General features: G+C 37.4%; 7 protein-coding genes across 8 annotated transcripts; 5 read left to right on the top strand and 2 right to left on the bottom strand.

The window, feature by feature from the left end:
* Window positions 1-299: 299 nt before the first annotated feature.
* Window positions 300-8,891, bottom strand: got1 (glutamic-oxaloacetic transaminase 1, soluble). Of its 2 annotated transcripts, none has more exons than XM_043255334.1 (9): window positions 8,738-8,891; window positions 5,327-5,508; window positions 5,027-5,150; window positions 4,800-4,912; window positions 3,793-3,897; window positions 3,304-3,454; window positions 3,052-3,217; window positions 2,086-2,228; window positions 300-1,402 (listed from the first exon to the last, which is right to left on the bottom strand). In XM_043255334.1, the coding sequence occupies exons 1-9, from the start codon at window positions 8,844-8,846 to the stop codon at window positions 1,263-1,265; spliced, it is 1,233 nt and encodes a 410-aa protein (XP_043111269.1). In that variant the 5' UTR covers window positions 8,847-8,891; the 3' UTR covers window positions 300-1,262. The 2 variants fall into 2 exon arrangements, with proteins under 2 accessions (XP_043111269.1, XP_043111268.1); XM_043255333.1 differs by lacking the exon at window positions 8,738-8,891 and adding an exon at window positions 7,333-7,570.
* A 9,825-nt stretch (window positions 8,892-18,716) lies between these two features.
* nkx2.3 (NK2 homeobox 3) lies at window positions 18,717-21,209 on the top strand. The gene is given in 4 exon segments (XM_043254609.1): window positions 18,717-18,875; window positions 18,985-19,330; window positions 20,191-20,490; window positions 20,493-21,209. Coding segments are annotated over 3 exon segments (975 nt in total). The 5' UTR covers window positions 18,717-18,875; window positions 18,985-18,990; the 3' UTR covers window positions 20,828-21,209.
* Window positions 21,210-25,384: 4,175 nt separating this feature from the next.
* Window positions 25,385-29,928, top strand: nkx3.3 (NK3 homeobox 3). Its single transcript, XM_043254746.1, has 2 exons — window positions 25,385-26,498; window positions 27,642-29,928. Exons 1-2 carry the CDS (start codon window positions 26,255-26,257, stop codon window positions 28,097-28,099), a joined length of 702 nt encoding a protein of 233 aa, XP_043110681.1. The 5' UTR covers window positions 25,385-26,254; the 3' UTR covers window positions 28,100-29,928.
* A 20,173-nt stretch (window positions 29,929-50,101) lies between these two features.
* slc25a28 (solute carrier family 25 member 28) lies at window positions 50,102-59,652 on the bottom strand. The gene is made up of 4 exons (XM_043254818.1): window positions 59,144-59,652; window positions 55,185-55,413; window positions 53,037-53,093; window positions 50,102-51,711 (listed from the first exon to the last, which is right to left on the bottom strand). The coding sequence occupies exons 1-4, from the start codon at window positions 59,507-59,509 to the stop codon at window positions 51,173-51,175; spliced, it is 1,191 nt and encodes a 396-aa protein (XP_043110753.1). The 5' UTR covers window positions 59,510-59,652; the 3' UTR covers window positions 50,102-51,172.
* A 4,044-nt stretch (window positions 59,653-63,696) lies between these two features.
* Window positions 63,697-72,418, top strand: pyroxd2 (pyridine nucleotide-disulphide oxidoreductase domain 2). The gene is made up of 16 exons (XM_043256153.1): window positions 63,697-63,907; window positions 64,597-64,616; window positions 64,713-64,806; window positions 64,998-65,071; window positions 65,838-65,993; window positions 66,193-66,346; window positions 66,448-66,509; window positions 66,935-67,032; window positions 67,119-67,260; window positions 67,384-67,518; window positions 67,919-67,991; window positions 69,364-69,520; window positions 69,743-69,897; window positions 71,284-71,390; window positions 71,530-71,650; window positions 71,806-72,418. Exons 1-16 carry the CDS (start codon window positions 63,790-63,792, stop codon window positions 71,874-71,876), a joined length of 1,737 nt encoding a protein of 578 aa, XP_043112088.1. The 5' UTR covers window positions 63,697-63,789; the 3' UTR covers window positions 71,877-72,418.
* A 942-nt stretch (window positions 72,419-73,360) lies between these two features.
* zgc:123010 (uncharacterized protein LOC641500 homolog) lies at window positions 73,361-87,575 on the top strand. Its single transcript, XM_043254602.1, has 16 exons — window positions 73,361-73,575; window positions 76,736-76,809; window positions 79,042-79,122; window positions 79,344-79,400; window positions 79,908-80,099; window positions 80,197-80,322; window positions 80,934-80,982; window positions 81,147-81,237; window positions 81,321-81,462; window positions 81,552-81,656; window positions 83,307-83,385; window positions 84,190-84,223; window positions 84,359-84,433; window positions 84,517-84,619; window positions 84,786-84,889; window positions 85,546-87,575. Exons 1-16 carry the CDS (start codon window positions 73,521-73,523, stop codon window positions 85,670-85,672), a joined length of 1,494 nt encoding a protein of 497 aa, XP_043110537.1. The 5' UTR covers window positions 73,361-73,520; the 3' UTR covers window positions 85,673-87,575.
* Window positions 87,576-92,450: 4,875 nt separating this feature from the next.
* Window positions 92,451-119,380, top strand: loxl4 (lysyl oxidase-like 4). Its single transcript, XM_043254690.1, has 15 exons — window positions 92,451-92,555; window positions 93,469-93,784; window positions 95,139-95,461; window positions 95,718-95,932; window positions 102,982-103,020; window positions 103,126-103,339; window positions 104,376-104,556; window positions 109,140-109,294; window positions 110,210-110,377; window positions 111,165-111,327; window positions 111,417-111,660; window positions 113,825-113,940; window positions 114,345-114,481; window positions 116,050-116,161; window positions 116,250-119,380. The coding sequence occupies exons 2-15, from the start codon at window positions 93,490-93,492 to the stop codon at window positions 116,318-116,320; spliced, it is 2,433 nt and encodes an 810-aa protein (XP_043110625.1). The 5' UTR covers window positions 92,451-92,555; window positions 93,469-93,489; the 3' UTR covers window positions 116,321-119,380.
* Window positions 119,381-138,248: the final 18,868 nt, after the last annotated feature.

The raw sequence follows: 138,248 nt of genomic DNA, 5'->3' as shown, positions 1-138,248 counted from the left end.
CCGTGGGCGGTTAATAAATCACGTATTTTAAAACAATATGCCATGGATTATTTGCTAAACCTGTTACATGCACAACTTTACAAAGCTGAACATTACAGAATTAAAAAAAACTGGAGGCGCACAGTCTCAATTAATCTCATTACTCGGTGCTTGCTTTGTGGCAGAAAAGCTGAAATCCATCACTTAATGATCAGGTTAATTCATCCTTGTTGAAAACAAGCATCGCTTTTTAATAATACCTTTGAATGATAGCAACTGGGACATGCAACTCGGGCTAATAAAACACACCGGAAAACACGTTTGTTTAATTCATTTATTTCAATGCACTTTGATTAGTATATTTGTGCTCAGCGAGTTGTTACACTCCTAGAGGTTTGATCTTTAGCGACTAAGCTGGGCGGGAGAGCAATGTACTTGGACTAACGGCTGCACATTCATTAAATGGTCCTGCAGTGAACACAGGAACACAGCATTGAAAGTGATGGACCAGAATCAGCACATTAAAAAGACATCAGAAAATAAAGTGCAAAACAACGCCTGGGCTCTTCACAGCCAAGAATTTCCAGAACAAAGACGAAAAACTTAGGAATATTTAACCCCACAAATCACTTTTAATTCATTCTCTTTCAGCTGTCAAAGAAAATCACAGGATGCTCCTCTTCACTGACCATAATACCAGCTTATTTTAAATTCGAATCACAAAAATTGGATTTCAAGGTGAAATGTTTTAATAACACACACACGCATTGATCATAAAACATGCGTTGTCCTTCGGTTCAGCACTCAACGGTGTAAAATTGTCAGACACGTGATGGAAAAAAGAAAACAAAAACGACAAGTTAATAAAAGGCTAGTTTCTACCCGTAGCACCCACTAACACAAAGGTTGTGTAGAACTCTGATACAGTCACTTTAACCTGTTTAAATTTAACCTTAGGCTCATAAAATCGGTGAAACTGGACCTTCTGGTTAATGAAACCCAGAAAGAGATGTTCGGTTGACTTTAAATCCCACCAGAAAGTGCTTATTCATCGAAACGAGATTTAAATGAACACCACGGAAAATAATTCAACGTACTCTCTGAAAACACAGGAGAAAGGCAAAGGGAAATATATATATATATTTATATATATGTTCTGGAACCATTTCGTTTCTTTATAATTACAGTTAAAGTTGAATGTTGAAATGCTGATGAGTGAAAGTGTGTATCAGTGTGCGTGTCTGTGTTCTTGTGGACACACACAGGAAGTACGGTAAAGGTGCTTATTGGACTGTAGTGACAGCCTCGTGGATGGATTCAGCCACGTAGTCGATGTTCTTGGTGGTCAGGCCACACATGTTGATGCGACCGCTCGCCATTAAATAAATGTGCTTTTCTTTCATCATGTACTCCACTTGCTTAGCTGTAAAACAGAAAATAACAATGAACATTTTATGCAAATTTGAAATGAATGCATTGCATTAATTAACATAAAATATCAAACTACGCTGCAACTGCAAACAAAATATGCCTTTTTCCATTACTAGCTGTTAACTACTTTTTTTCCAGGACTAATGTTTAACTATTTTCCCAGCACTAACTTACTCTGTACCATTTTTCTATTTTTGCTATTTTCTAAATACTAACTCTATTTTTATACCATTGTTTAACTGTTTTCTCAATACTAACTTCTATTTAATCAGTACTTTTTTTAAAAATATTTTCTTATTTTCTTCTATTAGCTTTTAACTATTTTTTCCAAGTACTAACTTTCCTATAAATACCAGTTTTAGCTTTTTGAACTATTTTTAAGCACTAGCATTCAACTATTTTCTTACTCCTCACTTGTAACCTTTTTTCTAACTAGTAACTTTCAACCATTTTAAGTGCTAACTTTAACTATTTCTCAGTATTAAATTCTATGTCCTCAGCTTTTAACTTTTTTTTTTTCATTACCAGTTTTCTCAGAACGTGCGGTTAACTATGAAAGCACATGAAATATTTCCGTTCAGTTGTTTTTGTGTAATAATCACCAGGTAAAGCATCGGTGACTGGCGTGTTACAACAGATGCGTCCAGTGGTGAAGCGCTAGGAGGAGATACGTACGGTTGAGCCCGGTGAAGCTGAACATGCCGATCTGTTCAGTGATGTGCTCCCAGGTTCCTGGAGTTCCGAGTGCTTTGAGTTTCTCCTTCAGCTGCGCGCGCATGAGCAGGACTCTGTCTGCCATGGTCTTCACATTGTCCTTCCTGTAGAAAGATGGTTAAATCCCAGACTATAAATAACTCGGAACTACATTTACATTTACATTTAGTCATTTAGCAGACGCCTTTATCCAAAGCGACGTACAAATGAGGTAGGCATATAGAAGCAAATTAATATCAGCAAAGGGCAGTAGTGCATAAGTGCTCTTGAGTGGGGTCTTGTCTTACCTAACGCAGATACAAGGCTTTTTTTTTTTTTTTTTTTTTTTTTTAAACAAGAAAAGGATAGGAAGGAGCAGGAGAAGAAGAAGAAAGAAGAAGAGAGTGCTATCAATGTTGGGTCAAGTGCTAAAACTAGGAACTAAGGAACTAAAACTGGTGAATCTCACAGAATCTGTCAAGAACACATTTGGGTCAAAATCTAAATAACAAAAGAAAAAACAATTTTCTACCATATACTAATATATATATATATATATATATATATATATATATACTAATATATATATATATATATATATATATATATATATATATATATATATATATATATATATATATATATAAAAAGACACACACACACATATATACATATATATACATATATATATATATATATATATATATATATATATATATACACACACACACATATACGTTGCAGAGTTTTTTTGCACGTTGCTATTTTTTCTGTTATGTATTATATATTTGTTTTATTATGTTTTACAATTTTTTTTAAATTCAAAATAAATGAAAAGCTGTGATTTTACCATTATACATACTTTACAACTTAACATGCAATTGTTTTCCCATTACATGTTTTTAAAACCGAACGCATTAAAAGTAGATTAATTTGAACTGCATTCACCATTCAGCAAAGAGCTCAGGGGTGTTGAGTGTGATGGCAACCAGCCGTGCGCCCTGGGACGGAGGGTTGGACCAGGTGATTCGAACGATCTTCTCCATTTGAGACAATACACGGTTCAGATTGTCTTGATCTCTGGCTACAACGGTCAGATTCCCCACTCTCTCGTCTGCGGAGTCAAATCATTCGTTACAAATCGGTTCTGAACGAGGCATTAAAATGCAATTCGTAACATGCAACACTGGAGCCACTTACTGTACAGACCGAAGTTCTTCGAGAACGACTGAGCACAGAACAATTCGAAACCTTGAGACACAAAATAGCGGACGGCCCAGGCGTCCTTGTCTAAATTTCCTGAGGCAAAACCCTGATAGGCGGAATCAAAGAAGGCAAACAGACTCTTTCGCTGAAGAGAGAAATGAGAGGGAAAAAAAAAAAAGTCAGATAACAACATCCCTGCGATGCAAAAATGCATTACGGCAATTACAGCTCCATTCGTGAACTTTGAGGAAGACTGCGTTCTGCGTGAATCTACAATTTTGCTATGGTTGCCTTTAAGTGATTATGCAACAGGTAACTCAGTATTTATAAAACTGCCAAGAGATTATACTTAGACAACAGTGGGTTGTAATTGCACAATGGGTTTAAATGGCTTATTACATGCAATTAGGATCCATTTTTGTACCATCTGCTTCATCGCTCTAATCTGAGTGAGATCATGCCGGGTTGCTGTGGCGGTCTCACCTTCATGACATCAGCGATCTGCTTCCATTGGTCCTGGGTGGGGTCTGTGCCGGTGGGGTTGTGAGCGCAGGCGTGCAGCACGAAGATGGAGTGATCAGGTGCGCTCTGACAGGAAAGACATGTTTTCTTTCGGACTGTATATAGAAGACGCGTTCAAACTTTGTAATGCGAAAAGCTAAAAATGGAATTTCATTTCGGCCAAAATTAAACGTCGCATTATCTAATTCCAAGAAAATGTGTAAATGTAAACAAACTAAAACCATTTAATTCGCCGTTTTCTTATATTTCAATGCACAAAATGTTTATGATATAAATAATTACATTTTAATTTAAAATGATGTGCAAATTAAAGTTGGGCTAAAACTGTATTTTTCCTTTTCCTTGTAATATGGTCTAGAGAGATTGTTTGGGCATCTCTGGTTTATGGCAAGGTTTCCTTGTAATGAATAAAAGAAAATACACTACAATTGTGTAGGTTTCGTGTCAGCAAGATTTATGGTTTTGAAATTGTTCCCATAATAACAAAGCTTTTTAGCATCATTACTCCAATCGTCCGTGTCACATAATATTTTAAAAATCACTCTAATATGCTGATTTTCTGCTTTTTTAATATAATTATTTCTTAAAATGATCAATTCTCATTTTGTGATGCTTAATACTTAATATTTGTAGAAATAGAAAGTAAAAAAAAATGCATTTATTTGCAATACAATTTTTTTTGTAACAAAGTTTCAGACTATATCAATGTAATGCAAAATTTCTGAACAGAAGTATTCATTTCTGATTTGAAAAATATTTCTGATACCAAACTTACTGGTAGTGTATGCTGTTTTTAAAAATGCCATTAAAGCGAAAATCTGAACTAATACTCTGATCACCGCGCTCAACGCTTCTTTTTCACCTATTATCAGAGGTTTTTAAGATAACATTTATCAATTACTGATAAATAAGTAACCACGAAGAGCTTGTTTCGTTAAAGAGAGCGCCGTTTCGAAATCACTACTAACTTCTAGGTCACCCAGAAGACCTTCCAGATCGAGCCCACGCTTCCCTGAATCCCAGTATTTATACGGACGGATGTCCTCAAACCCGGCGTTAGAGAAAACTGCATTGTGGTTCTCTTGAATAAAACAAAACAAAAACACAGTTAATTGAAAACGGTTAAGCAGAAACGTTAACATTAGTTATATTAGAATGACGGTATTTTTCCTGTGTGAACAGATCTTGAGCTCACCCCATGTGGGTGCAGACACATAAACTGGGGTTTTCGTATTGTCAATTCCATTGTACCAACGGCGAAGAAACTCGGCTCCGATCTTTAGAGCACCGGTGCCACCTAAACACTGCACAGCTCCTACCTGCAGCGCAAAAGCAACAGAAACGTCTACATTAGAATGATACCACTTTCAAATATGCAACTTTTGGCTAAATCTGAAAATGAAAACACGTGACACCGGAGACTGGAATAAAGGCTTCTGAAAAATCAGTCATCACGGGAATGAAATGCATATAAAAAAGGAAGCTCTCATCTGACCCGATTGTCCTTGATGGCGGGACTGTCTTCACCCAGAGCGATCTTAGATGAGCTCGAGCGAAACTCTGGCAGGCCTAGAATGGGCAGGTACTCGTGGTTCAAACTATGGTCATCCGCGATCATCTTCTCCACTTTTCTCACCACAGGCAGAACCCAGGGCTGACCTTCATCTGTCCTGTAGGCTAAGGACAGAAAGGTGATAAACATTTAAATGTATGCCGTCAACTATTTTGTTTCAAATAAATTCTTTTGAATTTTCTATTCAGCAAAAAAAAAATAGCCAAAAATTCAGCTTCGCAATTATAGAAATACATTCAATTCTACGTTGTGATATTTGACTATTTTTGATGAAATGAGTGCAGTCTTGGCGGGTAGAAACATTTCAACGATCTTACAGACCCCAAACTTTTGAACGGTGTACGTTACAGCACCCTGAATTCCTATCTAATCAATATCTGTCGTGAGTAATGTTCCTTTTTATCAAGCCCGTTTATAATCAGGATTTATCTGTGAACTTTTACCCAAGAGCAAAACGAGCTTATTCGACATTAATCTGTAACGTTCATACCTTGATGCAATTCTTGAATGAAAAACCCTACACGACATTCTGTACATGAACTGGTAAGGATTTTGAATCAAAAGAGGAGCAATGACTTTCAATTGCATCTCTGACTGTATTAAAGAATAGATTAATAGGTGATTTATGGTGCAACATATATGTTAAGTATAATTATTTAAAAAAATAAGAGAAAGTATTTTTGTCGCCACCTGCAGAGGTATGACAAGATGTAATCGGACACTGTAAATATCTAAATATCTATGCAGAAAGCGCATGAAATCGGCGTTCTGGGTTGCTCAAGAGGGATAATCGTTTCAATCTGAGGAAAGACCACAAGCCAAGGGGGAGGTGTTCAAAAACAGTCCGCACAATCATGACTCAGGGATTTTCAGAGATCTGATTTTCATCTTTGTCTCCGAACCTCAGGAGCCGTGGTGTTAGCAGGGCGTCAGGAAAAGCGGAAGATAAAGATAATCCTCCCAGAATCCTCTGAGGTCAAGCTCTCTAACTGGGATCAGGAGTAACTACTCGGCAGATGACACGACCAGTGCTTCTGTACAATAATACTGTCGACATAACACAATCTATTCATCCTCAGTCAACAGCACATGGGCCAGGTCTCCAACAGAAACCACCAACGCTGGAACAGTAACTCTATCCTTTAATATATTTAGAACCCTAGATGCCTCTGGAGCTGAATGCAATGACTTCGGTTTAAATGTCAGACCACTGATAAATTTAATGTCATATACAATTACATTTTTATTATATATTGTCTGTATTTTATAGTGATAACCAAGTCATCAAAAATATGAAATAAGACTAGTGGAAAAATGTTATTATGAAGGGACTGACAAGGTTATATCTGTTATATAAAACTTTTTAGTCTCTGCAGAATTTTAGGGTGCTTTTTAAGCAGTATTTAATAGATTATTAACACATAAATAATTTCAACTCATATATATATATATATATATATATATATATATATATATATATATATATATATATATATATTTATTTAATTAATTTTAAACATGCATTACTCATTTAAGCATGCAGTTCAAATGTTGGGCATTTTCTAGTCTATCAATACCATTATAAACTGAAAAAAAAAAAGTCTAAAATTATGTACATGTCAATCAGTTTAATGTCAACTCATGCAAAGAGTATCTCATGTTACTGATGCTGTTAATGGATTCCAGCTGTAATAACGTGACAACCATCATAACCATTTAAAAGGAAAGAATGCTATATTTCAATCTAATTAATACATAGTTTTTAAACGAAAGACCGATGCGTTCAGTTCTTGTTATATACAAGGCCTACTCTTGTCAAAGAGCATAATTGTGTGTGCATGCATGGACAAAAGCACACATTAAACTAGCACACGCTGACATTCATATAAGTATATTCCGCGCGTGTTGATATGAAGCACATCTCTCACCTCCGACTCCCAGATTCACCTTGCTGGGGTTCTGGTCTTCACGGAAATCCGCTGTCAGTTTAAACACCGCGACAGGGGCCGCTTGCGGGACTTCGCCGAATATCGACATGACGTCGGGTTAATATTTCTACAAACGAGCGAGGAGAGGGAGACTGATACGCAGGTACCACTGGAGTGAAGTGCGGCGTGATGGAGCCAAACAAGACTTTAACCTTCAGATGCGAGATTTGGGTAATGGAGGACAGGCGTGTCTAAACTAACCAATAGAAACACGGGAGTTCGTGTTGGACTTACAGATTAGCCAATCGTCTTTCAGTACTGGAAGGTCAAGCCTCTACGTCATCAAAGAACGCGCAAGACAACACGGCGGAGACCAATGACAACTCGAATGCGCAAGAGCGACGTGCCTTTTGACCAATGATAAAGAAGGGAGGGCGGGCTACGATTGCTTCAATAGGCAGCGTTGCTGTCATTCACACCCACACAGTTATTCGAGTTCCATATCCAGATATCTGCATTATATTTGAAGTTGTGCAATTTATGACTGTTATCTGCCCTTAGGAAAACAAAAGTTTCATAACATCCTTCTTAGTTCACTTTAATGATGTTATCAGTGCTCTGTACTTCCACCTCCCACCAGCTAAACCAAACGCAATGCTGAATTTGATATAGCTATCAAATTACAACACAATAAGTGTAATACAAATGTGGTTAAATATCACAATCCAAATATGTTACTACTGCTCATCACGTAATACGAAAGTGCAGCAGCACTGATGGGGGAAAAGTGACTAGTGTAAAGGTTACCTCCAGAGTACTCTTTTAAGATGACACGTGTAATATGTTTAGTTAAAATGTATTTTAAGTTCATGATGACTTTTTTTTTACTTATTTGTTTGTCGATTTTAATCAATTGCTGTTTTATATTCTGATTATGTATGTTTATTGCTTTGGTTGTATCCCCTGTGATTGTTACATTTTTAATTTAAATAATAATAATAATAATAATAATAATAATAATAATAATAATAATAATAATAATAATAAAAAGCCTCCTCATTCCTTGCGGTGCAATTGATATCCTACAAGATGGCTGACCTCGATCGTTTTCCGGGTCATAGGATGTAGGACGGAGGAGCGAGGAAACGAAGAGGATATTGATAAGTATCCATACTTAATATGTCGTGGCCACCATAGACAACAACAACAACAACAACAACAACGAGCATGTTATTGTTTCCCCGGTCGTCATGGATACGCATAGATAACGTGGGCAGCCACGCCATAGTTTTCCATAGTCTCCGTTTACACTGAAATGCGACCCCGAACTTTTCAAACTAAAACGCACCAGCGTAAACGGGACCTCATGCACGCGCGGTGCGTCGATGTAAAGCGCATCTCTCACCTCCGGGTCCCAGAATCAACTTGCTGGGATTTCGATCTTCATAGAAATCTGCTCTCACTTTAAACACCCCGACAGGAGCCGCTCGCGGGACTTCGCCGAATATCGACATGAGCGCTGCGTTAATATTTCCACGAATCGTTAGCAGGTACCGCTGGGCTGGATTGAGCCAAACAGACCTTAAACCGTCACGGAACCCGTTTCTGTTCACCTCTGGTCGTTCGCACCTCAGCTCTGATTAACCACCCAGAAAAGGGCGGAGAGAAAACATTGACTTACAATGCGGTTGCGAAGAATGAATGCAGTTACTATTAGTTTGCTTTTTGAATTTCCGATCTGTATCATCGTTTGCTGTGCATGACCCGTCGTGATCAAACTTACAGCCGTGTCAGCGCACTTTGAAAAACACGCGACATGTGCTCGTTTATCTCCCGAGCGCGAGAGAATATGAAATATGTTGTCAGATGCGAGATTTGTGCAATTGAGGACAGGCGTGTCCTCCAAGAGCTGACCTCAGTATTTAGGCTATACGGGGAAAAAAAGAAGCTGAACCTTAAAATGTACAACGTTAAAAAATACCCTTTACGTATTTTTATTAATGATACTTAATTGCTGGCATGTCATATTTATATCATGCATTCAGTTTAGGTAAATAATTTATTCATTTATGTACTTTTTGTGCAGGGGCAGATGCAAACACGTTTAGAGAAGATAAAAAGATTTTGCACGTCGTGTCTCAGTGAAGCCACAAGGTGGTGGTCTAAGCTTTTCCTGTCCCTCACATAAACACTTACGATGTTTTAAGGTCTCTAATAGAATCATAATTCAAGGCCCAAGAGGAAAAAGGGAAACGCGAGCTGCTCTGTGGTATTTATATCATGAAGGTCTCCAAAAGTGTATGTTCAGACAACGCACGGCCTCTTGTTCATTTTCTTACTACTTTTCCTTTATTTCTTTCACAATACTTATTTTCAAGTCGGTTTTGATCATGCTGTTAAAGAATTTATGCCAGAGGTCAGGATGGGTATTGTTGGAAAGCCACTCCAGGCAGCGAGTGCGGTGTATCCTAAAAATGTAGATTCTTGTCAGCTTAAGAGATAGCGCGCTTTTACTTTTCTTGACCCGCTATTAGCGAAAGACCTGAACCTGAAAAAGATATGAAACTGCCAGCTTGCTCTTAGAGAGAGCGGCGGCACCATCAGATAACTTATCAATCTCAAATCACCTGCACAGCCCAGACCTGTATTTCGGGTGCTGCCATTGTTTCGTGTGAGAAAGCGAGCAAATCGTTTAAAATCTTACCAAATCCTACGATTTTAATTATTAAATCACGCAAAACGTGGAAAGCATTTTTTCTGCTTCTCAACTAAACAAGTAAATGAGGGTTTCCGAAAGGGTGTTTTCACAATGATACCACAGAGAAGTTACCCAAAGAGTCTTTCGGTGAAAAGTAAATATTTCTGTTGGTTTAAAGAACACTCAATAATCTAACGAACCATTTTCCACGATATTATTGCCATCTATGGTTGCATGTATAACCTATTGATAATAATGACCGAAACCTTTCAAAAAAAAGAGACTTTTTCTTTGGGGAAGCTTTGTGGCATCATTCTTTTGGAACCTTATAACCGTATAAAGAAAAGGTACCATAAAATCTTCATTGAATCATGAAGAACCTTTGCTTTAAAGAGTCAATCGATAAAAAATTATTTCCACGATTGCTCTCCCAGCTCCATCTCTCAGTTTTGCGTTGGGATGATCTTATGCCCTCACAACCCCCAGGAGATACGGAGGAGTAACTTTTACACCTGCAGCATGGCCTCCATCTCTGTCTCTCAACTCCAGCGCAGTAGATGTTTGCATTCTTTGCCGGTCAGTAAAGGTAGCTTACCTGTGTGTTAACTGTCAGCTTTGTAATTATGGGATTTGGAGCTTCCAGCACGAGGTTTGTTGGCCTGGGGACAGACAGAGAGAGACAGGCTGAGAGAAGAACGGAGACCACAGAAGCGTATGACACAAGTGCCTTCTGGGGAAAACGTTTGCAGCTTCTGTCAACTAATACCATATCAAAGGGCATTCATTAGAGAGCCGCCTCAACAAATATGACAACACTGGAACATTATAAGTTTGCGATAACATCAACAAACATCTGAATCTGCATTCGGTCTTGCATAATGATCAGCTTCGTTCTAATGAACTTCACAAATGAACACAAAACAGTGTTCAAAAGGTAGAATTTGAGAAGCCTTCCTGACTTCAAAAACATGCACGGACCGTGACGGAAAAGTCAGCAACTCATACCAAACATGTACACAGAGCGACATTCCAGCGCAGGACCTTCTCGTGTTGTTCACGTGTTACATTAGCCTTCTTGCTAAGGGTCAGCGCGCTTCGCCGAACGAGGGCCTTTTCTAAACTCCGCGTGGGTTATTTTGTTTTCTGTTGCCCGTTTCGTCAATTCTGTTTGATGGACTTGACTGAAAGACCACCATGTTTTCCCTTCGCCGCATTCTGAGTTTGCGGACCCGAGACGTTCCTATTACCGAGACAGAAAGAGGGCAGCTATAGGTGGAGCTCAGTAAGTAGGTTAAATATCATGAGTCACTCTTTAAGAAAAGAGAGAAGAAAGAAAGAGGGGAGAAAAAAAAATGCAGGAGACACCTCTTAAAGATCCAGAGTAGGCATGTTATGAGGGACATGTTGGTAAGAGATACGCTATAGTTGGAGAAATGGGCTAACATGTCCAACAACGCATATTTCACCTGACGGCACTGAAATTCATCTTATTTCAACAAGAATGTAACCACATTTACATTAAAATATCAATATCACATATTTACACCCATTTAAAAGCTTTAAAGTTCATTTAAATGTTATTTTATTTCAAGAAACGGGAATATAATTCACTAAAGTTTGTCTGCTATAATAATATATTAAACATTTCAATCACATATCCATTTTTAATAGAATTCTGGGGTGAAATGGCATTTTAAACATTTTAGAAATTTCGAAAAAAAAAACTCGTTTTGAGAATTTCACAACTATCATGTATCTCAAATGCACGATAGTTATGGAGAATAACATGTTCATCTGAGGCATTTACATTGATATTTCTTCTGTAGTTTCATAATCATAACCACAGAGAAAACTATTTGGGAATTAAAAAAAAACTTGTTAGTCATTTGTGCAAACATTTGTGCATCTAAGGTTTATTATAAGCACATCAATTATATTATAATTCTTATAGTTTATAGTTTAAGATGGAAAGTTTGGACGAGGGTCAGTCATTAAATCGACACATAAAAGGCACTGGAATTTCATAGACGTTGTAAATGTGATCTTCATTAAACAAGAAGTTTCCAAAACGTAACCCCTGGGAGATAAATACCGAAGAAATAACCATCAACTTAAGAATCAACCAAATCTGGACTAATCTGAACACTGAGATGAAGTGTCCTTCTCAGTGTCTATGGTGGTTACAGCCCTGTATGTCAACATGAATAAAAGTATGATGCATAAGTGCTGTTAAGTGTGATTAAAGTGTCATTACTCATTGAGAGGCTAATCCATTATAGTTCTGTACAAACAGAGCAAGTCGCACCCTATTTATTGAAGGCCGAACGCATTTACTCGTACGAATTTCATTGTAGCAAAACGCAGATATGCGTACGGCCGTCTGCACGCCGAACAGATGTTCCTTTTCTTACAATTTTGACCTCGACTGCTTTTCGATCCGACCGTTTTAAACAATGGGAGGAAGTGCAACCTCGTGTCTACAAGTCTGCTGCCACCAATTGGTTTACGTCTTATTGAAAAGAACAAATAAACATACACGAAAGGGCCGTACAAACATTGTCTTAATTCATACTTCACCACAAACATGTCAAAATGGCAGCAGGAACGTAGCCGATACGCGCAGCTGTCCACAATTAGCCTTTATTTACTTCGGTCGCCAGATTCGGAGCCTTGTTACGAACGCCGGGATTGTCGCTCGCAAAAAAAATACACCAAACACAACAAACTCGATCTCTTCGCCGTGATTTCCAGAGGTTGTGAAACCACACAATTATGCTTGTTTGAATTAGCAGTTCTGACAAATGTGTAAATCGCGCAAATATTTTCGAAGCAGATTTGACAAGAAACCGCGTCTATATGCTCTCGGAGATTATAAATGCAGCGGGCTAATACTTCTGATTATTCAGCAATAAATAGTAAAGTCACGGCAATGAAAGAAATCCATCGCAATCACAGCGCCTGACAACCGCAAGTTCCTACACGTCTGCTATGAATACTTCTGAGAATTTCTCTTTTAGCCTGCACTGTCATACTGCCATTTTTTCCCCTTAAGAAGACGAGCAAATAGACATTAAAGGTAATAAATCTCATTTCAACAAGTCTTTTTGACTTTAATACGTTAAGAAAGACGCTATAATCATCCATTATAATCAATGAGACTTTTTAATATAATAAAAAAAGTTTTATTTATCTTCCAACATGCTTGTTTTGAAACATTTCCATCTTAAACTATTTTTATTTTATTTTTTTTTAATGATTTTGATATCGTCAATCTGAAACAATGCAGAATAGCGTATTCCGTTCATTGGTGATGTTCAGCTCGATTGTCCTTCTCTAGTTTCAACGTTCTCACGTTTCTTGAGACCACAGCTGTCTACTTGGTAGCCAAGTACACTAGGTTTCGAAAAAAAACGCCATAGGGCTAAAATCGCTGGCTGCGGTGGACTGCGACGGCACCGCGACTGTTTATCGCAATCGTCAATCGATCAACCAGGCCCGCTCGCACAAACCAAGGGATTCCCAGGACTGCGATCTCAGGGGCCGCACACAACTGCCTGTTTCCCAACAGAAACGAGCCGTTCCAAACCCGAGGCGAATGCAGGAGCAGAAACGAGCTTCCTTTTTATTTACAGCTGCGACGGCGAATGAATGGGATCTCATGCTCGAACAGAAACAAATTGTCAGTTTGATGGGAGACGCCACACTGGCTGCGCTGAGTAACACAGGCTCCCCGCTCGCAACATGTTTATCCAGTGGAAGGTCATGTGGTGTGCATCCCCAAACGAACAACATATAAATCTGAATAAAATTAATTGTATTATTGTTTGAATGACAATCTTTGTAAACTGTGCGCATACCAGCGGTCAGATGAACTTGAAGCAACCTTTCCTTTTATTTTTGCCTCTCTGGCACGGCCCAGGGAATGTTTAGACAAAAAAAGAGGAAATCTAGCCGTTCACATCCCACTCGAAGACTTTGTGTAGCTACTCTGCGTCTTAATCACCCCTGTCTGTTGTAATCGAATATTTAGGTTACGGCCTTCCTCTCTCACCACATTACCCGCGGCGTAGGTCACACACATTACAGGCTAAACGCTCGGTAATTTGCGCACATGTATACAAACACACACCTGCGGGGTTAAGGCCGTGAGGGAAAATACAGCTGTCTAATTTATTAGTCCCAGGAGGCCGTGTGGATTTCTTCTGGCCTGACTTCCGTCAGCGGGCTTCCAGACCAGACCTCCCTAACTCAGAGCTCTAGTGTGACAGGGAATGTCTGGTGCTGCAGCGCCTCGCCTCCCTCCTTTCCTCCCCGTCTGCGGCAGAAACGGGGGGAAGGCTATCAGTCATACGGCTGGGTCAGACGCACAATGGTTCCCGGCGAAGGTCTCAAGGCCTGGCGCAGCACACGGCCTGAAACCAGGAGCTGATAAGACTCACCTTCCGGGACCTAACAGGATCTGCGCCTCCTCAGATACGCCTTCTGTATATGTGGAAGGCTTTCTGGGCCTGTTGGGAACCGCGTGAGGAAATTTCCTCTTGCTGGCCGCTGCGAACGAGTCCTTACCTGCGTGAGATCTTAAAAAAATAACTCTTTGGTTAAGTTAAGAGCGTTTCACAGAAGCTCGTTTATAGCAAATTATTCAAATATTCTTCGCATTAAGAAAATGTGATCCTTTTAAGAACTGCTGCTCGCTGAAAGGTTCTTTGGGGAACCAAATGGGAAACATTTACTGAGAATGAGCTACTGTAAGCAGGCCTACGTTTATAAATATAACCTAAAACCTGTATTTTAGGCGATTGCTAAACGGGTAAGAAATTACGCGAAAAGGCGGATTGCTTTACGGCACCGAAAAATAAATAAATAAATACATAAAAACACGACAGCATCCTAATCCGCAGACCTCCCTACTGTAGACTAAGCGTAAAAGAGCAGCCTATGTAAACACAGTACTACACTTGAATTCACAGTATTCATAAATCAGTATGCAAAAAGTCTGACTTGTTATTTCCGGCGAGATTCTGAATGGACACCTAATGGACACTTTACAATCCCACGAGGCCGCACATGAGAGGATTCGTGAATGGCAACTACTGGATTACACGCAACTAATTTTTACTTGGTCTCCGTGGTTACTAGCCTATTCCCAAAGAGCAGGCTTTGCGATTTTGCGTCAGCAAGCCGCTGTAATCACGACAGCGGTATAGCGTATTTACGGCAGGGATTTCCACTCGCTTCGCTGTAAGGGCTCCGACGTCGCAGGAATACACCACACTACATACAGCTGCTTCAAAACCATGCTAATATTCATCTGAGCCACATTCTCAGATCGCAAACACGGATTCGCATCCTATTCTCACAGACTTTGGATTCGAGCCTAAACGCTCTCCCGATGTTAACGGCGTCCGCCGGCTTTGAGTTTGCACAGAATGCTGTGATGTCAATGAACAGTTGACGGTCCGAAAAGACGCAGGCCCTTGACCCACTTCTGGTACCTCTACATCTAACCTCAGTCAGTGTCCAGATGAAGATGATCTATTGGCCTCTCCCTCCCTCTGCTGACCGCCCCACTGTCATGGTGCTCAGGCCTGGGTTTTGTTAGGTCCAGGAAACAGGCTCTTCCTTTACATAAACATGGGCTTAAAACCTTTTTCTTTTTTTGTTTTAGGACTGGCATCGGCACGCAACCATTTCGGTACCTCAGTGTTTGTGTGTGTGTGTGTGTTATCAACAATTAAACTGAATAATTGTGGTTTGAAACACTAAAGCGCCATGCACTAAACATTTTTTAGGATAGGAGAATTAAGGTGACCTCAAAAGTCGAGAATTAGATGCTCAAAAACAAAATGCGCGTTAAGCAAACGAACTTTTTAATAATTAAAAAAGTTTAATAATTTAACTTCAAGCATTTCTTACCAATACCATAAAAAACCGAAAACAAAACAATTAAACAAACCAAAAAAAACATGCAGTTGTTCTGGTTTGACAAATAAAATAAATTCCAATTTATATTTTTTTGTCTTACTGCTTTGTTAAGGTCAGCAGCAAAAAGCAATTAATTGAATTGAATCGATTCGCAAATAATAACAGAACTGTTTAATAAATAATATAACATACTGACAAGATGTTATTTTTCGCCAAATGGATATCGTAAAAAAACCTTGAATGTCTTCTAATATATTTTCGACTTAATTCTGTTTATAAGCTAACATTAAAGCAAATAGGCTAATACCACTACTACACTTCCATATAACGTTTCGGTTATTATTGTATATCCCGAAGTTGATATCGTCGATATGTCCATTCATCAGTAGCCTGGAGAGTCCTGTGCAGACATGCGCTCTTCACGGTCAGCTTGGCTTCATGCTTGACTGAGACTCCCCTCATCCTAATGGTGCTATTAACCAGACAAACACTCACACACTTTAGTCGTGTGTGGGGCAAAGATCACTGCTGATCAGATAAAAAAAAAAAAACACGCGACAACCTCCAAATCCCGCGATCGGACTCTGTCCGAAGCCGAGGCCATGCGCGTGCCCGCGATAATATCGGGCCTGTTCGCGATCTGTTTTAGTTTAATACGCGTTTAAACGTGAGCAAAAAAAAAAACTCGTCGTGAGTTATCCCGGTGTGTGGGAAAGCAGTTGACAGACGAATGGTGCTGGCTTAAAAAAGTTTTGAACTGAACTTTTGAGGGCGCAGCATAAAGCATAAATCAAAAACCTAAACAAAATGTTAGGCCCACTGCCTGTGAGCGCGCCAGTATATTAATAACTGCGTGTGTCGCAAGCCAACATACCGTTTAATAACAGAGATAACCAGCATCATCAAATACTCACGAATAGATAAACACGTAAATAAATAAAGTACCTTGCCGTTCGGTTCTTAAAGAGAAAAGCTAGAAGCCCTCCGCTCCGACTTTCCTCCTGAGCCATTAGTCTCTGGACTGGAGGACACAAAGCTGATCTAAACAGCACTGTTGATAGCTAACGGATGAGATAATCTCGTCTCTCTTTCCTTTTCTTTTCTCTTCTTCTTAGTCTCTAGTAGGCTTTTGTCTCTGGCGCCGGAGCAGGAGCTCAGAGAGACACCGATGCGCATCGTTGCGCCCTCAAACAGGTTTCCCGCGCACCTCATCACAACAAGAGATCGATACCCGGGACTGGACACGGGATGGGGAAAGAGTTTGACAAAACAAGGCGCTATTTATTCTCCGGCGCAAACGCAGCGCGCCACGGGGTCTCCAAAAATAGCCAAGTAGCCTATAACGCCTATAGGATTTTGAATTCACAACTATTTCGTTTTTGATTAGGCATAGGCATAAAACAAACGAAACAATATAAATAAAGTTTGATGTTTTGTTTTATATTCGTTTAGCAAAACCGAGTTAATTTACGGACGAGTGAACAAAGTGAACAAAACGCAAAGGGTGCCTATTAAATGAAACCGTTTATCGTATTTACATATTTAGGACAAAGTAATAAATGAATGAATGAATAAGAAGATGACGACGAAGAATCTGGAATCGAGATTAAATGAAAGCAGAATTTTTTGCGTTGCGTTTTCATAGAAAAAAAAAATACAGTAAGTTTGACCACTTTGCCCTTCTTTAAAATTGATTTTCTATTTGATTTCCAAAACTTTTTATTTTTTATTTCAGAAAACTAGAACTACTTAAGACTATTATCTCTCATGCACACACACACACACACACACACACACACACGAAGACACCATTTGTCTCTCACGCGCACAAACAAAGTTATGTTTAAATCCGCTTGCTGCTTGATTGTCAAAAGTCTGCGGCTGTTTTTGCTCCAGCTCGACTGTCTAATGGCACACAAGTGTGGTGCAGGTCAGATCTAAATGGGATAATAGGAGCAGCAGGGTTAAGCGCGTTTTCCAGAGAAAACGTACAGAATATGCGGCTGATTCAAAAAAAAAAAAAGTAAATTATTATTATCAGCAGCTCAGCCTCTTCCTTGTAACGCCTTTTGGGGCGTATTAATATATAAATAACATAAATTGAAAATAAAATAAATGTACTGATGTCACGTTGTTGTTTTTGCAGATCAACTTTTTTGCTTGTAGGTCCTTATAAGAAATGTATTTTATGATATCAGGATATAATACTCTTGGTTTGGTGTATTATAAAGGAGGCACGCTTCAGTCTGAAGATATGATTCGAATTATAATGTTAATTGAGCGGAACAAATGGATTTGCATCGAGCAGACGAGCACGACTCGTTTAACTTCGTTTGCATTTTTATGCGCATTTTGTGGGAGAATGTATTCTTGAGCTGCATCACAACAAGCCTTCCCTTTTACCATCCATCTAGGTTTTTCGGAACCTCAAAATCACAAACGAAAGATTCCGTTCGGAACTTAAAGCGATTCGATAGGCCGTCTTCAATCACTTTCTTATTTAGAAAAAAACGTTAGACCTGCAACAAGAAACTATGATGTTTACCTCCAAAAAATAAAAAATGCGTGCAGTGTTGAAAGATGCGTCTCTGTTGAACTGAGGAAAATGGAAAGAACTTATTATATGTTCAAGGAGGCATTAACGATTATTAGCCACCCCCCCCCCCAAAAAATATCGTGCGATATTAGAGGCTGTTTTTCTGCTGCTATGAAACCGTATATGCGTTTCCTCTACGGAGTGTAGGACGGATCATTACATCCCGCCCCGGTAACGTGACATCACCGGGCAGAAGAACTGCCTTGTGCTGCCGGACTCCAAGAAAAACACACGACAGTTTAACACCGACGAGTGGCGGTCCTCACCTCTCTTCATGCAAATCAAGCAGCCGTGACAAAATGGGAGATTAATCGACACATTTAGGTATGTTTACTCGAAATTGTTGCTTGTCTAAACAATCGTTCCAACGGGGGCTTTAGCGCTCGAAGCTTCCAGTTGAAACGGGAATAACATTGCAAATGTGATCCAACAGCGCCCGATGATGCTTCCGAGCCCGGTCACATCAACGCCGTTTTCTGTGAAGGATATACTGAAACTGGAGCAGCAATCTCGCCACCTTCAATCTCTGCATCCCGCGCAGCACCACGCGCAACTGCATCCGGAACTGCACGAGAGATTCCAGGCGCCGTCATCCTGCTTTCTCGGAGGTGGAGACAGCTCCGGCTTCTCAGACAACGACGAGAAGATGTCTTTTCTGAACTCTCTCTCCATGCAGGACAGCTTAGCGGAGAGCAGCCTTTCGCCTCCGATGTTTGTCCACCCGGCCCTGGGACACGTCGACACTAAACTTGAAGATGAACTTGAGGAGCACGAAACGAGTGGGTGATTTGTTGTTTTACAGCCGGCGAGAGGATCGAACTCGTCGTGTCTGTGAATATAAGACGGAGGGGGAAAGAAAGATTACAGTAATTCAAAGCGGCGTTGTGTTTTTTGATGAAAAAGTCTAGTGCAGTTTTTATTTTATTCATATCATTTTTTTAGTGCAACATACATATAGTAAACAAACTAACTAAACAAGCTGGCACTAAAAAAAGGCGCAAATTAGGACAACCACAACATTTTTGTAACATGTTATAAATTAGTATTGTTTTTTGGATTGCGTAAAAGAGCAGCTTTGATGAAGGCCTATTTTTATGCGCCTTCGATGCAAGGCACCTCGTAAAAGCATGCAATTATGATTGAGTTATACAATTATTATAAAGCTGTATTGCTTATGTTAATATTGCATGTTTTTTTTTTTTATAACTTTCGTACTTTACGTCGGTCTAACCCTGAAGAGGCATCTATAGGCACATGCAGAAACGTATCTAAAATGAATACATAAAATATAAATAACACCGACTGACCACATGTTTGCTGTTTATGTGCCGCACGACATAATTAAAACACTGACCGCTATACAATATGCACTAAGTTCTATTAGTCGATCTTTGCACTACATATATTAATTAATAGCTAATGCAATTAAAATTGTAATTTTATTTTACATTATTGAATGATAAACTAAATGATTTTCTATCCGCGAGCGCCAAAGCGCAGCCAAAGGCCTACTGCACCCAGAACTCGCCGCAATTTCACGCTCTTGTTTCGTTCGCGCGAGTCAATGCTTCTGTGAATTGCGCGAAGTGAGAGTTGACCGAGTTAGCTCTGCGTATTTTGTGCCTCCTGTTTTTTCCAGAGAGCTGCGGCGCCATCCTCAGATCCCCGGAGTGCGAGGGAGAGGCGCACTCGGACACGGAGCGGGCGCAGCGGCAGAGGACGCGCAGGAAGCCGCGGGTTCTCTTCAGCCAGGCGCAGGTCTTCGAGCTCGAGCGGCGCTTCAAGCAGCAGCGCTACTTATCGGCTCCCGAGAGGGAGCACCTGGCCAGTACCCTGAAACTGACGTCGACGCAGGTCAAAATCTGGTTCCAGAACCGCAGATACAAGTGCAAGCGACAGCGTCAGGACAAAACACTGGAAATGGCGGGACACCATCACCGCCGCCGCCGCCGCCGCCCAGGAGGGTGGCGGTGCCGGTGCTAGTCCGGGACGGCAAACCCTGCTTAACGGGATCGCAGAGCTACAACGCCACTTACGCGGTGAACCCGGGCCCGTACACGTATAACGGCTACTCGTCTTATAACAACGCCGCCGCGTACACAAACCCTTACAGCTGTGCATACCCCAGCCTCCCTCCTCTCCCAGCGAACACATCCACTAACGCGCTGATGAGCATGAGTCTGAACAACCTCGGAACGTATTCCCAACCCCAGACAACGCAAGGAACGCCCGTGTCCGCGTGCCAAGGGACCCTGCAGGGTATTCGGGCATGGTAGCGCCATTGCAACCCGCTCGCCTGTATATAAATGGCAACTTTACAATATTAGCAAACAGTTAGCCACGTGTTATAGGCCTAGGGTCCCGTATAGTCTACCTTTTCAGTATAAACTTGAGTGAATTTCTTCTCGCAACTCTTCCGTGACGGCTGAACGAGTGCACACGAATAATCGTGGCAATTTTTCGACCACCTATTCGGACGACACACTCCCTGTACATTTGCCGGTCTCGTTTCAGACCGGCACTATCAGAGACAGCCGTTTTCTCATTCGTTGCACTTATCCATGAAAATGTCATTGCCTAAAATGTTAACGAATACTGACAACGGTGTGTGTGATTTTGTGCAAACCTACATTGTAAAAATAAAAACAGTAAACTTTATTTTTAAAAGGTGACGATAATATATTTACTGTTTCATGCACGGGACGTGTAAGAATTTATACACGGAAAAACGCTCATGTGAAAGAAATTGCGGCCTGACTAATTTAAATCGAAGATAAAAAAATGGAAATTTTCAAAAAAAAAAACTCAATACAATACAATAAGCAATAACCTACAAGCCAAAATATACTTTTCTGTGTTAATTCCTAATGTTTCGTTCAATAAACAGCTCTAAAATAAAATCAGCTTGTGTTTGAAATAAATTAGCTTTATTTTACTATGGGCTGCGTTTAGGTGTCCGTGATTATTAATATTCATAAAACTAATTAGAGTTCCTCGAGTCTCGCAGGCACAATCGTTATTTAAGTGGAAAAAATGTTCGCTTATAAAGATAGACTCGGGCGAATAACAATGAATAATAATATTAATGAATTACGTTTACATTTAAACGCACCTTTCGCTTTTAATTCCCAGTTTTTCGAAGACAAAAGGGGCATAAAATGAACGACAATTACCTGGTTTTTGGCAAGCAAATACTATAGCGAAGAATAAAGCGTTTTGCTTTAAATCGATATTTAATCCACGTGATAGCCTGACTTTGGGCTACATGGCAGACAAGAAGGTAAAAATGCACATAGGCCTATTTTAATAAGCGCACTGATCGCGTTTGAAGTAGCAAAATAACAAATATACACTTGCAACTGGTTTAAAACGCATTCATAAGTAAGAACTGTTAGCGAGGGAGACATGAATTGATCTCACTCTCTCTCTAACCCTGTTTGTCCTTCCTCCAGTGACAGCTTTTAATGCTTTATAATAGTCACTGCTTGTTGTTATACGATGTAACTGAATAGTCTTTAATGGCACGCATAGTGCTTAATCGCATTCCAAGTGTTTATCCATCCATCCATCTATATATATATATATATATATATATATATATATATATATATATATATATACACTTATCTATATCTATCGATATATCTATCTATCTATCTATCTATATATATATATATATATATATATATATATATATATATATATATATATATATATATATATACACATATTGGTCCATATTAAACCTCACTTCAATAAAACAATTCGGATACTACATGGAATTATTATTATTATTATTATTTTTGTTATTATTACTACCTGAAAATATATTTTTGCACATTGCAATTTTCGAGTTGTGAGAAAAAAATATCACGAGATTGCTGGCCTAAGCATCTTTTGGCACGACATTACATCGCAATATATACCGATCAAAAACGTAAAAAATTTTTTAAATAAATAAATAAAATCACAATTAAATAAAAAAAAAGAAGAGAAAAGGCGTGCTTCGGTTAATGTATTTCAGTTCCCGACTGCTTTGGTGAAAACAAACATAAAGCTTTGATCGAAACGAGCGTTCGTCCGTAACTCGTTTATCCTTCGCCCCATTCGCGCGTCCAGCGTGGCTCGCGCTCTAATAATGAAGATTAATAGAAAAGTAAACAGTCATCGGGGGGTTTGTATCTACTAATAGCAAGGAAGGACGGCTCCCCTCGCTACTGCAAGGCCATTGGACATACCTGCTGTCAGGGTAAGTGGCCTAGACGCTTTAGAGTAAATACTCATGGCGACAGAGCGGCGATGCCTCGGGATGAGACTCTATAGAGAGTGCTGGGCGACAGATATGAATCTATAGAGAGGATTTCTGGACGAATATCAGGACAGGGTGTGGTAAGTTCCCCTAAACAGCGTGTCGCAGGCCAAACGGGCTATTTCTGATGAGTACAAGCTAAAAACCGCTGGCCTGACCTCACGCGGTTCAAATATTATGAAGGCATTTATATTATTTTTAGAATCGCTGTCGTATAACTGCTAGAATATCAGCAGCGTTTAGTCGCAGGAGGTGCATATCTACAGAGTGCAGAGATAAAAAAAAAGGAAGGAAAAAAAGACGATTACGAACGCAATAATCATTTCGAGAGGACGCGGGGTCAAAGCTATAAGGCCACCGAACCCGTCTTCCACTGCAAAGAGGAGCACGCACAGCACACGAGCACCGAGTGGAATTAAACGATGATTATTATTATTCATGAAAACAAAAGAGAACGCGCGATGGATTCATCCGCGCGAGCTTAAATCATCCGTTCTGCTCGCATAAGTCTGAACGACGCGGGCCAAGCAAAGAACGACGCGTTCGCCGAGGAGGATAAAGGGTTTGCGGATAAAGGGTCTTAATTTTGTCACACATCTCAAGGTGATAAATGCCGTATCTTAAGAGAAATCCACAAAGGTTGAGTGCTACGGCTTTGGGTGTTATCGCAAATGTAATTTATACTGTCAGCGCCTTCACGCGGAGAGCCCGGGGACGGAAAGCGCCCCCTGCCGGCCACGTCACTTCCGCCCGCCAAAAGCGCGGTCTTCGCACAAAAACGTCGAGGCGGTTTTAATAGGTCTTGCGCAAAGACGAGAATACATGATACGCAATGCAACGCAATTAAATAAAACTGACTTCCGCAAAGGCGAGAAATAAACTTGAGATGATGTTGTTGTTTTTTTCTGACCTGATGAATCAGAATGTTTCCTCAGACTGAAAAACATTTGCAACATTTCAGACCTCCCGATGTGGCTTATTTATTTGGTTGACTGTCGTTGAATTGCAAACAAAAGAAAAGCATCCTGCTATAGGCTTTTTTTTACGGTTTAAACATAAACCACTTTACAAGAACTGGCTCACTTATTAGCGCACTTATTACACCAAAATACATGCGCAGAAAGTTTATATATTACACACACACACACACACACACACATACACACACACATATATATATATATATATACACATATACATATATATATATATATATATCAGCATCTGTAAATTGGAATAAGGTGAGTGAAACACATTCAGCAGCTATACTAAATGAAAGGTACAGTTAGTCTAATATATAACTGTATGTATCAAATAGGCTATTTACGACCTTAAGAATGCAGAGAATCAAGCCCATGGATAGCACTACTGTCAATCTGTTTTACGCACAGCGGTAGGCTATCATAAAATAAACGCTGTCTTTATCATACTGCATGAAATTATGTCGTCAAATGGGATTATTTAAATGATAAGATTGCTGGAAGATTCATTTTAAGGTTGTGATAATTGTATTTGCATTCAGCGTCACAGCAGAACACCTGTTGGCCACGCGGAGGCGCTGCAATCGTATTTCTTGAAAACAAGAACAATGGATTTGAGAAACGTTTAGAACAAGCTGAGATTTACTTTATAATGTCATACAGTCGAAATAACCACATTCACTGGAATTTAATAAAGTTATTAGAGTTGCTATTCCGTACAACTCATTAAAACCTGTCCGAAACCGAGAGAGATTTCACAAAACGTCTACGAGTTAAAGCCTACAAGTTAAAGAGAAATGCACAATATATTTAAATTGAAATACTATTGTAAGTGCTCTACAAATAATAATAAAAAAAATGAATATGAAGAAAAATATTTTGATTGACATGCTTGAATTCAAGAATGCAAAAATAAACAAATAAATAAATAAATAAAAGACGTTTGAGTTAGGCTATATTTAACATCTTTACATTAGCATGCTTCATAGCTAGTGTTTGATCAGTGTGAGCTAATAGGACTCAAAGAAGAGGCGTTTCAATTTGACAAAAGAGGACTTCGAGATAAAAGAATAGCTTTTTGAAGAAAATGTTTCAGTTCTCCAGACGAAAGTCTCAAATACAGCTTCATATTTTGTGTTTTAACGAATGTGTTTTAGAATTGAAATGAAGGATCGCAGCTAATGTAATACAAATAATAATAAAATTATATATATATATTTAAGCTGCTGGCTACTGGAACGGTTTTGCATCATATCAGGTATAAAAGCTTGAATAAAAAGCGCGGAATCCGATTAATTCTAGTTATAAAATATAAACGACAGTATTTTAAAATTAACGAACACAATATTAAATATTAAGTGACTATAGGTTATTTTAGGAATTCTTAAAAATAGATATTATCAGACGCTGGATTTCAGCGTTACCTTAAAAATTATGAACCCCACCAATGTCCCATATGTTCATTTAAATATAAATATAAATTTCAGCATACATCAAATCGGCTATGCAAAAAATAATAAATTATTATAATAACAATACATCGCGATTGTCCCCTTCAATTCAATAATATCTAGCCCACATTTAACTGTTTAATAAAAAACGCGTGTAAAAAAAATAGTTTGACATAATTTGTCAAAATGTTGTGAGTGGCATAACCATAACGAGGGAAGCCATTTTACTGTCCTTTGGCATAATAATCATAATACAGGCTTACAGGTTTCCCTTTAGACCTTCATGACTGTGTCAAGTCGTTTTTTTTAATATCGTAAAACATGTTGACCGCATTTATTAAAAGACGCGTTTTCTATCGTTTTTGTATACCGTTTGAAAACGCCATGATTGTCGTCTACACCCGCGGGTTTAAGTACACTGTATGGGCTAAAAATGTATATCTCTTTTAGAGAAAATGCCACGTTTTTTTTTACATATAAGAAAAAAAACAAAAGCAAAGACATACAGGGCTTCCGCTATGCGTTTTATGCAGCCTATAAAAAACACATTCCCTGTTTGTCGTCTCAGGCACGCTTGTTTGTCATCGAAAAACGTCCTTTAAACTCAACAAAGCCAGCGAGAGCATGTGGTAGTAAACCGAATTCGATGGGTATTCAATTCTACTCGTCTATTTCGGAGGGAGGAGCGAAACGCTCCAGTGAGCGCCACGGGCAACGCGTCTGAAAGGGAAAGAGAGGAAACTGACGCACGCGTGGCATTTTCTGACACTTTGCTCGTTGATTGGGTCGGGAGACGTTTTGCCGCAATTAAGTGACACGCAAAGAGAAAACCAATTACACCGCGGACCAATTCACCGCCATGAAAGCGCACGAGCTCCCCAGATAAACGCGCGCGCGCAAAGAAAAACAAAAAACTGCGGGCCATCGGAAATCGACGAGCGGGTTACGCGGGTTATGTTTTAAATGGCGAATAACCGCACCTCCTTTTCCATCCACAACATATTAAACCGAGGACCGGGCTGCGAGGAGAAAAATGTCGCCGAGGAGTACGCGGAAGAGCAGGAGGCGCGGGGCCGCTCGCCGGAGAACCCCGGAGCTGAGAGCATCTCTTCCTGCGCGCTCGCGCTGGACTCCTCGTCCTCAGACCAGCATTCGTGCGAGGAAGGGTCGACCGGGGGCGAAGACAGTTCTCTAGAAAGACGGCACGGTGAGGCGGCTTCCTATAAATTACCTTACACTGGAGACTGGTCGGAGTTGTGGGTTTTTTGCACCACAAGTGCGTCAAACTTGGATAAAAAGGTGTCACGGATTGTTAGAGAATACACCATAACTGTGTAAATTAACGTTGGTAAGAGTGCTGTTGGCATTTTAGGCGCTGTGGTAATTGTTATAACATTTATTATGCAGCACTTCAATTCAGCTTAAGCATTTTAATTAATAACGGCACACGTATTAGGCATTTTAATGCAATTAGAAACAGATATATAAACAGGTAACACGGACTGCTGTGTAACATGACTAAAACGTGCGTGTTATATACACGCTTATTTATATATGGCCTGATAAACAGTCTTATTTTCTTTAGGTTTGTGCGTGCAATAAAGCAAAACCAATTAATAGAAACTTCTTAATTCACACAATAGCCTAAGTTTCATTATTTACCATAAACATGATCACAGTACAAGAAAATGATACTTTCTTACCCAAAAATGTTTTTAGCCTTTTGAATACCTGTTAATATTTTACACATGGAAATATAATCACGTTAGAGTAAATTAAAATGACCAGTTCTTTTTAATAACCATTAAATAGTACATTCACACAAGCTTTAATGTGTAAAAAAAAACTAAACACGAAGGTGTCAAAGAAATGCAAACATGCAGCGTTTATGGTTTTAATTGTTAGTCGTTAGTGTTTAATTATTTACAAATTTATTTTAAAATAAAAAAGGTGACTATTTTGAATTTGAATATTGAAATTAAAATAGAGGCGGCATCAAGCATTTGATTACAACAATGCATAAATTCTGAGACATTTTAAATATTTGTGTTTTTAATTATAGTAAATATCAGCACTCTAATTTATATACAGTTTATATACCAGAGTAATATATCAAAGACATAAGCGTTAAAAAAACCTGAAGGAGCTAAAATAAAAAGCTCTGCCCTTGTCTCCTCTCAGATATTTAAAATGAAGAATATCTCCCTAGCATGCTTCAAAGTGAAAAAACTAATAGTCCTCTTAAGCTCTTAGCACTCACTTATTTTTACGGTCATTTAATTTTATGGGCTTCTGTCTGCAACCCAAAAGGCCTCCGATTTTCTAAACCCGTTTTCATCCATCTACGCAGACCACGACAAGGACCAGGAGAAACCGCAGAGCTGCAGCTTCGAAGACAACAACCCCAAATCGAGCAAAAAAAGGTCACGGGCAGCGTTTTCTCACGCGCAGGTGTACGAGCTGGAGCGCCGCTTCAACCTGCAGCGGTACCTGTCCGGCCCAGAGCGGGCCGACCTGGCAGGAGCTCTCAAACTGACCGAGACTCAGGTGAAGATCTGGTTCCAGAACAGGAGATATAAAACTAAACGGAGACAAATGGCGGCCGAGCTCACGACAACCCCCGCGACAACCCTGGCAAAGAGAGTGGCTGTCAAAGTACTGGTGAGAAACGACCAGAGGCAATACAACGCCGAGGAGCTGCCCAGTCCGTCCGTCCCTCCGTTATACCAGTCCTTCCCTTACTATCCTTACATGTTCTGCTTCCAGCCGTGGATCTCGGGGAACGCTTTAAGCGGTGGCCTGTATTGATTTTCCCGGAGTCGTAGCATCATGTGGAAAGTGACTGTGGAGACACAAATAAAGCCAAAACTGCTATTCCTCCGTGGATTACCAACTATAAAAACTATGACCAGAGCAAAAGAGGATTACGATATACTGATATACTGATTTTCCAAAATCAATAATGATCGTTAAGCCAAAGCAAAGACGATTCACTCAAATCGAGTTTCTATCATTTGTAGTTATATCTGTCTTTTGTTGCATAGTAATGCATTCGGACAAACAGACACATTTAATGTAATGAATTATATTGCTTTAGATAACAAAATATTAAACCAAAAAGCGGCATCTGCAAACAAATGATGCTCATCTTTTTAACTTTGTTTTTCAGTTCCGAAAAAAAAGTCAGAAAGGGGCCGATAAACCTAGCAATCTTGCATTTGGGAAATGTTTCGCATTATTGTGGTTAAATGTTTCAGTTTAACAATGTAAAATTGGCAAACGCTTAACTCATTTCAAACACCGCACGGGTTGACTAGTTAAAAAAAAGATAACTAATGAATATAGCCAACTGACACGATGAAACGCAACAAATGCATAATAGCATATATAAAAAAAAAAACTGATTTTGCAGATAAACCTTACTCTTGTTATCTAATGCAAAGGCATTCATGCATTTAAGTGCTGCTTAAGCGTTCAAAATGTAGGTCTACTGTAAATGCTTTGATATGGAGTGTGTTTAGCTATAGTTTAAAGAGTTGTCCTGTTAACGTTTGTCACCGATTAAAGTTCTTGTTTATTTCCATCACAATGGAGAACACGCTCTATAGTGCACTAAGCCTTGTAATGTGTCAGCTGCTTTAATTCAATGCCTAAATCCAGTCGCTGCGTTGAACGGGAAAATACGGGCTTCAAAAAAAGAAGAATCGAGCTATCATGCGTCTGGAGACAAACTAACCGCAGAAAGCAGAAAGCTTAAAGCGGGTTTGTCAACACAACGCGCAAAGATGAATGCCTTAAAGGCAGTAATTTAAGAGGAAGAACTCGTCAAAAGATTCTTTGTAAATAACGGCTTGACAGGTGACAAGACTATCGTACGGATAAAAGACAATGAAAACGGCATCGTTTAATTCAATACTATTTTAGATGAACCAACATCGAAATCTTTGATTGAAACCATTACGAATGCGCAAATATGAAAAAGTGAGCCAACCTGGCATTAGAAGTATCTAATTATCTCTAATCTGCCCCGTCTCTGACCTCGCATGCAAGACTGTGCCGTACATTTTCATGAAGAACAACAAAGTCGGTCAGACTGTTTTGAAAAGTCTGCAGTCCTGTGTTTAAAAAGGACGGTATCACTGTAAGGTCACACACATTTACAAATCAAGTGTTGTTTACGTGCCAAACAGAAAGGCTTTAAAAAGGCTTTGTTATTTTATTCAACAGCAAACGGTGCTGAACATAAACGTCCGTCTTTCTTTCTCCATATCAGATGCCTGTATATTAATTAAACATCTAAAATAATCAAATGCAATACAATGCACGACTTAAATAAAAAACTAGATAACAATTATTGGAGTTTGCTCTATAAAAAAGTCCTTTTACTTAAATATTTCACTATGTTTCATTCGCTTTGTAATTTACAAGCAATTTTCTGAGTGAAAATTGTTTTTTATGCAATTTTTTCACTGCCCTAGTGAAGAAATATATGCTAAAATGTATTTAAAATGCATTTAATTTTATTAATTTACATATATATTGTACCTTTGGTATACTTAAAGTCTGCTCAATGGAAACAACTCATTTTAATACGCTTTAATTGTGCAGGAGCAGGTCCAAATAAAGGTATACTTAAGTTCAGGAACACTTTAAATATCTTATTTAAAGACACGGAGATCACACAATTCACAGAAACGGTGATAATACACAAAACACATTTTGGGCACAATATAAAGAAATGTGCAAAAATAAATCCTGAATTATAGTCTTAAGCCAAAAAATATGTTAATGGCTTTGAACCAGCATGAAATAAATGTATTTAAAATAAATTACAGCATAATATTTGAGATGATTTGCAATAAATGATTTAATTCATATTTAGCCAGTTAATTTAGCCTATAACGAATATCATATAATAAGTATATATCATCGATAAGGATGATGAGGTGTGTGTTATTGACTGAGACCGTGCTGCCTTTCACACACACACACACACACACACACACACACACACACACACACACAAGGATTATTCAGCTGTTTATTGCAGTGAAAAAAAAATGTTTGGAGGCGAGAAGTATAATTCTATTTCAACCATCACAATATAAAGCAGTTCACATGAGTTTAAGCAGCCCTTTCGTGATATCTACATGATTCAGATACTGTCAATAGACCATGTCTATGTTGCACAACAGAGTCTGGCTAAAGCCCAGAGCACATTAATCATGCGAGCTTGAAGAGACAACACCCTCATAAAGGCAAGAGAAAGGAGGTTCAGAATCACCAAAATACGGCATCCATATGCAACGCCACTCTCCGAGACCTGCATCAATCCAGATTCATGGATGAAATCACAGTAACATACCATGTATTGTTCGTTCTGTGAATGTCACTTGAGGGCAAAACCCTTCACAATCCACCAGCACCGTGCAGAAAGAAAACAACCAAAGTGCACTAAGATATACTTTAAAATTTCTATATACTATTCATATTCGATATACTATATTTTCTGCAATGCTAGTAAATATAATGCTTTAGCGTCTACTTTTTTAAGTGACGAAAACGCTTAATGGCCTTCATATGCACAAGGCATACTCAGAACAGATCAACTTCCGAAGCGGAATTAGGGTGCAGTTAAGCGCCGCGTGGATGTCTGTGTTTATACAAAAAAAAACGTATCGTGAAAAAGTATGCAAACAGAGTTTTTGACGATTCGCGCGCACCGGAGTGAACAGGCTTATGAACCCTCACAAAGACAACAAAAGCAGCTGTTAAGAGTTCGCCCACTGCACGCTCTCAATATTACCTGCTGCAACAACTCCCTCGGCAATTAAGCCTCACATTGACAGGGAAAAAAAAAAAGACTCAAATTGTTATTTTGCAGTGTTTCGCTCATTCGTCTGTGAGGAAATTAAAATAGGTGAGACAAGGAGTTGATTCAAAGTACATCAACCGTGAGCCGGACCCTCCCTGCTCGAGTACAAAGAGAACGTCTGCAACCAGGACACACAAAAAGCGGTAAATACTTCCACGATGTCCTTGATGAGCAATAAAAAAATGATTTGGAGATTAATTAGGCTTTTACGTTAGACAAAAACAGGACTTTTTTATATTAGGAACAAAGAAGCAACCCTCTGCGTAACGTCACATAACACATTACTTCCATAAAAAGTAACCCGGTAACGTTATTAGTTACTTTTTTAAGGGAGCAATACAATATTGTAATGCATTACTTTTAAAAGTAACTTTCCCCAACGCTGTTGCAAAGAGCATAAAACTATGGAAGCTGACTGTAATGTTTCATCTCACAGTTGTAGAATAAGATAAGACAACTGTAACTACAATAAGACAGTTGTAGTTAAGATAAAAAGTAATCTTTTCTGTGTTTTCTTCTGTGAAGATCAATTTTCTTCTGTGAGAATTCTGATCTAGAATTGTGAGTTTTTAATCTTGCAATAATTACTTTTACTTGAAAATACTTGAAAATAAATACAAACTCGGATTATAAGAAATTCAGATTATATTTTATTCCATGGCAGAAATACATTTCATTATCAATGAAAACAACTAGGTTTAATGCATATATTAAAAGGGGTGATTTATTTTTGCACAACTAGTGACATTGAAAATAAAGTGCAAAAGTATTTTTTCCCTGCACTCCCTATTTCTGCAATTAAAGATTTAACACATAGTCCCACCATAACCTCACGGCATTAGTTAAATCAATTTTGCAATGTTTTGACAGCATCACAGCTCAACAATGTTAAACATTTTTAGAGAAATCAACCCACTTTAGTTGGTAACCAGCTGGGGCAGGTGAAAAAAGACACATATCACCTTCAAAATAAAAAATCATTGAATCCATGACATGTATTAATGACTCACTATGACACTTGACGGTCAAGCTTCCAGGTGTGAGCGAGTAACATGAAGCTAAATTTTCACATGTGCACAGTGGAAAGAGAGGCTAATGCATTCATCCAGGCATTAGAAAGGGCATGAAAGAGGAAAGAAATGGCCCAAAGTTAATACCTTTGTTTGGAGAGAGCACAGCTTCACATTGACCTTGTCTCCTCAGGCGAATCACCCCCCAACACCACCACCAATAATCCAACCCACAGGACTCCACAGTCTGTTCCAAAAACGATTAGCTGATAACATCACGGCATGCTGGAATGTAAACATTTACAGTAAAACCATAAGAGATGAACTCTCCTCCAGTGTGATGCATTTATCAGCTACAACTCTGTGAAAACACACACGCTGAGCTTTCTAAGCACAAGCACGGCTTTGGATTTAAATGTATAGAGTTTTATGAGTGTGTGGTTAGAAAAAAAATACTTCAGAAATATTCAGAGCATGATTGTTTTTCTTTTATGGATTAGAATGTTTTAAGTGTAGTGAAGTAACGATTGTGGCTTTTATGATAGTTGCTGAATTAAATGCATTTGACTTTTTTGATAGTTTTGATGCTTGAATCATGGGTATATATATATATATATATATATATATATATATATATATATATATATATATATATATATATATATATATATATATATACACACTATATTGCCAAAAGTATTCGCTCACCTTGACTCACATATGAAGTTTAGTGACATCCCATTCTTAAACCATAGGGTTCAATATGATGTCCGTCCACTCTTTGCAGCTTCAACTCTTCTGGGAAGGCTGTCCACAAGGTTTAGGAGAGCACATTTGTGAGGAGAAGGTCTGGCTCCGCTCTAATTCATCCCAAAGTTGTTCTATCAGGTTGAGGTCAGGATTCTGTGCAGTCCAGTCAAGTTCATCCAAACCAGACTCCGTCATCCATGTCTTTATGGACCTTGCTTTGTTCACTGGTGCACAGTCATGTTGGAAAATGAAGGGGCCAGCTTCAAACTGCTCCCACAAAGTTGGGATCATGGAAGCGTTGGGAGCGTCCAAAATGTCTTGGTATGCTGAAGCATTCAGATTTCCCTTCACTGGAACTAAGGGGCCAAGTCCAGCTCCTGAAAAACTGCCCCACACCATAATCCCCCCTCCACCAAACTTTACACTTGGCACAATGCAGTCGGACAAGTACTCCTGGCAACCGCCAAACCCAGACTCGTCCATCAGATTGCCAGAGAACGAGTCGCCACTGCTCTAGAGTCCAGTGACGGCATGCTTTACACCACTGCATCCGACACTTTGCATTGCACTTGGTGATGTATGGTTTGGTTGCATCTGCTCAGCCATGGAAACCTATTCCATGAAGCTCTCCGTGCACTGTTCTTGAGCTAATCTGAAGGCCACATGAAGTTTAGAGGTCTGTAGCGACTCTGCAGACCTCTTCGTTCCCAAATGCTTCCACGTTCTTATAATACAGCTGACAGTTGACTGTGGAATATTTAGGAGAGAGGAAATTTCACGACTGGATCTGTTGCACAAATGGCATCCTATCACAGTTCCAAGCTGAAATTCATTGAGAGCGACCCATTCTGCATGCCTAAGTGATTTTATACACCTGATTCCGATTATTGGGATGGGTGAGCGAATGCTTTTGGCAATATATATATATATATATATATATATATATATACATTTTTGTCTGTGCAAGAGAATATTTTCATTCGCAATAAAACATTTTGCGAGTTCAAATATGAAAATCATATATAGCTACATAAACCATAAACAATGCATGACGAACATGCAAAAATTTCCCTTGTGCAAAAGGTTTTCACATAGTTCCTCAATAGCTATCGAAACTGCTCTATAACAGCGTGGTCTCATTTTAAATAAACACTAAAAACTGAGATGAAACATTTACTTAAGAAGAACTTTTCTTTTGCTATGATTAAAGTAACATACTAAGTGCAAATAGCTCTCCTTGTTGGAGTTATAGCAGAGGCTATTTACACTAACTCCACCCACAAACACGTGGTTGGGCTAGTCACAGAAGATGACTATCAAGACGGCTCCAAACGCACGGCAGGCTATTTCCTTTTCTGAGTGTCTATTTACACTAAGTGCAAATAGCCCACCTTGTTGGCAGTGGCTATTTACACTAATGCCATGTTCCAGGCAAGTTTCTGAGCCCGTACGTCACCAGACAAAAAACTGCCAAACAGAAGAAAGTTCACGGGTGGGAAGTCACGGGTTTGACTGGCGTTCCACTTCCAGGTAGAAGGTTGGAAAAACACGGATTACTGGGTTGCCTGGAACGCAGCATAACCTATCGACGTGTGATTAAGAACATCGCAATCATTAAAAAGATGCTTTTTTGCTATCCAACTTTTTCATGAAGTAAAAATAGATTTGGCGATTTGTGAATTATGGGCATAGCTTCCGGTCTCTTCCACGTCCAGCTATTTTTAGCTGTAAAAAAAGGTTTGTTTTGCTGCTTGATATTGAAAATCGATGTGTACTATCATGTTATTGAAATGCATTATCTTAATTATGAACACACTGGTATATACTATACAAACAGTTTTACCGTTTGCTGCACGTTTTTTAAGAACTGAAATTCTGCATTGAAGAAAAAGGTGGTTAAGCACCAATGGCGCGGATGGTAAAACGTGTGTTACATTCATTTTAATGTGAGCGATCCTGTTTCGAATCTTTTGGTCATCCATCAGTTACTCACCCTCGAGTCGTTCCAAACCTGTATGATTTTCTATGTTCTGCTAAACAGCACAAAGGAAGATATTTTGAATGGTGACCCAAAACAGGCTTGTTACAAACCTTCTTCAACTATTCATATTAAGAACTATTCCTTTAAGAGTATTCGATATTCTCTAGTCTTTGCTACAATACTGAGGTAGAGATAAATACCGCTATTTGCAATAAATCCTGCTATATGAATTTATAGCTATTTGCACTTAGTGCAAGAAAATCATATTTTCTCTTAGAGTAAGTAGCATCTAATTGCTATATGCACTTAGTGTTAATAGTATCTATTGCTATTTACACTTACATTTCACTATATAATGTAAATATGGTAATTCCAAAAATGTTTTCATGCTAGCATGTGTACAACCATTTAAACCATGTGTTTTAAAAGCAGCCCTGCTTTCATATACATATTAATCTTCAGTAGTTTACAAACTCTAAACTCAAAGCAAATGGACAGTATTACACGTTGAGTTCAAAATATGCATATGAAGTTGTTGTTTACCATAAAAAGATAGACAAAAGTGGTTTCCCTTTTTGGTCTGAAAGATGATGGGCTTGTGAGCGAGTGTGGGAACGTGATGTTTTCTGGCACCAGTGTGTGAATATTTTTACACTCCTCTGGCCATAGATGGGTTGCTAAGGGCTCTGATATGCTCCAACCTGTTACATTTCCACAAGATGCTTCCCAACAGGTCTGACTCTCACTCCCTGGGCTCCGTGAAAGGAATTTCAATGTTTTAATTATCGCAGATAAGGCAAAAACAAGGAGTGCATTGAAAAACACTGACACAAGGCAACTTTACTTATCAGAGCAGAGATAGGACCTCCACTTAGAACCTCTTAGGGCTGCTCACCAGCTCTGATTTGGCGCACATCCGCTCCTCCACTGTCTGGAATGGTGTCTTGTTGTTCTTGCTTTGCCCGAATCGGGTCTTTTATCGTCAGACAGGTAAAATGCAAACATTCAAGGTCTACACAACTGCTGGCTTAGAAAGAAGAGTACCCAACCTTGAACTGATGCTATCACGATTAAGTATTCCTGAGCAAGTACTTGACTTTTTGTTTGTATATTTTAAATGATCTGTTTTATGACTAAAAGGATGCATGGACTGTGTTACTGTTTAACTGTAAACTAAAGCAGGGCTATATATACATTATATCAAGTGGCTCAGGCAGTAATATAATATAATAAGTAAGTAACAAAGCAAGTTCATTCAGGCTTTACTGAACCATATGATGACATGAGGAAACTCCAAACTGATTTTTAGAAAACTATTTGGTAACACTTTATTTTACAGTTACACCTTGTTGCTTATTAGCATGCATATTAAATGAATATTAGTCATGTATTAGTGCTAATTAAGCACATATTAACGGCTTACTCTACATGACCTCAATCTATATCTCTAATCCTACCCAATACTTAACCTTAACAACTACCTAACTAACTATTAATTAAGAATTTACTAAAGAAAAGGTCATAGTAACAAGTGTTACCTATATTCTGAAGTGCTACCAACCATTTGTTTAAAAATACATTATAATAGCAAATATGTGCTATGCATATAAACATTTATTACATTTTAGTCAGTTTTTCCAAGTATTTGCCACATCGCTGTATTTTTCCCTTATCTGGCACAACCAGTTCCAGTCCTGGAGCCTCTGCTAATGAGCTGAATCAGGTGTTAAATAAAGGAGAAAGCAGTCTGGAATACTTCAGAAACAAGGCTGGCAGTCACCGTTTCGAGCGATGTTTCAGGAAAGTGGACCGTGACTAGCCACGAATGGTCACGGAATGACCAGTCAAGGCAAGCAAAGAAATTTCTCGATGACAGACGGCTTTTTGTTCGTTGCTCAAGGTCAACACAGAGCCGACAGCTCTGTCCGGTGCGCTTTTGTTCTGTCCAACCAGCTGAGACCCCTCCTCTCCGCACAGCCCTCTCCACACCTGTGAAGGAGAAGTCAACTAACGACTGGCTCGCCGTTCAGAGAAAGCAGACGCACTTCACAAGAGGGTCTTGTCGGGATATTTTATGTGCTTGTTTACTTTCTGAGAGGCATTTGTCAAGAGAGCAGAAAAAAAAACTTGTGCTGAAGGGGGTGTCAGGGTAAAGAGAGAAAGTTTTGGACACCTGCACACAAAATCAGCTTACTTTTAGACCCTGTGTGGCCTTAAAGGTATAGTGTAGAATTATCATTATTTACAAACCTGAAAGAAACACAAAAAAAGATGTTTAGAGAAAAGTTCAAGCTGCTCTCATTTCATACGAATCATGCAATACATTTGAAGACTTACAAAGCCACAAAGTACCATTTGCAAAATGGTTTCATGGTGTACTCACTTTGGATATAAATTTTGTCAGTTTCGAACAAAAAAAAAAATTACGGACCGCAGCTTTAAATTTAGGTCTACACTATGTAAACACTATGTGAAACATAAAACTACTAAAAAAGTTAAATGCAGAGGACCTCTGTATGATCAATAATGAAAAAATCCCATAGTGTATGATCATTTCAGTATTTTGTTAAACAAAACATAAATCAAATGTTGGTTGTTTTAATCACGAGGCTTCTATATTAATTAATCTGGCTGTGGTTCCTACGTCTAACGTAGCTTTTAAAGGGATAGTTCACTTTAAAACATTTTTTTTCTGTATTTATATAGTTTTTTGGTTTTGTACATGTCCAAATGATCTGAAGGCACGCACGCCTTGGCCGGAGTGATCTCTTGCGCATATATGTTTCTCATTGTTTACACAGCGCAGAGATTGTAGGTAAAGCGGCTAATAAAAACGGTAATAACTTGCGTTTATCGGGGACGTTTAAACTGGCGCAAAACAAAAATTGCGAACCCATCCAGGCGTGGTGAGTTTTGATTACGTCAGAGCCACTTTAGGTACGCCTAATTATTGTTGTCTATTGTGGTAATTTGCGGGTTGCGTTAAAAAGTTGTTGGCCTGCATACATTTTCGATATTAACTTTCTTCCAATTATGATAATAATTCAGAGTTTCTGGTATGACACTCGGACATTTCCAATCTGACAACAACTCCGGAGGATATCGTTTTTGTTGCTTACGTAAATCCGAATCACGTGCATCAGATGGGCTGACGTTGTTTTAGTAACTACATGCCTCTGATGGCTCGACGTGCGCCACGATGTGATGTCATTAACGAAAGAGTAGCCAAAATAGGCAGAGGTCCAAAAATGGGCCTTAAGGGCAGGTGGCTTAAATGCCGCTGATGTGAAAACAACTGCTTTAAATGCAACGTTAGAAAACTTTGGCAGTGTTGATGTTAGACGTAACGATCGCTATTCATGTCAGATAAGGTAATTTGGTGGAAACTATTAACTTGTCTATAGGCTATTTATAGGCAAATAAACCAAAGCAGTGGATTAGAGATCGGCATTGAAACCAACAAAAACATTGTTTTGTTAAAACATAGTCAGTGCACAGCTCATTTGATGCTATGCAAACCATGTCGATTCGTGTTTTATTACGGGAACTGTCGCTTTCGCTTTTTTGCTTGCTAACGCTTTTCGGTTTGAGGCTCATTTGTTTTGGCTTCAAGCTAGGCCTACTTAAACTGCTTATAGCCTAGCAGTAGACCGTCCTGGCCTTTATTAACCCTTTACAACGTGAAGGCATTTTTACTGATGTCTAAGTGACATAATCTAAAAAAGGCTTAAAATAGAGGCATTAAAAAAGCATTAAATCCATAGTCTTATTTGATAGAAAACCTCTTCAAATTTGTCGAAAATATATTAGAGTCTGTTATTATATATGTTTGACATGATGAAAGCGTATGCGACTGGTGTTAAAATCGATTTAGGCTTGTCACAACCACATCTGGGCCAAGTTTTTTTGTTGATATCTCAAAGCAATCAAAAATGATGGCATCTGCAACCAAGGTAGCCTTTCTAAATAGTTTTTCTGAACATAAAAACTACTTACTTGCGTGAACGGCACAATAAAACTTACAAATACATATTTTTACATAGAATAAACAATAGCTAATAAGACTGTAATTCATGACTGATGATCTTCCAGTGTTTTTCAGTGCGCACTCCTATTCTATAGCGCATGGTGAAGTAACACCATTTGGTTTCAACACACCATACTCAGATCAAGTCAACATCGGTAAAATTTTCAAATGACGTCGCAAAACACCGTGTCAACATTGCGTCACGACTGGATTTAGAAAGTCGAATAGCTTTAGCCAAGCAGCATTTCATGTCCTTCAATGGGGATTTTCTTATTATCTAAGTAACGCGTTATGTTGTGTTTGGGCTTGTTTGAATCATAACCACCTGCTCTAAATAAAGTTATGAAAGCTGCTGGGGTTTTACAAATGTTTTGCAAAGTCACGAGCCAAAACTACGGTGCGAAAAACCTCAAGTATGTATTGCGTTTACATGTGCATCTGTAGCAATTTACATGCAAAACTTGATTTATATTGGACTTTAAGCGAAACGGCATTTTGAAACAGACTTTTTCCAACAACGTAGGTCACTAGATTATCTGTTATGCACGACGCTTTCACAGATCACAGCTGACTTGTTTTTCTCTATAAAAACGGTTGCACCTTTATTATTTTAGCAATTTTAAAAAACGCTTGTTAAGAGTCGAGGGTCATATTCCTCGTTGAAGTTTTAAAATGACACCTATTTTGTTCTGCTATGGAATATGGTTGTATGGTGTGCTGGTTCATTATTTACATTCAGCAAATTTTAAACTAATAGCACTAATTTGACATATTGTTTGAAATGCCGACAGATTTGGTCTCCATTCACTTTCAGTGTTCAGGAAAGAGCAGCAATCGACTGTGAGCTATAAATAACAGCTTTAGCCTTCCACTCAAGCAAAAAGTCACGCGGGTTTTGAAAGACATGAGGGTGAGTAAATGATAACAGGATTTTTAGGGTGAACTATCCTGTGAACTCCACTCTTTATTTACTGATTCATTTGAAGTTCCAAATGAATTTTAAGTCAAAAATCACCACGCAGGCAGCATATTTACATTCAAATCATAACTCCAAACATGCCGTGCCTTTTCATTTATTTTCTTCTGTTGGATTAAGTGCATGCGATCTCGAATAAATAAGACCGGCCTATCCTCTCCAATCCCTTCTTTCATTTTCACAACTGTCTTCATGCGTAAATGCCAACGCTCTGTGTGGTATTAATACATCACTTTTGTGAGTGCAAGACGGTGCACTGTGCTCTCAAGACTAGAGGCCATTAAGAGTGTCTCAGAACTATAAACAGCTGGATTTATTAGGGGAAGCTCTCTGTTCACAGCAAGCCTTGCATGCGTTTCTTTTATTTCGTGAAAGGTGTGAAATATCCTGTTTCACAAGCCTAAACCGGTGGCACAAAACAACACAGAATTCGCGAGCGGAGCCAACTTTTTGGAGCATTAGTGTTGCAGAAAGGACGTGCAACTGTTATGTTCTTCCACTTAAAGAAGAACACGGACAGAGGCAGAGGGAAGGGACGGGAAAGGCAGGGCGGGCGTGTTTTTTAAACAGCTTTCAGGGTTTGCGTCTGACTCACAGAGCCACAAAGCTTCAGGTAATCTGTCAGAATGAAGACTTGTCATGTGCCCATCTCGCCCCGGTAAGTATCGTGCGAGTGCTACGGCGAGACTTAGAAACAAATTTGTCAAGTTTAGACTTAATATTCAAAGAAATGATTCACCGTCTCTCGATTGTCAACGGTATAATAGAAAAAGTGTTTGACTACTGGTGTGTAAACACGCTGCAGAACTGCAGTTTGGATAAAGTCTCATGCCTACAGGCCAACAGACATGAGACCAGACAAGCTGTCTGTCAACAGAGATTCCATAAAGCAAGGCAACAGTATCAGCAGAGGATTCGAGGATATTGCCTATTCTTTTTCTTTAGGTGTGGAGCATGTTTTACTCTACCTGGGCTGTCAATGGCCTCTTTCACAGGTGCACACGCTGAGGGGCTCTGACCTATAGATTATATTTCCAAAACATCGGCTTAGACACACAACAGAAGGGAAGAGATTGAGAGGGTGTGCGCTTGTGTGGACGTGTGGCTCGTATAATGTAATAGACTTACTGCTGAACGGTTGCTTAGTAATTGAGCAAGTGCCGCTGAACAAAAAGCATTTGAACAATTAAGCCACTCTCAGGAAAATTACGAATGTCATTGCACTACATGATAGAATATCGGGTGTCTGCATACTAATTACGCTATTTTATACCAAATTAATATTTCAGAGTCGTCCAAATTACAGCGTATATTTAAATTAAAATGCATTAAAATATTGAAGATGAAGTTTACTGTATAAAACAGGGTTATTTTAGTTTACTAAAACTACCGCAGTTGTGTTACTTGAAAAAAAATAAAACAAATATTATTAAACTTATTTTATATTAGACAGGCATTTTTAAATTATTATTTTTATTTATTATATTATTATTATATACTTTTATTTGAAGAACTACTATAACTAAACCTAAAAAAAATGAATAAGAACTACATAAAAGTACAGAATAAAAACAATTAAAAGTGATAAAAACAAACAAAACGAATAATATAAAACAAAACAACAAATTCAAAATATCAATAGCACTGATAGTAAAAAATAAAGTCATATTTTTCAGATATATACAAAATAAGAGACAGAAACAATTATGGGAAATCACGGGACATTTTGTCACAACTCCTTTTATATTTTAATACTCTAATCTAAAACTGATTTCCTTTTCCTATTGATATTTTGTAATCAATGTAATGATATTAATGACTTTTAGAGCTGCTATTTTATTCAGCAAAGAAGCTTTAAAATCAATCAGAAGTGACCGTGAAGACATTTCATATCTCAAATAAATGCTGTTCTTCTGAACTTGCTATTGATCAAAGATTCCCAAAAATGTATCAATATTTTCCCACAAGATGTTAAGCATCGCGTTTTCAAAACAAGTTGTTGCTTCAGTAAATCAGCATCTTAGACTGATTTCTGAAGGATCAGGTGACACTGAAGATTAGAGTAATGATGCTAAACAATTCAGCTTTGCAACAAATAAAAATGTAAAATATATTAAACGTTTTTAGTTTTTTACAATATCGCGCCTTTTACTGTACTTTTGACCAAATAAATGCTGCCTCGGAGAGCAAAAGAGACTTCAATTTCAAAAGCAATAAAAAGTCTTTTGATGGGTAGTGTATAAATCGTACCGGATCATCCGAGTGCTGAAGGAGGTCGTGCCAGTTTTCGGAGAGAGTGGGAGTGTTTCACTGAACCATGACATTACAGATTAGGCTGTGTGACAGAGAGACGGCACTGGTTTGTGTTGAGAGTGCGTCTGCCAGAGATAAGTGAGTCAGAGAGGGTATTGCAGGAGGGAGTCCACTCTGTCATGGCTTATTTAGACAAGCCAAGTCCTGGGAACCGCTCTCTACTCACGGGAAACCAGACAATGGGATTCTTCAGCAGAGCAGCTCTGAGAATCCAGATCCAGCGGAGGTCTCCCCTCTCAGCTGAGAGCTTCACGTCTGTCCGTAATGTACACAGAAGCAACCGGGCGCCATACTGTCTATCCAAAACACGCTCTCTGTGAGAGAAGGAAGATATGATCAAAAACCTTGCCAAAGGAAAGACTAGCTCTCACCCATCACGTTCAACGCGAGAGCTAAACATTATCCAGCAGCTACTCAAAAAACCCCATCTTAGCCCACTTCAGCCAGTGGTCAACAAATATGGAGCATTTTCCAGCTATTCACCTAAATATGGTTACATCCTTGCAAAGTACCAATAGTACCGATCGTTCATTATTTAAACGGAACCTGAAAGACTACATGATTTCAACCTGATAAATGTGGAACTATTTTAAATAAGTTAAATAACTGAATAATAATAAAGCAATTTCTGGGTTCCGTTTTGGTTTTCCCTTAAAATTACAATTAAAAAAGCTAACCGAGCGTGAAATTTATTTACGTTTTATTGCGGCACTTTATCCAGTCGATATTTTTAGTCACATGACTTTTTGTGCCATATTCGCCGTATTTACGTGTGAAAGTATGGGTGAAAGTATATAGTTGCGACATACACACAAAGAAGAAGAAGACAAAACTTTACATTTGTTTCATATCAGAAAACGTTTAGCACAGAAGAAAAAAAAAAGTATGAATGATACAAATAAAAGTTTGATTTGGTAAATTTGGGTCTTTGCTGACTTGAGATCTGTAAGGGATCGAGTATGGATCATATCCAGTGGGGTTGGGTGGGTTCATAAGTTTTTGTATTGCCTTGCTGATGGATACAAATATGGTGGATGAGCCAAAAAAGTCTTGTGACTGAAACAGACGAATATGCAGATTACTGCAAAATATATCAAAACGACAAGTAGACTTCTCTGCATTATTTTTACAGGAGGAACACATTTTGATCCCATATACCTCATTAATTTAATACTGATACTGTATATAGACATGAAAATTGGCTCCTACTGATTCTGTCATGTCAATGGTACATCAGAACAGAGGCGGATTTTTCACACACAAAGAGAACAAACCCGATCATTCAAAGGGACCGCAAGCACCGCAGGCTTTTCAGCTTTGTATCGAGTCTCCAGGCTCTGAGACGCAAGTCAGTCAAGTTCACAAGGACTTTCACGACTGCTGCAAAAAAAGCAAGAAGAGAGCTCCCATACGCGCTCATCAGAAAAGAGAGATGGACCGGAGAGGTGAGGTGTCAGCTGTGGGGAATGAAAACAAATGGAGTTGTGTGTGGGTCTGAAAGCAGATCTGTGATGGAAAACCGAGTAAACACAAGAGCTTCCTCAAAGCCTGCAGGCCTGCCAGTTACTGCTGTCAAAACTAAGAGTGCGTCTCTCTGATTAATCATACGCTTTCACCGCGACTGCTAAGTGGTGCTATAACTAAAAACGAGATCAGAGGCTTTTGTGGTCGACTAATGCCAAAAAAGTAAAAGTATATTTATCCTATACCTACCTGAGAGTCCCAGTGGAAACATAATCTAGCATTTACCCCCACCCCCCCGAAAATAATTAAATAATATAATAATAATAAATAACGGAAATCAAATAGACAAGATATACGCTACTATTAGTTGAATTGTTTTATGTTTTGAAGATAGTTTTTAAAAATACATTTTAAATATTATTATTTAAAAACACTATTAATATTGTCTTATTATCATCAGTGTTGAAAACTTCCTTTTGGGTTTTATTCAGGATTCCTCAATAAATAAAGAATAGCAATTATTTAAAACAGAAATCTTTTGTAATAATAGCATGTCTTTACTGCCACTTCTGATTAATTTAATGTGTCTTTGCTTTGTTGCTAAATAAAAAAAAACATACTGAGCCCAGACTTTAGGACAGTATGACACCAAGGTAATTTGACAGTCATTTTTATTTATATAGCATTTTTTTAACAATACGGATTGTACGGAAGGCATTTCATTACTAAATTCAGAGACGTCGTTGTCCAGCTCAGTTCTGTTTAAATAGTATCTGTGCGATCAAATCAACGACAACCGCTGGAAATTAAGTCATAAAAGTACCTAGTGTAAAATAGCTCTAGTCTCCCCAAAAAAAAAAAAGTCATTATTTGCATTATAGCACTGATGCTGAGAGGAATTTACAGCCAGACTAAATAGTTTAGATTAGGAAAGACTGTGTGCTTTTACAGAGACACAAAGGTGGAAAAGGCCACAAGAAGATGACCACCGCGTCAAAGTTCACAGTCAAGTGGTCTCGCAGTCGAAATCAGAGGTCAACCAACACACAAACACATCCGTAATGCCAAAGCACGAGACCAATTAGTATAAATCACAACTGGGAAACGCGTTCCTTGCAATAAGTGTCTGTTGCAGATCATTTAAATGGCTCAGAAGGCTCTGGTTAATGTTAGGCAGCTGTCAGTATAAATGAAATGACAAGGTGTCAGCTTCAGCCTCGGGGAGCGTAAGCTTCATATCACACCTGCATAAGACGAGTGAACACAGGTGAACGGCTCTCAACTCAAACAATCATTAGTTAGAATGTAGTTTACTTTGTTGATGCATTTTTTTTCTATTTCTAGTAGAATTAATTTCAAAGCATACTTTACTCGTTTTACTACATTCCAGAAAAAAACCCCATGACATTCTTTTTGTAGTAAAAAAAACAAAAACAAAACGTGAGTTGCTCCAAGACACGATATGAATAGTTTTAACTTTCTTTTTTTCCAAAGATTCATTTGAAACGGTTCAAAAGTCATGTTAAATGATTCATCTGTGAACAACTTACATTCATCTTAAGCTTTCTTTAACTACATTCCAAAATGTAGACATTGAACATAAATGTGTGTTGGACGTGTGTGTACAAATCCATCCTATAATGATAAAAAAAAACCCACTTGGTGTTTTTTTTTTTTTTAAAAAAGCCTATTTTAAAGCCCCTTTGTCAAATCGGACTGTTCTGAGATTAATGTCAGCGTGATGTAGTTCTGCACAGGCCCCGCCCATGATGGCTGATTGACAAGACTGTTTTACCTTAGCCCCGCCCTGAGTGAGCTGTCGTCTGTCCGTCGTCGTGTCGACTCGGTGCTGGGGAAGGTAAGAATGTCTCCGTTTAAACGATTGAGGCGTTTTGTCGTTGGACGCAATAATAAATATCGGAACCGCTGAAGGCAACGCGCCAGTCCCGATCTGCCTAAAGCGTCTATGTTTGCGCAAATCATTCGCGATCCAGCTGCATCTAACAGACGTGAGCCTAAGGGTTTTTATGAATCTTCGCAAATCGCCTTTCCTGATGTGTGCTAGTAGTTGGCAAGCTAAGCGATTAGCCAGATTATTTTCAATGACAAAATTCTAACGCAAATAAATAACTTCTGGCTCGACGTACGACGTAGGTTGCGTCACAGGTCGAGTCAAAGGTTAGCCAAGAAGCCAGCTTTCTAGGGGAAAAAGACACAAGTCCGCAATTTCAAAACTAGAAATATTTTTGTATAATAATAATAATAATAATAATAATAATAATAATAAAAAAAGGTTAATGGACATATCTGACCATTTTACAGTAAAATAGCATTGGCTGTTTCATTGCATTCAAATGTTTTTTTCTTATCAGTACTGGTTGCTATAGTAATTGATTATATTGATATTGTATTGATATTGTATTGATTGCAAATGAAATTGTAATTTAAGTTAAATCTGTCAACCCTAAAACATTGCTACTATATTTCTTAGGTTTTTTACAGTGTACATCACAGTATTTGTACTTTAAATAAATCGCATTTCATCCACAACTTCCCAAAAAGCCTCCTCAATCATCAATGACAGCTAAATTTCGAGTCCCTTGCTGTGGGGAAGAACACAACGAGAAGCTTGTTGACTTTTATTAAGAACCAGGCTTACGTATGGTTTTGTACCAGGCTCCCACGGCTCAGCCGGTAAAGGTCACGGGTTTGATTCAGTGGATGCAAAAACGCTAACCATCAAATGCAATAAAACGTCTTCAGCGTGTGTGTGTGTGTGTGTGGCAAAGCGATGGAGAAAAACCCAAACAAACAAGCGTCTCACGAGACGCATCCTCTACCAGACCGCGAGGGCTCTTTATTAGCGTTAGAAGAAAAAGCAAACACTCCACTGTCTGTCAGCAGTCCAGTGACTAAAGCAACACACGCTTTCTCACATTTTCCCACTTAGGACACTACTCCAAGGCCCTCTCTGACTCAGCTGATCAAACATGAGCCCAGGCACATGTTCTAAAACAACAATAACATCACCTAATTCCCTACAAATACCTCATTTACCATCTCTGACTCCTTAAAGAACAGCGCGGGGCCGATCACTGGATGGATCAGGAACCATAAACACTTCCTCATAATCCCCTACAGACTCCAGCGAAGAGGCTCATCAGCACCATTGTGGGCAAGCTTGTGCGGGCCACCCGCGACACGGATGGGAGGAGAGGCATAAACGAACGCTAGGGTGGGGTGAAACACACCATCACACACTCTCAGACATTCAAAGAGTGTTCATTAACGCTCCCTGTTTGAACAGATGTCCGCCTGACAAGAGTATATGTCTGGAAGAGTGAATAAAGACTATTAAAAAAAATCATCTCGCACCTGCAACCCGAAACCAGTAGCCCAGATTTTGTATTTTGTGTCCCATTTTGTTTACAATGGTACCCAATGTTCTCATTGACTCTCGGGTTGCAAGCAGCGTAAAGTCCTGCATTGCTTTAAAGGCGACACAGATCATTTCCAAAAGCAAATGACTCCATGTCCTCCAGTGTGGTTTCTTTTTCTTTTTCCTGGAGGATAATGGAAAGTCAGTTGAAGGACACGAACCCGTGAAGTAGGACTGACGTTAGACCTGCGTATCCACTGAGCCATCTAAGGATAGAAAGGTTTACTCCAGACCTGATTTCCATGTCAGGTTTGTATTCAAATCGAATAAGTGCTCAGAAATGACGAACTAAAGACAACACCACCTTGACATTCTCAGGTTAGGTTAATCCAAAAAAACAAAGACTATGCTGTGCGTAAGAGCATTCTGATCAGTGATTGACCGGCAAGGAACTGCATTGAGGTCTCCTCCTTCTTGAGCATCTGAATCAGGTCTGGCTTGCAGCGTTGTTCATGTGCGGCTCCATTGCAGACTGACTGTCAAGTTCACGTTCAGCCGGCTGAGCCTGCGGCTGATGGTTCTTCATCTGTCATCTGCTCTCTCTCGTACCTTTAAAGAAAAAGGAATTTCTGAACCCTATCATCAGCGGCATGCTGTTACTTACCTGTTACATCATTAGGACATTATTCTGACAGCTAGGTTTTTACAAAGAAGGAAAAAAAAACCTGCACCCCTAAAAGGTTTGAACATTTAAGACATACTTAAAAACACATGAATGTTGTTGTGAAGTACCGTACCAGCACACTTTTTAAAAATCGTACGATTTTTAAATGTTTTGAAATAAGTGGCTTACATTTCACCAAGTATATATTTCAAATTTTACTTAAAAATGGCTGTTTAAGTATAATATATTTTAAAAAGCAATTTATTCCTGCGATGGCAAAGGGGAATTACTTCCTTTTCACATGAACCTTCATAAATTATTCTAATATGCTAATTTGCTCACTTATTATTGGTGTTCAGTTATAAATAACAGGTCTTATCTATATTGAAAACATTTTTTGGGTGGAAACTGATTATTTCAAGATTTCAACGAACTGCATTAATTTAAAAGAGACATCTTTTGCAACATTACAAATATCTTATTTTTAATTGCATAAAATTACCAGTAATCTGGTAATTTTAATGCTCTCTTAGTGAATAAAGATCATCACGTCTGTTTTCTCTCTCTGTACATATATATATATATATATACACGTAAAAAAAATCCATAGAATTTACGGTGAAAAACTGGCAGCTGTGGTTGCCGAAATTCTACTGTAAGAAATATGGTAACAACTTTTTAGGTTTCAACTTAAATTTACAGTTAAATACCGTAATTTCATTATAGTGTTAATATAAGAACCTATTGAAGTACTGAAATCTGTTTTGTACCTTTGAAATACACTGAGAACCAGCTAAATCAGGTGGTGATGAGAACGTCACGATGAACCAAAGCCCATCACAAGCAGCTTTTAAATAGTAACATATATAGAAGGTGCACAGTGTCATTCCCACAAACACTAAACATCATCTTGGTGAGACTCATTAAACATTAATTTAACAACATTACATGTAACATGCAACCCTAATAAAAATAACTGCTAAGAAAAACTAAGCAGCACAGTGATTTTTAAAAGAAAAAACATGGAATGGAGGAAATTCTGGGAATGTCAATTTACGTTTTTTCCTTGTAAATTTTACAGGAATTTACCGTTAACCATTTAATAGGTTTTACTGTAGTATTTTCAGTTTTCTGTTCTTTTTTTTTTTTACAGTGTACAGAGTTACTTTGCACAAACAGATAACTGCAATTGGGTTATTTTGATAATTATATTATAAAATAAAACTTTAGATAGACGTTATCTGTTTTTGCAAATAAACTCTTTATATAGTAATAACTCTATTTCTATATAGCTCACAATAAATTATACCAGTGTGAACTTGACGGCTTTGAGAAATTGTGTCCAAATACTTGCAAGGCCACATTAGAGACTGCTGACATGAAAAAAGAAGGAACAATTTAACCCTCTTGTCCAGACATTAGCCGGCAGGTAAAGTGAGATCTCCTCCACACTCCTGGCAATTGTTCGGAAACTTGAAGTCAAAGGTCACATGTGCACCTGTGTCTTAGACCAAACACTGAACTTGCCACCAACAGAGATCTTTCAGCTCTTACGGCTTAGAGGTGCTGCTCCTTCATTCCCGAGGACACCGGCAGAGGAATTCCACAGTCCTCAGAGGAATTACTCCAAGTCATGTACACTGGAAAAAAAATCTGCGTAGGATTTTCTTTCCACAAATAATTAGGCTACCAAGAAACTGCAAGTAATTGCAAACTTTTGAACTAGAAAGCCTAAAAGAATAAACGTACTACCAGTAACATTTTTTTAAAGCAGTCTAAATACTAGGTAGCAGTTGAGAAATTAAGCATTGATTCATTTATTCATACTAAGACATAATTAATAACAAATCTTATTAGTCTAGTTTGAACTAGTAAAAACAGAGGATAGCTATGTACAGTAACACTATGTGCAAGTAATTTCAGCAAAAACCTAATGTTTAAATACATAATTGTACATTGCTAAAGAAGTTCTATTGATTTGTTAATGTTCAAACTAATTGATTCTACAGTTGTATCAGTGCAAATCAGTTATGCAAAAGAAAAATGTGTTATTTGGGCTGTAAAGATGTCTATTAAACATTTACCTGGCTTTACAGGGCACAGTTTCCAATCAAATCACTCTATAAATACGCTAAATTGACATGTTTCATGTTGACATGACATTTTGCCACTACATGAATAAAAATGTATTCAAATTGAAAACGACTAAATATTGTATTATATATTATCCTGCAACAAACCAGTCCAAATTAATGTAAATCCAGAACATTCCTTTAATGCCAAAATTATTAAATGATAGTATATGAATAAATATAGCATACGAATTATAAAAAAAAAAAGAAAAGAGAAACAAATTTAAGTCACACTGACATTCAGCCATTGCAAGCCAGGGAAACCCCTGCGCTGCTAATTTATTGAAAGCTGAGGAACAGGGGCAGTCAGATATCCATCAATAAAACTCTTCAGATGTTCAACTGCCAGGTGCGTTTCAGCCAAAACTCTCAAACACAAGAGCAAACCAAAATACATTCCAGTGTCCATCTAGAAATAACTCCAAATGACCAACTCATATTCACTGAATTACTCAGAAGGTCCTCAACAGATTAAATCTTAATCTAAATTTTAAACGTCCAAGGCATTGTTGACTGAATAATACTAACGTTGGCCAGAAAGGACTGTTGTGTCTTCCTAAAGCTGTTATACGGGTCTGCATGGTGCTTCCCCTAGAGACCTCAAAACTATTTCTAGAAGTTATGAAGGGGCAACCACCTCAGAGCTTTGGATCAACTGCAGGAACATTTCCCACAAGTGCTGACGAAAAGCCACCGCCAAAAACTACAAAAATACCTCTAACAATAGATATCTTTCATTATCTCTGAGTGCTATTCAGCCAGAGAAGGCAATAAATTACTGTACAGTTCTACATTCTGCCATAAATGATGATTTTAATGTCGTTTAAAACCCCAATTTTGAATGTACAGATATGTCTTTACTTGTGCGTATCGGTTTTGGCTGGAAAAAAAAATATGTAAAAAAAAAAAAAAAAAAAGAAAAAGATCAGGTCTGCTGTTCTAGGTACTGTTTTAAGAATTGGAGGAGTCTGGAGGTTCTAAACTCCACCCACAAACTTGAAGGACCTCCCACTCATTAGCATACAACGTTTAAAGAGACCTCTGACGCCCTCTTGTGGGAGGTGTAATTTGGGTTAAGTGCAAAATAGGATGTCATGAACAAAAACTTGAGCCTTCACAGTGAGAACTTAGGTCATGATTAATAGTTGAATTATACAGGAAAGTTTCAGTATTAAATGCCGTCTCAAAGGAAGTAAACAGACATGAGTGTTTGGACTCTATATGTGCGTATCATTTATTAAATCGGTCCTTTTGCAGCTCGAGTGCTTGGTTATGCGAGAGAAAGCCAAGGTCAGGCCAGCTGCGAGCGCTTACTTCTCTCCGTCCCTCTGGAGCCTGCGCTTCTCGTGCTGGTGTTTGGTGAGAACGTACTTGAAGAACTCGTAGACGGACCAGCTGATGGCAGTCGAGGGCATCTGGTATATGACCCTGGCCTGAACGCCTTTGAAGTAAGCGGGAAGGCCGCCAAGCCTGTAGACAGTCCGGAAGGCATGGCCGAGGCCCGTGATGTGTCTTCCGCTCTGGCTGACCGAATCGAGCGCCAGAGACTCTTGCGTGTTCAGCAGCGTCTTGCAAACGTCCAGTGGCGTGGTGGCGGCGGCGGCTATGGCGCCGGCCAGCGCACCCGACACCATGTGGGAGGAGGGGTTGTAATGTCTTTGGGGGTTCAGCAGCTCTTGCAGATATTCGTAGGTCATGAAGTGCAACGCCTGGAAGGGGACGTTCATGGTGAGCTGCGTGGTGTAGCTGCGATAAAACGCCAGAGCCCCCTCCTGCTGCCACACACAGCGCATGCAGTCCAGAACGCCACGGTATGGCGAGTTATACATCTGCATCCTCTGCTTCACCACTAAACGAGACAGTCAGACGGAAAACACAAAAAGGACAGGAAGGGGAACATTAGGCCAGTGCAAGAAGTCAGGTCACGACTGAAACACAGTACAGGGCTCATCAAAGCAGAAACGTCCGGACGCGAGCGGATCAAACGCGCCTCCTGTCTGACCTACAGTCAAGCGGTCTGCAGGGAACGGACGAGGCGGATGAGAGCAGGTGTCTATGCGAGGTCTCAGTCTGCCACCTGCGCTGATTAACCTTGAGCCTCACGAGTGAAGAAACAGACGCTGCCGTCAGACTGAGATTTGGCCCACTGGGGAATTTCGGCTAATGCTACTGTTTCAACATCGCGCAGCTGTTAATTAAAGCAAGGACAATCTGCCACCGCGACACTGTCTTTTTGTTTTGTGGTTTTGACAAGAATTTAGAGCTTTTCTGCCATCTCCTGGCTGGGAGCGAACAGTGAACTTTCAGACATAAAGAGTAAAGGTTTTCTGGCTAGCAGAGCTGCGACAACACAATTTGTTGGAGAGAAATATTGGGCAGCATGTGGAATACACTCTTTTTTTCTATAAAACAGTAGTTTAATAACATAATATTTGTCATTGTAGCCCTACTAATTAGCATTGGAACTTAACATTTTGCAGAGATTTACTAAGTAAACGTTTCTGACTTTACTTAAAAGTAGCCAGGTAATCTGATGAAATTTAGCAAACAAAAAAGTACTTGGTACAATGACGGAATCTGATGCTACTACCGTAATACCCTGAAACACACATACAAGATATTTCCAAGAATATCATGGTAAGAGACCAATAATGCTACTGTCATGACATAAAAGGTCCAAGCTCAATCAACAATCAACAATATGCACATAAAAATAAAAACTAACTGAAGTGTACATGTAAACTACACACAGATATAAAGTAGAACACTGAATATATACATTACTGTGCAAAAGTGAGGCATGTTAAATGTCTGTCACGTTCACAGAAAAAAATATTCTTCAATTCATTTTAATATTTTTTTAAAACAATCTACATAATGTGATGCAAAGCTTCATTTTTTATATCATTACTCTAACCTCAGTTTCACATGATTGTTTAGAAATCATTGTAATATGCTGATTATCATCAATGTTAATAACAGATTTGATGCATACCGCAATGCATTTTTCCAAGATTCCTTGATGAATAGAAAGAAAAGCATTTACATTCAATTTAAAAATTTAAACCCACATTTTTGAATAGTAGTGAATAGCATATTAAAATCTTATATATATATATATATATATATTTTTTTTTTTTTTTAATAGGAAGTAAAGATTAAAAGGTAATATACCTTCAGCTGGATTCATTGCAGCATCATGAAGCAATGTGGCAACGCATCCAGCAGCCCCTGTAACACATCCCCTCAGACATTAGCACCAAAATTAGAGCATGCATAGAGAGTGGACAGTCACTGGACTTAAATCGCAACACTTGCTTGCACAGACAGATCAGATCACCGTCAGACAAAAAACCGTGTCCTGAATATCCCCTATGATTTAACACAGAGATTAGGGATTGACTGGATAAACTCTGGGGAACGTCAAGTCAGAAAAGAAAGAGTCTTTTGTTCACGATACTGGCATTTACTTCACTCATCGTGCCTCTGTTTTACGGTAAGAAGCAAAAACTGCTACAGCTTCTGAGTCTACAACTATAATACCGAGGTGCTAACAGGATATGAGACATCTGCCTTCAAGCTATGACTCCTATAGTAGCGCACTAAAGTATCATGGCGTCTAATCATTTTCATTCCTTTTCAGTGAAGTCTACCGGTAAATGGTAACATGCCAGCATTTACTTACCAGGCTTTCACTCTGACCTGGAGGAAAGAGAAAGAAAAGAGACACTACACAGCAACACCATCAATGACTCTCACTATGAGCTCTAAAGCTAAGCCTGAAGCCCATGACACACGCAGTAATACAATATAATTCCATTAAACATCACTAACCAAATGTTCCATTTCTCTACAGAACAGTGTAAAATACTTAATTACTGTACCTAAGTAATATTCTGGGGGAATTTTTCTTTATTCAAGTACAATTTAAACTGACTACTTTTACTTAATTACATTTCGGAAGAAAAAACTGTGCTTTTTACTTCTTACAATTTTATTTTAACCTAAAAAGTCCATTTTTATTTTATCTTACGCACATTAAATATGGTAAACGTACGCTCAAACGTATGTGCTTGAACCAATGATCGTTATTTGTTATTCATATATTGACTGCACAAGATTGAACGCAAGTAAAATCAATCAAATAACTAGAGTTCATATTTTTGTGGGAATTATTTTATGTTAGCAAATCTCCAAAAAGTGTTTAAATAAACATTGTATGTTTGCTTAATTGTAATTCGTGTTTAGTAATGTTCTTACCAGTGGATAAAGTTGTATTAATTATCTATGGATTAAATTATAATTTTTTGACAGTGACAAAATGTTCTATTAATTCAACCAACTCCTTTTTGGAATATGTTTTTAACCTCTGTATCACAATGCTATTAAAAGTTCAATTATTTTAGTCCAAGACTTACTTTCTTCAGATGAACACAAGCAAAGATTTCAGTCTGTTTAATGCAAGGAGAGAGGGCCACTACAGAAACCACACAAAGTGAACACGACAGTCAAGTTTAAAATATTAGTATTTGTAATCTTCTTACATATGCCTGTTGTTTCACTTAATAAGACTGATTCATTAACAGTGGTTGTATGAATTACCGTCACATGCACTTTGAGTAGTTTTTTTTTTTTTTAAGTGTCATTTTTGGATGTCCCACACTTATGTTAAATAAATGAATGAATGTCCTTAGTTTAGTTAAATGATAATTGTTATTGCTGCACTAGATATGTGTTTGACCTGTGCCTTTGCATTTTGCCATATACTTGTATTTTTAATCGAGTAAAACTTTTAGAGAGTATCTTTACTTTCACTTGAATACAATTTGAGTACTTTCGCACTGTTTTCTTTGCCAGATGTTGCAAAGAAAATCATGAAAAAAAACATGAATTATTCATTGCACGTTTAAAGATTTACTACCCATATGATGATCTATATTTTTAGCTGCTGTCATGATATCGGAGAGGGGCATTTTTGGCTATTTTGGGATTTGACCTCATACTGGAAGGACATTTTAAAGAGGTCTACTGAGAAGACATGGGCAGATGTTTGAGAAATACACGATTCATACAGATAACACAGCCACTGCCAAATAACTAGTTTCAACTAGTTTTAAACTGGATTTCACTCGTGACAGTCATTGCAACTAATAAGTAAATGAAGTGAAAAAGGCCTTCTGAAAAAGCAAGAACAAGATTTTAGAGAACTTAAAAATACAATTTACTGATTCCTTCAAGCCAACTAACAAGCTATTGCGCATTAGAATTGTGGGTGAGCTGCTGAGACGAATTGCTAGTATTGATGGGCGGGAAAAATGGTACCGTTCGCCAAATGACTGTTCGCTCCCGGATGGATGATATCACTGAGGACCTTTTTCAACCTTTCGTAACAGGCGAAGTAAAGTGCGTGGGCTGGACCCGCCCCTACAGCTGTAACATTCAGACCCCTGATTGGCCTCCAGATTCCCTCCGTCCTCACGATTCGCCACAAAGCGTCCATCACGTTACGGTAGCGGGCAGCTGGCTCTGGCTGAAGGCTCTGCATGCGTGTCTGGAACAAGGAACGATTGTTTAAAACTTACAAGCCCTGCTATTTAAGATTAATGTATTAGCATAAATACAGGCATTTAGAACATTTAGAACAAAACCCCAAACAAAAAAACAAAACCAAAAACAACAGATACATATTATGTGTATGTATTACTTATTTTCATATTTTTCATTACAATAAGCAATTCACAATCTTGCATTTGCTGGAAAGCTGTTGAATTATAGCGAAACAGCTAAAAAAAAACCTCTTTGTATTCTCCATTTTTCAGTATTTTTTCAATAATAAGTTGGAGAAGAAGTTTACATTTGTACATAAATTAAAATAAATAAATGTAACGAAGAAATTAAATGAAATGAAACAGTGTCAACCTATTCCAATTTTTTTTTTTTTTTACATTTTCAATTCTCTCAAGCCTGCAACAAAATATATATAAATGACCCTGGACCACAAAACCAGTCTTATGTCACCGGGGTATATTTGCAGCAATAGCCAGAAACCCATTGTAAGGGTCAAAATTGTTGATTTTTCAAAAAATCATTAGGATATTTAGTAAAAATCATGTTCCATTAAGACTTTTTGTAAATTTCCTACTGTAAATATATCAAAACATAAATTTTGATCAGTAATTGCTAAGAACTTTACTTGATTTTCTTATATATATATATATATATATATATATATATATATATATATATATATATATATATATATTTTTTTTTTTTTTGCAGCCTCCAGATTCTCAAATGGCTGTATTTCGGCCAAATCTGTTCTATCCTAGCAAACCATAACATCAATGGAAAGCTTCTTTATTCAGCTTTTACAATAATTGACAGTTTTGACTAGTTTAGTGGTCCAGGGTCACACATATTATTGCATGTAAAAAAATAATAACACCAATTAAAAAAAAAATATGCAAACATCACAGAATGAAGCTTTGCAAACAATGCATCACACAGACAAGTCATTGGATCTCAGAAGTGAAGTTTGCAGCAATAAGGTCGCACAGGGACATAATCTAACCACCTAATCCGCTTTTCCTGCGGATCTACCGTATCACCTGACACACATGAGAAACATGGATGCAATTCAGCGCTAGCTCGGTACTGGTACTGATTTAAAACTAGAAAAATGTATGCACTTAGTTCAGAGCGACAGCTGCAATGTGCTGTAATTTAAGATGCTTTCTGTGGCTGCACCAGTAACATTATTCCAGCAAGGAACCAACACTTCCATAAAAGGCCCGGGAAAGAATCATATTTGCCAATAAATGTGTGTAAATCATATCTAAAACCAGTTTCTCATGACAGGGGAGTGAGGAACTACAACCTCCGACAGGAAGTTTCAAGATTGCTCTTGAAATGCTTAGGATTGCAAAACGGGCAAGGGAGCGGAGTCTTGTATAACAGAGAACTTGTCTTTTATTGGATTGAGATAAACTAATTCATTTCTGTCAGCAAACAGCATACTGAGATTCACAAAAATCATACTCTGAACCCGTAGCACATTTACCGCCAAGAAAACAATGTACAAGAGCTGTGAGAGCAGAATGTGCTGGGGCCTGAACAAAACAAACACTACGAGTACAAAGAGTTCACATCCTTTTTGACCAATCAATTTCTCTCTCTCTATTTTTGTCATTAGCCATTACAGGATAAAAATGAAAAATGAAATGTTATTTTTCATAGAATGAATGAATGACTAACTAAACTAAAAGGTTTTTTTTTTTTTATTCACAGTTGATGATAAACTTTATACATGCGCTATTTGTGCCACAGTTTAAACCCAAACAAAAGAATCCACAATTAATCATATTACGTCACGTTATACAACGTCAGATTAACAATTATAATAAAACAAATCAATGACTATACCTTCGAAAAACATGTTTTTTTTAAGTTAAATGAAATTCTCAAAATGCTAATTTAGTGTTTAAATGGTTGTATATTATATATTAAAGCCCTAAATATGAGATCTGAATTTATAAATAGACGGGATTTTACCATGGAAAAAACTTAACAAATAAAGTAAAATGTACACAAAATTATTTTGTTGTTTTATAATAATGGTGAAAGGCTGGCTTAAACCATAGTAAAATTTTACTAATAATTTACTAATAACACTTGCACTTTTAATTATATGTCAGGTTTTGGTTTTCTCAAATCAAAGATACAACTTAGTCTGTGGTATAATCTATACTGTACGTACAATGCATTGTTTTTAGTCATTTTATGTCTTGACTGAAATAAGATTTTATTCTAATATATATATATATATATATATATATATATATATATATATATATATATATATATATATATATATATACACACACACATACACACAGTTGTAGTTACTTCTACACTTCTTTCTGATTTTCTTCTCTAAACAGGGGCAATGTGCAGTGTCCCACATTGTGTGTTCAGAGATTTTAACTTGACCTTTGACTTAAGTGTAAACAAAATCTACTGTTAGCTTTATCTTTCCTCATCACTCATACTGCGGTGAAATCAACATAGGCATGGAATTTCCATATTTCCCCAAAGAGAGCGATTACAAAAATCTGAAAGTCAACAATAAGTACTTTACCACTATATTTCCAACTCAAATAAGACAAGCTGAATTTGATACAGAAAAAAACAGGAGCCTCTGACGGGTAAATAAAGAGGTGAATTAAAATCAATGCAGGATAAAATTAATTTTACGTGTTTGTCATATGCATGGCATTCTAAGAATATTAAAAGTTGGGGGAAACAGCCCTACATGTAGGCTAGGGCTAATTTTATACAATGTGTTTAAAGAGTGATAATTTTTTTTTTTTTAATGAAATGCACAAGAGATCTCGGGTTTCTTGGATCTCAGTCTGGATGGGCCCATTTGAAAGGGAACAGCTGTGAAAGACATAACACAAGTGTCTTTGTCTCTGAAGAACCCTTCACTTCATTCCTGACAAGAGCAGCTGAACACTCGAAGTAATCGTTCCTTACAGTTTGCCGATGGCATCTCGATCGATACATCCAGCAAACACTTCTAATGCAAAAGGGCTTCAGTGACACATGAAGTGAAGTGTCCCGTTTAGGGAAACAATGGTGACAAGTATGCAGTCTGAGGCTCTGTCTAGCAGTTACACAACTTGTAGCATAACGTTTCAGCTAGTGTACTGGCTCTATGGTAACCTTTGACTTAAAAATAAAAACCCTATTTCTCAGTAGACTGCGTTTGAACTACAAACGCAACGCGCATGCGCGGTTTCCCAAAGCAGCGTCAACAAGGTCATGTGGTTTAGGAGCGCACGAGCCACGTGTGACCTTCCTATCTCATGTACATGTTTCATAATGACACCTCGCAGACGCGCAGGCACTACAAACCACAGGATACAGTAATATCACAATGCAAAAGCAAAAAAAAGAGACAAGCAGTTGCTGATGGAATTACACGCTTTGGGGCTTTGGTTAGTTTTTTTACTGGATCAGCCCAGGCGGAATTAAACACTGCACACTAAAAATGATTAGCATGATACGAAGTGCACTAGTTCGTTCCATATGCAGACAAGTAAAATCTGAGAACAGAGCCGAGTGAAACTACATTGACTGCTAAGTTTGGAGTCTGGAAAGCACACAGGGGAACTAACTCGACCTTGCCAGCTTGTCGGATCTTTCAAGGGCCTGCTGGTCACATTAACGCCACGTGAATTCCTTATAAAACCTCATGTCTTGCAACTGCGTTTATTTACCTTCACACAATCAATAGGGAACATCAGGCAATGCTCCATGATTCCTGCCACTGCCCCTGCCAACATGTGCGTGCTGGTGGAGGCGCCCTGGGGCAGACCCTCATAGTCCGGTTCCGATAAATCATTGGCCTCCTGGGAGGCGTAGAAATGTCCAACATGAAGCTCTGTTTCTCCTGCTATCCGAGGTGTCAAAGTGCCGACGAGGCTCTCGGAAACACCCCAGAACCTGCCGCCGAGCCAGTGTATCTCCGCGCCCGCGGAAGCTCCGGCCACCGCGGCATCGCCGCCCGACGTGTCCGCTGTCATCCGCCGCCTGCGCACAAAACCATCCGCTTCCATTTGGAGCACCCGGTCCTTTAAAATCATGCGTCCCACGCCTGATGTTTACGCGTTCAGCTCGGGCCTCTCCCGCCTGCGCACCGGGGAGAGGACGCGTCCCGTTCGGCTAGAACTGCGCAGCAGGCGGTGACCGACAGAACAGGCCGCGAGGGGAAACGGAAACGCCCTCTCTCTGTGTCCCGCGCTTTGATTGGAGGAAGCCGCTGTCATTCAAGCCAAAACGCGCGCAGTCGTTATTCGCGGGATACAGTAGTGACATAACGTAGCGTAACATCTGATATAAGCAGCCAGGGAAGACCGACTCTCCGCGATTCGGTTCTTTTGAACAGTTTCAAAGAAGAGCTCCGAAATATTGATTCTTGATGGAGCAAAAATAGTGATTAATTTGTTTTTTTTTTTTTTTTGCACGGAAATATAGCATGGACAAAAATGGACAAAAAATGAACCTATTTATAATGAAATGTATACAATACTTAAATATGTTTTTTTTTGTTATGTAATCTAATTTAAGATATTTTCAATGTAGGCCATTTTTGTTTTAATAATAATAATGATGATGATGATGATTATTATTGGTGTTGTTTACTGTGTATTTCTTGTTGTAACTATTGATGGTGCTATACCTTGTATTATATCCTCTGTAGCATATATGAAATCAACCACAACAACAAAACATTAGGTTTTATATTAATATTGAATTGTTTATACCTCAGCCCTGATTCATTTCCTAAAATCCAGTCTCTGAATACTCTCTAAATGTAGGGTAATTTGCATTTGTAGTAAACAACACCACAATTCATTTACATCTTTTGACTTTTTGCATGTTTTAATAAAATATTAAATGCATAAGCAAACTAATAAAACCGTGATGCAAACAAGTTCGTTCCAATTCCATTCTTTTTACTTTTAGATCACTAATTCTTCATCAGTTTCTTTGGCTCGGACTGGTTCGGTTTTAATCATTATTCAGACTCCTTGAAAGAAAAATGATTGCACCCAACTTAAAAAAACAAGAGGTTACAAATTAAAAAAAAATGGGGCATGGATGCATTGCCTAGTTAAACAGTGTTTGCTTTAGGATACAGGCTCAAATTCGAATTTAAACATAAACAAGCTTACAATCAACTCAGAAAATATTTTTAATTTTCTACATATATCAGCAAATTTTATGTAGCTTTATGCCGTTCCACAATTTCAATATAGACCTGTAAGTGAGATTTTTTCACGACAGCTTCTTTGCACCACTCTCATTATTAAAAAAGCTGCGTAGGCCTAAAAAAGAACAAAAATCATAGCCTTCAGAGACCAAGCAAGCATCAACAACACCATCATAATCTTTACCCAAAGTTTAAAATCATCTCTCTGGAAGAAAATTAATTAGCCTGCTCGACAACGAGCTAATTATACCTTAAAGCGGGGCCATTTTAAGTTAATTCATTTTGGCCGTGAGCCCACGGTGTAGAATTTCTGCCGACAAAGGGAATGAAGTGTTAATTTTCGCTTACAAGAAGAAAATTCCCTGGCCTTGATCAAATTAACGTTGACTGTGTGTTGTCCAGATGTGTTCCTTCAAGGAAAGCCAAGCTGGCGGGCCTGTAGAGTATCTCTCCGTCTTGACCATAATTCCCTGACGGCATGCTCTGATAGAGGTGTCGGGAAACCCTAGATTGTCTAATAGCAGGCTACTTTATTTCTTTTCCTTCTGAGAACCTGAATCAATAGGAGTTGTTTTTCACAGCATAAGCAAAACAAATAGAAGTTAAAGGATATTGTATACTGCGTCACGGCAATTACACATCATATACACTCAAATTGAGTTTCTAATTCATTTAAGGCCTAAGCTTTGGTTATCTTCGGTTACTTGAGTGAAATGCACCAAGCCACAAACCTCCTGTTTTTCAAACGTGTCTCTAAAAGCTGTCTGCAGTCCCATCAGCATGACGTTGATGCATCGTCTTTTATCATATTTAACATGGAGAAAGCACCACTTATGATCTCTTCAGACGGGCTCTTCAGTCAAGATGACTTCTCTTAGCTGAAGAGAATATTTCTTAAGTACGGCAAGGCTTTGAAGCGACTTTATTTGACGTGTCTTATAATGGAAGGAGACGATATTCAAAAGGCTTTGAATTAACTACGACTTCTCCATCTTAAATAGTCAATGATCCACGTTAACAAGAGATTAATTGGTATAAAAGTCTGATACAGAAATGGTATATGCTTTCTTTTGCTAACAGTTAATGCATTCAATAACATGAACTAAAAATAAACAATATATATATTTATATATACATAAATATATATATATATATATATATATATATTGTATATATATATATATATATATATATATATATATATATATATATTTATATGTATATATATACATATATAGCAAGTATATATATATATAGTTTATTAGTGCCGCTGTGTTAGTTTACAAGTGCTTATATATATATATATATATATATATATATATATATATATATATATATATATATATATATATATATATATATATATATAAGCACTTGCCAACTAATACAAATATATATATATATATATATATATATATATATATATATATATATATATATATATATATATATATATATATTGTGTGTTAGGTTACAGTGCAGCTGTATTGTTTGGCAAGTGCTGGAAATAAAATAACAAGATAATAAATATATAATGAATGTTGTTGGTCAAAATATTATAGTGTTCATTTCAGCTAATATTAACAGATTTAACATAGTGTTATCACATCATACATTAATTAAAGCACTAATCCATAAAAAAGGCTCTGATGATCAAGCATGCCTGTAATAGTAAATTATCTAGATTCTTAGCTATTATTTCATTTTTGAGGTCGATGTACAAGGAGCGCTTCATCTGTATAATAACAACTTAAAGTCTTTGCCGCCACCTACTGGAATAAAATGTACTTCGTTTCTTTCCTAACAGACCACTAGACTTCTCACACTGTACTAGGATGCAGTTAACAAGCTATAACTTTGTTGATCACATGTTCACAAATTCCGAGTTAGCATGCATGCCACAAACAGGTGATATCTGTTGATCTTACTCATAAGATAAACAGCGGTCTCAGTAGTTGCTTTAAGAATCAGCTCAATACAAAGAAGCTACTGTGGCTCTGATGTGAGATAATTTGCCTCTGTCTTGTGATTTTTTCCTTGTGCCTGGGTATTAATAGACAAAGCCCTTTTAAATAACTTGTTTTTCGTTTTGACATGCGCTTTCATCGCACACTTTTAAAGAAGCGAGAACTGTTTATACCGAGGCCTACTTTCAGCTGGCTATATCCTACTTTCAAGCACAGAAGCAAGGTTAATGTCTTAATGCCTCGGTTTATTTAAGCAACCCTTCGACCGTCAAGCTTTCTGCTTAACTTTGGACCTTGGTCTAACACCGAAAAGATGCGACTTTGAACAGACGCACGTAACAACGGACAATTAACCATGTCTAACTATTTACAAAGAGGCTGTTGATATTACAGTGATTCTAACAGGGCTTTCTTCAGCTGCTTCAGTGGCTTGCCTCAATTCCCGGTGGTTAGAAAATGCACAAAAGGCTCTGTTCTGCACATTTTTAGTCCGATAAATACTGAACAAAGTCACCGGAAAACAGCAATGAAACCAGCAAAATATTTAGCTTTTGTTACGTCATAGTCAGTGCAAAGAAAAGTCTGATATCACGGTTATGTGTCTTTAAAGTATTTTTACATTAGCGGCGTCGCACAAGAGTTTGTCCTGGCTGCTGTTAATGTAAACCTCGGTTCTGGTTAAAAAGACACTGTAATACTTTGGCAAACGTCCAAAAATATGGCATGTTTAGTTAGTGCATTCTAATCACTTTCACCTGAATGCTATATCCATCATAGTCTCATCTAGTATACCCTATACATAGCCATTTTATACTTTTATGGAGTTACATTACATGTATGTGTAACATACTATTCAGAAAAAAACCCTTAATATATTACTGTACTGTTTTTTTAGTTGAATACTTATTTTAGGTAGTTTAATGTATTATTATTATTATTTTATTCTGTTTTTCTCTAAACGTTTTCATTGACCCCCTAACATTCCTAAGGGGACCCCTGGTTTCTGGACCCCAAACACCACCCTCACACACGCTTTTTTTTTTTTTGCTTGAGGGGGAGGAGTGTTCCAAGAAGAGAAAAGTACCTTGCACTTGGAGTTTTCACCAGGCCAGTATAGGCTTACTGTACTGTGGGCGAAGCTGTGGAGTTTGAGCTTTGGGCTTGAGGGCTGTCAGGACTCGGCATGGCCGCGGCTGTTAAAGCAGGGTTATGGCAGAGAGGGGTTATATCAGTGTCACGGCGCAGCAGCCACAGCAGCACTGCCCTCAAACCTCAATATGACGCGGTTATTATCGGTGCAGGTAGGCTACAATAATGCACGGCCTATAGAAACAGGACACAGTTGTAATATGGCACGGAATTAAGTATCTAAATGGGCGAGCTTTTCTTTGATTATGAAAATGTATATTATCTTTATTTTCTGATTGCAATTTATCAGTGTCGTTTTATAGCTAGAAATTATAATTGAAACAGTTTTTTATGCAGCGCGTAGGCAATTTGGTCACGTGACGCCTGTTACTTTTCTCAACGCTTCGAAGGACGGGCCAGTCACAATCGTGCTTGCGTTGTTACGAGGGTTGTTTTTGTTAAAAATAATTTAATCGAAACTTGGAAAAAAAATGCATATTTGCGAGCCAGGTGCTAATCGTTGTAATTAATAGGTTTAAACGATTATGATTTTCTGTTTGCAAATATCACAGTGAGATCAAAAACGTCCAAAGATTAAACGCTGCTGCCTAAGTGCCTCGCTGAGCCTTCATGCTTCTTCTGCAGGAGTAAAAGTTTTTCTGTACTAAGAGTTTTAGTTTTGACCTTTACATATGTTCTTGCAAACTCCTGCATGCTTTGAACCACAGTTATGTTTCATAACCTTCATGTTTCTGGAGAGAATAATGGTACACTCATCACAGGCTATTATTCGAAATCTGGTAAATGATTGTAGAATTCAATCTTCATTGAACAAACCTACAATCCTTTTCTTTCCTCGTAGGTCACAATGGCCTTATTGCTGTAAGTACACACCAAATCTGATGTATCTCATTTATCTGACCACACCAGTTGCGCAACAGTTTCATCTCAAGAAACCTTCTCTTGTGATTTTGCCAGTCAGCATATCTGCAGAAGGGAGGCCTGAAAACAGCAGTCCTGGAACGCAGACATGTGCTTGGAGGAGCAGCTGTATCCGAAGAGATCGTTCCAGGTGCGAGTTCAGGTTTATCACCCAGACCATGCAAATCCCCTATAGACTGGCCAAAGATCAGTTTCTCAAAGCCCTCTGTTATTATCAGTAATTAGAAATTCACAACAGTCAAGGCTTTTTAAGTCTAGATAGCAGATTGACTCTGAAGATATATTAAATTCAGTTCGCATGACTATGGCTGTTTATTTCAGGGTTCCACTTTTCCAGGGCCTCCTATCTGCTCAGTTTACTGCGTCCACAAATCTGCCAGGACCTGGAGCTCAAGGTGCTGTTCACATTGATGTTACATGTCAGATTTTCTCTTACGTTCTTGTTTATAACTGATCAGCTCCCCGTTCCCAAGGTGTTGTGCCACAGATGGACCTGACAAACCTTTTGAAAAAGACAGTTTATAATACTTTATAATAGCATGTTTTTTGCAATAATTATGTATAATCATTTAAATATAATATAAAATGCAATGTTTTTTTAATTATTATTATTAGTAGGACTTAAGTACATATTTATATTGAGAATAAGATGGTTGTGTAATTTCATAATTACTTGTGTTAAGTAAAAATCATGAGTTTCATGAGTATATTTTGTATATGCCCTACTGTAAATATATCAAAACTTAATTTTGGGAATATGGATTGCTAAGAACTTAATTTTCTGTATTTTTTGTACCCTCAAATTTCAGATTTTTATTCAGCTTTCAGATGATCTCAAATCTCAATTGACCCTTATGAAATAAATGTAATAATGCTTTTTAATCTGACATTATTACATACTTTCTATGGGTGCACTTACTGTAGGTGTGAAACAGTCATGTACTCTCTTCAAGAGGGTTTATTTTTAATGAATCATCTGGAGTATAACGTTTTATATATAGACCCGCTTTAAAGATTTGTAGGACCCCACAAATGCACTTTCAGTACAAGAATCACACTTCTTTTTCAAAAGAAGAAGAAACAAGTGGCAGATGATTAATCGCTTTTTTCCTTTCAAGCACTGCTTGACAGCAGATCTCCACAGTGTGTGTTTCTGTGCAGAAACATGGCCTCAAGGTGTACATGAGGGACCCCTATGCATTCACCCCCATGTTGGAGGATGCTGTAAGAGGGCGACTACCGCGGTCTTTAACTCTTGGAGCTGACCTGGCAAAGACCCAGCAAGAGATTAGCCAATTCTCAGAAAAAGATGCCAAGGTTCATTGTCACTGACAAGAAGAATTAGATTTTTGCAAGAGCACTTTCATCAGCTTGCATGTGACACTAAATAGAAAGTGCTGTGAAAACTACCTGCACATACTTCTACCTCATATATACTAAACCCACAATGGTGCTTATAATGGAAATAGACATAATTTTATGATTTAATATGATTGTCTCTGTCCTGTCACTATAGGTCTATCCTGAATTTTTATCCTATTTGGAAAGACTGGCCTGTGCCATCCACCCTCTTTTAGATTCTCCACCTGTTGACATTCCAGGACTGACTCAGGGCTCTTTGGCAAAGAAAATATCTGCCCTGAGGAGCTTGAAACCTTTGGTGAAGTCTGGTAATGATTATATAACACACGATGAACCAGCTTTTCCTCAATTGTTCTGCTGTTGTTCACTAATAAATGAAAGAAAAATCCATGTTCTCCCATGCTTATAGGATTGAAATTAGGGAAGAATATACCAGATTTCTATGAACTTGTTACAGCTCCAGCTATGAAGGTGGGTTATGCCTCAACAGAATAGATACACATGACATTTTTGAATGCATCTATGCGTATTGTTTAAAAGGTTTTTGAATGAAATCTCTAACCCAAGACTAAAAAGTCAGCTTTGGCATCAAAGGAATACGTTTATTTTTAAAATATATAAAAATAGAAAAAAAATTATTTTAAATGATAATGTTGCTGTTTTTACTGTATTTTGGATTAAATAAATGCAGCCTCGGTGAGCAAATAAAAAAAAATTGGTATTGTATATTTAAATGCATAAAATACACATCTAAATATAAATCAATCAGTTTTGGCTTAATGAGCGTTGCCTAAGAAATTAACTATTTCTGGGTTCGATGATGTAATTCATGACACAAACATAGCATTAGAAGTTTTTTGGTTTAAAAATGTAATTTTTGTTTTATTTTTCTGCAGGTGCTCAATCGCTGGTTTGAATCAGAGCCGCTGAAAGCCACATTAGCTACCGACTCTGTGATTGGTGCAAACACAAGCCCAAATAATCCTGGAAGTGGGTGAGGATAGATGACGCCTATGTATTTGAACAGATTCAGGATACGCTGTGCTTGTTGTTGTGGATACTGTACGTTTAATCCCGTAGATACGTCCTGCTGCACCATGTCATGGGTGAGCTGGAGAAAGAGAAAGGCGCCTGGGGTTACGTGGAGGGAGGAATGGGTGGAGTGTCTCAATCGATTGCCCGCTCCGCCCGGTCTCTCGGAGCAGATATTTTTACGAACAGGGTTAGTATTCAGGAAGTAGGTGTGACCGTTTTCTCAAGCCATTGTTTTTGTGCATGGCGCATTCATTCAAAAGAACCGGTTGCCTCGCGGATATTAATCTGTGGCTTTCCCGGGGGCCTGTAGGACGTCAAACACGTCCTTATTGGCCAGGATGGTTCAGTCAAGGGCGTTGTGCTGACGGATGGAACTGAAGTCCACAGTAAAGCAGTTCTGTCCAACGCCACTCCCTACATCACCTTCAAACAGCTCACACCACAGGTACTGACCTGAATCCCAAGACCTTGTCAGGTTTTAGATGTTTAAAAGCGATAAAGAGAGCACTTGCTACTACGTCTAGGTCATTCACTCACAGTTAATGTCATCCTGTTCTGTCAACACTTTGTTGTGGTCTTGAGCTAGAGTCACTTTATCTGTGTTTACTTAAGGAGTGACCCTACTCTTTGACTGGCAACACTGTCCACATGCGAGTCAGTTCAGTTTAGAGTAGGATTACATATCTATATATATACACAGGCACAACTTTAAGAATCCAATCCAACTTATTTTTATTAGTCCTATGTTAAATATAGTAATAGTAATGTGGAAAAACGACCAACTGTTTTGCTTAAATGTTAATGACAAGTCTGAATAATTAATGTCTGTGGTTGTCCTGGTAAAGGATGCCCTTTCAGAGGCATTCATCACGGCTGTAGATCAGATCGACTACACTTCTCCTGTTACCAAGATAAATGGTAAGATTACGGAGAATTTAACGCTTCATTTCATCACACTAAATATTCATTTCAAGAAAAGAAACTTGCAAGACAGCAAGAGAAGAGTGTTCATATTTCAGGCTTAGGTTCTGTGTAAGGAACTTGTTGTTGTTTTGACACTAAGCAAGCAAGATCATTTTTTTATGGAAACAGGTGCATCAAAGACCATCAGCTGGAATTCACAGTCTTAAAAATCACTGTCGTTTATTTGGAATCAGTCAGTAGTTAAAAAAATTTTATATCGGAAATTTGTGAAAATTAAATAATGAACAATAAATGAAATTTGTTAGAAAGAAATTATTAAAGTTCCCCTATTATGGATTTTTGAAAATGGTCTTTCGTGCAGTGTATAACTAAGTGAGTTTAAGTTTTAAGTAAGTTTTTTAAATCTGAAAGTGCGCCGTGTATAAAGTTATTGTCAACTCTAAATCATTGAAATTAATCGTTTTTAAAAGGAGCCCCAAGTCGTTTCATGTTGACCTCCAAATAAAATATTATCATATTTATATAAATATCATATAAAGCCCACTTGTTGGTCTTTACAATGTGATTTAGTTTTTTTGCATTATTGTCTTGTTTTACAATACAAATATCGAAACATTCCTTAATCAAGTCTGAATTATTTAAGAAAGCAAAATAAGATAACCAAGATAACCAGTCCTTTCTAAAAAATAATGTTTTCCCTTTAAATTAAATTTATTTTTTAAGGCTAGCTTAAAGTCGGTTTATTTTTTATTTTTTACTTTTTCAGAAAATATGTAAATTTTGTTTTGCTAGTAAATGTTTCTTGATTTAAGGGTGTTTAGATATTTGCACTGCAAAATACAACAAAAGAACAGAGTAAGAAATTTGCAGAATAAGCAGAATATCTGAGGAATACAAACAACTGGAGAGAACATCTGCCAACATTCTGGCAAGATCTTTCCATATATATATATATATATATATATATATATATATATATATATATATATATATATATATATATATATATATATATAAACTAACTTCTTTCAGCTAATGTTGACAGAATGTTTGTTTAAATCTGGTATTCTCATAACATTAACACAAAAACATTGTCCATGGAATATCGTTCCATTGGAATATTCAAAATTCTAATATGAAAATATTCCTTGAATGCTTGCATAACCAAGACTTTTTAAAACATGTAAAAAAACTGTAAAAACATGTAAAAAATTTGCAAAACCTAATGAGAACGTTAGCAAAACATTCTCGGAACGTTTTTGTTAGCTAAGGTTGCAAGAACTGTAATGTAGTTCAGTTTGTATTTTTTCCCCGCATAATTGTTGTTTGGAATATTTTGTCATCTCTGTCCTTTGCAAATGAACAGTGGCTGTAGACAAGCTGCCAAATTTCTTGGCTGCTCCGAATAGTGTGAACGGAAAACCAGGTCCCCATCATCAGTGTTCAATCCACCTGAACTGTGAGAGTGTGGAGGTGCTGGAGGAGGCCTACAGGGAGGGCCAGCAGGGACGCCCGTCCTCCAGGTTGGCAAAACCGGCAATGCTGCTCATAATGGAAAAACTAATATTTGCACATTACACACATGAAGGCATGGGACAACTGAATTTGCAAGTCATGACCAGAGTTTCACAGGCAACACATCTGTTGCTCGCAGACAGGGTTTATGGTGATGGTTTTCCATTCGATGCACTTAACCACAGTGATTTACATGATATCCCGATTCATCTTCTGGTGTTTTTGTGTAGGCCTATGATAGAAATGACCATTCCCTCAGCGCTGGATCCGACTCTAGCGCCCCCTGGCTGTCACGTAGTGTCTCTCTTCATCCAGTTTACGCCATATTTGCTGGACGGTCGCCGCGCTTGGACTGACGAGGACAGGGAGAGATTTGCTGACACAAGTACCTAATTTTCTATTTGCATTTTTGTGTCGTTTGTTTGTAAAAGGGTTCGGAGGTCATTCAAAGTGTAACCTAAACAGGTTCGTTGAGTTCTTTTTTTATGTTTTTGAGAGAAGTGTCTTACGCTCAAAAAGGCTGCATTTATTTTTATCAATAATATAAAAAAGAGCAATACTGTGAAATTCCATTACAATGATAAAGAACTGTTTTTAACTAGCGCTGTCAAATGATTAATTGCGATTAATCGCATCCAAAATAAATACACACACATGCATTTTTGAACATATTTAAGAAAAATGTGTTACGTTTATATATTAAGTATATATGATATAATTAATATATAACATATAAATATATAATTACATTTACATATGCTCTATGCGTGCATCTTTTTACATAATATACACAGTGCACACACATATATTATGTAAACAAAACTTTTATTTTGGATGCGATTAATCGTAGTTAATCTAATCCCTAATTTTAACATAATATATTAAAAATGCATTTTAAATGTCAATTTATACCACTGATGGCAAAGCTAAATGTTCCTTCAAAATCATTGTAATATTATCAATGTTTTTACTGACTAATATTTTGCGTAAACCGTGACATCCTAACATTCAAAAGTTATGTAAGCTTGCAAGCATTCACAAAGGATACATTAATTTCATCAGAAGCGACCATAAAGACATATATTTAATGATTTCTACTATTTAATATACAAGAAAAGTTACTATATCAAAAAAGTAGCGCCAGTTAGTTTTTGTCCCATTTATTTACTGACAAGCCTCCTGTCTCCATGTTGGAAGAAATGAGAAGCACAGAGGCGTTGTGGAGTGCTGTGAATATAACTCTACCGTAGTTCTAGACTAAATGTATAATTAAGTATGTTAGATAACACAAATGCATCTAATCTCATTTTATTAACCAATGTCAATGTCTTACACTTTTTGGTACAAAAGGGCTTTTCATTTGCTATACGCATAGCTTTTTTATCAAAAACCAGCAATCAAGCCCTGCTCATGCTCACCTTTTTTTTAAGGGTGTAACGCAATATTGTAATGCATTACTTTTAAAAGCAACTTTCCCCAACACTGCTTTTAAGTAATCCTTTTCATCAAATAATCCGGAAAAAATGTTGCCACGAAAATAAAAAGAATTAAGCATGTTAAAATGATATATCTGAATATCTGAAGGATAAATAATCTTTTAAAAACATTTGATTTTACAGAACCTTCCCCCACCGTTATTATCCAAAAATTCACGCATATGGGAACGTCATGAACTAGCTGCTTTTAAACACAGTTACCGTCGCAGTGATATCACATGTCTCAGAGTAATAAGATCTCTGCTGTAATTGGCCCTTTGTTTCCTGTTTCACAGCGTTCGACTGGGTTGAGCGTTACGCACCTGGATTTAAAAAGTCTATAGTTGGCAAAGACATTTTAACCCCCGCTGATCTGGAAAGGGTCTTTGGTCTCACCGGAGGGGTATAAATATTTAAATATTTAATAAACGTGGTTTAAACGTGTACCTTTCACAGCCATACAGAATGATTTTTGTATGACGATTTATTACGTCATAGCGTTCCAAACATTCCCTACATCTATTTTTTTTTTTACGCCGCAGAATATATTTCATGGCTCAATGTCTTTGGATCAGCTTTACCTGGCGAGACCTTTGCCCTCGGTAGCAGACTACCGCTCACCGATCAAAGGACTGTACTTATGCGGCAGTGGCAGCCATCCAGGTGTGTTCCCGAACAAATAAAACGGCATGAATTAGGTTTAGAAATGTCATCGGTGAGATATCACATTTCACAAAAGCAGGTCAGGTAAATGTTCAGCGTGATATGCATAACCTCTCCTGTGTCATCTAGCATTTATGCAAGATTGTCTCGTTCAGGTGGAGGTGTTATGGGCGCAGCTGGCTGGAATTCAGCTCTCAAAGTTCTTGCAGATTTCAAGCGACTGTGATCCCGGCCTTAAACGTGGAACACCACTTTCCGATGAGGTGTCTGAATGAAAAGACAAATAAGTGTGCTTATTCTGTGTTTTTAACACTCCCGGGTTGTTCTCGTTCTAGAATGTTTCAATGTATTTTTCACGTTGCATTTAAAAATAGTTATAATACCTTAGTCGGGGTAGCACTATATTTGCTTTTTCACAGGAATGAAAAAATATCGCTAATTAGCTGTTGTTTAACAGCATAGCGATTTTTGAACAGAAACTTCAAAAACTAATTTGAAAACTTGCTAGCTGGAACGTACAGTGCGTGCAATTGTAAAGACTGTAAATCAATCCCTCTTAGCCTCATTTTTAATGTGTCAAATTCAATATGGTGTTTAACCTTTGCAGGTTTTGTATAACTTGTGATGGACCATGTGACTAGAAACCACACTGAATGCTCTCTCAAAAATAGTTTTGAGAATAAATAACTGATTAATGCAACCAGTGTTTGATGCAACCTGTGTTGTTAAAAGTGCTATATAAATAAAATTGATTGATTGATTGATTGATTTGGTGTTATCATGTATGTTTTTTTTGAAGCTTTATAGTTTCTTTCTAAATACTTCTTAGCTGTGGTGACGCTAGTAGTTCGGAACTGCAGAATTGATAAACATATAACATAAAAGAAGGATTTTTATAATGCAAATTATTCTTAAATTTGCATAAACATTTGCATACTCTAGAAAAAGAAAAAGAATGATCAAAATTACAGCATGCCAACCCATGTAAAATATGCCAAATGTGCAGTATACTTTCCCATTTTCAAGCAAAGTATAGGCATGATTTTTAACAATTCTTGATTACCTTTTAATTTTTTTTAATATAGCAAATAAACAAAAGTGCGAAATAGATTTTATTGATTGTAACTGGATTAAGATGCAGTTTAAAGGAATAGCTCACCCAAAAAGATTTTATTGGGTAAAAATGTACTGTAAAACTGTAAAAACTGCCAGGCTTTTCAAGACGTAGGTGAGTTTGTTCCTTCGTCCGATTTTGGAGAAATTTACCATTAAATCACTTTCTCACCAACATTTCCTCTGCAGTGAATGGGTGCCGTCAGAGAGAGTTCAGACAGTTGATAAAAACATCACAATAATCCGGTGTATGTTATAATACGGACTTAAAACTTGTTAATGATGGATTTATTTATTACAAACACCCAGGATTTTACTTCTCAGGCCATTTATTGATAGGCTGGAGTCTTGTGGACTACTTATCATATTTTTATCAGCTGTTTGATCTCTCACTATGACCCATTGGCTGCAGAGGATTCACTTTTTTTTTAATTTTTAAACTCATCTGCATCTTGGATGACCCGAGGTGTTATAGAACGCGTTTTGCGATAGCAGAAGACATTTGTCGAACAGCTTTACGCCCCAGAGAGAAGCGAGGCTCCAGAACACTACGGCCCCTGCGGCCCTTTAAGACGCTCATTCTGGGAGGCGCTTGAGTTCAGTTCAACACACCCGCCTGACGCTTCGCTCGACGCCCAGGAAGCGAAACACCACACATCTATCCCAACAAGTTTAAAAATGACTATTCGTTTGGCGTTTTGATGCGTATTCTGTCGCGTTTACGTCCCCGTGGTGGTATTGAGGGAAATAATGCTGGATGGTTGGACTAATGAAGTTCACTTTGGATTTCTGCCGGTTACTGGGGCTCAGCGGTGAGTTGCTCTGCATGGAAACTTTGTTTCTGTCTGTCCCGAAGTGAAAAAAAAGTTGGTTTTTGTACGCGAATACGAGTCGTAAAACGCGACGCGACGCGCTAATCTCGCGTTAGTGACGGCGACGCGATGTTTTGTCACTCCGGTCGGTTTGATACCGAGATAAAAGTTTATCAAAGAAATCACGTTGTCAGTCGTTTTAACTTCACATAACTGCTGTCGTCGCTCGGATAGTTTTTTATTCGTGGTTCGTTATCGTTTCCGAACCTTGCTTTCCGTCAGATGCATATTTAGTGTTAATATCGAAATATAGCGATGAATAACGCGCCCATGTTTGCTCGTCGAAGTCTCCCAAGAATCTAAAAGAAGTTAATGTAAAATAATTTACAAGAAATGTAATGTATAATAAGTAACGTATAGGCTACACTCATTACAGGCTTTTTATGTAAATCGTTTTAGTGTATATATTGTTGAATAAGAAATATAAAGTGCATAAAAATCACTTGCAAGAGGCCTGTAAATCACAGAGAATCACAATAATTTCAACAGATCATTTCCTGTATGATTGTGTTTTTATAAACATCTAGATAAGATCAAATCAGATGCATTCTAATTTAGTGATCGTAAATTATAAGCAAATATATAGCAAATAAGCACAGTTTGATGATTAAAGGTTGACTCAAGTCTAAAGGCAAACAAGACTTTTTACATTAATAACCAATGTTTTTGTTTAACAGTGATAAGCAACACAACTTCTTACCAAGAACCGTTTAGGATTCTCAAGTTACTTGGAAAATTAAAAGTTCTTAATCTTGAAATTACAAGATTGTTGTTTTTTTTTTTTATCATCTGATCTAAGCTGGTAAACCATCTTGCTTGAGATGAGTAAGATGCTTTATGAAACATGTAGCTAGTTGATGAGCCAATAGTCATATAGAAACCTCTTAGTGTTCCAAAACACAGCTCTCACTTTAAACTGGATTCTTCAAGCCGAGGTTTTGTTTCCTGGTCTCTTTAAAGCAGCATTGCATGAATCATTTTCTAAAGATCTATGGAATGAAAATTGTCTTTTTAAAAAAAATGTAACTTAAAAAGATTTTGAAATCCGGTCGTAAAGCCGTTTCGCTTCATCGTTGTTAATATTATCTTTATTTTAAGTGTTTGTGAATGTAGTCTCCATGTTTTATTTTTGTATTTATTACAGTCTTACTGTTAGTTTGTGTCTAACATTTGAGCTCTATTCAAACTTTGCAATTAAATATGAAAATATGCATTAGATTTGTACTCTCAATTGTAAGTCGCTTTGGATAAAAGCGTTCCAAAATGACTAAATGTAAATGTAAATGTAAAAAATTAAATGTAATTTCAGCAGTGTTTTTCCTACTTTAAAGAGCTAGAAAATTAGAATTCAGCTTAAAATTTTAATTCAAATTTAGGTTTATTTTTAATCGTGAGCTCCGTTTTGTGTGCGTTCATGAAGTATCGTCTAATATGGGCCTGTACTAAAAGAAATGTAAATATGCATAAGTACAAAATCCATCACCATCAAAATGCTAAAGTGTCATTATTTTTTTTTCCCTCTCCAGGGTTGTTGCAGTACAACCTGCCAGCTATTTGCCTGTCTGTTGCATTCATTCATAGTAAAATGTTCAGAGATGTTTTGTCACGTAGTCCAGGTAGCTTTCGACCTCATACCTCGTCCATATTTTGAAACGAACGTCTTTGTAAAAATGGTAACACCTTCTTACAACCGTAGCTTGTCTTTTCTGCCGTCGCATTCATTCATTTGTGATACGAGTGATGATTTTAATCGAATGGATTCCACGTACTGGATCGCGATAGTGAAAACAGTATCAGTTGGGATCATTTGCATGAAACAGTTTGCATGATCCAAGGAAGATGTGACCAGTTGAGGGCCACGTGGTTTGTGTCTTGCAGAGGTAAATCAGTTTTTTTCGTGCCGGCCGTCAGTGTGCGAGATGAGTCACTTTAAGGGAAGCGCGCTAGCCAATGCATCACACCTCGGCATGCTTCTAGCGTACGTCTACATTTGTTTGAGATTTGCGGTTTCAGTTTAGTTGCGATTTGTAACCGAAGGCAAGCCGTGCGCGTCACTTTTCTGTTATTAAGAATTTAGCAATGGCTAATGGGAGTGATTGAGGATGCAAAGCTTTAATGTGCCTTTCCTTCTCCGTTAACAAACTTATGAAGACTCGAGGCCACATCTCTTTTTGAACCAGGAATGTTAGTGTTTGGTTAACTGTTGCAAACAAAAAAAAAAACATGGGTCATTCTGTGCTGCTTGTCAAACAAAAAAAAATTATATTTCTGACATTTTGCAGATGCTTGCTTATCAAAGCCCTGGGCCGAATCAAGAATAAAACTATCAGGAATCCCGTAAAAGAGAACAAAAACTAAAAAATTAGTCTGAAAACCGTCTGCTTACATTAGTTGATGGCAAAATCCAAAACACAGCTCTTTGGATGCTCTTCAGAGAAAGTATTGCTTTACTAGGCCGCAGCGTAAATGTGGCTTTCTCGAGGAATGTTTTGAGCTGTGTAGTTTATACGAGGCCTTGTAGCTTGGAGAAATGTCTGCAACGTCTAATTTTACCTTTTGCGAGGAGGCTTTAAGCTAGCTGACAGCGGAATTGCACTCCTGCGGGGCTTTCGGTCTCATGTTTGTTGACTAATGAGTAAGTGTGTGTTTTCCTTCTTGCTGATAACTCATTTTGGCCAGGATTTGGTTGGCTCGCATGTAGCGAAGATGACGTGAAATTATATTATTTGCACAGGTGATCCGTGACCATTATAAAAAGCAAAATTATCAGCGGCCAAGGTTACGGTGTTGTAACACAGACCTTGAATTTGTTGGTATTGTAGAGTAACTAATGCAGTTATGGAAGTAAAATCAATACTTGATTGTGAAGCTTTCTTGGGTTGTAGCACACTGAATTGTCAATTTCAATATAATATAAAAAAAAGTGTTTTTTCTTTTGAGTTTCACTTGAACTGTAGGAAACGGTTAATGTTGGGATTTCACTTTCCAATACAAAACAAGCGGCTTCTGTTCATTTTCACTTCTGTATTATTGGACGTTTTGTCTCTCAGAAAATATGATGTTGGCTAACGCTCGTCTGGACTTTCTTTACTGTTTGCAGGCTCCAGTGATGAGAGGCCAGAGGAGATGGACACAGGCGCCCTCCCCGAGCAGAATGACCACACACTCTTACAGGTACAAGAACAATGGGCTTTTTCATGAATTAGCCAGAGATGTAAGTTAAATTAGTAATGAGAGGTCAAAAGACCTGAGTGTCTTCATGCTGTTTTTGAACAAACTGTTTGCAGACGGTTTAGTCTGAAAAGCTGAGTTTAATTTAGATCTTTTAACTGCTATGGCAACTATTCTTACACGATTACCTGCAAAAACCTAAAGAATGTATGTATAGGATAAAGTTTAAAGGGAAGGTTTACACAAAAATGAAAATTCTGTCATTAATTGCTCATCCTAATTTTTTTTCCAAATCCATAAGACCTTTCTTCATCTTCGGAACATAGACGAAAATATTTTCAATGAAATTCGAGAGCTTTCTGACCCTGCATAGACAGCAAATGAATTATCCTGTTTAAGTAAAGGTAGTGAGGACATTATTAAAATAAGGTATTATGGGTTTCTAACGGCATCAGTAAGTCATTTTTGTGTCAACTATCCCTATAAATTTATTTATATTAATTTAAGGCTACTGTAGATACCTTTTTAATTCAAAAATCTTGGATTGGTGTATTGTTCGGTCAGTATGATGTTTATTTGTATTTCTAATTTTTTGACATTTTATATGGTACGGACAAGGTACCAGATCAGAATATTATTATTAATATATTTATGAAGGATAATGTGGCATTGAAGGCTGGAGTAATGATATGGAAAATTTTGCTTTGCATCACAGAAATAAATAACTTTTTTTAATAGGCCTTGTCAATAGAATCCGTTATTAAATTGTAATAATATTTCACAATATTACAGTTTTACTGTATTTTTGATCAAGTAAATGCAACCTTTATGAGAATAAAAATAATTCAAATTTGTATAAGGCCCTCACTTTTGAATAGTAAATAAATACTGTGTGTGTGTGTATATGTGTATATGTTTTGCACATTGAGGAATACTTGCTTTATATATCTAGTAGAAATCACCAAAATCAAAAGTTTTTCAAAATCAATACAAATGAGTAAAAACAGTTGCAGAAATGTTAAATCTACTTTTCGTTGGTCTACCTTGGTAAAATAAGTATCGAACACATCACTATTTTTCTCAATAAATACGTTTCGAAAGCCGACATGAAATTTCCCCAGATGTCGGTAACAACCCAAACAATCCGTACATACAAAGAAAACAATACAAATAAGTTCAGAAATTAAGTTCCGCGTAATAAAATGGAATGACCCAGTGAAAAAGTATGGAAAGTGTATTTACTACTTAAATGCTGTATGGAGAAAATAGTCGTATGCATTGCTCATGTGTGATTTTTGACTCATTTTTGCACACAAGTACATTCCTTATTACTTTCTTTTACAGTTCCAGGTCTTTCTGAAGCTCCTTGGCTCTTGGACGACTCTTCTGATAATTCTTCGATTCATTCTGTCAGAAATCTCGTTGGTTGTGGCCAATTTATAGTAAAATAGTTTTTTTCTACTTCTGGATTGTGGCCCTCAACAGTGCTCTCTGGATCATTCAGAAGTATAGAAATCCTTCCGTAACCAATGCCATCAGTATGAATAAGCTTGAAAAGGTCTTGAGAGAGCTAACCATTTTGGGATATTGTAGGTAACTTGGCTGAAACTCTGGTCCTCTATTTTTTTTGTTAAAGCATGAACTTTATCTTATAGAAAGGCCTCTACATATCAGTCGGGTTAAGGTCAGGTCAGTGTGCTCCAAATAGAGATACTCCCAGCGTATACTGTGCAGCTGCTTTGAGACTCTTTTGTTCCAAAGAACACAGTGTTTTATTTTGGTGAATGTTTCGCGTTCATGCTGGAACTTTTAAATTGTGTCTTATCAGTCTGTGATAGTGTGCATTCTTCAGCGACTGAAACATTTGAAAGCGCAAGAGTTGTCTTCAGGCTCATAGCCTTTTAGAATTTAAGTTTTGATTTGCATTAATCCATAGACTGACGAAAAACTGCTTTCATTCACTTTCGTTCATTTGTACATTATGAATCTGCATATGGATTTATTGAGGCCAAAGTCCGACACCGGTTGTTTTGTAACCATTTCAACTTTTGTTGTAGCACATGTAACAACATAAATCTATCTAAAATGAGGTTGGATTATCTTCTCAAACATATTTAATGAAGGACATACTCTATGTTGCTATATTGCAGTTTTTTTTTTCTCTTCCGAAACAAATAATCTATATATGCATACTTTCCTGATACACTAATGCATTTGTGTTTTTGTGTTTTACAGGATGTCTTGAATGGTGAGGAGGGTCTTAGTGAGGAGGAGAAGGCCAGGCGGAAAGCAGAGAGACGCAAAGCCAAAAGGAAGGTGAGGGGAAATTAACTTTAACACACTAGGTACAAGAATGAATCCACTTTAACCTAGAGTTGACTGTCAGGGCAGATCTATTGAGCATTGTTTTTTTTCTTATTGTTAACAGAGCCCTAAATAGGATTTATTGCATGCATTGTGTTGCTGCCAAAAATGTTTTTAATTTGTCTTTCTGTTTTTTTTTTTTTTTAATTTGTTTTATTTTTAATTTTTTTAAGCGTCAACGTCAGCGAAAGAAACTAGAGCGGGGTAAAAAGGATGAAAGTACTGAACAGGTAAAATGAAACTAAGGAAATCTCACTTTCAGCCATGATTATTGTTAAAAAATAGTTGCATTTTTATTACACAAGCTACTTTATTTATAAATACAGTACATCTGCAATATTATTAACATTTAAAATAAAAATGCTATTTTAATATCTTTATAAAATAAAGCTTGTTCCTTTAAAAAAATTTTAGCTGCTGTTACTTCAATCTTCAAATTCACATGATCCTTCAGAAATCAATATGCAGATTTTTATGATCAGAATGTCAAAAAGCATAAATGCAGCTTTGTGTTTGTGAAAACCCTAATTTTTATGTGCAGAAAGTTTATTTCTAAGCATTTATTACAAATTATAGTAGTTACAAAGGTAGTACTTGTTGGTTGTTGACTATTGTATGTCAATACTAGTCATTTCTTTTAAAGTACATTAATCTTTACATGAAATTAGCCATCAATTCTGGCATTGCAATAAAAGCAAACAAGCAATTAACAATTTGATACTTTTTTTTTCTCTCAGGGGGAGGAGAATGCCGGAGCCGATTCTGAACTTGACGAGTCTGAGGATTCTGAGCCAGAGGAAGTGGAATGCATTGGCCTTTCAGAAGTGGAAGAGAAGCCAGTTCCTCCTCAAAGCAACAGTCCTTCTGGACCTCCTCTGGCGTCAGGGAACAAAAGCAACCGGCAGCCGGAGGCCCGTTCTAGTGAGGAGGTATGAAAACTGTTGCTGCTGATGGACGTCCAGAGTTTGCTATTGGGATGTAAAATGGTTTCGGTTGCTTGCTTTGACACCGTTTCTTCATTTTTAGGACCCAGGCTGGGATGTGAACAGTGCTTTTGTTGCCAACGCTGTCAGTCACATTCGACCCAAAGCTAAAACTAAAGGAGCTCACAAGTCGAAAGAGAACAAGGAAAATGAGAGCAGGACAGGAGAAGTGAGTTTTTGTGATTTGCAATGATTTCATGGGACACTGTGGCTTTCTATGCATCACAGAAATAAATGCAATTTTAAAATGGATTATAATCGAAAGTAATTGTTTTAACTTGAAATAACGTTTAACAATGGTTTCACTGTATCTTTGATCAAATAAATGCAGCCTTGGTAAACACAAGAAAATTCTTTTAAACACAGTGTCCTGTTATAGCGTACTGATTTGAGATGTGCTAACTGTAGTGTTGCATGCACTGAACTCATTAAAGAAATTAAATTGATTGTCTTGGTAGATTTGTCGAATTTCTTTGACGCATTTCTAGTCAAATTAGAGATTCTTTGTCCCTTTTTAGAGGCTTCAAATATATTTATTTAGAAGCAGATTCAATGAAAAGTACACACAGAAATAGAATTCGAGATTAAAAGTAATAGAACTGAGATGCAGACAGGTATATCACGTCACAGCATACCGTATCTAATATCCTTCCTGAACTATTCAATCAGAATTCAGTTGTAGTTCCATATTTTGTATGTCGTTTTCCATTCTTTAAATGCGTTTTGATTTCAATATTGCTTTTGATATACACTTTTCTTTTTGTTTTGTTTTTTAAACAGGTCATAGGTTTATCAGATGCTAAAACTAAAAGGAGTGCATTACTAGTAGGTGTGTAAAAACCCCTTTCCTTCTGATGCTTTGTAGTTTGCCCTAAAATGGTCATCATGCTGTTATGTTGTTCAAACCTTCCAAACAAGTCTCTAAACGCTATTATCATTATTTTTCCTTTTATTCAATCTTTTCATATAATTCATTCTTTCTCATCGCTCCAGAAAAAGGGATTCGATTTGTTCAGGAGGGTCAGTACACGCAAGCTGTAAGTCTGTTTACAGAGGCCATCAAATGTGACCCGAAAGACTACAGGTGATGCACTGACATGTATGCAGTCACATATATGCTGTCTTTACTTTTTGTTTTACTAACTCGTTTGGATTCTTGGATAACAGGTTTTTTGGAAATCGCTCTTATTGCTACTGTTGTCTGGAACAGTATTCTCTGGCCTTAGCCGATGCTGAGAAGTCCATCCAAATGGCTCCCGAGTGGCCCAAAGGCTATTACCGCAGGGGAAGCGCACTTATGGGGCTTAAGGTATTATTTATCTTTCTCCTTGTGTATATAGAGGGAATCTCTATTTAGCTGTGGAGCCATGAATTTGTATGTGGATTTGTTTGTAACAGAGGTACAGTGAAGCTGAGAGAGCTATGGATCAGGTGCTAAAACTGGACCAAGATTGCGAAGAAGCAGTCAATGACCTCTTGTACTGTAAAGTACAACAGCTTTTGGTAAGGACAGGAATTCTCATTGTAGTTTAGTTAGTAGAGCATTAAGAACAACTGTTGTGGAATCTTGTACCAGAGAACAAAGAATACGCTCTTGAGGTTTATACATTCAGATGCCCAAAGTTGCTTTGCTACAAAGCCTCCGTAATGACATTTTAAAGGCCTCCTATTGGCAAATCAGAATTTTTTCGTGATAAGTGAGGTTTAGGGGCTTTTGCAACTACCGTATAAGTTTCTGCATACAGCCTGCATAAAGTATGGTCACAGGGTCTATTTATTCATGATGAGGATCTATACATGTTCTGCAGGCAACTATTTTTACAATTATGGTATTATTCCAGCCACAATTAATCACATCAGTGCATATACAATTATACATGATTATATATAAATCAGTATAAATATAGATTATATATAAATCATCAGTTTGTTGTTTTACACACATGCACTCATCAACTACACAGTCGTGAGATGCAATAAAACTTTAGAGACACCCAAAACCACAAAACAATACTTTTATTGAACCTTTTCTGATAAGAAGGTCGTTTCATCACGTTTAACCACATCTGTCACCGTTTTTTTTGTGCGGCAGTGGCATCAGCTATGTGATCATTTCTAATTTGAGGCTGTATGATGTTCATCAATCAGAAGAGAGGCTCATAAATATTAATTAGACAGGCCAAAATCATCCTGTTTTTCTCCTGAAAGAGCTGCACATATTGAGATGGTTTATATATATATATATATATATATATATATATATATATATATATATATATATATATATATATATATATATATATATATATATATATATATATATTATTTTTATTTTTAAGGTTTTTTAAGGTCATCAAAAGGTGTACAATATGAGACATTTTAAAGTTCCTCTATTATGAGTTATGAAAAGATAATATTTGGGAGTTGACATGCATGCAGGCTTTTAACTCTCCAAAAGTTGCACCTAGTAGCAAAGAATGAATTTGCATTTTCATTTATACCAACGCAAAAAGACCAAGAAGTGGATGGGACACTTTTTAAAAATGATTTCTTTCGTTGATTCAGAGTCAACTTTTTCTTTTGAGAGACACTAACTTAATACACGGTGCACTTTCATAATTTTTTTTTTAACTTTGCAGGAGGTTTTCATTCACTTAGAGCTGTGTTATACAATGCATGAAAGGTCATTTTCAAAAATCCATAATAGAAGTTTTAATGTAGTAGTAATAATAAAACAAAACAAAAACGCCAAGATAATTATTCGTACATCATTTACTCCTTTTCTTTTTCTTCCGAAGCTTTGTTGTTTTCTTCTGAGTAAAAGTGACCAATGGAAAAAATGACATTTTGAACAACTCAGTCCATATGACTCACTCGCATATTTGGAGCTGCATAACTTTGGTTGGAATAAAAGCAGCTCAGACATGCTAAGCATCTCCTTTTTTGTTCCACAGAAGAAGGTCAAACAAGTTTTGAAAAACAATAGGATGAGCACATAATTTTCGTGTCTGAATGAAGTGTTTCAGTTTAAAATGGGGTCAGTTTTAAAAATACTTCTTTGGAAGCAAAAGTACTGCAATCCATTGAAAAGTATACACAGAAATAGAAATATAATTTGAGGCCTGCAATGAATAATGCTGTTCTCTTTGTTAGGATCTTGGCTTTGATGAGGAACAGAGTATTCAACTGCTGGAAAAATACAACACGGTGCAGGCTGTTGTTACAGCCAAGAGTAAGAGCTCTATTTGATTTTTCCTGTTTTTGTATTGAACCACACGAGGGTGCTATTGCTACACTGATTAACATTAGACACATGACTTAAACACGGAATATTAAAACAGTTCTTCAAAATAATATATATCATAAAATGTAACTTATTGCTGTGATGCAAAGCTGAATTATCAGCATCTTTCAGAAATAATTCTAATATGCTTATTTGGTGTTCAATTGGTATTATTATTATTATCTTGATTATGTTGTAATATATTCATAACATATTTTTTAAACTAATTTATTATTACTTCTTTTTAAACTCATGAATATAACAAATGAATAAGTATTACATTAGTAAAAAAATTATTCAATTTATTATAATTAATTTATTATAAATTCGGTAACACTACAAAAAGGTTCATTAGTTAACAACATTAGTTAATGTGAACTAAGAATGAATAATACTTCTACAGCATTTTTTAATATTAATGTTAATTTCAGCATTTACTAATGCATTATTAAAATCACAAGCTGTGTTTAACATTATATAATTCACTGAGAAATACTATGAACTAACAACGGATGATTGTATTTTTAGTAAATAACATTAATAACATTAAGATGAATAAATACTGTATTGTTCATGATATATAGATATATATATATATATATATATATATATATATATATATATATATATATATATATATATATATATATATATATATATATATATATAATATATATACATGCTTTTGATAATTTACCACACTCAATTAATTTCTCATGACTAACTTGTAATATGAAAATGTTTGTTTTACAGCTTCAAATCAGGATTGTGTTCTTCTCCAACCAGGGTGAGCCAGCATATTACAGATTTCACTTTAAATATGTGAATTTATTTAAATGTATTTTTATTTTTTAAATGTTCTCCCTCTAATATTCTTTATCTACATTTCCCTTTTGGTCATTTTCTTACTCTCCTTCACAAGTCCTTGCAATTCCTTGTGGGTGGGCAACGTGACCACAGAACTGACAGAGAAACACCTGCGAGACTTGTTCAAAATGTGAGATCTCATTTCACATCGGCTTTTTACACTATTTTAGTTCTGAAATGATTTCCAATGATTGTTTTGATGATGTTCACCAGTTATGGAGAAATTGACAGCATTCGGGTTCTGCATGAACGTTTCTGTGCGTTTGTTAACTTTAAGAATGCCAACATGGCCTCCCGTGCGATGGAGAAACTCAATGTGAGTGAACCTTAATGATCTTACAGTATACATATTTTTATTTATATATATATATATATATATATATATATATATATATATATATATATATATATATATATATATATATATATATATATATATATATATATATGCATGTAAAACCCTTGTAAAACGCTCTTCTCAGGGACATTTCATCGAGAATACCCGACTAGTTGTTCGATATCCTGATCGTCGGATTCAGAGAGTCCTGCCGACACCTGCCATTCAACAACCTGCAGGGGCTGCTGGGTAATTCAGACTCTGTGCTGTTAAAGTGCCACTATTATGGGTAATGTTTGTATTTTGGTTTTGGGAGTCTCCAACGACAGGTTAACATGCACTCTTTTATTGTCTTATAATATGCATATGTTTTTACCGTAATTGCTTCATGACTTCCAAATGATTCACTCAACTATTAATTGTTCTTAATTTCTCCTTTTGAGTGAATCTGTTCTGTGGTGATTGGTCTCATTTTCGTGTTACCAAGGAAACCTTTTTAGGTTTGTTTTAATGCTCCAGACCAACACGGAAAGACCAACAAGTGTGCAGGCACTATACTAATATTTCGTTTTGAGGTCAATGTGAAACGGCGATTTAAAAACGACTAATTTCAATGATTTTAGGTTCTTTCTTTTGAGAGAAAATAATTATATACACGGTGCACTTTCAAATGTAAAACATTGCAGGATGTTTTCATTCTCGCGCTACACACAGCACGAAAGCTCATTTTCAAAAATCCATAATAGGGGCACTTTTTAATGTCAAAAGTATTGGTGCTTGCTCTTGATGCGTGTTATTTTTATTTTTATTTTTTTAGCAGAAACGATTGCCCTTCTAAAAATACCCATGTTCCAGGAAATGTAAGAAACGCGCATCAAGTCCAAACAAATTTGTCTTTCTTCCAGGCCGAGACGCAGAGGTCCTGTCAACGGAGATGAGTGTTACTTCTGGAGGACCACCGGCTGTCATTTTGGAGATAGGTGTCGCTATAAGCACATTCCCGATCATCGAGGCAAAGACTGGCAACCTTGAGTCAACACCAGCCCCTCTTTTTCTCTCCCCTGAGAACTCTGGGAGAAGACTGCATGACTCTAGGGACTGTAATCTTCGCTTTGATTATCTGTAGGTCAGGACCAGTACTGTGGATCAGAGTCTTACGACGGCTCTCTTTGAGCGCTTCACTGTCAGACTCCGAACCTCACTGGGTTTTAAAAGCAGACGGGACTCTGGGAAAAGTGTCTCTTCTGAGGTGGGGTTTGGGTGGTGCAGAGTGCCAGAGCATCCCTGCACCGCATCGCCGTCTGCTGAGGTTTACACGGCCTCTCATATCGTACGCCTCTCTTCTCTCTTCCCGTGCCAACTCCACCAACCCAAAGAAGAGCTGTAGATCTGGCCTGAGTTCATTCCGAGAGAGTGACTTTGATTCCGCATTTGAGGACGGGAGAAACGTACCAAAGAATAATACTATGCCATATGCGGAATTTACGTTTCGAGAGAAAAAGGCTTTCAGGGAAAGTGAGCTTATTGGTTTGGTTTGTGTGTTTTGATTTGTTTCCACCACCTCAGACACACTCCAGCTCTTCGTTCATCCATGTTTCCAAGTTGACTTTTTTTTTTTTTTTTTCTCACTAATTCTCTCAAAAGGCCCCAAATACAAGGGCATGTCAGTATTGCAAAGGGTAAGAGCAATTATTTGAATCTTTAAAAGAAATGACGTGTCTTGATGAATTATTTTCAATTCTCCTTTTTGATTTTTTTTCTTGTCTTGCACTTTACCATATCAGATGATCTGTGGGTTGTTCCTCTAACGAAACAAAAAGTCTTCTTCCCTCAAGACGAGTAGGGGTTTGGTCACAATCGTGTTGCTAAAGGTATTGATAATATGTGGTCATCAGCGGTATTTACATTGTTTTTTTTTTTTTTTGTTTTTTTTTTACAGTGGTATTTTCCAATTGGCGTGTCGTTGCCGATTAGATATTATTTACATTTAACATAAAATAATGATTTCACGATGTGTGATCACAAACGCAGTTTTGGGCCGTAGATCATGTCATGCTGCTTCACATGGTTTTCTTGTGCAAGGGCTCTGAGACACAGGAAGCTCTTGCTTTGGCACTTTTCGTACCATCAGCGCAAAGTTGATCAGGTGGTTTTCATCATTTCCTCTTTTATTTAACGTTCTTGCTCTTGGTTTTGTGGATGAGAAGGAAGTTGGCTGCTTGAGATAGTTCTTCATGTCTTCCACCTCATGACATCATTTTAACAGCACGCACTTTTTTTTTTTTTTTTTTTTTTTAAGTTATTGTCGGTATAATAATGATTTCATCAAGCGATTATTCTTGATTGCATTTGAAAACCCTCATAACCTCGTTGTGCTGTTCTGACACACTTAACCAAAGAAACACTAATGTTTACCTAGTGTATACCACAGACACACATTGCTATTTTTGTACGATACACTATTTACAACGTGTCAGTTAATGACTTTTCCTCAGTTTTTTTTAGATATGACTGCATGGGTTTTTATGCAGGCTGTAGCTGCACTAGTGCTTTTAGTTTAGTTGGGCTTCTTCTGACTTTTATGTGACAGTCCAGAGTGCCTTCAAAATGTTTGCTTTCCTATCAAGAGTTATTTTAGCATTAATATTTAAGCTGAGGTCCCCCATGAACAATGGGGAAGTGACTTACTTTAGACTGCGAATGGAATAATACCGAAGTAATGTGTGTCAAGAGAAATGTCAAAATTTTTGGTTTGGGACTGAGGCATACACTTTTTTTTTTTTAATGCCTGTATGTTCAAATAAATTATTATTTTTTTATTTTTTTATTTTTATTTTATTTTTTTTTAAGTATGAACACAGCACCCATTTCTCTCTGTTGTGCTGCTCAAAGAGCCCTTAATAGAATTCAGTCATGCATTAAAGAATATTTATCACTCAAATTGAGTATTTGCAGTCTCTTTTGGTCTAAAATTTTATATATATATATATATATATATATATATATATATATATATATATTCCAAGGCTGTGCTAAATAATAGTAAAAATTATATTTATATATAATTTTTTTTTTTTTTTTTTATTATTTATTTAGCACAGCTTTGGAAAATATGTCCTTGTAATAAATGTAGTGAAGCTTGATTTTCTTCATATGCTTTTTTTTGTTTTGTTTTGTTTGTAGTTTGTATTGGTATATTTGCTCATGTCTAAAAATGTAGTTTTTTGACTATTGACAAACCCCCAAACCTTAAACTTAACCAAAATAATTTGTCCTTAAAATATACACTACCATATAAAGGTTTGGGGTCTGTAGAACAAACCAAAAAAAAAAAATTAGAAGGCATTTTAAGCAAGCATTAAGTTGATCCAAAATTCAGACGAGTACAAAGATAAAAAAATATCATGTTATCGAAAAAAAAATTTAACATTACAACAACAACAAAAAATCCAATACTTAACCAGTATATTAAAATGATTTCTGACCGGAGTAATGATGCAAGTTTTAATGTCTCAGGTATAAATACTTACAATTAAAATAATAAAAATAAATATATTTCTTTATATTTAAAAATTTTTTTTTTTCTAAAAAAGGCAGCCTTTCAATAATTCTTATAAAAGCAAAAAAACATACTAACTTTAAAGTTTTGAATTGTAGTGTATTTTACTAATTATTAGTTCAGCAGCTGATAGATGAATTTAAAGAATGAGACCTATTGTAAACTGATACTCTTTCCATGTATGCCATAGTCTAAATACAGCCAGGTTACGTTTCCATTTTCCATACCAAGTGACACTAGGGGGAGTGCTTGCACTGCTTTTACAGTTAACTCTTTAAGTACCCTTAAACTCATTAACAGCATAAATCAAACTTAATATAATGTCACAAAATGTACTGTTTCTGTAATTCATACAGATATCTAGTGTGTCTTGAGAGCATCAGGATATAGACGTCCAAAATAATCCTCCTCTTTCATCAGCAGCACTTGAAAGTGGCCTGTGGTTAGAGCGATCACAGGCATCCCAAATGAAGAGCACATGGTACGCAGTGTGAGAGTGCTGAATCTAAAAGCATGCTTCCACTGTATCAGGGAAAAATGACTTATGCGACCTACAGCACATTTGACCACCAGCCTGCTATTGTGGCCTGGAGCCAGCGGTTTGTGGCCTGTATGTATTGTTTAGGAAAAGCCCGTTGATAACACAGCTGTTGGTAAGAGGCCTATGAGACATTTCCAGTAAAAGTGTGCTTCTTGCACCGAATTGGCGTTTGATGTTTCACAGAACATTATGTACAAAGTATTTAAAGGAACAGTTCACCCAAAATTGAACATTTGCTTAGATGTTCTCACCCTCAGGTCATGCAACAATATAACGGTTTTGGATAAATTTAGCATTATATCATTTGCTCACCAATTGATCCTCTGCAGTGAATGGGTGCCGTCAGAATGAAAGTCTAAAAAGCAAATTATCCTGCGTGAACATGAAACATTAGTATATTGCCCGCCCATTTGTTGTACAGACCTGGGAAAAAAAAACCTGTTGGTCTGAATGAAAATGCAGATTCATTCTCACTAGGTGCTCACAAACACTGCTTTACAATTGACCAATCACTGCAAAGGATGGGTTTGGAAAACCTAACAAATCGGTTGGTAGTCGATGAGCAAATAAAAAAAGAAGATGAAAGTGTTTTTTGACTTGTCAACCTGTTGTTGGGGATTCCCAAAACCAAAATATCAGCCTTTTATAACCCATAATAAGGAAACTTTATGATTAAAATGCCTTAATGATGGAATTGTTTATCAGAGTTTTTTGCTTCACGAGAAATAAATCGATGGCCTGGAGTTAAGTGGTTTAGCCCGTTGTGGATTATTGTGATGTTGTTATCAGCTATTTGGACTCATTCTGACGGCACCCATTCACTGCAGAGGATCTGTTGTTGAGCAAGTGACGTCATGCTAAATGTCTCCGAATCTGTTCCCATGGAAAAAGAAACTCCCAACGTTGGATGGCCAGAGGGTGAGTGCCTTTTCAGCAGTTTTTTATTGCGCTAACTAAGCTTTTGCTGTTAAATATATTAAAATAAATAAATGCATTAAATGTAAAATGAAGTCCTACCACAAATTTTCCTCGTTAAACTCATGCAAGGATAATGCGTGAAAATAAATAAGAATAAAAAAAAATATATCAAAATGGGAAAGTGGCAGTACATTTAAAGAAGTGCTTTAGGCTGCGTTTTGTGAGAACAATAGTGTTTTCTCAGACTGTGGTGCCCTTCATAGACGTGCAAAGCTGTTCTATAACGGCCTGCGTTATGAGACTCGCGACTCATGCAAAGAGAGCGAAAACAGGAGGTGACGGTGGGGGTAAACCGGAGGAGGTGCTATAATTTGAAAAGGCAGTTGTTTATTGTTGAAGAGCATGTATTTATTTCATGGCACCGCAAATTGTGGCTAAGGGCAGAGCCGGGTCTCGGTGGGTAATTACAGAGCTTGAGGCAGCGCCCCACCACAGCAGCGTCTCTTAAGAGCCTGTGCCTTCCTTCACACACACACACACACACACACACAGAGTCAGTAAGGACGTGCCATTTACTTCCATTAGATGCACTGCATGTACTTTCTGAAGAACAGCAACACCTGTGTTCTTCGCTAATGATACTTCTGGACTTAACTGTACTATCCGAGATAAGAGAATTAGCATTGTACGACTCAGATGTTGGGACTTGGACTTTCGAAACGTTATGAGCCTAAATGCTTGAAATTAGCATAAATTATACATTCTTAGCATTTATAAATAGAAATCTATCACGTTTGATCAGTGTGATGCATCCTTTGCTGAATAAAAGTGCTAATTTCTCCAGAAATAAACAAGTTACCGAACCTTCAAAATTATTATTTTTTTGTATTATTTCGTTAGTATCTTACAGCAAAGTCGTGGCTGTGGCTTTACTCTGCGTTTTGACTTTTTACATCTCTTAAGTTCTGACTGCATGCTTCCTAATCTGTTTTTGTATTTCACCATTGCGACTTTTCTCTCCTAAATGCGACTCCGTATCTCAAAATGTGACTGAAATTGTAGGTACAACTTTATAACTCATAATCTGTCACTGTGACTATCTCATAAATTCCCGTGAAGCTGGTTAAGTGATTGCAGACCGGAGTAAAGCAGTAAGCTCTAGATAATGGGTGTCGTCTTTGAGAAAGTTAAAACGGTTCTTTTTGTCATTGCATAATTCAATTACTGTTATCTCGTAGCTTTGATGACTTTCCCATTATTATAAAATGTGGAAAAACCGGTGGCAATAAGGAGCGAGTAGCTTGACTGGTAGCGTATGTCACTTGTGCCACCCATGAGTCAGATATAATGTATATGTATATGAGAGTAATAGCAGTCTTGTTGAGGTGCTTTATGTATATTTTTGGCTCTTTTTCCTCTCTCTTTCAGTCGTTTTGCAGGATTTCTCTTTGATTAGCTGCTCTAACAGGATCCCCCCTTCCTGTCTTGGTTTACCCAGTAGGAGGGACCTGCATTCAAGTACACAGTCGCACCAACTTTGGCACGAAAACAACTTAATTGCTAGTTTTCGATTGATAGCGAAAACGTGAACAGAGGTTAGGTAATTGAGGAAACCGTTAAATATTTTCATAAGATGGCAGGGCATTTTTCCCCCTTGCGTTTTTCTCTTGTTTGTTTCTAAATCTGTACATGGAAGTTACGGTAATTGTCGCCGAGGTGCAGCCCACCTTGCACACAGTCATGAATGTGATTTTGCTCGAAATATTCCCGCGAATCTAAAACGGTCCTTTTGAGGTCTGTCGAAAATGAAAATACACCGAATATCAACACAACGTGCTAATTCGGTCACAAACTCACAGACGCGCAAACATTTAAAGTATGTACAAATAAAAACAAGCGGCTATTTGTATTATCTATAGAGAAAAGGACTTTGGACGGGGGTGAAAATGAGTCTTGAGATATTTAAGACAATCCTTACTGTGGTTTAAAGAGAAGGATGTCTTGCTTTTTTGGGAGTGAGGTTTGTGGTCTCCTCACTGAAGAAACATCTACTATGTGGTTATGCAGCTTCTTTTAGTTACTTGGAATTTTGACATATGGAGTTATTCAGGACTTGAGATCTTCCTGTGGCTTTGTGTTACAAAGTTGGCCATAAAAAAAAGTTTAAGTGTGTGTGAACAGATTAAAAATTGAGATGCATTATCAAATGATGACAGCAACTTTGGGTTCATAATGAGTTACTTAACCTTTGACCTTTGTTAAAAGTAAATTGTATGTATCGACACTTGTCTGTTTTATATGTTGGTATACTAGACTGAACTTCAGATGAGGTTCCTCTACTCATGTATAGAATATATATGTATATGTATGTTAGTGTGTGTGTGTGTATAATAAAAAAAAAAAAAAAATATATATATATATATATATATATATATATATATATATATATACACATAATATAATTATAATATGTGTATATATAATATGTGTATATATCATCCATATATTATCCTATTATATTATCCTATTATCCAAACCATAATTATACTTAAAAGTATACTTGAAATCAAAAAATTATATAAAAAAAAATGTTTTAGACACTTTAAGCACACATAGCCTATATCAAATCATCTAAAAAACAAAGTATAGAAAAATCAACATTTTGTGAAAAATATTAAAAAAACAAACAAGAAAAAAAGTCACAGTTCTGCCGAAATGTGCATCTGCATTGATGTGAAACGCGTTGAGATAAAGATGGAGAGATCTGTGGGAGGGATGTAGAAGTGATGGAGGGAGAGAGAGGGAGAGGGAGGAGAGGGACAGACTGTATGTTCAGCTCTCTCCTTCATTCATTTTCCTTCAGTCCGTGACTGACGTGACTTACGTGTGGCTGCCAGGTGAGTGAAATTTGACTTTTAACTCACTGCTCTTTATCTGTTTGCATGGGTTCCTAGTGATGCTCTCAAACATGTATTCTCAGTCCCTCTCCTTCTCTTCTAGTGCATGCCTTATTATCACAATGGGCTTTATTTAATAGTTTTTGAATAAATACTAGGATGTAGTGAAATATGTTATGTATATACATTGATATGTATTTGTATTTGTATGTCTAAATATGTGTCTCCACTTAGGGACAGGAAGGGAAGTAGAAGCTAGTTATTCGTTTTTGTTGTTGGATACTTAAATGATCATGTTGCTATTTATGCACACAAACTGTAGACCCTTGTTTTTCTTAATTTTAACTTTACTGTTTAATTTTCCTGTTATCATACCTTTACGAAACCTTTCTTCCATCCCTTACATCACCTGTTAACACAGTGTCTGGGTCATAAAATTGAAACTGGAAATTATTATTATTATTATTATTTTTATTTAATTTATGTAGCTATATATGAAGAGTTTATTTGCAATAATGGATATTGGATTTTGAAAAAAAAAATATTATTGCATTATAAATATTCTAATATTTGTTATATTTTCATCTTTTCATTTTTAAGTGAAAAGTGAGACCCTGATAGACAGATAGATAAAAAAAATTCCACTTCATTTTTTTAATTGAGCTATTTAATGTTCTGCTCATTAAAAGAGTTTAAACATCTTCTTTAAAAAGTATTCTTGCTAAGTATGTCCAGATAAATAGATAAAGAGGCTGTTTTATTTCATGTAGGCTGCCATTTTGAGATCACATGACCTGCTTAATTTATCTCTGTAATGTAATTTAAAAAATACTGGTAATTTCATTTTGTAGTTGTTGTAATGATAATAACAACAATAATTAATAACAAAGACACTCTTTGATTTGTATTCCAGAAGCCTCACCTCTGTGCAATCATGATTCGGGCCATCTGTCCCATTCGTGTTCTCCTCTTTGCGCTCCTCTTCGTGTGCGCGGACGCCCGTCCCGATTCGCCAGGCCGCTTAAGGCGAGCTCCTGCTGCCAAAGTGCGACTGGCAGGTATCGGCAACAGAGAAAACGAGGGAAGAGTTGAAGTCCTGCACAACGGGACGTGGGGCACCGTGTGCGACGATGAAGTCGACATTAAACTCGCTAATGTGGTTTGCAGGGAGCTTGGCTTCCAAAGTGGCATAACATGGGCGCACAGTGCCAAGTACGGAGAGGGAGAAGGTGAGTAAATATCTGCATTAAAATACATGAACTGTGATGAATCTTTTATCACCCTCATCCGTCCTCATTTGCTTATCTTCATGTTGTTCCGAACCTCTGTGGCGTGCTTTCTTTGGGAGGCGTTTATCAGAATGTCTGTGCTGTGAAAATGAACTAAGCTCCAAGTTTTTTTTGGGTGAACTATCCCTTTAAGTGTTGCAAAGAGTTGCTAAATAGCTGAGGTTTAGGAGTTTTAATCTCTGTTATTTTCACATTTAACTGTGGATTACGTGAAAGCACAATAGTATATGCGGGCTTTGCTGTTTTAAATAGCTGTTTCTCGCTAGTGCAAGTGCACAGAGCTACTGTTCTTTACATCGCCCAAATCGCTCCCTGTAATTTCACTTTAAGGCAGCTATAAAGACAGCCACTAACCCAAAGCATGTATAACACTTAGTTGGCAAGACAACACTGTCATTAAAACTAAAACAAACCCTTCAGACAGCTTCACCAGAGCTCTTTTGTAATGCTTTTGATGGTGATGCCTCTATCCCATATTAACTGGTATTGTGAACATGAAGTCTGCAGGCTTCAGCTTTGTACATATGTACAATGTACCATTTTTAAGTGCTTTTATGACATTTATGGAGCAGTTGGTAGTGGCTTGTTCAAAATAAAAGTTCATCCGAAACCTGTCATCATATACTCATCCTCACGTTGTTATAAACCATGAAAGAAGTTTTAATGTTTAATTAAGCTTTTAATTTAGCTTTTAAACTAATATATATCTATATATATATTCATCACATATTGTATGGGTTGTCCTTTTATGTATATATTTATAATATGCGATGAACAAACCAAACTGTAAGAAGTCATTATTCATTGACAATTTCATTGAATGTTAGAGGAATAGTTCACTCTCAGGTTATCCAAGATTTTGAGAAATGTAGCATTACGTCAGTTGCTCAGCAGTGAAACGGTGTGAATGGGTGCCGTCAGAATGAGAGTCCAAACAGCTGAGAAAAACATCACAATGATTAACAAGTAATCCACTCTCATCCTGATAGCAACCATTTAGTGCAGACGATTGCGAAACAAGTGATTGTTGCAAATTCAGATGCAAATTCAATGACATCTTGGATCTTTGAAGTGTCAATACATTTTCAGCAAATTGTAATGTTGGGGTGAACAACTCCTCTAACCAACTCGAGAGCCAAATCTAGTCTGAAAAGAGTAATGGTCATTGTGGTTTGAAATTACACAGGGATGATTAGATAATTACAGATTTTTATTTTTATTTTGGTTGAACTATCATTTTAAGGTCCATAACTGATGTTTCATCGTTCCACTGCTTTTGTAATCTCTGCCACAGGCCCCATTTGGATGGATAATGTGAGGTGTGAAGGAACGGAGAAAACTCTGAAAGACTGCAAGTCGAACGGATGGGGCGTTCATGACTGCAAACACTCTGAGGATCTCGGGGTGGTCTGCAGTCCCGAGAGAAGGCTGGACCAAGTTCACCCTGGAGTCACCAGAAGAGGGCACACCATTTCCCTCAGGCCCACAGTCACCTCGAACCGTTGGCAGGACATTTACTCCAATTCAAGGACACCTGCACATCTCAGACAAGGCAACGGACATTCCCAGGATCTTACCAGATGGGATCAACCCTCCAGACAGCAGTTTCATAATCCGGTATATAGAGATTGCAGTAGATCTCAAATTATTTTAATGCATACATAAATAATTTAATCTTTAAATGTTTAACTTTAATACTTAAACATTTAAATTCATATAAAATGTATTCCTTAATATTGTGCATAAGCTGCAGTTGACCACTTTTTACGTGCTTTTATTGTACTTTTTGCCATTTTAATAACATTTACATGACATATACAAGGAGCATTTTTGGGGATATACTCATGAGAAAATGTTTTCGATCTTCCTCTAGTCTGCCAGTAGGGTGAAGATCGAGGAAGTCCGCCTCAAGCCGATCTTGATGGTTACAAAGAGGCGTGCTCTAGTTACGGAAGGTGTGGTGGAAGTAAAGCATGCTGGGAGATGGAGACAGGTGTGTGATAAAGGCTGGAGTCTGAACAGCAGCAGAGTTGTGTGTGGGATGCTTGGCTTTCCTGATGCGGAGCTGCCCAACACGAACACCTACAAGTGAGTCCTGCTCTTCTAATGAAATATACAACATGAGCACTGACGTGAGTCTCTGAGGTTTTAGAGAGAATTAGTATCGTATTAAAACCCAATATTTTGCACTAATTTGCTGTTATTGGCTGATGTTAGTTTTGTTAAATTTCATTGTGTTAGTACAGGGCCTCCCAGAGTTTTAGCTAACAGCATAATATCCAGTCCAGACGGCGGATGATTCTGGCCAAAATCTGCCCACTTGCACAGGAAATGACTGTCTGGCGGACATGTAGCAGAACTGTATCAACCAGCTACGGTTTTATTTTTACATGCTGTTTATGTCAGAGTAAATACATGTAAAACTAGGTTAAGGTGACCCTTTTATTGGTTTTGAAAGGTTCATATTTTGGTTCTGGGAGACCCAAATGACAGGTTGACATGCATGCAAGGTCAAAAAAACACAAATATCATTCTTATAAAATGCATTTACTTTAGCCTTCTTTGTTCAACGATTTGCAAACGATTTGTTCAATGATAATTTTTTCCAAATCCCTCCAGTTATGGGTTGATTTCATGTATACCAGTGTTTGTGAGCTGTTAACGCTCCAAAAGCTGCACCTAGTGGCAAAGAATGAATCTGCATTTTCATTCATACCAATACCAAAGTGTGCTGACATCAACATGACACGGCTTGGGACCATTTTTAAAAATGACTTGTTTCAATGATTCAGTCGATACTTTCTTTTGACGATAACTTTATACACATGCTTTTTTAGGTTTAAAACTTTGTTTTCATTTACTAAGAGCTGTGTTAAACACTGCATGAAAGGTAATTTTCAAGGTAATTTATGCCTTTGATGGCAAAGTAAAATTTTTAGCAGACATATACTTCATGCTTAAGTGTTACGCGATCCTTCAGAATCCTTTTTGTTTTTGTTTTGGGTTTGTTGTTTGTTGGACCACACATGGTGTAGTGATGATAATATTCTTTGTAGAAAAATTCATGTCTAAACACTGGAAGATGTTTGTCTCTGCATATAGCGGAAAGTGAAAGATTCACCACCTCTTTTGGCTGGAATTGCGCATCTGTTTTCCTTATCTTTGTTCCCCAGGCACCTTTCACAAACCTCAACACTTAACCAGTGATTAAAAGATCTTTCAAACCTACTGATGCTATCTGGATCTCAACGTTACTGAAATGAACAGTCTGCCCAGAACGAAGTGAGAAGCCTAATATCCCTGCTGATTGTTCTTGGAAAGGGACATCAGTTTTAAAGTCTTGCTGGAGAAAGAGTTTGTTTTGTTTAATGATTTTATTGACATTGCCACCCTAAACTTTGTCCTTCCTCCTTACAGAATGTTTCCCCGAACTGTGCTCCCAACTGTGTTGTACTGTTGTCTCACATGGTCAGTTCTTTTAATAATGTAAAGAGTAGTTTATTGTTGGGAGTTTCTGGACTTTGGCTGTTATCCTAAAATAGCATTTATGCAGGTTGTGTGCTGCATCGTCAGATCTTTGTGATGGGTTTATGCATATAACAGTTAGTGTGCTGTGAAGTCTACTGGAGTCTGATGCCTACAGATTCTTCTTGTAGTGTGGCTTAGACAGCATAACAGGATATGTGTATTTAGAAATCTATTCTAGAGCATAAATACAGGATCAGAGATGACAAGGTCTAGTCCTGTTCTATTTAGAAATGTTGTTTTCTTAGAGCAATTCTGTGCTGCTGTTTGTCATATTTAACTAACTATGCAAAGTATTAACCCATCTACATGTGTACCATTTCTTTTCACCCACCTATTTATTCACCTGGTCGCTGTGATTTTGCAGGGTAAGACATGATCCTGGATCGGCATTACTGTGCAAAAATATAGACCCCTACCCCTAAACCTAACCCTACCCAAAATGTATTCCTAAAATCAGTGGGAAATAATAGCCGATTAACAAGGGTGTAGAAGCACCTGACCCCGATCATAAGCCTAAAACAGATATTTCCTGAAAATTATACCTGACTGGTTGATTGGAAATGTTGTTCGAGGATCAACAAGAATGTTGATCCAGCGACATCTTGCACTTACCCATATTCAGTATCTGCCTACCACCCAATTTTCTTCCATTTCTACCCATCAACCGTTTGTTTATTTTTACTGTAATCACTTACCTACCCACAATCTCTGTTTTCTTACCCTTATTCCTGCTTATCCTTTTAGTATAATACTTATCTACCCACCAACCTACTAAGTTAACTACCTGTCTGTCTTACCTATCTACCCACCTGTGTATCATTTTAATATTAGTATTTAGCTTTACTTACCTACCAATAAAACATTTGCCTACCTAACTACTTATCTCATCATCTACCTGCTTACCTATCTACAGGATCGAAGATGTATCCTTATTTTTTTTGTTCTTGTACTAAGTACCTACTATTTACAATTCTCCTACTCCACCTACCCACGTACTTCTTTATGGATAGTTCACCAAAAATTTCAATTCTGTCATTAGTTACTCACCCTCATATCATTCCAAAGCTTTCTAATCCTGCATAGACAGCAATGCATCTGACACATTCAAGGCCCAGAAAGGTATTAAAGACATTGTTAAAATAGTGCACATGACATCAGTGGTTCATCCAAAGAAAACAAAAATAATTACATTATTCAGCAGTTTGTTCTGTTCAGTCTTCAAAGCATAACTATCAAAATGAGGTTGTGATGAGAAAGTTACATGATAAAAACAAAGCTCACCACAAGCAGCTTTTCCGTAATCTTCAAAGGCCAATAATACAGATATAGAAGGTACACAATGTCATTCAAGCAAACTATTATAGCAAAAAGTTGTCTGAAATGTATATTACAGTATTTCACCATATATATTAGGAGAACCTAACGTTTAACATTTAACAGGTTTTCACTGTAGCATTTTCAGTTTTTACCGTTAAATTCACATTTTTTACAGTGTACTTTTATTTATTTTTGCCTAACTACTTACCGAGCTGTCTACTTACCTACTTTTCATGCCTTTCTGTAACAACTTAATATTTCATGAACATGCAGAGTAGTGAAACCAAATCTAAACAGGTTTTCTTAGGTTTAGTGGTTGCCTAATGGAACAGGGGTACTATTAGCATTTCGCTTTCATTGTTATTTCCTTTTCATTGTTGCCTCATTTTTTACTTCTCTTATAGAAGGCTGCTGTGGTTCAGAGGCATTTTTTGAATAACCACACTCACAGCACAACTATTTCATTCCCATCGTCTGAATGCTCTTTGGCTGTGCTGGCGTGTTGACCCATGTGCTCGTTATAAAAAGCACCACCTTAATCTTATGGGTCTGCGGTCCCTACGCTTTTTCAGTCGAGGGTTTGTGCCGGGGCGTTGTAAGTGTTGTACGTGCTCTCTGCCAAAGATTCCTCTATGATTTGTGTCTGCTGTAGAACAATATGTCCTGATAAATGTGCTTGAGGGTTGAGCAATTTTTTTTTTGTGCTCTTAAAAAGATTCTTGCCTAGCAGATAAGACCGTTGACAGGTTAATGTTATCTCTTTTTAGGTTTAAATGCCCTTTTCCTTGAGAATCCTAATCTTGAGGTCACAGGAACACCTAAGCGAGCTTTTGTTTATGCATGACTCAAAGACATGCCGCAAACAGCGACCCAAAGATGCTGTTTGAACTCAAATTAGAGCTTATAGAGCTAGCTGTGGCTTTCGTGGCTTACATCCTAGGGAATCTCCATTTGGCTCCTTCTCGTCTGCGAGCGTGCCCAGCACCTGACCTCACCATGTTGTACGTGCATTTTCTTAAGTCTCCACAGAGCAGCAGACTTGGCAGTAGCGATCCCTCATGCGTCTCAGGGATTGCGAGCCGGCCCGCCCTGACACTGCCTCTTCTGGATCCTCCGCTGAAGATGCTGTAATTAACTGTTGGGCCACTCAGAAGATTTCCACGTTTCTGGCGAGTAAGGGAAAGGCAGATTACAATTATAGCTGCGCCCTTTGGCTGCTGTGTCAGCAGGACACACTCTGTCTGTGTCACTGAGGAAATTGAAAGACTTAAGCCACAATTTAGGCTCGGATATCCTTAGATGAACATCTAAAGAAATGAAATACAATATTTGAACGAGACTGTCCTTTCGATCAAAAGCAGTGCCTCAGTCAGACTGTGTGCAGAAAGAAAATCCCTTCTGCGTTTATGGAGTTTCTTTGGTGATAATTGCCTCAATGTCGTTTAATGGCAGTTTATATTTTCAGTCCATTGGTTTTCACCTTTGGGGGTCAAACGCAATATTAGCAAAATGTGATCAAGTTAAGGATGTTGGCATTCAGTGGTGGGGTGTGAGAGATTTGACATTCATTTTATGGTTTTATCTTATACAAGATAAGACATACATTTTTTTTCTTAATCAAAGGCAAGGGCTAAATATGTGGCCAGCACCAAACTATGGCTATGCACGTAAAAAAAGTATGTCTGCGTTTTTCTTTAAAAAATAGCATTTTTTTCTAGCTACTATGTAAAGGTTTATATGTAAGTACTGGTACTTCTGAATGGGTTGAGGCTAGGATTTAGCGCCAATGAAGTGAAAGTACTTGACATATACAATGTGTGAAGAAGAGCATTTACTCAGTATCTTTATCTCATTTTTGAAAACTGAACTTTTCCAAAAACATTTTTCGTAAGATGTCACAAAAACGCCTTCCATGCTAACACTGTCATCTCAAGTCCACCGGCTTTTGATAAAATGTGCATGTTTAAAATATATAATATATAATTATTATTAAAGCAACCCTGGAGACATGAGAAGTACCTGAAATGCTCCATTGTGTAAAGACTAGGCTATAGACATTGGTCAGAAATGTATTTAGTAGGGATGCACCAAAATATATTGGCCGAAATAGGTTTTTGGCCAAAAGAGAAAAATGGCTGAAAATATGAGCTGAAAATAGGCTATATAATATAGTATTTATGGCGTGCCCTGCCCTTGTCATTGCACGGTTTGACGCTCCACTCAGTAGTTGGCTCAATGAATGTGCTTATGCCCGTATAGTAGCCTACTGCTCATGCTCAAAGTCTGCTGAAATAACAAAGTTCAAAAAGCAGAGTCCACTCATATAACGCACCGACAGGAAATTTCTATGTAGCATACTTGTTTCTGTTTGCAATAGCGCTACTGTGCTGTAGTACAGCTAACGCTACTCTCTCGTGACGCCATCCCTGCTCACGTGCTCTGCTAATAATAGCTTTGTGGGATTTTACTTGACATTACTTGAACAATTAGTTTTAAAAAGTTAGTTAATGATAATACAGCTGTTCACTGTTAGTTCATTTTCATTCAGAGTGCATTAAAGCACAACTGTTGATTTTAATAATGCATTAGTAAATTTATTTAGTAAAAGATTAACAAAAGAATGAATAAACTATTGTTCATTCTTAGTTCATGTTAACTATAGCAGTTAACTAATGTAAACTAATGAACATATTGTGCTACCATTATTAATATAAACTGTGTCCGGTTTTGTTACTTTCAGTAAATGTGTGGTTACTTTATAGCTTGTATGTTTTTTTTTGTGTGAATTATTCAGTATCATTAAAATTGTGTTAAATTAAAAAAGTCTTACAAAATTATTTAATTTTACTTAAATAATAAAGAATCATTACAGAGCATTTTCAGTTTCGGTTTGGGCCCTGATTTTTCATTTGGTTTCGGTGCATCCCTAGTATTTAGAATATATATTCACACTGTATCACATATTAGTTGCTTAATAAATGCTTAAACAGCATGTTTTTGGAAGACGTAGTGAGAGAGAAAGATTTGTGTGTGTAAAGACTAATGCTTAAAACAGTGGCATGATTGTTGTCTCCAAACAGACCAGCCTTCTCTATCATTAAGTTTTCTTGGTTCAGCAGTAAACCAAGGGTGGAACTCTTTGACTAATTACATGAGCAGGTGGGTATTTCAGTGCCAGAAACAAATGAAAGAACAGGCTGGTATTGTCTGAAGTATCTCTTCAAGTTCATAGCGGCACATTTGATATGTAAAAGAGCAACTCGGTATATAAAATAAGAATAAAAATACATACGCTTAAATTATATATGAGTCAAATATCAAGTTTCAAGTCAAGTTTATTTATTTATTGGGATGAAAGGCGTAAAGGATATTTTTTAGGCTGCAATTCAGCTTTAGACTTATGATGTTACTGTGCTGCAGAGTGTCATATGGTAGAAACATCCAGAATATTTTATGAGGTCGTTAAACGGGAGATTCCACACAGCATTCAAATTTGGTTTCTTTGCTGCTGACTGATGTTCTCGTTTGAAATTCACTCGTTGAGACAGCTACCTCACAAGAATGATTGTATTCAGTTTTTCTTTTATTTTCTTACTTTAAAGTCCGTTTGATAGACTATTTTGAGAGTGCAATCAGAAAAACAGATTCAGCAAAATAAGAGCAGTGTGTTACACATATACCATTGGTTACCAGGCTAAATCCTCCATAACTACCACATTTGGCTGGATAGACGGTGATGATGACAGTGATGACAGGTGTGTTATAGAGGGCAGGTGTTCTTGGGTGGATCTCTCTTTCTCTCTCTCTTTCTCTGTCTCTCTGTCATTCTGAGTATAAGCTTGTCTCAGTTTGTTTTATGGGAAGTCTTGCTGTGCCCATTCCGGGATACCAACATGCCAGTGGAAATATCCGTTTATAGAATGTACATATTTGAAAGCCAGTTCAGTGGTAGATTAAGTTAAAACATATGTCTGTGTTCTTTGATGTGTTAGTCTGCGGGCCATACATTTTTATTATTATAAAACAGCAATGTAAATGGATGAAACTTTAGTTTGGAGTGCTGACTGCTGCATTATCGTGAATAAAGACACAAATGGGTAATGAAGATCTGGAACAGTGAGTTTTAACTGCCTGCTAATGATAAAACCTCATGTGGCCTATGGCTCTCTGTACATTTATATTGTTTTATTGCCGGTGCAATGTTGTTATTTTTGCTGGTCAGTCTGGAGGAACAGCACCATACTTTTTTTTTTCAACTTTTACAGTTTTCTCTTTCTTTTTTTGACTTACAGAAAAATATGGGATAAAAAAGTCAAGGATTCCACAACCAGGTGAATTCAGTTGGCTCTTCTTTGCCACTTATATTTCTTTACGACACATCTTAATTCAACTTGTAATGTGCTACTTGCTCTTGTGACGTATATAATGCCTCCTAGATTGAGTCAGATGACCAAGAAGAAGGGATTCTGGGTTGAGAAAGTACATTGTCTGGGCACAGAGCCCAGTCTGGCGGAGTGTCATGCCCAGCTGTCAATCCCTCGAAGCCCTGGCCCCTGTAAGAACGGTCGCTATGCTGTGGCCCGCTGTGTCCCAGGACCTCAGTTTGCCCGTATGTCCTCTGGCAGACCCCAGGCACCTCACCCCGCAGAGGTAATGATACAAACAGTTTTGTTCTTCAGTTAATGACTGGCAAAATAATTCATGTTTATATTTTTTTAATGAAATAATAATTACATTTTAATGGGTTATACCAAACAAAAAGCTCAATAAATGACTAAATCAATCAATAAATCAATCACTAAAAGCCCAATATAAGTACTAGATTCAAATTCGATCCTCATTAATGCTGTTATTGAAGGAATGTAAATAATATGGTGAGGTGTTATGATTTTTTTCCTTGATCTTCAACCCTGATGTCTTGAATAATAGATTTTCAACCCTGTTAAACCCTGATGTCTTGAATATAATAGAATTAGAAATAGAATATGCATGTACGTCATTGTTCAAAGGTTTGGAGTAATTTTTTTTTCTAAGTAAATTATTACTATTATTCAGCAGGATTGCATTAATTTGTTCAAAAGTGGCAGTAACGACTGTTCACAGATTGTCACAAAAGATTTCGATTTTGAATAAGCGCTTTTTAACTTTCTATTCATCAGATAATACTGAAAAAATGTATTATTGTTCCCACAAAGTTCAGCATTCATAATAACTGGAAATGTTTAAGCCAGTATATTACAATTATATCTGTTATAAAAGTTATTATAATATGTAATATTTCACAATATTTACTGTTTTGAACACGTTTGTACTGCAGATGTCATAGATTACATTTCATTTCAGCTACATTTAGTAATTTTTTACTTTACTTAATTACTTCATTAGACACTAAAACTGAGCGATGTTACGGAAAGTATTTAATTTGATGGATAGGAAACTTAATGTTAGGATGTTTATATAATGTAGTGCTTCATAGCTAGGCTTAGTAGTTTGCAAAACTGTAACCACATATTTAGGTTGAGGCTAATATCATGTCAGAATCAGTCTGTAAAAAAAAAACAAATCTGTTGACCGCTAATCTGCAGATTGGGGAAGGCATGTACCCCACTGGTTCTCCCCAAATGTCTGTTGTGGTTTGAACCCTAGTACTTAAAATGTAACATTGTCAATCTTTCCCTTCTCATAGCTGTCAGTGCGTCTGAAGGCAGGACCGCGTCTGGGAGAAGGAAGAGTCGAGGTTCTCCGTGAGGGAAAGTGGGGAACCGTGGTTGACCACCGGTGGGACCGGATGTCAGCCAGTGTGGTGTGCAGAGAGCTGGGCTTCGGCACTGCCAAAGAAGCTCTTACTGGGGCGTACATGGGTCAAGGTGAGAGTTAGTTTAAGCCCGAATGATCCCAGTTGGATCATCTTGAGGCCGAGTATAAAATCGAATTTTCATTTTTTGATGACCTGTTGCTTAATCCGCAATATGGTGTTTATAGGTAATTCATAACTACGAACGCGATTATGATTATACCACATGATTCCAAAGGAGTTTGAACTTAATTTCTAGGCACTGCTTATCTATGGGATACGCCTGTCTACATCGGAACATAAAATCAGTTAGAGATGATGTTGAACATTATGCGATACCAAACTGCAAAACGTGAATTTAGTGATAATGCTTTAAAGCCAGGATCTTTCCCTGAACTTCCTGTGGCTCAGATCAACTCTGAGTGTGTGAGTTGGCCGAGTGAGACAAAGCTCACCGCTGATATGTTTTTTTTCCGAGGGGAATCGGTCTAATCTGACAAGATTGGATCATTTCTCTGCCGAAGAGAAGCGATGACAGCATCTACTTATTGAAGACTTCCCAATATCGCTTTAAAGACAAACACAGCTGCGACGTTTCACAGTTTCTATTTAAAGAAAGGAAGTGAAAAGGGTTTTGACTCGCACATGATGTTTTATCAGCTGCCAAGCATTCAAAGAAGTGAGAGAATGAAATGTTGATTTATGGATAATGATGATTTTACGGGTCTGTTATTTTAAAATATAATCTACACGGGTCTCCGTGACCCGTATGAGAGTCCAGACACTTGATATCAGTCTGTGTTAGGTTGATGCTTTTTTATGTTCTGAAAATAGCCAAAGTCTCAGTTTAACTTGCAAAGTGCAAACAGTCTTGGATGCTTTACTTGCCTGTTGACTGATCATTTTATTAGAAAAGCCACTTTTAAATTTCAGTTTAAACAACCATAGCGCCTGTTAACTTGAAAAACATTTGCTTTTATTTCTTGTACTAAACAAGCTAATATACACTACTATTCAAATGCTCAAATGATGGTGTTTTTCTTTATTATTATTTTTTTATTTATTTTTTTATTTCTATTTAATCACAGTATTTTACACCACAATATTTTATTAATCAGAGAATCTTTATTTTTCTTAATTAAGCAAATCAGAATATTAAAATCATTTCTGAAGGTTCATTGGACACTAAAGTAATGATGCTGAAAATTCAAATTTGTCGTCAACCAAATTAATTATAAATAAAAATGTATTTAAATAGAAAAATTTTAAACTGTAAAAATATTCCATAATATTAGTTTTTACTATAATTTTGGTCAAATAAACATAGTCTTGTTGAGCATAAGAGACTACTTTAAGAAACATAAAGATATATTAATTATTATAATATTATACATTTTCTAATATGTAAGAATATTGAATTGTATATCACGTCGATCATGTGAGTGCTATAACAGATGAATAACTATAATTAAGACAAAAAATAAAACAATTGAAGTGATTGAGAAATACCTTTTTGTTGGAAAAAATTCTCAATTTGTTCAACATTGGCAGGTGTGATGGAAAAATATTTTAGAAAGCGACTCTACTTGCTGATTTTTGAATTCAGCCATTTAGATGAAGCAACGGGAATAGAGATCAAAGCTTATGATTTCTGCACGCCCGTATCGTTGAGGTCTTTAGGTATATTTATTGTCGTGTATAATTTTCCTGGTGCAGCCGAGGCCACAAAAACATATAGTGAGTGAAGAGAGACATAAATTAGCTTTTCAATGACAGAACAGAGCTGGACTGTTTGGGACAGGCGGTAAAAATAGGAAATCTGTTGAGATGGGCTACACGCACCAGACTGTGGTTACCACATTTAGAAATGATCCTGAATAATGGTGTTGGTACAGTGTTCATTGCACTGCCTGATTTTTCCAGACATTTAATGTAACATAAAGAGAAAATCTATCCAAAACTGAAAAAATCTGTCACTTACTTAACCCTCATGCCCTTCCAAACCTTTCGTTCTTTCCTCTGTTGAACACGAAGAAAGATATTTTGAAGAAAGTTGGGGTCCCAATAACATGGACACCAATTGACTCGACAAATGTTTTATTTTATGTTTTAGAAAGGTACATACAGTCATTATTTACTGTTATTTTTGGGCGAACTGTCCATTTAATATGCTTGTGTTGTCATTCTTGCTGCATTACGTATTTTTCTTGTTCAAAAATGCTTTTATCGAGTCGTGGATCGTGGAGTTGGCATGAACTCTGTATGACAATGTAGATGTTTTTAAGGCCAATGAAGTGTGAAGCAACACATTCTGCTGAGATGTTCTCCGAGCCCGACCTCCCAGTAAGATGAAAGTAAACCTATCTTCCCCTGAAGTTCCTAGATGACTTCATTGCTTGAGATTTTTTTGAATGCTGTATCAGACGGTTTTACTTCACTTAGACACTATAGACAGGGGGCACATTCGCACTTTACAGGCAAAACGTATAAGCGTATAGACTTTTTAATTTTTTTTTGAGTTCTTTCCTCTGGCTTTGAACTGATGCTGACATTGCACTTGGCCGAGAGAAATATTTCTTATATGGCAATTTAATCTGCTCCTAAAATAGGGATTATAGTCATCCCATGAAAGGAAAACACCATTAATGCGGAATATATATGTTGTTTTATTTTAGGGAGAAGAAAATGTCCATTTTCCGTAAACCACACTCTAGTGAAACTGTTCAGTGCAGTTGGTCGCAGAACCACTCCCTTTCCATCAGCCTCTTCTGCACTACTTAGTCTTCGCTTTTATCTTCCTGTTATTTACTTGCATCTTTTATTTATAATGAGATCTATATTTATTAAAAAATAAAATGAGTTTAATTTCAAAAATGCATAAATGGATCAAACAAGGCAGTAACACTAAAAAAGTTGTTAAAATTTTACTCATCAAATAATCATAAAAATGTAATTTAAATATATATATTTTTTTACATTGATGATAACAAGGCAGGTTTTGACCACCAAATTAGCATATTATAATAAATTCTAATACTGAAAATGTAAATAATTACTGTTGAAAATATATATATATATATATATATATATATATATATATATATATATATATATATATATATATTATATAGGAATAAATTATATTTGAACATATAATAAAATAGATGTTTTTATATTGTAATGTTTTATTTCATTTCACCATATTTGAATAAAATAAATGTAGCCTTGGTGAATGACAGTTGATACTGATATTTCTCTTTATATTTTAAGCGATTTAAGTTAAAATCATGATGTCATCATGCTGTTAACAATAACGTCTCTTTGCATTTCTGTTTTTCTTTTTTTTTTCTTTTTTAAGTCCATCAATGGGTTTTTAGTGACTCTTAACTTTCTTGTCCGGGCCCTTCTCCCCTTAATCTTTGATTGCATCCTTGATTATATGTAATATTCTCCGTGAGGGAACATTTCCATATTAACCCTCAGGTTTTTTAGCCAGTCTCTAGCAATTTGCTTCCCAGAAGCGAGGCTGAATAGGTTGTGCTGTGTTTGCTTTTGAGCTCTATCATTTTTGTTTCAAATCTAAACAGCTGGTCGTGATTTCTTTGCTCTGGTGGAAATAGCACTTTTTGAACTTACCAGAGTGCAGGAGCACGTAACCGCTGTTTTTCCACAGCAGTTCATGCAAGCTTTCTACTTCATTTACCCTTATTTATTTCTGAGATTGGGAAAAACTATATAATTACTCTCACGCTAATGTTGCTGCGGTATATTTATGCTGCGTAGCTGATTTCACTTCCATGTGAGATTTGTATCTGAGGTTTTAGCACAAACGGGCTCCGATTTAGCGGCTACCTCGGGCTGAAACAACCAAAGATTTGATGTCACAGTAAACAAGAGGGAAATGAACTGTGGCATCTGATATGCAGTCGAGCTCTTTTATATCCATGGAGCTTCAGGAATGTGATGATAATGATTTTGACAAAATAAGCACAGAATCAGATTCATGTGTGGCCTTCTGGTGCATGACACAAGCTCAGACAAAAATACGAAAATCTAAAAGATAGGTCCTTGTACCATATTTGCTCTAAATGGGACAGTACAGTACTTTAAAAGTGCGTATTTGCAGTGCTAGTAATTTATTACATGTATTCAGATCACAAAAATGATGTACCTGTAATTAGATTATATTACATTTTTAAATGCTGTTTAATACACTTCATGATGTAGACGACAAAATTAAAGAATAAAGTCATAAATAATAAAAAAGTAGTCAGAATGCATTACTTAAGTGTAATTGTAATCCAATATGTTATGTTTCGAATTATAATTTCTGATGAATAATTTATGTAAATATTCTGCAAGCACTACATAGCAGTATGTAAAGTATACACATACCTTTTAAAAGGTACCGCCCCATGGAGTGAAAACACAGTTATCCTATAGATTTACATCTGTAAAGAACAATATTTAGTCTGTGAAAATGGCAGACGGCATTTTTAAGGCAATGTTTAGGAAAGGGTCAGTTAGAAAGTATTTAGTGTTCTCTGTGGCTGAAAGTACTCAAATAGACCGAGTGTTTGTTATTTTGTTTTATATTTGAGACTTTTAACTTGCGAAGCGTCGGTGACATTTACTGTTTGTTTGTTTGTTTTACAGGGACGGGGCCGATCCACATGAACTCAGTGCAGTGCACTGGCACAGAGCGCTCCATTTTGGATTGTTACTTCCAGGAAGTCCCTCCCTGGACATTCAAACACAGCCAGGACGCTTCTGTCAGATGTTATGTTCCTAAGACGGGTTTCGAGACCACGGTAAGCAAAATGATCACAGGTTACTCTGATATGATTGAAGCTGTGAAAAATATGCAGACTTCTGTCAGTCATGCTATCTTCAAATCCTCCATAGATTCTTCAATATTTAAGACTTTTACGTTATATAATGCATTATATTGGATTTAATAACATTCATAAAAACAGCGTTTTTTTTTTTTTTTTTTTTGCCTGTCACCCCTTTTTTTTCAATAAAAACACATTACAATAAAAAACATATTTTATTCTATCTTTGTATTCATGTTTTATCATCACTTGAATACAGATACGATTCATCAGAAACACAAGTACTTCATTTCAAAGCAAAATGCATTCAGATATATACTTTCACCTGTAAATAAATCTATGAAAAATTTCAATCGCATTCAGTAAACAGACACACACACACACACGTATATTTGTGGCATTTGTGGTTTATGAGGACTCTCCATAGCCGTAATATTTTTTATTCTGTACAGACTGTATGTCCTATCGTCCTGCACCAACTCTACGCCTAAACCTACCCCTTACAGGAAACTACAGGCATTTTTACATTTTCAAAAAAACAAAACAAACACTTAGTATGTTTTTAAGCCTTTTCAATTATGGGAACATTGACAGTGTCCTCATAAACCACCTTCAAATAATACCTCTTTCATATCCACATCATTAAACAAATTTGTGTCCCCATAAACCACGTACATAATCTACATACATGATTTATATTATGAGCTACATTGTCTCCGATCGTTCAAAAATGTCTGAAATTATTTTATTGAAATATGATAATATTTTGTGATTGCTATTTAAATCTAAAGTTAGTTCTGTAAAAATCTCTAAATGTGTCCAAGAGTGTTGAAACGCTCTTCGAAGGCACAGTATGTGTCGTTTTGATGCGTGAGTGTGTTTGTGTTTCAGGTGCGGTTGGCGGGCGGCCGAGACCCGGCTGAGGGTCGTGTGGAGGTGCTCATGGAGGTCGGCGGCAGAAAGCGCTGGGGGACGGTTTGCAGTGAGAACTGGGGAATAAACGAAGCCATGGTGGTGTGCAGGCAGCTGGGCTTTGGTTTCGCCGCACGTGCCCATCAGGTGAGACTGCTGAAGAATGTTGTTTTCCAGTAATATCACGCTGAATATGTCTCTTGTCTTGTTTGCTTTGGTTGCCTCAGTCTGTGTGCATTTGAGAGCTTCCTGCGCATGTTTAGGGGACAGGGCAGGATATTTCTGGGCAACATTAGTGTTATACAGTAGTTGTTTTGTGGAGGTGAAGAGGTGGGACAGGTTAATGGTAAACTGTGTATTTTCAGACAGAATGGCAAATACATTTGGTCCTGCGCATACTTTAACTGTTTTGAGCAATTGTTAAGAAAAGGAATCAAGACAGTTGTACTTTTTTATGTCACCTTAATATTCCCCCACTACATGTGCAGTTCACTAGCACTTATAAGAAAAATAATAATTAATACTTTTTTTTTTTTTTTACAAAAACAATTTTTCGCATCTTATTTTAATGAAATTTTTTACAAATCAGACTTAACGTGGACAACAATTGTGATTGTGATAAATTGATATACAATTTCTGTTCAAAATTCAGTATTATTTATAATGTATAGAACTAGAGGGCAAGTAAACGTCCCAGAAGTATTTAATATCATATAGCCCATTCATACCATATTTATAAAATCTTAACATCTTGGCATAGCATTTTTTTAATATATAATAGAATACAGTAAAATAAGCATAACTAAATGAATCCATAACAGTTGAGCATTTTAGCTTGATCCCGATTGTATAAATGTATATATATAAATGTATATAAATGTATATATTACTACTTCATATGCAGTCGAATAAAATGTGGCCTTCCTGTGTTTAGGACACATATTATTGGCAAGGGGACCCTTCAGCAGAAGAAGTGCTGTTGAGTGGGACTCACTGTGTGGGAACAGAAATGTCCGTCCAGCAGTGCCGTCGTAACAATTATGTCCACTGCCCTCGAGGAGGCGGAGCTAAAGCAGCAGGTGTCACCTGTTCTGAAAGTAAGTCATTGTAATGACAAAATATGATGCGCTTGACATTTTCACCTGCACTGAGCGATCGAAATGAATCAATCAACATCCCATTTTAGCGGCGCCGGACCTGGTTTTGGATTCGCAGCTCGTGCAGGAGAGCGCTTACCTGGAAGACAGGCCTCTGCACCTGCTCACCTGTGCACATGAGGAGAACTGTCTCTCTTCCTCTGCCAGCCGTATGCAGTGGCCGTACGGGCACCGCCGCCTTCTGCGTTTCTCGTCCCGTATCATGAACTTGGGCAGAGCCGACTTCCGTCCGAGAGCCTCAAGAGAGTCCTGGACCTGGCACCAGTGCCACAGGTGAGGGTTTTTCACTTCCTTCTGTTTTATGGTTAAACAGAATAAAACAGAAGCCTGAGTCATCTTATTTGATTAAAGGATTCCCTTGTGGACTGCAATGTTTGCATAAAGGAACCTGTTAAATAGAAAACTAGTCATTCCACAATGATTTCATGATGTTCTGGTGGAAAACCTGCATCTTATTTAGTTGCTACCGCTGGCTACCTGAAATCTAGTTTAACCAGGTGCTCAGTGAAGTCAGATAGTGATAGCGATGTGCATTGATTACTTAAGTTATTGTTAAAATTTTTAAATTATTCAATTGAATAAAGTAAAATAATTTTATGTTTTTAATTATTTTTGTGTATCTCCAGACATTGGGTGTAGCTTTCAGCATTTTAAACTAACAGTTATTATTATTATTATTGATGTTGTTTTTTATTATTTTATAATATTATAATTTCTTTTTTGTTTTTCTATTTATTCATTTTTATCACTTTTCTTTTTCGTGAATATTTGTGTATTGTGTATGAATATACAACGTGTTTTAGTAAAGTTACACATTCATTAAATGATGCAATTCAGTATATTATTATCTTATATTGTTTTTAATATTTTAATAATAATAATAATTTCATATTTATTTTTACATTCAAAAGAAATATTGCATTTATTTTTGATTGTCATTTTCATATATATATATGCAGACAAGCGCACATTTGGTACACCAGAACATAACAGTCTGCTGCATCCTCCATAAATGTAACTCTCAGGATCATCTTATTTTTTTAACAAATAGGGTACTTAATGAATTATCTAAATAACTGAAGAGTAACCCTGATGTATGACACTCTGTTTTCTAGAAGAGTTTGCTTTCAGTTTAGGATGCACACTTCTTTCTAAAACAGGCCATGGATGTTCAGCAAGCCTGCCGTCATCTTTAGATTAATTAGCTGCGTTGAGCACCTCCATTCCCCTTACATGTGTTTTGAAAATAATTGCAAGCCCATTCTGTGGGAACAAGGCACTCTGTTGTGGAGGAGTTGTGGGCTTCGCGTGTTCGCAGGCCAAACCTGTTTTATTAATCTTTTAAAACAACACCAGTGAAGTTGGCATTTGAAAGCCATCTATTCAGACGAGCTGAATAAACAGCCCCGTCAGCATAACAACAACTTCCTGTAAAGGGTGTTGCCATAGCGGCCAACACCTTCATGTAGGAGCAGTGAGGTCATTAGGCAGTGGTCCATAGTGAACCTTTGTTCTTCTCATGTTCACTAGCCAGCATGAAATGCAAGAATTTTACACACAAAAAAATCAAAAACTGCTGCCATGACTCTAGGGTGTTGTGTGTGGTTTCCAGCAGTGCTTGGGAGATTAATTATTATGTAACATGTTACATGATGAGAATTGTAGTCTGTAATGTAATCTAGATTACTCAATTTAGGTCAATTATTCTGACTTCTTCTTTTGGATTACTTTTAGATTGCTTTTGACTAGGGGTGCACAATATTATCGGAAGGTTATCGGCATCGGCCGATAAATGGCTTTGATAAAAATTATGCCAATATGGCTTGCTTATAAGACAGATAGCTCATATATATGGTCCGTTTGTGATAGTGATACGATCACATCAACAGTGTGTTCATTCTTGAAGCCAACTTTTGCCTGAAAGATTAACTTGTAGTAAAATTAATCAAAAATACACAAATATCATTGAGATACTTGTATTTCTGAATAAATAAAGCAGTGTCTATGTTATTAAATTGCAAATCTGTTTTGATTTACCTATAGTTTACATGAACAAAAAACTTAAACACTTGTAAATGAAGTAATTTAATGTATTCAATAAATGGATTATGAAAATGTATATACAATGTACTCTCATTTAAAAAAAAAAAAAACTTTAATGATGTTTATTAGCTCTAACAGTTGGTTTTTTTGTAAAACAGCAACAAATAACCATAATGAAAAACTATTGGTTTAAACTTTCTGCACAGGAGAGACTTGGCGTTATTTCATTGGCAGCAATGATTTGATATTGATTATATCGACATATTGGATATCAGCAAAAATCTAATATTATGCATTTCTGCTCAGCTCTTACTTGGTTATAGTTTTAAATAGGATTATTGTTGTAAAAAAAAATAAAAAAAAACATTGACTGATATGAATATGTTTGATTCAGGCATTATCACAGCATCGAAGTGTTCACGCATTATGACCTCCTCACACTCAACGGAAGCCGAGTGGCCGAAGGACATAAAGCCAGTTTCTGTCTGGAAGACACCTACTGCCCTGAAGGTAAAACACTAGTAATCTTACATGGTTTATACAGAAGCCTGTTTCTGTCACCTAATACAAATGGTAACTGTGAATTTTTATTTTACAGCTTTGTCTTTTTTTTTTTTTGAAATTGCAAGGTTATATCTCACAGTTTTGATTTTGTTCTCGTTTTCTTTTGCTTGTGTCAGAATTGCAGGAAAAAGCCAGAATTGTTAGTTTATATCTGACTTTATTTCTCAGTACTCGGTAATTTGCAACTTGTTTTTTTTTTTTCACCATTCAAAATTGCGAGATATAAAATCGCGACTGCGATTAAAAAAAAAAAATCTAAATTGTCGGTTTGTATCATTCTTCAGTGGTGGAAACAAGCTTCCATAGCTTTACCAGTGCAACTACACTTAACAGTTTTTTTCCTTTTTCAGGACTTCACAAGCGCTTTTCGTGTTACAATTACGGAGACCAAGGCATTTCGGTGGGTTGTTGGGACACTTACCGCCACGATATCGACTGCCAGTGGATAGACATCACTGATGTCAGACCTGGAGACTATATCATGCAGGTGAAATGATTCAAACCATCTGAACTGTAGTAGACGGCAGTCACAGCACAACCCTTTTTTTTTTACACAGTAGATTCTCTTTTCAGAAGGCAGTTTAGCCGCTTTTTCTCTGTCATTAACTTTGGAACGTGTTAATCATCCAAATCACTGTGGGCACTGCGAGCACTTCCGCAGCTCGGCTTCACATACAGAACCAGCCAATCAAAGAGCCGCTTTTAGGGGCCAATCAAGAGGTCTTTTATGCATCCCAGTCATAAAATATAGGTTGATGCGAAGCTTTGTTTTAATTACAGTGTACCTTTGTGCCTTGACCGATTTCAAGATTTATTCGCTCGAAACGTCGCCATGACAGATTTGCATGTATTTTAAGTACGTATGGCAGATGCTAATTACAAACCGGCATCGGGCTGCAGCTATGAATGGCACAGAAGCGAGCCGTGGTGATACTCAAAGGTCAGAGCGCCCATCTCATGCAGACTGTCTCATGCCAGCCCGAATGAAAAAGCAGCTGCGCGAATGAAGCTTCTATACCTGACGATCCAAGCAAACCTGTTGCTATTTTTTTGCTTTTTTTTTTTGAGTCGCTTGTCTTTAATTCTACACCCAAAATAACCCAATGCTAAGCATTCCCTGCTGGAGGAGCAAGGCGTGCTATATTCCCGTCTATTAGACATGGTCAATTAGGTTCAGAGGAATTTACGCCCGGCTGTTTTACAGGCACTTTCTCGCTCAAACATATGGTCAGACAGACCCAGAGCTCCACAGTCCAGAATTAAAGTTGCACACTGTCATTAAAAGCGCGAAGAAAAAAGATAAGCGAGACTGCTCGCAAAATAATTACCTTCGGCAAGAAAAATATTTCCAGCATAAAATAAGAGAACTGTTGTTTCAGCATTTAAAAAAGTTCTTAAGCCCAGAAGGCATAATCGCATTAAATTTCCATAGAATGATGTAGCTAAGAGTTGCTCATTTGACCCCATACCCTGCTTAAACGGCATGTTTTCATGCTAATAAATTATTATATTGTGACTATATAACTATTTTGGGAGCCTGATTTGGTGGAACCAATTTGTAATGTAGTTTGATGAGCAATCTGACTTTTCTTAAAAGCTCCAAGTCCTTGTTGGTTGTGCATGTCTGCAACTGTGAAACTTTTACAGTGCCACGATTAAATGACATCAAATGACTAAATATTATTTCAGGCAGACATAATAAAACTACTTGTATTTAATCATGCAATATTGTATATATAATTGTGCATATATATATATATATATATATATATATATATATATATATATATAATAATATTTTATATTATTATTATATTAAAACATTTCATTTAGATTGTTCTAAACCTATATAAAACTATTTTATGTATTAAGTCATTTTAAAATTCACGTTTGATATAATTGTGTTTGTTCTCTGGTATACAAAAAGTTAAAGTCTCTTAGTAATGTTAACCAGACCTTTTTTTTTTCACTGAGTGATTCCTGACAATTTTCCCTACAAATTGACCTCAGTACTGAACAGCTTTATTCATTCTGTGTGTGCGTGTGTTTTGTCAGGTTGAAGTAAATCCATCGCTGGACATGGCTGAATCAGACTTTATGAACAACGTCATGCGTTGTCGATGTAAATATGATGGACACCGAGTGTTTATGTATGGCTGTCACGCAGGTATTATCCCTGTAACTATGAATGAACCACGACCTATGCATGTATACTCTAGCGTGTATCTAAATTCTGATGCACTCTTGTTTCACAGGTGATGCCTACAGTGCAGAAACTGAGGATTTATTCGAACATCAGCGTCAGATCAGCAACAACTTCGTTTGAGCCCGGTAAAGAGAGGTGAGAGGAGAGGGTGTTCATTAATGGCTCCCGGAAATACGGCTAATTGGGCGATAAACTGGGTGAAAGATGAGATCTCAGTTGTCTACCAATAGCACTAATGAGTGGATGTTACATCGCTAAACGATTTTCTCTGTGGAACTGAATTAACCCTTCCAGATGATCAAGGAAAGACTTAGTTCACCCAAAATTAGATTCTGTCATGATTTGTCTTTGTATTTTGTATTTGACTTTTGTTAGTAAGTACAGTAACATACTGGTTTTCCTTTTGCAATGAATACAGATTGGAGCTTATTTTTAGGAACTATATTTAAGACGGTGTCTGTGTTTCTCTCTTGAGATCTACTACGGATGCCAAATTTTTTTGTAGATAACTTAAAGTGCCTTTACTATGGGTTATGAAAGGTTGATATTTTGGTTTTGGGATTCCCCATTAACAAACTGACGTGCATGCAAGGTCAAAAAAAAAACACTTTCATTTTCTTATAATATGCATTTAATTTTAACTTATTTGTTCAACGACTCTCAACCGATTCGATCGAAACTATTATTTTTAGCTTTTAACGCTCCAAAAGCACACCTAATGACAAAGAATGAATTTGCATTTTCATTCAGACCAACGCAAAAAATCAAGCGGGCGGTCAATATGCTTATGTTTCATTTTGACGTCAACGTGAAACGGCTTAGGACTTTTTTTAACTTGTTTTGACTTTGTACATGGTGCGCTTTCAGATTTAAAACAGGATGTTTTGTTACACACTGCATGAAAGGTCATTTTCAGTGAGTCTGCATGGCACGCATGGTTTTGTATCAGAAGATTGGGTATTGATAGTTCCAGTCCTTTTACTATCATTTTATTGAATAGAGTGGATTATATCATATTCTGTCGTATGAGTCATATGAATCATACGAGTGTCTTCTAAGGCCAATTCACACTGTACTGACAGATTGCGACCAATGGCAACAGATTTGCTGGTCTGGTTTTGTCTGATCAGTGTGCCATCGTCTGCTGGCATTGGTGAGCACTTGTTTTTGCCAATTGAATCGACATTTTTCGGCTCTGTGAATATCTGAGAAGTGACTGGTCAGCTGTCGGCGCTGGTCTGTGTCTGACGGTGTGCTGTGAATTGGCTTTTAGTGGTCACTGTTTTCACAGTAGACTCTCTTATCGGACTAATACCCAGAGCTTTGGAATGAGTTGCGTGTTTAGAAATCCTTTGCTTTCCTTTTTAAACTTTTACTGGCTCGGTTAGTTTGACATCCAGTGAAACCCTGTGCAGCAGAGGCCCTTTTCCCGAGCCACAGGAGTTGGTAAATAAAGCCAGAATCTGTATTTTTTTTAGGTGTTAACTGTTTCTTTAGGATTCCATAAATTATTGTCCTTTGAATGATTAGGACATTGTTTTCTAAGACTAGTTAGCTCCAGTTGTTGTTGATCATCTGGATAAAAATAAAACATCATGTAAAATCTGTCGTTTTTGGGACCATGAGACTAGCGTTAGAAAATAATGAATTTTTTATTGTTTTCACGTACCCATATATTTATTTCTTGAAGTTATAGATTAATTATAGAATAATTGTGTAATTATAAGATAAATATATTTGTACAATGTTTAATATTTTAATTTTAACTACATTTTACCAAAAAAAAGAGTCCTTTTCTGATCTACTTTTCCTGACATCAAAATGCAGTTTGTTCACTTCTTCTGTTCATTTATGAGTTTTATATCTTATTTTAATTCTTCTGTTTGAGCTATGCACTTTATAAATGGATGTCAGTATTCTGGAAGAAACAGGCCCTTCACTTCCATCTTTCAACACACACTTCTGTTTGTTTGCTTATTAACATGTCGAAGTATTTATGCCTTCTTTCCATTTTTTTTTATAATATTCTTTTTTTAAATAATTCTCCGGCGACTTAATCCTAAAGGGTAACAATGGCTGTTGTATATGCTGAAGATTAATTTATTTAATTACATTGTTAAGCAAAATTTCCAGATGAAAGTTTTATTCGTTTATAAACGCTTGCTAAATGTCTGACTGCTTTAATGTAGCCGATTTAACATGTTCGAGGTTTGGAATTTGTTAAATATGTACTTGACGCTTTTTTTTAACATCCATGAGTATAAAGAGTACGTTGTTACGGTGTTGCAAGCAGTCCTGAAAAGCATTCACAGTGATGCTGGGAACGAACATTTATGGCCCAGAGCTTTAAATGTATTTTTAAAGTAGTGAAACCTTTGTGTACAAATGGTAAAAGCAACAACACTTTTTTGAGCTGTACTGTATCAGTTTTTACTTTTGTAATTTTTGCACAGTACAAGACATTGTATAACAACAGTTATTGTGCATGTGATGAACTGATGAACTGACTTTATTTTTACTGTGTATCTTAAATCCTTGTGTTATTTATCCTAAGGACATCAACTTATGTAATTTCCATTTTTATAATGTAGTGTTTTTTTAAACATTTGTAAAATCATAAATATGACTGATTTTATTCTGTCCCTGTATTTTGTACTTTACTTTCACCATGTTACTCTTGATTTATTTCACCTATGCTTTTATTTATAATTCACATGTTACTGTGTGCTCCTAGTTCTTAGCTCTTAGTGGTGCATTAATTGATTTCAGTCCATTATTATCATATACATATATGTGTGTGTGTTTGTGTGTGTGTCTGTGTGTGTGTGTGGATAAAATCAGGTGCTAATTGTTCGCTTTTCTGTGAGTTTAGAGGTTAAGCTTTTAATGCAATTAGCAGTACTTTCAGGGATGAAACGTGTGTCTTTTCCAGTTTGTCCAGAATCATTTCAGCCAGGATAGATATAAATTATTTCGAACAATATTCCAGAAACTGCAACGTGACGTAAACTCTTCTTACTGTTTTGTGATTAATGTTACAGTAGTAAGACTATGCAAACAACTGATCTCAAATGTGAATAAATATCGCTCATCAGGTCTCATTTAGCTGCCCGTACTCTGTTTTTATGCTCATTGTATACCATAACCCACTGCAAGGGGACTCCATTAACAATAAATGTGTGTTTGTGAAAAACATTTCTCTGGGTTTCTGTTTTTTTGTACCAAATAATTATAAATGGCTGCTTAGAATGAGGAAAAAAAACAACCAATCAAAAAGGCACAGTATACATCATTATATACATGTAAGATATAATGACAAAGTTTCAATTTAAAAAACTTTTCCCTGAAAGGTCATCTAGTTCCTTCTGTATAAGAGCTGTGGAGAAAACGCCAGCCTGAGGACAATATGCACATTCAGCATGTCTGTCTAAGTGAAAGCATCGGACACTTATGAGACAAATCACGCTTCATATCAATGTATTTGTCGATTCCGCACATGGCACAGCTAGGTGACACGTTATATTTGATCAACAGAAGTGTGACACTTTTATGAGAGTATATGGCGCTTCTACAGTCATTTTTGTATGGCTTTGTTTTGTTCAGTGGAAAGGAACTGTTGTATTGCAGAGCAAAGCAATAAAACAAGTGAAGCTTAGGTCAAGAATACATTACGAGCTGTTATGTATTCACTTTCAGACTTGTTTATGAAGCCCAAGTTATTTTGTTAAATCTTAACTCGATCATTATGAAAGCGTGTCAGGAAAACCTAAGAAGCAGGCCTCACACAAATTATTCTAATTATATTATTATACAATTAGAATTATAGGTCTATTAAAAATACACATTTTAACACATTCGTTATGCGCATCACAATCTTTACGAAAAAGGGAAAACAAATAATGACTTTTGAGAAATGGGGCAAAATTTTATCTGACATAATTTTTAAATAGCAACATTGATGCTTGAAATGTGTATATGTATATATATATATATGTATATATATATATATAAAATTACCTTACCTTATCACTCGCTACTCAAACCATCAGTCTTCTGACCACATCATATTTATACAAACATAAAAATCGTGGTATCGATTTTTACTTTTTTTTACTTTTACAGTTTTAGCATTTATGATGTCTTTCTGAATTATATTTGCTTATTCCTGTTTCGTAAACCTAAACGTTGGCTTCTGAGATTGTCCTTAGCGAACGTATTCAGATGTCGTGCTGTGTGCAGGTTTTGTGTTATATTGCGTTTGAGAAAATTTCTTCGGTTCCTCACGGTTCTGCTCTGACATTTACTGCGAACGGCAGAACATATGCATTGCCATGGGAGTTTTGCCTGACAATTACAGTTATATATACAGCAGAAAATGAGAGCTGTTAAAAGCGCTGATTATAGGGTGGAATCGGGACAGAAACGTTTTTCTGCCCATGCCACAGAGAAGAGCCAGGAGGCTTCCTCTGAGAGCTCCACAAAACGACGCGCACAGAGGGATTATGAGATAGTACAAGGACTGAGTACTCTCTAGACGTGCTAATTACCTAGCACTGTTAGCACAGAAAGGTAGATTTGTGCTAACACTTTGTCGGATCCAGTAGGGGGCAAGAGAGAGAAGCAAAGCTAATAGGCTATCTGAAGAAAGCGGTGCGTTAGCATTTCCATTCATATCAACAACTGCACCAGAAATCGCATACTTCGCAACAGAATGCGTCCAAATTATAGTATTATAATTACATATTCAAAAGAAGTTCATATTCAGACGTTTAATTAATACAGACGCGCATACTGTTTTTAGCCTACTGAGAATACCGTTATGGATGCGACCTTTGTTTTTTTTTTGTTTGCTATATACTATACAGCAGGGACATGTACATATCCAGATACACATATGATATCTGGACATAGCTTTTGTTGAGCCAATCACATGAGCCGTAAATGTCACGTGGCACAAAAAGAACACGCATTGTCCAAACCCCGTTACTAGTCGCTGTCCATTTAAAGCTTTTGGTCAAAATTCTGTGATTTATACGTAGCTTGTAAAATGTTTATTTTGTTAGAATGCATTATTTTTGTTTCACAATGTAATTAAAAAATAAAAAATCTATTCAGTTCACAGGTATCTCAATATGAGGTGGGTCCGCCCAGACCATATATTGCATTCATGTTAAGTGAGTATTTATCTTCCCATTTTTATTAGTGGTATTAATAGTATTCTTGTATAAAACAGAAGTAAGTGGACTTGCCAGTTGATACCTACGCCTCCATTATGGAGTAGAGTATAGGCTGCATAATTGTATTTTGAGCAAGTTTTTTGTTAGAAGATTTTTCAGTTTGCTTTAGCAGTGGCTTAAAGGTATATTCAACTCAAATATGAATATTGTGTAATTTTTTACTCACCCTCATGTCGTCCCAAACCTGTGTCGCTTTCTTTCTTCAGTAGAACACACAAGAAGATGTTCTGAAGGATCGTGGTAACTAAACAGTTTTGGCTTCTGTTATATTGCTTTGACCCTACAAGTCAATGGCAATCAGAACTGTTTGGGCATCTTTTGTGTTCCACAGAAGTAAGAAGGCGATGCGGGTTTGGGATGACTCTAGGTTTTTGGTGGAATTTGCCTTCAAGTCACTGCTGTCTTACTTGGTTTGCATCTTGAGAGTCAATAAGTCACAAAGCAATCCCATTAGACACTTTCTGCTCTACAGATCTGACAGTGAGGGATAAACTCAATTCAAGAATCTTATAAGTGTGTCTCCACCTAGTGGTCATTGTTTTACAATTCAAGCTTTATGACAGCACCTGAGGTCAAGCGGAGATGTGATGTGTTGGATGCACATGACATGTACAGTCATAAACAGTGATTGTAATAAACATTGTGCCGTCACAATACTAGAGTATTTGCTAGCGCATTGCTATGCATTTGGTAGCATGTTCTGCTTGGTTGCCTGTTTTGGGACTTCTAAAAAAAAAAAAAGATTCCCAAAAATATACAGATTTGCCGATACCGCGCATTAATGGACGATCAAAAAGACAAAGTCTTCCCTGGGAATGCCCAAATACACAAGTGTAAAAAGACCAGCAGGTGGTCTTTCCTTTAGTCACGCTCTGTCACCTTAAATGTGTCACTACAATATGAAATGACATATTTTCTCCCGCAGGCCTCCAAAAGTCATATCTCATAACCCCGCTTCATCTCTGAACCTCACTCAGTGAAAGTTAATGGAAACGGCAGCAGTGGAGAGATTTCCCCTTTAAGCATCTCTCAAGTGTGAAACTGTTCCCTCTAGGGTCCTGTAGGAACACGTTTTGTATAGGCTGGGCTTAAACTTTGGAAACGTCACACTCTGTCTCCCTCCACTGGCCTGCATAATTGAAAGTGCCTATGCATGAAGATATAGCCAAGATGGCATATCAATGGCAAATTATATCAAGGGCAGATTTCTTAGAAAAGGGCTTTTCACATTTAACACTTGATGTTAAAGGTGAGGTGTGCATTTTGGATTTTTGATTGCAACACTTTTTCCTATCCTAGTTTGATGTAAGAGGCAACATTAAAGAAGCCGTTTATAAACATCCTGACCGGTCCAACAAAGTAGTCTTCGTGAGTTTGAATCAACAGTGTCTGATCAACAATGGCAGGTGAGATGTGTAAGTTTACTTCCACCGTGAAAAAAATACATAATGCATATTTCTGTACAAAATTCTGACTTTTTCTTGCGATTCTTTATATCTCTCGGTGTATCTCTCATTTTGAAAAAAAAGTCTGAAATGAAAGATGTGTTTTTGTGTATTTCCAGAAAATAAAAAAAGGATATATAAGATATATTTTTATATTGTTACATCTCACAACTCTTCTTAGGTGTAACATTATAAAATTCACACATGGATCCCATGGAATAGAATAGAATAGAATAAAATTCTTCTTTTGAATTAATATCTGACACCTCAGAAGTTTTTCTCTCTTTTTTAGGAAAAGGTTAGAATTATGCTGTTTATGCCATTAAATTAAATGTAACAAATGTAATAAATAAATAAATAAATAAATGTATTTTTATTTAGGGCCCTTTTTTATATCTAGCAATTCTGCAATTCTGAATTTATATCACAATTTAGAATTTTTCTTATAATAAGAGAAATAGTTTTTCAGTGAATTGAAGTTAGAAAGTAGCAATGACCTTTTTAGCAATGATATGTGTGTATATATATATATATATATATATATATATATATATATATATATATATATATATATATATATATATATATATATATATATATATAATCACTATTAAAAGGTAATTGTTATTTTCAAAAACTATACACACACACACACACATTTATTTATTTAATTTATTTATTTGGTGATTATATTATTATGGTAGAAATAAACTCATAAGAGTTTTTTTAGAAACATGTTAGAAAAAATGACATTTTGCAATTTTATTTGGTGATGATCAGTGGGCAAAACACATTTTTAACTATTGCTTGACAAGGGCTTAATACGTCCTAAAGGTTAATAAAAAAGTAATAATTTATAAGGAAACAATAAACAAGGATGCCATCTGAAGCCAGGAAATGAATCCAGGAAGTTTCTTAACTACAGTTTACACAGTCGCCAGACATCTGAAGTATATGATTTATTGTTATTGCCTCGTAATTTCCAGCTATGATTTTATGATTCAGAGTGATGGTGCTGTCACCCAAACCAAGAAAGGGCGGGGTTTCTTAGCCCCTCCCCTGCTCTTTGAAGGGGTTGCGAGATCCAGTTGTGTTCTGCCCTGGTGCTGTACTGACCTCTCCCACGCAAAAAATAAAACTCTGTACCGTACAGCTTTAAAACCCTCCATCCTTACCAAATGGCTTATATCAATATTTTATTGGTGCGACCTGTCACTTCCCCCACCTGCCTCAGTTCACTCCCGCTGTTTCCTCTTCATTTCAATTAACTTGCAATGTGCCCACCTGCCCAAACATATTACAATAACTACACCGAGTACAAACATTATTGTAACTCTCAGTACCAAAGGTCATTCAGGCCTGATAAAATTTGGGCCACCGTAGTTATAGTCTCAGATGGTCTATCCACAGACCATCCACAATCTGTTCACTGACCATCTCATGTACTGCAAACAAATCACTGGATTTACCAGAATTTTGGAATATCATTAAATCTTTAAAAATATTTTCTGTCTGAACAATTATCCAAAAATATAATATAATATAATATAATATTCAAATCAAATTCAAATTTTATTTGTCACATACACATACATACATGGTACAACATGCAGTGAAATGCTTTTAATATAACATAATATAACATAATATAATATAATATAATATAATATAATATAATATAATATAATATAATATAATATAATATAATATAATATAATATAATATTTATTCAGATTCAAATAATGCACTTTAATAAAATGACTTAAAAAAAAGAAAAATAGCCATTGCTCATCATCATTGCTTTAAGGACACTAGGAACCCACTGACTACCAATATGTTTTTTTTTTTTTTTATAATATAATATAATAAATGTATCATTTTTGCAAATTCCTTTCAGTACAGTGTTCATTGTTTTAAAAAATCGCTCTGTTACATTTCCTAAATTATACATTTAACATTTATTATGCGTTTTCCTAAAATAACTTTACCAGACTAATAATAGCCATTGCTCAAGCAGTCATCATCATTGCTTTAAGGACACGAGGAACCCGCTCTTGAAACCTAAATGTTTAAGATGTGGATGATGCTATGTCTTCCAAGGATATCCGTGCCCTCCTGACCAAGATAAAGCACCATAGCCCTGTGTCTCAATTCATCTTGAGCACTGATAAGCTTAACTGTATGCAAACACTGAGTGAAGTGACACATGGCTTCCTGCAGACTTTATTTACTGCATACTAACTAAACAGTGAGCAGAAACCCTCTGTGAGCGGAGAGTGGAAAACAGATTGAACAAGTTACTCTCCAGAAGGCTGCCCTTCAGTTTAGCAGCTAAATCTAGATCGAAATCTAGCAGCTAGATCTCTGACACTTTTCTAGTAGAAAAGGCTGCAGGATAAAGTCAGCCAAATACGTTTTGTTCAGAAGTTAAACTAGAGAAAGAAATGATAATTATTTTAGCACTGAAAAAAAAAACACAAGTAAGGACTAATATATTAATTTATATCTGTATTTTGTAGATTGTAGATGATGTGCCTACGGCACAATGACTTGCACTAGTTCCTCCATTTTAACCATGACTTCAGGAATAATTCTATTAATGATATCTACCGTAATTAACAAGCAGCCATCTGATTAATTTAAACCGTGGCGAATCTCCACACTCTAATGTGTTCTTAAACAAACAGATATCATGCAGGAAAAAGGCAAATTTATGGCTGATGGAGTGGAATCCATCAAGATCAGGGAAATGTGTAATTAAAGCGAGGTTATGAGAGATGGACTTGAGTTCCCCTCCCTCTCTCCCCTTGCTTCCTCCTGCTGTCTTATTAATCTCCTCTGTCGCTCTGTTGTTCTGATTATGGATGTCATACAGCAATAAAGCGAGTCGAGATCAATAATCCTGAAATTAAAAATGAAAGTGAATTTCCCCCAGCAGGCCACACTGCTGCCGTTACGGTGCATGAATATTCACGTAGAGCAAAGCGAAGCAAAAAGCTGATAATTCCCCGCAGGCAGGTGGAACCCGGAGGCAGCCTTAGTCGAAACATGCTTGTAAACATCGTAGTGGAACATAATTATCAGAGCCATAACAATGTTCTGTCCGCCACTGTTCTTATGTGGTGACGTTTTTCTATTCTATTCTATTCTATTCTATTCTATTCTATTCTATTCTATTCTATTCTATTCTACACTGAGAAATATATGCTTAGTTTTTGTGGTTACAAATAATTTATTTTAGCTATATGTAAATAAACTAAAGTCAACTAAATTTATTTCAGTTTATGTCTAAAAATAAATTGATTGCAACCTTAAACCTTAAATAAATTTATTACATTTAATTATTCTATTCTATTCTATTCTATTCTATTCTATTCTATTCTATTCTATTCTATGGGATCCATGTGTACATTTTATAATGTTAAAGACTCCTTTCTACTAAAGATTAGATGTTCTTGCTTAAAGTGATGCATATAAACTCTAGAGCATTTTCAAATCATGCAGCTGTTATTTAAGCAAATGAACATAGTAATGTATAAGACATTCTGTGATTAATTTAATTATATAAAATTATTTAGCGTGACTATTTCATGCCTATTTATTGCTATTTATGCCTATTTATGTATATAAATAGCATTATAATTACAAAAGTTTAGTTCAGTGTGCTTTTGTATATGCTGTTCACAGAGCAATGCTTTACATTTTAATATGCATTTAATTTATCATTTTATTAATCGCATACAAACTTTTGCATGATGTAGCTCCAGAAATGACAAGAATAAATCATCAAGAACAGCTTTTGGATCCTTTTTTTGTCAGGGGGATCATTTTCATTCATTTAATAATCAGTTTAACGGTTTTTTACATAGTTGCTTCTGACCAAACTAGCAGTTCATAACTCACAATAATGTTTCCTCCAATGCAAGTCCATCCTCTGTTTTCCTCACATCTTAATCCACCGACATATTTGTTTAGAACTGTTTGAATTTGCTTAATGTGTGCATAATGGTCTATTGAGACTATTAAGACTTTTACACTGATAATGCAATATTATGGACAGAGGACATATAGGAAGCAAAAGCTTTAAAGGTAAAAACGTCTTAACAGTGGATGTGTTTTGTTTACAAGTGTGCAGCTTCTCATTGTTCAATATGTTAATTGATGGACTAGAGTGGTGTGGATTACTTGTGGATCATTGTGATGTTGTAATAAACTGTTTGGACTCTCATTTTAAAGGCACCCAGTCACTGCATTTGTGAGCAAGTCACGTAATGCTAAATTCCTCCGAATCTGTATAGAAGGAATAAAGTCATCTACATCTTGGATGTCCTAAGGGTGAGTACGTTTTCTGCAATTTTTCATTTTTGGGTGAACTATTCCTTTAATTCTCTGCTTAAATTGTTTATCTCTTTAAGTCATTGTCCATAGACAAAATAAGTTAAAGTTTGCAAATGTTAAAGTTTTCATATATCAGTTGATTTATTGTTAGCTGGAATAATACGCATGCTGGAGACAACATGTGACATATCAATTGTATGTCCTCTCACAAGTGTAGTCGGCCCACGCAAACTTGATCTTGTACTGATCTAAAAAGGTCAGCAAAGGTCTTTGTAGACATTCTTGCTTTTCTACTCATCTTCTGTGAAAGACAGAGATTACAATGATTCATCAATGTCATGCATTCCCTCCTCTAGACTTCACATCCTGTGGCATCCGTACGGATATCTAGCCCGCTACTGCATCGCACTCCCCTTTCTCCGGAGATGGACATCATCCCCCTGTTTCCTCGCCGAGACCTCTACAAATCGATGGAAAATTAATTTACAGGCATCGGTAGAGAGACGACACGCTAGAAAGTTCTTTACCTTGCGCTGACAGCCCGCTTTGTCTAAACACAACAAGTTATGTTTGGGTTAGCTAAAGGCGGGTCCATCGGTACGAGTGGCCGTCAGTAATTGCGCTGATTTATCGGTTCTGACCCTCCCACTTGCTCTGCTCCTGCACGTGAGCGAGTTTTCCAACGTGCGCTGTATAAAAAGAAAAACATGTTATTTAGGCTAATTTTTCACTCTTCTAATGCATTACACAGGCCACTTACACAGCTAAATTTGCTTGTCGGTTCACCGTTTAGTCACCTTTATCCGTTCTGTATACACCGTTTAGTGATTTATAGGATTGAAAACCATATCCAACAATTGAATTAACTCCCGCAAAATTCAGGCAACCACGTAACAAAAATGGAACTAACCTGGGGCGCGTCTCCCAAAACCAACTATGATCGCAAGTTTCATTCTTACCAATACAGTAAACTACCGACTACAGTTAGTTAGCGTTGGTTTTGGGAAATGCACTCGTGTATAACTACTTTATTATGGCATATTTGTTTATGGCAAACGCATCGGAATTGCTACGCAAGACGTCGCAGAGAACAAGGTACTTCTAGACTTGTTAGTCTCTAAAGATCACAGCAGAAAGAACAAGCCTTTAATTAACTTAAATTCAAAGGTGCTGCCTTCGAAATAAGCCACATACCAAAATATTATGTCCTACATCTGTCTCCTGATCGCTTTATGAGCTGAGGCCAATTAACAAGCCCAAAGATGCTTAATAGGAGGACATGAGTGTACATATAGTGTAAGTGGGCATGGCAACATTTCAAGAGCATATTATGTGAAACAACCGAAAAAACATGACTGTTCTGTTGATGATGGATTATTTGATTTTACTTAGGTCAAGAATTTCAGATATCAAACATGATAAGATGGCAAAATGTCTATAAAATTTATGGTTACAAATTGTGGCTGTGGTTGCCAGAATTCTGTAAAAAAATAGAGTAGCAGCATTTTAGGTTTTGATATAAATTGACATACTTATATACTGCTATATGTTATGTTTAATGTTAATATACCAACCTGTTGAAATACTGAAATCAGTTTTGTACCTTTGTAATACACTAATAACCACTAAATGGAGGTGGTGATGAGAGAGTCACATGATCACAAGCAGCTTTTAAATATTAACATATACAGAGGTTGCACAATGTTATTCACACAAACACTAAACACCATCATGGTGAGACTGATATGCATTAAACATTCATTTAAAAAGCTTACTGTTAAATTTCATATTTAAAATCACCAGTCTCATAAATTTGTTCAAATAGCATTAAAAAGCATATTTTTGGGACAATTATATTATAATTGCACATTACGCTTTCTTCCATGTATAAGTAATACGAGTGAAGTGGACTATCTTGGTGTGTCTAAAGTCCTTGGTTCTGTACACACACAAAAAGATAATTTAGTGCATTCTCTTCCATATTTAAATGTGATTGCCACACTTTTCAGCGTGTACGTATCTCTCAGATAGTGACCAACTGCATTCACAAAAATTCCACACATTTCGGAAATAATTAGTTGAGTATTTAAATGTGACTTTCTTTAAGAAGTGGGCAATTGACTCGATAGCGTTGCCAGGTTGTGCTAAAAAAAGTAGTCAAAAATAAGAACAAGCCCTTAAGTAAATTAAATCCAAATGCCTCATTTTGAAAATAAACCATACACCATGAGGTGCACCTGCCTTAACTCCAAAAACTGCATTGCTTTATGAGTCAAGCCCAAATACATAATAAGTGGACATGGCAACACTTCAAAACCGTTCTCTGTGAAGCAGTCTTCCAAATATAAACAAAACACAATGGATCTGTCAACAGTGGTTTGGTTAAAATGATGGTCACTGTAATGTTACAAAAGATGCCAGAACAGTGCTATGATTACCACGGTGTCATTAATTGCAATTTTGAGAGTCAGTTCTGCTTCGTATATATATAAAATGATAATTTAGCAGACCGATTCACTTTCATATTTAAGTACAGTGTCATTCCTGAAATTTTACATTGTGTATGTTTGTGCTAAAGCCAGCAAATGTGCCACCAAAGCACAAAAATAACAAACCTTTTATTGGTTAGTAAACACACCAAATTCTTATTATTGCCATTAATTTTAATATTCTTTTGTATTATTGTATACGAAAAAATATTGTAGTCTTGGGCTGGTCAGGAGTTAAACATTTTGGGCTAATTAATCCACAAACGGTTTTCTTATAATCTCTGCATTAAGATGGAATATTAATAGGAGAGATGACATACCACCTTCAGGGCTTTTGACACAGGGTTTATCTGTGATTCTGATGTGCTGAGACATCTGGAACATTTCTATTCGTCACCAGCTTGTCTGTGCCATGACTGTGGGAATCACTCTTTGATTTCTCTTATTGATTTGACAGATCCCCAGGCCATGAAGCTCTGGCATGGAGAAGCAGAGGCAGAATGATGGCCTTGTGTGTTTTATTTGCTCAACAAGCAGGATTTCGGGCAATAAAGTGAACGCAACAAACACAGAGAAAAATAATTAGGAAAGTTTGGAAGCTTGCTGGCCAATGGCAGAAAACTTTCTCCATCCATTTATCAAGCGCATGATGGTATAGCACTACCATGATAGAGACAGTGTTCAATGGAGCAGATATCCCCCCTGAAATAAAGTATTGGTCGTAGACTATTTTTTAGGATTTAGAGATAACTAACAGAACACACAGAAGAGGCTGATATTTTACAGGAAAGCAGGACCGACATGCACCATGCATTCTTGTTTTTAGAGAAATTTAAGGTGAAAGAACGCATATGTTCAAATCATGGTTTGTGTCGTTAAGTAAAGCCTAAAACTAAAACTAACAATATTAAAATAACTTGATATAATATTAAATTTTTTTAAAAAATGTTTAACGAGCAACATGAACAGCTCATTTTTGTTTAGCTTTGAAGCACTAAAAATATATAAACTAAAATTTAATAAAAACTATAGAAACATTAAAAATGCACAAACAAAACAAAATTACTAATATTGTGTCTAATATAAAAATTACATTTGAAGTCCAAAGTGTCACCAAGCCAGCAGAGGAGCTCTTACCTCTGGGTGATCTGCGATCACTCCCTCTGCTGCTACTTCCTGTCAGAGGACTATAAATACTGCAGCAAGCCACTCAACTGCAGGTTGCATTGTTTCGCCTGTTTCGTTGTTAGATCGCCCGTGGATTATTGTCTCTGGTTTATCTGGTTTTGACCCTGCCTGTCTTCTGATTCCGTGATTGTTTGCTGCCTGACCTGACCACCGCCTGTCTCTGGATTTTGCTATTGTCTTGCCTCTGATATTCCTGTTCGCCCTGTTTGACGCCTGCCTGTTTTGACCATGCCTTCATTTAATAAAAGCCTGCACATGGATCCGCACGCCTCAGACCCTTCATACGTGACAGAATGCAACCTCACACCAGGATCCAGCGGCTTTTCACCCGAACCATGGCCAGGTATGCACCTTGCAATGTCTTTGCTAACCCTCAAGCAGGGCACCCGATCACTTGAGGATTATACTCAGGAATTTCTGGACCTGGCTTACTTCTCTGATTTACGGACTGTTTGCTAATTGAATTTTTTCACGAGGGAATAAATCAGCCACTCAAAACACAACTTGTTCGAGAGGGTCCACGTGAATCACTGGCACACTTTATTGAGTTTGGTTTAGTGACTGTGGGGTCAGCTCTCACGTTGGGTATTATGGAGGAAGAAGACACTGCATTTATTCCCAAGATGGCCGCCTTCCCCGAGCCGCTGCCCAAGATGGCCGCCTTCCCCAAGCCGCTGCCCAAGATGGCCGCCTTCCCCGAGCCGCTGCCCAAGATGGCCGCCTTCCCAGAGCCGCTTCCCAAGATGGATGCCACCTGCCCAGAGCCGCTTCCCAAGATGGCTGCCGCCTGCCCAGAGCCGCTTCCCAAGATGGCTGCCGCCTGCCCAGAGCCGCTTCCCAAGATGGCTGCCGCCTGCCCAGAGCCGCTTCCCAAGATGGCTGCCGCCTGCCCAGAGCCGCTTCCCAAGATGGCTGCCGCCTGCCCAGAGCCGCTTCCCAAGATGGCCGCCGCCTGCCCAGAGCCGCTTCCCAAGATGGCCACCGCCTGCCCAGAGCCGCTTCCCAAGATGGCGCCGCCTGCCAGAGCCGCTTCCCAAGATGGCCGCGCCTGCCCAGAGCCGCTTCCCAAGATGGCCGCCGCCTGCCCAGAGCCGCTTCCCAAGATGGTCGCCGCCTGCCCAGAGCCGCTTCCCAAGATGGTCGCCGCCTGCCCAGAGCCGCTTCCCAAGATGGTCGCCGCCTGCCCAGAGCCGCTTCCCAAGATGGTCGCCGCCTGCAGAGCCGCTTCCCAAGATGGTCGCCGCCTGCCCAGAGCCGCTTCCCAAGATGGTCGCCGCCTGCCCAGAGCCGCTTCCCAAGATAGTCGCCCGCCTGCCCAGAGCCGCTTTCCAACATGGCCGCCTGCCCTGCGCCGCGCTCCAACATGGCCGCCTGCCCTGCGCCGCTTTCCAACATGGCCGCCTGCGTGCCAAGCCTCCAGTGCCCGCGCCTCGTGCCAAGCCTCCAGTGCCCGCGCCTCGTGCCAAGCCTCCAGTGCCCGCGCCTGCGTGCCAAGCCTCCAGTGCCCGCGCCTGCGTGCCAAGCCTCCAGTGCCCGCGCCTCGTGCCAAGCCTCCAGTGCCCGCGCCTGCGTGCCAAGCCTCCAGTGCCCGCGCCTCGTGCCAAGCCTCCAGTGCCCGCGTCGTGCCAAGCCTCCAGTGCCGCGCGTCTGCGTGCCAAGCCTCCAGTGCCCGCGTCGTCGTGCCAAGCCTCCAGTGCCCGCGTCTCGTGCCAAGCCTCCAGTGCCCGCGCCTCGTGCCAAGCCTCCAGTGCCCGCGCCTGCGTGCCAAGCCTCCAGTGCCCGCGCCTCGTGCCAAGCCTCCAGTGCCCGCGCCTCGTGCCAAGCCTCCAGTGCCCGCGCCTGCGTGCCAAGCCTCCAGTGCCCGCGCTGCGTGCCAAGCCTCCAGTGCCCGCGCCTCGTGCGCCCGTCCAGTGCCCGCGCCTCGGCGCCCGTCCAGTGCACGCGCCTCGTGCGCCTCCTCAAGTTAACCCACCCTCCCACCCTTACCACACACGTCGACGATGGATCCCAGCAGCCCCTGCACTCATCCTCTGCCCTCCACCTGGAGCTCGCCACGGGTCTGCCAGTCTCCATTGCCGCCGTGGGTGAAGGATCCTCGCTTCATCGTCCGCGCTCCGAGCCCGGACTCCAGCTCGCTTGCAGACCCGTCGGCTTCCCTTAGGCTCCTAGCTCCCTCCTCTCCACCGTGCTCCGTCAATCCACCAGCTTCACCAGGCTCCATCGTCTCTCCGGCTACGCCCTGGTCGGTCGTCGACCATCCGTCGCCTCAGGATTCCTCTCCTCCAGCCGCCTCGTCCCTCCGTCCCTCCGGCTCTGTCAGGCTCCTCCCTTCCCCCGGCTCTACCTCAGTCCTCTGTCGCTCTGGCTCCGCCGCGTCCTTCTCGTCCCCCGTCTCCGCATCAGTCGCCAAAGCCTGCGGTGTCGCCTGGGACCTCCAGCGCCTCTGCATCACCCTGGCTCTTCTGCTCTCCGCCTTCGCCTCAGTCTCCTCGACCACCTGCTCCACCGCCGTCGGTCGGCTCCATGGGGTTGATGACCGTTCCCTCTCTATGGCTCCTCCCTCCGTCGGCTCCACCACTGACCATCATGGCTGGGCTCGGTATCGCCTCCCGCTCCTTACTCCTCCCGTCTTCTCCCTGGCTCCTCCCACCGTCTCTTCCTCCCTGGTCTCAGCTTGCTGACTCCCTCCCGAAACCCCCTCCCAAGCTCCCAGTTATGTTTTGTTTTGTTTGTTTTGTGGAGCGCCAGGAGTCGCTCCTAGGAGGGGGGCTATGTCACCAAGCCAGCAGAGGGAGCTCTTACCTCTGGGTGATCTGCGATCACTCCTCTGCTGCTACTTCCTGTCAGAGGACTATAAATACTGCAGCAAGCCACTCAACTGCAGGTTGCATTGTTTCGCCTGTTTCGTTGTTAGATCGCCCGTGGATTATTGTCTCTGGTTTATCTGGTTTTGACCCTGCCTGTCTTCTGATTCCGTGATTGTTTGCTGCCTGACCTGACCACCGCCTGTCTCTGGATTTTTGCTATTGTCTTGCCTCTGATATTCCTGTTCGCCCTGTTTGACGCCTGCCTGTTTTGACCATGCCTTCATTTAATAAAAGCCTGCACATGGATCCGCACGCCTCAGACCCTTCATACGTGACACAAAGAATATCATTTGGTTTTGTAAGAATTTGTTGAGAACTTTTACTGACGTTTGATTAAAGACTAAAGACTTTAATATTTTGCCAAATCTAAACACATTTAAAACATTGATGAGATTCTAAAACCCTAGGAATCAATAACTGTCTTTATATATATATATATATATATATATATATATATATATATATATATATATATATATATATATATATATATATATATATATATATATATATATATATATATATATATATATATATATATATATATATATATATATATATATATATATATATATATATACTCTTTTGCTACCTTTAAAAAAGCCAAAGTACACTTCTCTGATAAAATTCTTTTGCGGCATTCTCATATATTAAAATAATGCACACGTGTGTTGTTTCAGTGTAGCTCCATCCCTCTGCTAAATACCATGAGAGAGCTCATTCAGAACTGTATATTCCCCTTATTTCCTGAGATCAGCTATAAAGAACAAACACTATTAAGCTCCCGATCAATATAGGGGACATCACCTCTGTTATCACACAGCAAAGTAGATTTATGCTCCATGCCATCGGAAAATAAATCACATATTCATACTTTAAATTAAAACAGTGAATGATGGTGTTTAGACAGAGAGAGTGAAAAAATGGGCATACAAGCAGATTAAATATTAGTGCAATAGACAGGAATGAGTATTAAAAATAAGTCTAATCCCATCTTGGGAGTTTTTTCTGCTTTGGCAATTAAAGGGCATTTCTCATACCAGAGGAAGGTCCAGTTTAAAGTGCTTTACTCGCTGAAATCCTATAAAATAAGAATCTAATGAACGCGTTTACATTTAAGGGCAAGCAAGGTGAGCCAAATACTTAAAGGGATAGTTTACCATAAAATTAAAATCCTGTCATCATTTACACAACCTTATGCCACTGCAAAACCATATGGATTTATGTCTTTCTTGTAACATTGTGTAATGATAATTTTTTAAAGACTATTATGGCCATCCTTTACTGACAAAAAGCACCATAAAAGTATAATTAAACTATTCGTATGACTTATGCTAAGTCTTTTGGAGACCTATAGAAACTCATAAAAAGGTTTCCAAATTAAATATTTTTTACTGAGTTTCACGGTTTCCATTATATATATTTTTTCCACTGATTGACAGCTTGTGAACGGCACATGAATACTTATAATCACCTTATGAAAATTAGCAGCATCTCATCCAAACAAAACTAATACATTAATTGCTTTTAGCAGATAGTTTAGTTGAAGCTTACAGTGCACTAATTAACTTAAAGTGCTTTGTCACATTTTCTGGTTTCGGCCCAGCGGGACTCGTTTCTGCCAGTGATTCTTAATAGGATCTGTATAGATTAGGCCTGTAATGTCATGCGTTGTGGGAGCCAATGATGATGGTGCGTTTGGGGGAGAGCAGGAGACACACGATGGCATCCATCAGCTGTTTGGTACACTGAAAGCCCACAAGATTCTGCCAAGGACATTGTATTGTGCTGTCAGAGGAAGGTGATGCATGGATTTGCTAAAGGCTAAACCAAATTCTAAATCCAAGCAGTTGCGTTTCACTTCTTAAATCCCAAATGTATGGAAATCTACAGAGCGCCAATTATAACAGAGCAGGAGCCCAACATTGGAAAATAAGGACGCTTTACACCACAAAGAAAACCGGCTTGCTTCACAAAAGCAAGGTCAAACGGGACACGTGAGGCGGCGGTGATAGCATGCTAACTTTGAATTTCATCTGCGATGGGATCACATCAGGTGTCTTCAGAAAAGTAATTGGCTTCGTTCAAGGATGGCTGAGCCATTGTGGATCATTTCTTGTGGTGGTTTAGAAGTTCTTCCTGGAGATAGAATGGGTCTCCGCATGTATGCGGTGCCTGTAGTGTCAAACGATGATGTGCTGGTCAAAATGTATATGCTGAAGTGCAACAAATGAAGAATGAAATGCAAAGGAAGGCAGGATATACGGAGCCTTAATTGAAGTTTAATGATTTGAAAAGATGCTAAACCTGAGAATAATTTAGCGTTAGCTGTTAGCTGTTAGCCGTTAGCTGTCCTTTCTGTGCTCGGTAATGTTGTTTTCATACGGATAAATAAAATCGCATCAACATAATGTTAAAACTTTTGGAAGTTAGTTTCTCTCTCTGACCCTTAGTGTTAAGCAGCCTTTCAGTGTCTTGTGCATTCTCTTGTATCTAATAAAAGAGGAAAATGAAAAGAAAAACTAAGTAACTAAATAAAATCAGCTCATTGAATCGATGTTATCATTTTACCTACAGCTCACTGAATTTTAAATATACTTTTACTTAAACTATATCTCTTTCGAGATTACAGGAATAAGTTTGTTGGCACTAAACTGTAGTGAAAATGATTCCCATGATGCATTATGTTGAACTGGACGTAGAAAGTAAATGTGTAACGTGAAGTGTAATGCCATTTTAGTTGTTTTTAGCTAGATTAAAAATTGTTGTGCAAATCATGTTGATCACTTTTGGTGAGTGGAACTTATGTGCAGGTATGGTAAAGGTTTTTTTTTTTTGCATTCAGCTGCATTTATCGAGCATGCTAACAACATGTGCCTGTTTTTGTGAAATGTGCCACACAAGCTGTTAAGATTAGAGTGAAATAATTGTGGGTCTTGTTGAAATCAAACCTCTTTTTCCTAACATTGGGATATGTCAGAAGGATATTCAGAGCAGAGCAATACTTATTCGTGATTGGTGAATTAGCATTGTAGGAAACCAGCTGTCTTTGTATCTTTGCCATCGCCATTATTTATTTGTTACAAAGAGGAACAAAGTACATTCAGCCGGTGATTATTACAAAATATCACCACATCAGTGAAACAAGTCCCCTTTGCTTTGTATTGATTTATTAGAGAAGACTGACATAAGACATAAGACATAAGACTGACATAATGTGGTCCACCATATCTTAATATTTCAGGTTTCTAGTTTCAGAAATCCGATGTTTTTCAAATGTCGATAATGAACTTTTTGGAGATAGTTTTGAGATCTAGGGACCAGTATGTTTTCGTAGTAAAATCAAGGAACATTTGATTCCTTTTGGCGTGACCTCATTTAAAGATGTATTTTTAGAGATTGTAAGTTTAAATGAGCCTGAGGTTTCTGTGTTGCTGTATAAAGATGTCGTTAATGAACATTTGTTAGACTATAGGGGAAAAAGGATTGGAAAGATGCACTTCTGCCAATGTCCAAGACAGTAGATGAGCCATCACTTCATTATAAATGGCATGGATCCGCAAAATGATCAGAGTGGCAATCATTACTTTAATTAAAATGAGCTCTTTTTTTAAAGAATATGGTCGAATACACATAATGTAAGATCTAAAAATCGTACTTATTTATCAAAGTAACAGATTTCTCTTTTTTCTTTATGTTTACGCTTTGAAAATATTTTGAATATTCAAATGATTAAAATTCATGAAAATAAGTTCATCTACTGTGCGTTAAAACCCGTGCTTATGATTTATTAAGTAGGCAGACTCAGGTAAGCGTCATTCAGCACGCTTAGCTCCACCCTCCAGCGCAGGCATTGGTTGCTTCCTTTAAATATTCACCTCGGGGACATGTAATTGGACGGATTCTTACACAGCTGATTTCATAAAGCAAATTCTTGGGAAGTTGTGTAAAATCACTAAGAGACATACTCAAGGTCCACAGGGAATCTCTTAATCTATGAAGAGGGAAGTCATTTATGAGAGGAGCTGGACTTTCATTCATGTAAGTACCGGTGCTTTTATGTTTGCCGCAGCGTCTTTGAAGTTAAAGCGGCTCCTTTGATCTGATCTTTCACTGCGCATCTAATTAAATGTTCTCAGCCGATCAGATCAGACGAGACAACTGTATTGATAAATAGTCGGGAGATCATCAGAGAATGCTCGGCTTCAGGTCGATTTGCTCTTTCTTATTTTTCTTTATTTACTTCACGTTCTGCTCATCGGATTTTAAGACTTTTAAACAAATACGAAACATCACAAGGATGTTTTTCATTTGTTTCCAGTATAGTTTCAAGCACAAATTGCACGCGAGCTTTGATGATGATGATGATGATGATGATGATGATGATAATAATAATAATAATAATAATAACATTATTATCGCTAATTGTAATACTAATACTAATAATATTATTATTGTTGTTATTATTAATAATAATAATAATA

Source organism: Puntigrus tetrazona, chromosome 13 (assembly GCF_018831695.1).
Source record: "Puntigrus tetrazona isolate hp1 chromosome 13, ASM1883169v1, whole genome shotgun sequence".
NCBI classification, from domain to species: Eukaryota; Metazoa; Chordata; class Actinopteri; order Cypriniformes; family Cyprinidae; genus Puntigrus; species Puntigrus tetrazona.
The sequence above is the reverse complement of the archived record's forward strand: the minus strand, read 5'-3'. Positions and strand labels throughout refer to the sequence as shown.

Bases quoted from the DNA above. Each gene is read 5' to 3' on its own strand.
- pyroxd2 (XM_043256153.1), top strand. From the start codon at position 63,790: ATGGCCGCGGCTGTTAAAGCAGGGTTATGGCAGAGAGGGGTTATATCA. The intron at 69,898-71,283 runs GTACCTAATTTT...CCTGTTTCACAG, and splicing joins GGAGAGATTTGCTGACACAA to CGTTCGACTGGGTTGAGCGT. The intron at 71,391-71,529 runs GTATAAATATTT...TTTACGCCGCAG, and splicing joins TCTTTGGTCTCACCGGAGGG to AATATATTTCATGGCTCAAT.
- got1 (XM_043255334.1), bottom strand. From the start codon at position 8,846: ATGTCGATATTCGGCGAAGTCCCGCGAGCGGCTCCTGTCGGGGTGTTT. The intron at 5,509-8,737 runs GTGAGAGATGCG...TTCTGTCCTTAG, and splicing joins GTTGATTCTGGGACCCGGAG to CCTACAGGACAGATGAAGGT. The intron at 3,218-3,303 runs GTAAGTGGCTCC...TTGACTCCGCAG, and splicing joins GAAGAACTTCGGTCTGTACA to ACGAGAGAGTGGGGAATCTG.
- nkx3.3 (XM_043254746.1), top strand. From the start codon at position 26,255: ATGGCGAATAACCGCACCTCCTTTTCCATCCACAACATATTAAACCGA. The intron at 26,499-27,641 runs GTGAGGCGGCTT...CCATCTACGCAG, and splicing joins TTCTCTAGAAAGACGGCACG to ACCACGACAAGGACCAGGAG.
- slc25a28 (XM_043254818.1), bottom strand. From the start codon at position 59,509: ATGATTTTAAAGGACCGGGTGCTCCAAATGGAAGCGGATGGTTTTGTG. The intron at 55,414-59,143 runs GTAAATAAACGC...TCCTTGTTCCAG, and splicing joins TCCCTATTGATTGTGTGAAG to ACACGCATGCAGAGCCTTCA. The intron at 53,094-55,184 runs GTACCATTTTTC...GATGTGTTACAG, and splicing joins GAACAGTCATTTGGCGAACG to GGGCTGCTGGATGCGTTGCC.
- zgc:123010 (XM_043254602.1), top strand. From the start codon at position 73,521: ATGGTTGGACTAATGAAGTTCACTTTGGATTTCTGCCGGTTACTGGGG. The intron at 76,810-79,041 runs GTACAAGAACAA...TGTGTTTTACAG, and splicing joins ATGACCACACACTCTTACAG to GATGTCTTGAATGGTGAGGA. The intron at 81,238-81,320 runs GTGATGCACTGA...CTTGGATAACAG, and splicing joins TGTGACCCGAAAGACTACAG to GTTTTTTGGAAATCGCTCTT.
- loxl4 (XM_043254690.1), top strand. From the start codon at position 93,490: ATGATTCGGGCCATCTGTCCCATTCGTGTTCTCCTCTTTGCGCTCCTC. The intron at 113,941-114,344 runs GTAAAACACTAG...TTCCTTTTTCAG, and splicing joins AGACACCTACTGCCCTGAAG to GACTTCACAAGCGCTTTTCG. The intron at 114,482-116,049 runs GTGAAATGATTC...GTGTTTTGTCAG, and splicing joins CTGGAGACTATATCATGCAG to GTTGAAGTAAATCCATCGCT.